General features: G+C 53.8%; 3 protein-coding genes across 13 annotated transcripts; 1 reads left to right on the top strand and 2 right to left on the bottom strand.

The window, feature by feature from the left end:
• Positions 1-4,171: 4,171 nt before the first annotated feature.
• Positions 4,172-65,742, bottom strand: MROH7 (maestro heat like repeat family member 7). Of its 11 annotated transcripts, XM_087865907.1 has the most exons (26): positions 64,737-64,839; positions 59,546-59,608; positions 57,915-58,074; positions 47,738-47,772; positions 45,698-47,003; positions 39,438-39,511; positions 36,039-36,113; positions 34,416-34,495; positions 34,003-34,132; positions 31,551-31,646; positions 30,991-31,095; positions 30,636-30,771; positions 28,639-28,751; positions 28,080-28,256; positions 27,505-27,659; positions 24,954-25,092; positions 21,882-22,072; positions 17,723-17,860; positions 16,550-16,664; positions 12,172-12,312; positions 11,333-11,512; positions 10,629-10,784; positions 10,241-10,363; positions 7,214-7,316; positions 5,029-5,091; positions 4,172-4,496 (listed from the first exon to the last, which is right to left on the bottom strand). In XM_087865907.1, the coding sequence occupies exons 5-26, from the start codon at positions 46,926-46,928 to the stop codon at positions 4,252-4,254; spliced, it is 3,966 nt and encodes a 1,321-aa protein (XP_087722033.1). In that variant the 5' UTR covers positions 46,929-47,003; positions 47,738-47,772; positions 57,915-58,074; positions 59,546-59,608; positions 64,737-64,839; the 3' UTR covers positions 4,172-4,251. The 11 variants fall into 11 exon arrangements, with proteins under 11 accessions (XP_087722033.1, XP_087722032.1, XP_045658212.2 ...); XM_087865906.1 differs by lacking the exon at positions 57,915-58,074; XM_045802256.2 differs by lacking the exons at positions 57,915-58,074; positions 59,546-59,608; positions 64,737-64,839 and adding an exon at positions 65,417-65,742.
• On the top strand, positions 63,543-74,405 carry FAM151A (family with sequence similarity 151 member A). The gene is made up of 8 exons (XM_045802272.2): positions 63,543-63,843; positions 64,832-64,978; positions 68,493-68,645; positions 69,641-69,800; positions 71,224-71,451; positions 72,142-72,281; positions 73,047-73,187; positions 73,644-74,405. The coding sequence occupies exons 1-8, from the start codon at positions 63,717-63,719 to the stop codon at positions 74,315-74,317; spliced, it is 1,770 nt and encodes a 589-aa protein (XP_045658228.2). The 5' UTR covers positions 63,543-63,716; the 3' UTR covers positions 74,318-74,405.
• ACOT11 (acyl-CoA thioesterase 11) lies at positions 70,409-96,861 on the bottom strand. The gene is made up of 18 exons (XM_087866311.1): positions 96,714-96,861; positions 95,889-96,003; positions 95,658-95,757; positions 95,139-95,349; positions 94,134-94,203; positions 89,633-89,693; positions 88,435-88,533; positions 87,845-87,980; positions 85,923-86,079; positions 84,646-84,765; positions 82,537-82,681; positions 80,940-80,999; positions 80,079-80,141; positions 79,625-79,708; positions 78,631-78,764; positions 76,160-76,291; positions 75,394-75,520; positions 70,409-74,617 (listed from the first exon to the last, which is right to left on the bottom strand). Exons 1-18 carry the CDS (start codon positions 96,859-96,861, stop codon positions 74,462-74,464), a joined length of 2,118 nt encoding a protein of 705 aa, XP_087722437.1. The 3' UTR covers positions 70,409-74,461.
• Between the last annotated feature and the right edge of the window lie 20,957 nt (positions 96,862-117,818).

The following is a 117,818-nucleotide window of genomic DNA, read 5'->3' as shown; positions in this document are numbered from 1 at the left end:
GAAGAGGCAGACAGTAAACACATAAGATGTGAGAGGTTGTCAGGTGCTAGCAAAAGCTATCGGGGAAAAGTTTTTATTTATTTTTTAAAAGGTTTTTTATTTATTTATTTTGAGGAAGAGAGGGGAGTGGAAAAAGAGAGCACATGCGCAGGGGGAGGGACAGAGGGAGAGAGTCCCAAGCAGACCCCTCGCTAAGCAGGGAGCCGGTGGGGGGCTCATCTCATGATCCTGAGGTCATGACCTGAACTGACATCAAGAGTTGGAGACCCAACTGACTGAGCCACCCAGGTGTCCCTATTGGAGGGGACTGGTGCAGTTTAAACCGGGTGTGCTTGCATGCAAACAAATGGGGAGTTCCGGAATGGCCAGGGCCTGTCTGGGGAAGAGCGTTCTCTACGGAGGGGACTGGCAGTGCCCAGCCCCAGGGAGGGGAGCTGGGGATGGGGGTGGAACAGGTAGGAGGGATGATGGGTAGTGACTCTGAAGACTTGGGTCTTCCTAAGAGTGCAGTGGTACCTTCCGAAGAGTTTCAGGAAAAGGGGCTATGGGATCAGACATGCCTTTTTCTGAGGTTAACCACCTCCCTATCCACCCCAGCTGAGATGGAAACAGGATCCCCAGGCCAGGTGCGCCTTCCTGCAACCGTGGCCATCTGCTGGGACCCTGCACTGGGGCCTCTAGCCTCAGGGAGCCCACAGCCTGGTCTAGAAGGAAAGGCAGACAAGCAGCAGACCAATCTGAAGCAGGGCCTTTCACAAGTCTGCACAGTGGAGGCATAGAAGGGTGGGTGTTACCTCGGGGAGTCAGCAAGCTTTCACAGACCCACATTCTCTGCAGAACTGAGAGCGGAGATGAGGAAGATCTCCCCAGATGGATGGGGGCTGGAGGGGAGTTGAGCATTTTAGGCAGCAGTGGGAGTCCCTATGCAGAGAGGCAAGGTGGGTGCAAGAGCCTGGCATGCTGGGTACCACAAGAGTCAAGAGGAAAGGCCAGCAAGATGAATGAGGGCCAGAGGACAGTCAGACCTTTATCTCGTAGCCCTTTATCTTGCAGAAGATAGCAAGGCAGTGATAGACCTAAGGGCAAATTTGTCTTAGGGAGGCCTGGGTTGCCAGGTGAAGAATTGATGGGGGAGGCTAGATTAAGAGATTGACAAGGCTGCTGCTGAGAAACCAGGGAAGAGAAGAGATGGGAGACCCAGCAGTGGAGTAGGCAGGCTTGGTCCTGAGCTGATCCCAGGGTAAGAGAGACAGCAGGGCTAAGGATGGCATACGGAGGGCTGTGAGCCTTCCAGGGCCATGCCTGTGTCTTTCCCCTTCTAGCCTGGCCCCGCCCAGCACGCCTGGTACAAGGGCCTCCTCCCTTCCAAATCCAAGGCTCCTTTTCCGCACTTTCTCTTCTAGCCTGCTCCCTAATGGTTCCCATTCTCATTCTCCTCTTCATTGTCTTTTCTCTTCTTGGGTACAGATCCTTTGGCTTTCATGTTTTGATTCGTGTAAAACCCTGTGAGGTAAGAATTCATTTACAGGTGATGATGGGGGCGCGGTGCCTCAGGAGGTGAGGGAAGTGACTTGCTGAGTGCCTTTGGACCCTACCACTCAAGACTACTTGGGGGCCTTGGCCAGTTACTGAGACTATCGGCCTCTACTGTGCTTCAAAGACCCAGAACGGGGCAGCTGTCCTTTGTCAAAGCCAGCCCAGACTTGGGTTCTGGCCGATGAAGGCAGCAGTGTCTTTGGGTGGAAAGGGCTCAGACATGGGAGTTGGAAGACCTTTGGAACCCACACTTCTGTTGATTTTCTTGTGTGACCTTGGACAAGCCCACTCATCTTCGAGCCTCATCCTCATCTGTAGAATGTGGCAGTGAAGCCAGCCCGCCTTCTCCGTAACTCCTATGGCTACTGTGAGACTCCAGGCAGACCACGCATGTGAAATTCTTGGCAACGGAAAAGGCTATGCACAAGGACCACCCCCATTTCCTGCTCTCTCTTAGGCCCAGAATCCTGATGGTCTTGGCCTGCCATTTATTGACGCCAAGCCTCTCAAGCTCCCCACATCCAGCCTGACCTCCTCTCCCCCTGAACCTGCTTCTGGTCTTGAGGGACCACCCAGTGGGGGGGACACCCTTGACCCAGTCATCCACCCAGAAATGCAGGCACCGCCCTCAGTGCCTCAGTCTCCCTCTCCCTTCCTCCCTCCTGTCAACCACCAGGTTCTGAAAATTCCTCTTCCTCCATCTCCCAAAGGTCCGGTCCCCCTCTCCATCCTACCCTGCAGTCCAGACTTCCATTCTGCCTCCAGCCTGGTCATCCTGTGTCCTTGTTCACCACCCTGCCCCTGCTTTCCTTCCACCACAGACTGAGCTTTCTTCCCCTCCCTTTTATCATTTTTTCCCTTTTATGCCCCAGAGCCCTCCTCTTTACTCCTTCCCACCACTGTGTTTTAAGGTGTATTTACAGTTTGTAAGGGCTCTTGCAAAATATGACTTCTTTTGTGCATACGTTTCTTACGTACTTGCCCCCTTAGCACTAGGTTTTAGGTCCCGTCCGTGGTGCTACACGTACCCCGGCCTCTAACTGCTGCATGGGTTCCACGGCGCCCATTCCCTCCCTGACCATGGATACCCGGCTGCGTCGTCTCCCAGACACCACAAATAATGCTGCAGGAGACTTCCTCATATGTCTCTTTTTCTGGACCTGTGGGAGGAGCTCCACAATGTGTGCTCACGAGTGGAATTGCCAGGTCACGGCATGCATCACCTTAGTACGACTGAATAGGGACAGATTCGTGTCCAGAAGGGCTACACCCATCCGCCCTCCCACCAGCCAAGTCTGTGGGGTTCCTGATACTCTGGAGGAAGAGCTTTCTTTTTTTTTTTTTTTTTTTTCTGCAGCAGGGCCTCTCACTTTAATCAGGTTTGGTCTTCTACATACCATACAACTCTGGGAGATGTTCCTCTGACCATTAAAAATATTTGGCCCAGAATCCCAGATTGCCTTTATAACTCAGCATTTTCAGGTAAAAAAATTGGCCACGTGTGGAAGGTTCTTCTTTGCAAATCCTCTAGTTCTCAGTCTGTCACACAAGCCCCACACAACTTGGAGGAAGAGCTTTCTAAAGCCGATATTTGCCCACATCTCTCCCTGGCCTGACACCGCACCATGCCTTCCCGCTGCCCCCTGAAGACTCCCTTGTTCACACAGCCTCCAATGCCTCAGGGACCTGAACCCGGCCCTGATCTCCCCCTACACACTCTAGGATCCACTGAATCTACGTATCCGCAGTTGGTCCTTGGTCCCGAGTGCCTCGCTTTCCTCCATATATGCATATGCCCCTCCTGTGTTCATCTTTCCAAGCCTCCTTGTGGGGAGTCTTGTCTCAGGGAAGCCTTCCCTGACACCCCAACTCCCAGCTGGCCTATGTACATCCTTTGGACTTCACAGCTCCCGTGAGTCCCTTCATCACAGCACTGGGCTGTTGGCGTCATTCCATGTCTCTGATACTTCCATTAGACCAAAGTGTCTCAACCTGGGCCCTTCTGACCATTTGGGATGGATAATTCTTCACTGTAGGGGCTGCCCTGTGCACTGTAGGACGTTCAACCCTGTCTCTGGGCTCCACCCAACCACCAAAAATGTCTCCAGATATTGCGAAATAGTCTCTGCAGGTCAAAACCAGCCCTCTTGAGAACGGCTGCATCAGAGTATGAGTCACTGGGCCTGGGACTGATCTTGCTCTCCTCCAGCACCCAGAGCAGGCCTGGTCCGGGTTAGGCGCTCAGTGAATGTGACCCAAATAAGAGACAGTCAATCTCTGAGCAGAGACCCAAGAGTAGAACTCAGAGCTCAGGGCTCCAGGATGTGCTGATGTCATGGGGGGGGGGGGGAGTCTCTGCTTTTCCTTCCCTTAAAGCCACCCCAATCATCATCCCCTTTTGTTCTTCTACCCTCCCTGTGGGAGAGGGGACACTGAGGCAGGCAGGAGATTTGCTCTGTGGCCTTAAGGAAGCCACTTCACCTCCCGGAGCCTTGGCTTCCCCACCTATAAAACGTGGACAAAACAGCCTGTGTGAGTCTGTCGATGTTGACCGAGGCAACAGTGAAAGCCGCGCTCATCTCGCAGATCCGTGGCACAGAGCCATGGCGTGTCCCATGAGGAAACACTCACGGGGAGAGGTAAGCCACGTGGCATTTATAGGGGAAATGGCTGTGGTCGTGGCCACCCCTGAGGAGGGCTGGGGGCTCAGGGATATCACTGCTTCAAGGACATCTTCCAGGAGCCCAGGGCCTGCATGATCCAGGAGCGCCGCTGGTGGGACGTGGGCAGGTTCTCGCAGCTGGGGCTCCAGCGGTGTGTGGTGGCCGGGTCGCACACCCACGAGTCCCCGTGCGGCAGCTGCCAGGAGTTCCGCCGGCAGCTGGCCAGGATGTGGTCCTGGGCCTGGGCCGCATAGATGCACACTGATGCTTCTGGGTCGTGTCTTAGGTTTTCCAGAGCTGGGTGATGGGGAGGGGAAAGGCCACTTGTTAAGACCGGGTCCCCACATAGGTCTCACAGCCCATCCTTCCTTCTCCCTTCTGTGCCTTGACTCAGGCATTCTGCACAGCAGCCCCTCATCTCACCTTCCTCCCAGCTCTTCAAACCATTCCTGCCTTTCGAAACCTGAATCAAAACCTGCCTCCTCCAGGAATCCTTCCGGGACTGCCCCAGCCTCAGGCTCCCATCAGTTTCCCCGGTTACAAAATTAATCTGCCCCAGTAAGTCTGAACTACTCGCCCTGCGCTAAATGGTTTGAGGCTTATTTTCTAGTCTGGTTCCCTGGATTATAAACTCCCCTAGGGTGGGGCTGTGTATTCTCTGTTTTGGTGACCCCTTAACACTACTCACCGTGGATAAAGACTAGCACAGCTAGGCTGGGCTGAAGCCAATTGCTTTGGGACCTATCCCTTCTGTTTCCTGTTCACCCGCTGTGGGCCACTCATTCCCTCACTGGCCCCTGAGATCTCAAAGATGCAGGGCATGACTTACCTGCTTTCACTTTATTCAGACGGTCTTCTGTCATTATGCTCTCCATGCAGGGGACCAGGGACCCTTGAGTGTAATCCAAGAGGTGAGTGTATCCGCCTCCTGACTCTGACCCCCACCCTCGGACCAGACCTCCTAAGACAAGCTCTCCTGCCCTTCTTGAGTCCCATGAATGAGGACATAAAGGAGAACTTCGTTTTGACCCTGGGACAGATTCCCCAAGAGGGGTCCTGGGAGAGGTGGCAGGTCCAGAGGGCAGGGATGGCACCAGGGCAGGGACAGGATCTGGGCTGCAGCTGACTCTGACAGTGTGGCCCGAGGTGGTCCCCTACCCAGGCTGGCCCTTAGTGTCCTCATCGGAGACTCGGGGACGTGCAGCCTCAGCTGCCCCCTTCTCCAGGGAATTTGAGCAGCATTCACGGGAAGGACGCTGAGTGCCTCGCGTACATTCCAGGCAGGTGGCTGGGGGGTCCTGGAGGGCCTGAGACTCCCGCTCCTCGGCCACACTGTCCAGCCCGTCCCCGCTCCCTGCCTGCATGCCTGGCTCCCAAAGCACCTGCAGGTCCTTGAACGGGGCCAGGCCAGACCTCCCTCCTGTTGTGAGGCCCTTCCCACCTCTCTCTCTCTGCCTGGCTCATTCCTATTTATCCTTGACTATTAAGCTTAACATAATCACTTCTCCAGGAAATCCTTCTTGACTTTATGCCCAGAGTAGGTTAGGAGGCTCTCTGGGTTCTCAGAGCATCTGAGTTTCCCTCATCTGCATATACTGTGATCTACTCTGTGACTTATCTCTCCCACCAGACCCGAGGTCTCAAGCTTAGATGCACTCAAGGTGGGGAGGTGGGAAGGGCAGTCACCGAGGCTTTTATATCACATGCACAACTGTATGCATGTATGCATTTTTCTAGCGAAAGTGTTCATAACTTTCTTTAGGGTTTCACCAACCCACAAGAGGTTAGAAATCCCTGCACCGGGCGGGGCGTTGTGTGGGGGTGGACGCAGCCTCTCCTCTGCTTGGTTTCCCCAGCACAGGCCTCCGACCCAGAGAACCCACTCAAATGTGAAACACTGACACTTGTAGGTGTGATTAATTTGGAGGAAGATTTAGAGAAATCAGCAACCAGGAAATAATGTCACTCCGTGTGAGAAGCTGCCTCTGAGCAGGCCCCCATATTCTGAGGGACCCCCAGTCCTGGCCATTGCTCCTCTGTCCCTGCCTGGGTCATGTTAACAGCACACCCCCACCCCCACCCCTACCATCCTCATCACCTCCGGAAGGGTTCTCTCTTTCTCCAGACTAGGCATGGTGCCTGACACAGAGTGCGACATCAAGCAACATTTGCTAACCGAACCAGTGAATGGGTGCATGGGTGACCGGACCGATGAAAACCACAAGTGAGTTGGGGAAAGGAACCAAAAGAAGCATCACTTTTCAAAGTGGGGGATGGGAACGTCATCCTCTCCAAGCTCCTGGGCAGAGGGGTCTCTTGGTCCTGGTGAAAGGTGTGTGGTTATGGGGCAGGGGGGGCGGGTAGCTGGGAGGAGACATTCCCACATGCCATCAGAAGGGTCTGGGCTGGAGTGGGGGATTCTGAGTAAGGGAAATCTAGTTGTTTTTTTCCCCAAAAAAGGCAGAGGTTGGGATTATGGGAAATGTGGAGTGAGCTGATGTTGAGGGAGCAGCTTGACTAGCCAGGCTTCACATTTTTAAAAAATATTCTCATCTAATCTGTGAAACAGGAGTTAATCCCCATTTTACAGGTGAGGAAACTGAGGCTCAGTGGCAGTAAATGACTCAGTTGGGGTCACACGGAAAGGGGATCATGGAGCTGAGATTCTACTTCACTCTTTCTACTGCACAGCTTGGCCCCTCCTGACATAGTCAATGGTAGGCTCCCGTTGGGCCTGGACCCATGCTGTACTGGGGGTGGGGGGCAGGAAGCAGAAGTTCCACTGGGTACAGTTGCCAAGGTTGAGACCTGCACAAGGAGTCCAGGCTGGATCCACCCTGTGGCCCATTTCCCAAGCAGGGATCTTAGAGGAGGGAAGACCTTTCTGATTTGTACCATGACTCTCTGCTGGCCAAGCCTTGAACCCAGAAGGACTGGATGCTTCCTTCCAAGGGGAGGAAGCCAAATGGAGGGCAGGCAGAGTCCCAGCAGCCAAACTAGTTCTGCCAGGTTACCTATGAACATGGCTGAGTACTTCCGGAGGGAGGCCCGGGAATTCTTGGCATACTCCAGGCTCTGGCTGAGGAATGTGAAGGCGCTGTCTTGGTGGGTAGTCACCTGGGACAAAGAGAAAGCCCAAGAGTGCTGGGCCCTCAGAGGGACTAATTACCCAGCCACCCTTCCCAAAGCTAGGAATGGTGACCCTGTCAGGAGCCAAGCCCTGGCCCCTTGCCTCCTGAACTTCTCTGCCACCCATCCTGGCCTCTGCCTGAGGCCCCCAGAGGCCAGGCCTCATCTTCTCTAGCGGATTGCAACAACCCTTTCCATGGTCTTCCTGCCTCAGGTGTATCCTCCTCCAGCCCACACCCTGCGGGAGCTCGAAGGGAAGTTCTAAAATAAAAAGTCATGCAAGAACATGATAGATAAGGAGACAGCTCTGATCAAGGTGAAGAATTCAAGTTATAGAGCAGTGACAAATAAACTAGAGAGTTAGAGAGGTCTTAAAAGTCTTTCAGAGCCAGACAGGAATAAGGCTTAATTATACATCAGATAATAGGAAGCCAGAATCCATTCTTGAAAGAGCAATGACCAAGCAATGTTTTAGGCAAAATAGTCTGACAATGGTGTTCAGGATGAGTTTGATCAAGTAGAAACCAGGAGGCAGACATTCTGCTAAGAGGTTGCGGAGGGAGATGAAGAAGAATCTGATACGATTACACTGCTGTTGACAGTTTGCATGTCAGGGAGTCAACTCAGGGCCCGGTATCAAAGCCTTCCTGACTGTGCTCCTCAGCCTCGGTCTCCACCAATGTCTCTACCTACTGTGCACACTCTGCTCCAGTGCAAGGATGTGGCCCGGCTCCCCCAGGATCTGTGCCTGGTACAAGCGATTGCTCCTGATTGCAGTGCCCTTCCCTGTCTTCTCCGTCTGATGAATCTCTCTCATTCCTTGGGGCTCAGCTCAGAAGCCACCGCCTCCCTGAAGCCTTTCACAACTCTCAGACAGAGCGGATCTCACCACTCTTGTCATGTCACCTATGACACTGTGCTGTGATTATTTATACCTATCTAGAGCTCCCTCAAGAAAAGGGGCTGGCTCACTCAGCTCTGAGTCCTCAGCATCCTGGACAAAGCTTGGTGTGGTGTGATGCCCAGAAAGCGCTGGCTGGCTGGCTGGCTGGCTGGATGAATGGGTCACCTCCCCCTCCTTAAAGCTAAGGCTAGAAGTTGACCTTCATATGAGCAAACCTGTTGATGCTGGAAGAGCAAAAACAGAGACTCTAGAGGGGCCTAATGTAGAGGTCACAGGCTGCCACCCACAAACCACGAGGAGCTGGCAGAGCAGTGACCAGCAGTGTTTTCAACAAGCTAAATCGATCGCTAATTAACGTCTTATAAAAATGGTCTCTAGCTTTTCTTGGGAAAGCAGAGGAGCTGGCAAGAGTGGCCTGCACCATGAGCAGAGCACCCACTCAGGCTTTCAACAGGGCCTGGCTCTCCAGCTTGCCACAGGTCCTACCACTTCCATGTCACTCAGGATCATTCTCCACTGGGTCCCTGGTCACTGGTGGTATTTGAATTAGTGCCCTGGCCAAACGCCTCCTCTAGGCCTCTTTTCCCCTCTGTGAAATGACAGTAATATTAGACCCTGGATCGCAGAGGTGTTGAGCATTACTAATAAGGCTGATGTCCAGCCCTTCTCTTACTCCTAGGAACCATCTGTTACTCTGCATATTTTCATTAGATTGGTGTGGGGGGTGCTGGCATGCCCCACCCGGATCTCCCTTTGGTGAGAAGGATTACTCCCCCAACACTGGGGACTTCCTCCGCAGAAGAGAATTGCCGGCCCAAGGTCACGTCCCTTCCCAGGGTGGCTGGCATCCAGTAACAAATGGACACGGGGGTGTAAAGACCTGGCCCCTGGCCCCACATGTGGAGCATCTCACTGCAGTGGTGGCTGAGACCTCCCCCAAAACAACACTGCAGCTTGACCTCTCCTCCTGTCCGTGCCCTCCGTTCCACAGGTGGCTGTGCCCTAATAAACCTCCTGCCTGCTAATCTCCGGTTCTGAGTCTGCGTCCTGGGGCGCCTGTGACAGCAGGGGAGGTAGGGGACTAGATAGCAAAGCTTTCCAAATGGCGTGCAGAGGGACTGGGCTGCATCCCGCAGATGCATTCCACGGCACGTGGGGGGCCTGCTCCTACCTCAGGATGCCCTCAAGTGTTACCTAGAAAGGGGGTTCGGTGGTTAAATAAATTTGGGAAACCATGGATTTAATAACCATGGAATATCTCAGCACAGACCATCTCAGAGCCTTTAGTGAGCTGCAAGTATTGCAAACCCCCAAGAGGAAGATGGCGAGGCAGTGTTTCCCATACTTATTTGCTTAGAACCTCTTTTCTCCCCTATGGGGCATTTCCTGTGGGATGGGTGTCACAGAGAATACACCCTGGGAATTGCTCATGCAGAAAAGGGAACCAACGAAGCTCTTGAATCAGGGATGTAACACAAACAGACTCGTGTTTGAAGCAGACCGCTCTGGTGCCCGAGTGGGGATGGGATCGGAAGAGATGAGGTTCAAGGCGGAGAGAGCCAGGGGGTCGCTGGATCCACAGCCCCTGAACTAAGGGCAAAGACTGTGGGGCAGGGAGCAATAAAACAGATGCAGAGATGTTTAGAATATTTAAGATTGATCAAATGTGGAAGGCGACTGACATGGGAGTCTAGGATAATTCTAGGTTTCTGCTTTGGGGATCTAGAGGGACAGAGCAGATTGAAATGGGAAGGCCGTCCACTCAGAAGAGGCATGCTGAGCTTGAAGTGCGTGTGGGTGGGCGGGGAGGTGTCCGACAAACCACCAGAGAGGGCACCAGAAGTGAGAAGCCAGAAATGCCAATGAACGTCCAGGAGCCGACAACGTGTGGGTAGTAGCGGAACTGCCGGTCAGGATGCTTGTGCAAAAAGAAGGAAGAGGAAAGGGGAAAGCTTTGCCCACCTCCAGCACACTCGTCGGGAACCGCGGTAGTCTTGAAAGCACTCACCAGGTACTTGCATATTTTGGTCACCGTCTGCTGCTGGTTGTCCCAGGACTTCCGGCTGTAAGCTCTTTTTGGCAATTCCCATGCCATGAGGCAAGAACAGCGGAACAGGGTCTTTATACATTTCTGGGGACCAACAGAAAGGCAATACCAGAGCTGGGGAATTCCAGGACAGCCAGAAAATATTCAAAAAAAAAGGTTTCATGAAACTGGATTCTGGAAAAATCAACACCTATTTGAAATGCACAAGCGAAGTCGTCCGTTTTGAGGAGGAGTTCTGACGTGGGTGCCTTTGGAACACAGGCTTGTCCATCACAAATCGTTAGTGATTCTGGCTCGGTTTCCGTAAAGGGAGGCCCGGCCGCAGGGCCCGCCGCCTACACACACTCACCTGGCTCACCTTGGCGTTGCCCTCTTGCATGATCAGCAGCAGGGGCACGAAGGTGCTGACCAGCTGCTGCTCCACGGCTGGGGTGCGGGGCGACCGCAGCTTCTGGACCACCTTGCCATACAGGTTGATGCAGGAGGCGCGCACGTCCTCTCGAGGCTGGGGCAGACCCGGAGGCTCAGGCGTGCTCCCTCCTCCAAGAGGCCGCCTGGGCCTATGAGCCCCACGGGGAGGCACGCGGCCTTCCTTCCCCTCATTCCAGCGGGGCACAGAGATGGTGCAGGGCGGAGGCCACCTGATGGGGCCGATCCGGGGCCAGCGCCCCGCTCACTGGAGCCTAGGTCTGGAGTTCTGCCCGCTCTCCCCAGCCAGGGCCGCCTGCTAACCTAAAAGATGTCTTAGCACCAAGGGGGAAAATGCCCCCTTCTGCTGGAACCAATCAAAACACGTGCCCCCTCCCGGTGGGCCAACTGCGATGAGGCAAGGGTCTGGGGAGACTTGATGACAAAGAGCTCTCTCCGTGAGAACCGATTAGAGAAGGATCTTTCTCGGTGCAAAAAGACAGAGGCCTGTTGGAACGAGGTGCACCTTCCCCTGGGCTGACTCCGCTCTGCGCGGCCTCAGCGGGCCACGGGAGCTGCTGCAGCCTGCAGAGTAGTAAAGAGCCCCCCTCCCCCAGCCCCCCCCCCCACCGTGGGGTCCCTTACATCACTGAAGTGGGGCAGCAGGATCTGCAACATCTCCACATAGACCGAGGTGTCCGCCAGCTTCCGGTCCTGCCCCTTGAAGATGGTCTTGAGGTTGTGGGCCGCCTCCACCACCAGCAGCCCATCCATGCTCTTCAGGCCCTTCACCATAGAGGGCAGGAGTGCCTGCACCTTGGCGGTCTGTGGGGCAGGACCATTTGGGATGCGGGCTCCCACCTGACAGTAGGGGCTCACAGGTGGGAGACCTAGCCTCTGATTCACTGAGATGACCTTGGTGGCGCAGGTGCCCCCTCCAGGCCTTTGGGGATGCCATCCCACCTGCCTGGAATGCCCTCACTTGAGCTCTTGCTGTCCCCAAAGTCTTCTTTGACCTCACTGGCTCCTTCCAGTCTGGACACCTAAGGCCCTTTGTTGCCACCCCCTTGTCGGCACTAGGTAGAGAACTGCATCATTAGTGAGCTTTCTGAGCCTACACCCCAGCCCTTGGTCCCCTATACCATGAGCTGCAACAGGGCCTGGCAGAGGAAAACAAAGCACTGTTCAAAATATTCAGACGCACCAACAATCTGGGCCTCCGTGTCCTACTCTGTAAAATAGGCATAATTACTGCCATCCCCAACCCCTCCTACACATACTGCCTTCAGGGTTATTGTGAAAAAACTGGATTAGAAACTATACAGTGTACGGGGAACGATTAAAGCCTATCCACTTTACAGATGGGGCAACTGAGGCACGGACAGAAATGGATTCCAGCATCTGAGACTCAGTGACGGCCAGGCTCCCTCTTTCCTCCAGCTCAGGGCCTGGCTGGGCCGGGCTCTCCTCTGCCCTCTGCTCACCTTCTCCGTCCTACGGGCCAAGATGACCAGGCCTCGGATGGACAGCACCTTCATGACGGGGTCCTGGTGGCTCAGGCCCTCCGCCATCCGCCCCAGAGAGTACTCCTCCGGGATCCGCCGCACCTGCTCCAGCCACAGCAGCTGCGGGATAATGGCAATTACTCCCTGAGCCAAGCGCGGGGCAGCCCCGTCTCCCCGCGCACTGGTAGTGCCCGCTGGTTGACCGGGGGCTGAATGTGGGGCGTGAGGGATGGCTATCGGGTTAGTGCTGTCCAAAGCAAGCCACGTGAGTAAGTTTAAATTTTCTAGTAGGCACATTAAAAAAGCAAAAAAAGAAACAGGTGAAATTAATGTTACTAATGCCTCTTATTTGACCCAATATAACCAAAGTAGTATCATTTTGACATGTGATCAATATAAACATTATTGATATATTTTACACTCTGTAAAAAATTTTTTCAAACCAAGTCTGAAACGTGGTGTGAATTTTAAACTTACAACACATTTCAATTCAGACAGACACATTTCAGGGGCGGCACAGGCCCCATGCGGCTCGTGGCTATCATACTGGACGGCACTGGTCTCATTAGTGACAGCCACTCGCTCCTGTCTTCGCCCAGCCGTCAGTGTTGGTGACCCTGAACTCTGTCCTCTCCGCCTGGCTTCCCTCTGCCCATTGTCCTCAATGAGCTCCTCTGCTCAGGATTTTAACTGCTGTCCCCAGGCATGTAACACCCAAGTCACCATCTCTAGTCTGTGCTGCTGTCCAGAGCGTGCGACTGGGAAAACCAACAGTTTTCCAGACATCTGCACCCGACGTTCCGTGGCAAGGCGGAACGGGTCGCTCTCCAGCTGCCTTTCACCATCGGGCCCAGCTTGCTTCTAGGGCCTCATTCACTCCATGCCCACCCTAGAGCCCACATTCTTACCACCAACCAGCTTCTAACCAAGCGGTCCATTTTTTGTGGAATGATCCAGGCTGTTCTGTCCTCTCTGTGCTGGCAGGATGCCCTGGGCGCCCACCTCCACTCCAGCCCCGACTCACTTTGCATGGGTCCATCTAAAACTCAGCTCCCCTTGAAGCTGTGTTTGACAATGCCCCCGGGGCTCCCCTGGGTGGACTGCCCCCTTCCCTGGGCCCCTGGAAGCCCTGAACATGGAAACCTGAATGCCCCTGGCTGCTTAGGCCTCTGCCTCCTGCATCGCCCTGGGGCTTCCCTGAGGACACACGCTGAGCATTTCTGCAGGGCTCCTGTTACCTAACACGAGCTCTGGGGGACAGTATGTGCTTAGGGAACACTTCTGGTGCAAGAGTTCAGGTCCAACATGAAATCTGGTTCCTTTCCTCTTTAGAATTGCCCTTCCTCCTGTGTTCCCATCGCCGCGTCTAGCACCACCCCCCCCACCCCGTTTCCCAGCCTAAACCAGGCATCACCCCCATCTCCTTCCTCTGCCCACCACCCTCCCACCCACGGCAGCCAACTAGTCTTCAGTTCCTGCCCGGTCATCCTCCTAAACACCTTCTCCCATCTGTTCTCTGGCCTTACCGCTACTGTGACTATTGAGACCCTGAGTCGCTATGGTGAGGAGAGAGAGCTGGGGAGAGGGGCAGGGCCATGGCTCAGAGCGGGAGGAGGTTGTAGAGGAGGGCTCCACCCACCGCCCTCCCTCTGCCCATCCACACAACTGACACTCAGGCCTGCTCCGCACAGGGTTCCGGGCTGCACACTAGAGATGCAGGGAAGAGTACTGATGATGATGATAATAATAATAATAAATAATAATAATAGCAATACAGCTGACTCCCACTCAATACTTCCTAGATGCAGGCACTATCCTAAGAGCTTTACAGGAACTCATTTAATCCTCATCAAAACCCTTAGGGCGTCTGGGTGGCTCAGTCAATTAAGCATCCGGCTCCTGATTTCATCTCGGTCATGATCTCAGGGTTGTGGGATTGAGCCCTGAGTCGGGCTCCGAACTCCGTTGGGAGTCTGCTGGAGATTCTCTCTCTCTCTCTCTCCCTCTGCCCATCCCCCTGCTCGCATGTGCTCTCTTGCAGGCTCTCTCTCTAAAATAAATAAATCGTTTAAAAAAACCCTATGAGGTGGGCAATTCATTATCCCCATATTGCAGATGAGGAAAGTGAGGCACAGGCAGGTTCCGGGACTTGCCAAGGTCACACAGCTCCCTTGAGTCCCCCTGCTGCTGGGAGCAGCAGGCTCACACATAGACGATCACAGCCTAGTTGGCTGGGGAGGCCAGGGTGGTATATGTGAGCTATGTCAAGGTGCCACAGTGAATGTGGTGGGCCTGGCTCTGACGGAGAGCAGCCCACCTCTTCTGGGGAGCGGGAGAAGGACTGAACCTGGCTGAGGATCCTTGTTCCAGGGAGGAAGGCCACAGCTCAGAGTTTCAGGGGAATGTTCAGGAAAGGTTAAGCCTAGCGCCCCTGACCTTGTGGTGGACATGGGAGCACCCCTGAGGTCTGGCAAGGTGCAATGGCCACCATCCCCTTAAGAACCACAAGTGGTAGCCACTCACAGACTTAGAGAGCAGTGGCTGACCAGGAATGAGGATCCAGCCAGACAGACCTAGTCAGATTCTCTCTGGACTCCTTGAGCTGTGTGACCTTGAAGCATGCCCCCAGCTTGTCCTCCTGGCGCTGCCACATTCTACTGGTGCCTGCAGGACCAGGCCAAGTGTTCATCTGGGCACTCACCCATCCATCCACCTACTTGGGGAGCTTTCAGGGCTCGAATGGGGAGGCAATGCAAACACGACACGGCCCCTCCTCCCCAGACTCACAGTCCAGCTGGAGAGGCAGGAGAGATGCAAGAAATGCCTGGAGGGCCATGCTGCCTCCTGTCTGTCTGGCCAACTTTACTCACCTGTCAAGGCTCAGTTCAGATGGCACCTCCCCCAGGAAGCCTTCCTTAACCTTCTACTTTCTGAGCAGAAAGTGAGCCTCCTACCTCTGAACCCCACTGAAACCCCTGATGATGGAGGTCTTGCCCCCAGCATGACAACCAGCAGGTCACAAGAGACAGCAAGAGTGGCAGTTAGGAGAGCGGCTTTTACAAGTGTCCGTCGACAGATGAATGGATAAACAAAGTGTGGTAGATACATACGAGGGAATATGATTCAGCCTTTAAAAAGAATGAAATTCGGAGCCCTGTTAACAACACGCATGAACCCTGAAGACATAATGTTGAGTGAAATCAGCCAGACACAAAAGGACAAATACTGCGGGGTTGGGCTCCCGTGAAGCCTACAATGGCGAGCTCAGAGCCACTAAGCGGCACCTTGGTTGCCCGGGGCTGGGGAGGCCGAACGGGGAGGCCGGACTTCATGAATTCAGTTTCAGTTTGAGACAGAGGCTGCACTTGGGAAGGAAGATCAACAACTCTGCGGACGGCGCTGACGGCTGCACGGCCGTGTGAGCGTACTTCATGCCACTGGGACATACCCTTAAACATGGCAAGAATGTGAACTTTGATGCTATGTGTATCTTACCACAATTTTTTCTAAACCAGAGAGAGGCAGAGAGGGAGAGAGTGGGTTTGAGAACCCAGGAGTCTGGGTTCGAATCCTGAGTCTGCCACTTCACGAGCTGTGAGGTCTTGGAATATTAACTTAAATCTGTGCCTCAGTTTCCTCCTCTAAAATGGGGGATGAAATGGCATCTGCATCATAGGATTATTATGAGGATTAAATGAATCAATATGGGTAAAACTCTAAGAACGTGCCGGGGCGACAGAAAATGCTCAATAAATGTTAGCTATTATTGCTGGTGGGTCTCCTCTTCTTTGTCTGACTCTAACCAACCCCCGATTCATCTCTCCCAGAACCCCCTAGTACCCTGCGCACACTCAATTCAGCTTAGATGTCACTTCTTCCAGGAAGCCCTCCCTGATGCTCCCACCACCACCACCACCTCAAGTCTCCTGTTCTCCCACCACACTGCCCCCTCAGAGCACAAGGCACTCCATGGCACCCCATTTTATAATTGGGGCATCCTCTGGCTTCCCTGCCACACTGAGAATTCCTTGAGGGCTGGGCAGAGTCAATTTCATATTTGTACCTCCAACCTTGTAGCTCTGGTCTGGTGCTCGGCACATAGCAGTGCCCAGCAAGTGTTGGGGGTTACCTGGGCATGGAGGGAGTCTGGAAAGAGTAGAACGGGGTGACGGGGTGGAGAAACGAGCAGCAAAGGGAGATCCTATGAGGTCTTTACATTCTAGAGCAATCATGCTCAGGAAACCCTCCATGGTTAAGTACTGTTTGCACAGGAGAAATGACCGGTAATGTGAACCGAGGCCCGTGCTCCGGGAGGCCGGGGAGGAGCCTCGCCCAGTGCCCGCGGCCCGCTCGGTACCTCCACGTAGAAGGCGGTGGCAGTGATCTTGTGCTTCTCGTCGCCTCGCTCCAGCAGTGGGATGAGCAAGTAGAGCAGGCGGCAGAGCTCCTGGCAGGAGTAGTGCACCATGGCCCTGGGGGTGAGGAAGGGTGAACAGTCCCCTCCGACTCCCCAGCCCCAGGGGCCCTGCTTGGGGGGGGGGGCGGGTCTAGCCTCACACTCTAACTTTGAGCAAGTCAGGGGCACCTGGATTCCTGGGTTCCCAGGATTTCCCACCCGGACAGGGCCTCAGAGCCCATCTAGTTTAACTGCTCTGTTTTACCGATGGGGAACCGGAGTCTCAGGGTGGGAAAGCTTGCCCAACAGCACAGAGCACACAGCTCTCTGCATGATGCCTAGAGCATAGCAGGTACTCAATAAAGGCAATTGTATCCTGAGTCCCCTGGGGACAGCACCACCCTAGGCACTCGGGGTGCAAGGCTCAGGAACACACTATTCCTGCAGGAGCCACAACATCCCGTGGGAGGTTGTGTATGGGGGCAAGGGAAGACCCCCGTCTGGGTCCCCAGGTCATCTCCTAGCATTGCCACTTCCTGGCTGTGTGACCTTTGATACATAACTGTCCCTCTCTGGACCTTGGCATCCCGCTGTGGACAATGTGCGCTGATAATCTCAACCCCACCAGTCAGCGTAAGCTGTGAACGCTAACCTGTGCTGAGCCCTCCCCGTATACCAGGGGCCGTTCAAAGTACTTTAACTCTCATCCTAAGCCCTGGAGACGGGTCCTATTATTATTTCCACACGACTGAGGGGGAAAACTCAGAGAGAGGCAAGAACTTGCCCCGGGTCACCAGCTGAGAGGTGGTGGGCTGGGAATCGGACACAGGCAGACCGGCCCCAAGGCCACACTCAGAACTACTCGGCCATAGCAGCATGTCTGTATGAGTGTAGGAACTAGGGTCCCCACACGGTGAGGAAAGGTGCTTTGTAAGTAAGGAAGCGCTCTGCAGTTGCCAGGGGCCGTCCCAGCCCGTTAGCGTCCGCCGAGGCTATGTCCAGCCACCGAGGTAGACCAGACCCCACTGCTTAGCAGAGGGGATGGACTGAGGGAAGGGTCTTGCCCAAACAGAGATGCAAACCCAAGTCTGTCTCCCTCCCCCCACCCCCTGCGCGGGGCCATCCCAGCCTCACCTGGCCAGCAGGGACACTCCCCGGTGGTGGTTCTCCGCCTGCCCCATGAGCTCCCAGCCGCCCTGGTCCTCCAGAAAGGTGGCCTCATACGAGCAGCCCATCCTCAGCAGCAGGGTTTTCACCACTTTGACGACCCAGCTGCCGAGACAAGGGGGCTGAGACCTCATGCCCCCCCCACCCCCGCCCCGCCGCGGGCCAGGCCTCCCTCCAGCCTGCTGCTCCCACCATCAGCCCCCATCTGGCCAGACGGGCTTCTCCGGGCCGTGCTGCTTGAGAGGTAGTGGTCATCGGTGTATCCACCAAAAGCGGCTTTTAACAAATTATTATTAGCTTTGAGAAAGAGAGTCAACAGAAGCAAAATTCCCCAAATGGTGCTTCATCCTCCCTTTTCTCCTGGGCCTCTTTCCCCAGAGGGAGAGGTGGAGCCAGGCCCCGGGACCTGCCTCCCTCTCCCCCTCCTCTCCCTTCCATGCCCATGACTGGGCAGCACTCTGGGGGGCAGTCGTCCCTGCTCACTTGTACACAGTCTCCTGTTGGCCCGAGGCCTTCAGGGCACTTAAGGAGGGAGTCCCCAACCTGGAAGCACAGCGGAAGGCCCTGGGTGGTGCGTGTGTGTCGGCGGGGCGGGGGGGGGGGGGGGGCTTTTACAACCCATGGATTGAGGAGGCTGGAACCCAGGCCTCCGTGCTTTTGAAGCTCCAGAGCCAGCTTGAGCAGCCGGGGGGTGAAGGAGCAGGAGGGGGTGCGGCCGCGTGCTGACGCCCTGCTAGTCCTCGGCGCGGCGCCGCGTGTCCACAGATGTGTACGTGTACGTGTACGTATATATGTATCCCTTTATTAAAGTGAAAACGGACAATGTGTGGAATGAAGTTTACATTTAAAGAAAGTTTTCTAGAAATGTAAAGTCTCGTTTAAAGAGTTTATCACGTATGAACATACCTCAGGAGATACTGAGAGTAGTTCTCATGATTCAAGACAAAGCAGAAAGCATTTTGGAAATCAGGTGATGTTCAAGAATTTGCTTTTAATTTTCATGTTTGGGGTTTTGTAAGGACTATTGATCCAGTGTGAGACGTCGAGCTCCTGCTGAGGCCCAGGCTTTCAGAACCATGCAAGCTTCATGCTGAGTCTTTAAGACTCGTGCTGTCAGTTACGGTCCTGGACCAGCAGAGTCTCTCTCTCTCTCTCTCTCTCTCTCTCTCTCTCACACACACACACACACACATAGGGAGGGAGAGGGGGAGGCAGACTCCAGATGTTGCCCACCCTAAGAGCCCAGGGCTCGCCCTCCCCAACTCCCTTCCCCCACCTCTTTCCTCACCCAGAAACACTGGCTGAATAGCTGAGTTTTACGCGTTTTCCTTAGGAGAAGGAAGGTTCTACCTTCCATGTCAAGCATCAGTACCTTCAACTAAGACCGAATGAGTCACCTGTGTATGTTCTCCTCTGTGACTTGACCATCCTCCTCTCCCAGTGTGTCCCCATCTCCAGGAGCAGCTGGTCACCTTCTCACTACCTGGCTTGGGGACAGCTCTGGGCTCAGGAACTCCACAGGGAGCGACATGACTTAGAGGTTTCCGACAATCGCAGCTTTTACCCAGACCCCACCCACGCCAGCCCGGTTTGTGCATCCGAGGAACTCAGAATTAGGCTAAAGCTTTGGGACGCGGTGCCACACCATTCCTAGCTAGGCTGCTCCATTCTTCCACCATTTCCTTGATCAGACTCCAAATTTTAGCAAAAATGACCCACCTTCCTTCCTTCCCACCCCACTCCCAAAGATAGACCTCTACGAGCCCAGATGGGGTCTGCGCGATTTTGTAAAAAGGCAGAGGTGGGGGCAAGGGGGCGGCTGCGGGTGGTTGTGCAGGTCCTTTGGCTCTGCAAAGGCCCACTCTGCAAGCTTCACCTTCCTAGAAGGTTCTCAGCTCTTCCCAGAGAAGAAGATCAAACGTTGCCCTGTCCCTGCAGTGGGTTGGGGCAGGGGTTCTGGGGCAACGACACAACTCGGAGCTGCGTCAAAGCCCGAGGCTGCCGCAGGGCGCAGCTGCTAGACCTCACGCGGGGGACAGGGGTCTCTCTCTAGCTCCGCTGCCCGGGGCCTTGCTCAGGGAGGCCCTCCGAGTCGAGAGATCACACCCTTTATTACTCGACGGTGGAGACCTTTTCCACGGTGGGTTCCTCTTCCTCCTCCTCCCCCAGCACCTCCTCTACGTCCGTCTACGTCCCTCTACGTCCCTCTGGCTCTGTTTTTTGGCACCGGGTGTCACGCTGGGAGGCGGGGCCTACTTGGTCCTTACAACACACCTGTGGGGCAGGAATCGCTTACCCCATTTCATAGGCAAGCCCACCAAGCTGCCAAGGGGTTAAACCTTTACCCGAAGGACAAAGCAGAAATGATGGAACCAGTACTCAAATCCGAGGTGTTCTGACTTCAAGCCCAGCCTCGCAACCGGTGCCCTCAGCCCCTCACGGGGGACCTCCCCGAGCATCCCCACAGCAGAAGCCAAAGGAGAACAGACTGAGAAACTTGACTGCATACAAACCCAGACCTTCTGAATGGCCAAGACCATAAAATAGTCACCGGTTAAGTGGAATACAACCGACAAAGACTTCATGTCCTTAGCATATAAAACGCTCTTACAAATTAACAAAAAAAATTCCCAACAGTCCTATATAACATTGGGCAAACGTTGCTCACAGACAAGGGAACATAGGGACACCTGGGGGCTCAGCTGGTTAAGCAGCCGGACTCTGGGTTTCGCCTCAGGTCATGATCTCAGGGTTGGAGCCCCCCACCCCCGAGTGGGGGCTCCATGCTCAGCAGGGAGTCTGCTCGAGATTCTCCCTCTCCCTCCCCCTCTGCCCCTCCCCCACTCACACATGCACTCGCTCGCTCTCCTTCTCTCAAATAAATAAATAAAATCTTGAAAAAAAGAAAACCCGAATGACATTTCCACCTCAACCTCAATCATAATAAGAGAAATGCAAACAAAAATGACAGCATTTTTTTTTTCCACTTTCAGATCAGCGAAGATATAAATATCTTCTGTTCCACTGGGCTGGCCAAGGCATGGGAGACAGCCGTTCTCACACCCTCCTGGATGCGGTGACTTCTGGGCGAGGCCATGTGGCAACCTAGGTGCTTGAGGGGGAACTCCATTTTCCCCTTCATCACTCACTGGTCAAGAACATTTTCCACCACGTGCTTCTGTCCCAGCTCACGAGTAAATGCAGAAACCCTTTGATGCACTCAGTCTCCTTTCAGGAATCCGTCCTACATTGTACACTCACACGCGTGCATAAAGACATATAAACGAGCTCACCGCAGCTTTGTCGGTAAGCGCAAAGTGCCTAAACCAAGAAGATTCTGGTTAAATAAAGGATGGCACCTTGGAATGCCACTCAGACGGATAGTGTGTGTCTGTTACAAATAATGGGGCAGCTCTGTGTGCGTGCTCTCCGAAGCGCGCATGCTAAAAGCAAAGTGTGTGACTGTAACGTACACCACTCTGGGTGGAAGAATAGAAACAGAAGCGTGTGCTTATCTCTGCATCGGCCACCTGTGGAAGGATACGAGCGAACCTAGTTCTGGGGAGGCTCACTGGGGAAGGAGAGGAAAGGAGACTCACTTTCAATGTCTTTTGGGATTTTTACCCATGTGCCTATATTACCCATATGGGTTAATAATTAAAAATAAAATGGTGAGGAGCGCCTGGGTGGCTCAGTCGGTTAAGCATCCGACTCTTGATCTCAGCTCAGGTCATGATCTCAGGGTCGTGAGTTCAAGCCCTGCGTGGAATCCACTTAAAAAATAAAATAAAATAATAAAATAAATAAAATAAAATAAAAAGGTGGGCCTTGGATACAAATCTAATACAAATAATATGTCTAGGGAGGGAGGAGGAAACATGAAATTGTGAGCTCCTTGGGGGAGGGCTGGTTCTTTGCCGTCGTCCAGCGCCAGGCAGGTCTGACACACACACCACAGCAGGTGCTCCCAAATAGTTGTTGTCCAAAAATTATTGGCTCTCCTAAAAAAGATGCTTCTGTTTTCTCTTTTAGTCCCAAAGCTAATTTCTACCGATTGACTGCCCTCAAGATTTTAGAAGGGCCCTTGCTAGGCAGCCCTCCCCTAGCCGGGGACAGCAGGACATACCGCACGGGTACGAAGATGGAAGGCCAAGGGTCCTTCTTGGCGTCCTTGCAGAAAGCCATGCGGCCAGGCAGGTGGAGGCCGATGTGGTAATGGACCTGAACGAGCAGGGCCAGGAGCAGCTGCGGGTAGATGCGCCTCACGCGGCCCACGCAGCTGTTGACCGACAGGAGCTCACACAGGCCGCTGGCTGCCTGGGGGCAGAGGGGAGGCTGGCTGGAGGCTCCCGGCAGGGGCCTGGACTGCTTCTCTAGCACCTTGGACCTGGCTCTTTGCTCTTCTCTGGCTCAAGTTGGGAGGGCCCAGATCTCTCCACCCCCCACTGCACCCCAACTCCTGGCTCTCTGGGTGAGCCCTACCCCAGAACAACGGCCTGCCTCTTTGGTGTTGACACACCCCTGGAAGAATCGGGCGGAGGGCTGCTCTGTCACCCTTTGTGGGGTGGAGTCTCGATCCCATGGTGCAAGTGAGGAGACATGCTCAGAGGGACAAGCACTTGGTCCAGGTCACGTGGCCCTTGGGAGCAGAGCTGTGACTGGACCCCAGGCTTTCAGACACCTGGACACAGCTGTATCCATCCTGCCCTGCCTTTTCCTCACTCATAACACAGGCACGGAGAACACGGTGGGACACCAGCTGTCCCCTCACTTTGGGCCATTAAACCTGGCCGCTCTCACTGCCACCGCTGGACTCTGTCACTCCACGCCTACTGCCTACTGATCCGTCAGTCCCCGCACCAGCCCGCCGAAGTCCCGGGAACTTGGCTTTATTGGCGTTTGGCCCATGATGCTCCCTGGGACCTGATCGGCGCTCACTGTCCCACTTCTCCACCTGCCATCTAGCCTCCCACTCGGTCCACCGAGGCCTCTCTAACTGGCAGGAGAACAATGCAGGGGCTGGGACGGGAGGAGGTGATGGGCTGGGGTCATGAGATTGGATGGCTCATTCTGGCCCCACCACTCCCTGACCCTCTCTGAGCTTCCGAGTCATTCGTCCTCTGTAAGGGGGGTCGCGGATCCCCTCCCGCCAGCCCCACAGGTGTGGTGGAGAGTGAATGAGGACAGAGGTGAAAACGCTTTCCAAAGAAGTGACCAAGGTCTGTGCTCCCATGCTGCTGGCCCAAGGGAAGAGTATTTGATTGTGAAGTGACCGAGCCCGCGGCATAGTCCCAGGGAAATAGGGGACACAACGCAGGCTGGATGAGAAAAGGATTGGCAGTCGTTTGCACTTTACAGCCTAGGAAGCCCTTCCACACACACCATTTCACTCTTCTGAAAAGGGAAGATAGACAAGGCAGGACTCTTCCTGCCCATTTTACAGGTCAAAATACCACGGCTAGACAGGGGGAAGTGACTGACCGAGATCCTATAGCGAGGCAGTGGCAGAGCTAAGATGAACCTCAGACTCAAAGCCTTTACGTTTCTCAGTAGACCAAAGATAACGATTGCGTCCAAAGAGCACGGTCTGCGCTGCAGAGAAAAGTCTCTAGTGATGTGCCATTGGGCTCTGCTCTTGGCTCAATCTTGCTCACGTTGTTTATCAACATCATGATATAAAAATTAGTCTGGGCTGTATCCATGCTCAAACTATGCTTGAACAAAGGCACAAATGAGTGACTCAAGAATACACTAACACACACTAAGAGAGGAGAGGCTGAATGACCGAATCAGGGAAGGAATGGAGGCTCATGCCTTATTCGTAGACCTCAGTGCTGGGGGAGAGAGGCAGAGAGACCCGGTGGGGAAGCACAGGATTCAGAGGTGGGAGATCTGGGCTTGAGCCCTGGCCCCACCACTCACTAGCTCTGTGACCTTGGCAAAGACCTGGGATGTGACCGCGCAGCGGCGTCCTTCTCTGTAAAGGGGTTACCACCTTCCCTTCCCTCCAACAGAATGTCTTGCTCTCTACTGAATCCCCAGAATTCATGAGTGTGCCTGGCACATAGTAGGTGCTCAATTAATGTTGTTGAATAAATAAATCAGTCCAACGAAACTTTTTTTGAGCATCTACTATGTGCCAGGTGTATGTCAGCCATTGGGGATATCACGGTGAGCAAAAGAGGCTCGGGCACTGAATTCATGCATCTCACAGATTACTCAAGAGACCCCACACATCAAATCACAATTGGGGTAAACTCCTCGAAGATAAAGTATGTGAAGCGAAGTGTAATATGCATAGATTTGATGATGTCAGGGAGATAAGGGAGGGCTTCCCTGAGGAGCTGATGCTTGAATTGAGAACTGAGGGATGAGCAGAAGTTAGGTTAGCGGAGAGCAGTTCAGGAGCGGTAACAGCATGTGCAAAGGCCCTGTGACAGAGACAGCATGGTGTGCATGAATTTCTGACAAAGAACAAGGCTGGAGCCATGCGAGTAAGAGGGACCATGGAGTATGGCAAGGCCTGAGTGGCGCACAGGGCCTTGCAACACAGGTAGGAACACTGTGTTATTCTCAAGGGCAATGGGAAGCCATTGAGGGGATTGAGAAGAGCAGATGTGCATTCTCAAAGATTTTTTGGCTGTGGTACAGATTGGAGGGGCTGGGGTGGAAGCAGAGAAATAAGCAGGGGTATTATCCAGCTGGCTAGGACCAGGGTGACAATGGCAGAGGCAGAGAGCAATCTGTCCCCCTACCCAGTCCCCTTCCTGCCGTCAGAGCCACCTTTCCCTCTGTGCTCCCAGGGCTGAGCTCGGAGCCTGGCAGCAAGCATGTGACGTCACTAATCAGTGAATGCGTTACGGCATTTTACCTGCATGACCACCACAGAAGGCAGACTTCCTCATTATCATTCCCGGTACAGATGCAGAGGAGAAGTCACTTGCTCGGGTCCCAAATGAGTACCGGTAGCAAAACCAGTTCTCAGAGGCAGGTCTGTGAGGCCCCCCTCCCGGGCCGCCGCCCTCCCTGTGAGCAGCAGCACTGTGCCGGCCAGTGGGTCACAAACAGGAGCCGGAGACCGACCTGCCCAAGCCACCCGAGCGGGGCACCGGGAGCGGGACGTGCCCAGCTCGGCAGGAGGGGAGCGGCGGGGAGCGCAGGACCCCGCGGCCATGGGGTAGGCGAAGCGGGTGCTCACCGCTAGGGGCACGATGGAGGCCCGGCCCTTCTTGGTGAAGGGCTTCTCCTTCAGGCTGGTCAGGAGCAGGTCCAGGAGGTCTCGGACGTCACAGCTGGGCTTGCGCAGTATCAGCTGCCTCCACATCTCTGCGCCGTTGCTGGGGGGTCGGGGGTGGAGATGGTTAGTGGGGACCAGGGTGCTCTGCCCACCCTGCCTCCCAGTGGTTTGGGGAAGGAGAAGGGAAGATGCCATCAAAATGGTATCCATGGGTGTGCCAGCGAGGAATGGTCCAGAAAACACTCTCTAAGAGGCAGGGGGCTAACGATGATTGAAAACCCTATTTCCCAGTATCACGCCAAGTGCTTTATACACAATTTATGTGGCAAATACGGAGCATCTGCTGTACCCCAGGCACCAGGCAAATCTCTGGGTATATAGATGTAAACAAGATAGTCGAGACATTCAAGTTCACTGAATTCTTAAATGGCCCTCAAGGTGGGTTGTTACTCCCATATTACAGATGCGGAGTTGGGGCTCAGAAAGGTGAAATCATTAGTCCAAGACATCACAGCTAATGAGCAGCCGAGTCAGGAAGTGACCAGGTCTGGGGCGCCTGGGTGGCTCAGGCCTTAAGTGTCTGCCTTCGGCTCAGGGCGTGATCCCGGCGTTGTGGGATCGAGCCCCACATCAGGCTCCTCCGCTATGAGCCAGCTTCTTCCTCTCCCACTCCCCCTGCTTGTGTTCCCTCTCTCGCTGGCTGTCTCTCTTTGTCAAATAAATAAATAAAATCTTTAAAAAAAAAAAAAGGAAGTGACCAGGTCTGGTGTCTTCAAAGCCAATGGTCATTCCTCTATGCCAGGGGGCCCCTTGGGCCCTGGACCTTGCATTGGTCACATAATATCAAGGCGTGCCTGCACCTGTCTCCTTACAAGGCAGTACTCCAGGCAGGGGAAAGCCTCTAGGCCAGCCAGCACCAGCCTGTGGGCATTCCTATCGATTGTGGGGAGCTGAAAGCCAGTGGTGCACGAGAGGGTTAACGGAACCCCTTTCCCCTTCCGCATGAGCATTTGAACCTTCCATTAACTTCCTAGCTCTGTTCCCCTGGAAACCTGATAAAGATAGTATGTCAACTATGTTGCTAGGCAACATTGCTTATGGTGAAAATGACCCAATTGGTACATTGCATCTGGGCTGGGAGGAACTATAAATTAACTGTAAGAACCAAAGAGGCTGTAATGTTGAGCTTCCCACGGAGCAGTGACTCTTGGGACTTGGCTTGTCCCCGTGGGGACCCCAGAAGCGAAGTCTATAGATCTTTTGTAAGAGAGAGCAGTTCTTAGGAGCCCTTTCAGCCAGGGCAGCTCCTACCCCTTTCCCCGGGGAGGCCCAAGGGTCCAGCTCTTAGGCCCAGAGGCAAGACCAGGGTGAGGCGCGTGAGGCATCCAGGGCACAAGATGGAAGGAGGCCATCTGTCTCGGGCTCAGGCTAGCACCGGCGTGGCACCTGAGAGCCGGGCCTCCTCACATCTCGTCCCAGCTCTGTCTGGCCTGTTCCACGGGCTGCTGCAAGGACGCCTGGGCGGAGGAGCCCCCGACACTGCTCTGTCTTACATGCTCAGCAACTCCACTGTCAGATGTGGCCCTGCCAGTCTTTTGACTCTGAAGGTTGGTGATTCCAAGAAGAAACCCCCTGGGGGGGGGAGAGTGTGGCCAGAAAGGGTGAAATTCTTCCAGGTGGGAGCACAGGGACATGGCCCCCTGGCCCTCACCTTCCTAGCCGGTCTCCCTGGCCTCCACGAATGATGCCAACTGTCCCCACTAGAAGCACAGCTCGGCACAATTCTGCACGCGCTCACTATCTTAGGGCGTGGGCTGCACACTTGCTGCCTTGTTCTGTTCATTCAAAGGTGTGGGAGTGTTTCCTGGGCTGGGAAGCTGGAGCAGTCAGTCTGGGCTCTCTGGCCACAGTGCCCTCTGCCCCCATCAGACCACGAGCTCCCCGAAGGCCGAGAGCAGGGAGCATTCCCCTGCACGGTCTGGCCCTGGGCACACACTCAGCCCAGCTGGTTACACTGCTTGTCACCACAAGCCATCTGGAGTGGGAATCATGCAGGGAGTATTTCCCCCTTTTGCCTCTGGGGGAAAATGAAGCCCAGAGAGGGCAAGTGAACTCCCCAAACCACACAGCAGCTAGAGGCAGAGTCAGGACCGACACTCAGGCCTCCTTTCTATGGCATCCTTAGAGCTCTGGGCTTGGAGTTGGTCAAATCTGAGTTTAGGACCTCATGCTGTTGCTTGCCCACTGGGTGCCGAGGACAGGGAACTTCCCCTCAGCTTCCCTACCTGCAGAGTGGGGTTGTACTAAGGAGAGAAGGTGTCCGTGCTCGGCACGGACATCCAGCAGTGGGTCGGAAGTGCCTGATGGTTGTCATAAGCACCACAGATCATATGGAGAAGGGGCCAGCTTTGAGGGCCAGGGCCTGCTCTGGGTGGGAGGACAGGCTCCCAGCCCAGGATGGGGGCTGCTCCAACCCTCTGAGGTGTGGTGGCGGGAGCCCCTCAGTTGGTACCTGTCCAGCGGGAGGGGGCACGTGAGCAGGGCCACAACCACCTCGGTCATGAAGGAGCTGGCCAAGAGGGAGATGGGCAGCAGGGCCACCTCGCGGGCCCGCGGCTCCTGGATGTGGTTCAGCTGCGCGTAGATGCCCTGCATGATTTCTGGGATCTGGGGCACAGCCAGAGCAGCCGTGAGTGGCCAGGCAGCCGGGTGAAGCCCAGGCATGGGGAGAGCAGGGAGAGGGGAGGAGGAAGGACGTGGGGGTGACAGGATAAGGGGTAGGGGAGAGGAGAGAGAGAGAGAGGAAGGCAACAGGAGAGAGATGGGGAGGAGGGGAGCAGCATTCCTTCCCTGGGAGACAGCCAGTTGTCCTCACTGCCTTCCCCACCCCCCACCAGATCAGTAAGTGAGTTCTTTCTCCCCTGTAAGTGGGAGGGACCTAAAATTCAGCCACCACCACCCCTGCCCTGTCCCCAGTGCTCAGGGGTTCCCGCACCCCCCACCCTGCCACTGCCAGATGGCTGGTCCCCAGGGCTGAGCAGGCCCTGTGGGGTCTCTTGGCTCAGCCCCTGCCCCCAGGGAGCTTACCACCTCCAGCACCCTGTGGCGGTACCATTCCAGTACCGAGCTGAGTGTGACCTCTGAGGCCAGCTGCATCATCTCCCCGGAGTCCTTCCCCCGGGCCTCCGAGCTGCCTTTCAAGCCTTCCAGGGCTGCTAGCAACAAGTCCTTTACCTGCTGAGGCCCCAGGAAGTCTCCAAACTCCTGGAACAAAGGCACAGAGATACTGATACCCACGGATGGACCCCAAGCGAGCCACACACACATGCACAGTCCCCACCAGATACACGCGGAGGGCAGCAGGGCAGGCTGTGCAGACTCTGTGGGTATCCAAGCCTTTGGGCAGGAGCTACAAAAGAAGGGGAGACATAGCCCCTGCCCCCAGAATGGAATAACATGCTTTTAGGCACGGACCAGAGCAGGAGGGGGCACTCAGGGTGGGCCCCGTGTGGTTGGGGAAGGCTTCCTTAAAGGGGACTTGAGCCTGGAAAGATGGAAGAGGGGGAGAAGACATTGGGGTGGGCTGGCACTGCCCCTCTCCCCCGTTCCCAGGAAGGCCCAGAGCTGGTGGGCAGCGGGCAGTCACCGCGATCACACGCAGAATATTCTGGCATGGGCTGACAGGGTTGTAGGGCCCCAGGAATCGCTTATTGCTCTCGTACAGCTCCTCCTTATTGGTCTCTTCCTTATCTCTGGTTCCTGCAAGAAGAAAGCCTCAGTGAGCCCCGACCACCCTTTTTTTTTAAAACTTTTTGTTACACATAGATGTCGGAAGTACACTAATCATAGATAACCAGCTTGGTACGATTTTACGGAGTGAACACATCCAGGTAACCAGCACCCAGGTCAAGCAACAGAACACGATCGGCACCCCAGAGGCCCCTCTTCGCTCTCCTTCCCATCCCCTGCCCCCCCCCCCACTCAGGTAACCACTGTTCTGACTCCTAAACCCACAGGCTGGATTTCTCGCCGTTGGACGCCATGTGGCATGTTCTCCTGTGTTCTCCCACGTGCCTGGCTTTCCCCCGACATCATGCGGTGAGAGCCATCCACGCTGTTGCAAGGAGCGTCAGCTCGTTGGTCCGTGGTGCTGCCTCATTTCCCGTGGGGTGAATACTCTACAGTTTATTTCTCTCGCCTACTTCTGATGGACATCTGGGGCGTGTCCAGCTATTGGTGCCGCTACGAACATTCTGGTATGCCTAGTCCGTGCCTTTCGGTGAACATACGTACCCATTTGTTAGGTATGTAGCCAGGAGTGTACCTGTTGGGTCCTAGGGTAGTTGTAGCTTTGGCTTCAGGGGATGCTGCCAAATGGTTTTCAGTCGGACCCACTATGTGCCCACCCGCAGCGCACGAGCGTTCCAGTGGCTCCATGTCCCACCAGTGAGCTGTCGGTTTGATTTCGGCCGTAGGTATGTGGTGATTCTCTTTGAATTGCAATCCCCCTACCCTGGCCTTCCCAAAGCCCCTTTTCTGATGTGTTTTCTTTAGTGCTCATCGTTATCTGACTTCACTACACGTATCACTTGTTTATTTTGTTCATGGTCTCCTGACAACGAGAAGGGCAGCGCAACAGGGAGGATTATTGGACTGCATCGCTGTGTTTTCAGTGCCTAGACTAGACCTGGCACAAGGTGGCTTCATGCTTTCTGTTGAAGGAAACACATTTCAGGCTCATTTCCTAAGGCCTTACTGAGACGTGGCCTGGGTCCTACCTGGTTCCCTGGGGGTATATAAGATATAAACACAAGAAAGGCCCATCGAGGCAGAGGGACCTTATGGACCCAGTGGGTGGGTTATTTGTAAAGGAAAGAAGTTTGAGACCTGGAATCAGAAAGACCCAAGTTCATAGCCCAGCTTTGCTGCTCCCTATACTCAGGGGGCCTGGACAACCACTTCACCCTTGAGAGTGTGGGTCTGGGGTCACCAGGTAAAATACAGGATAGCCAGTTAACTGTGATTTCAGATTGCCAGGTCACTCTGGCTCCGGGGAAGTTCACACAACATGCAAAGGCCGGTGGTTGGGATCATGGAGAAAGGAAGGGGGCAGGTAGCCACTGAGGTCGGACACCAGCCCGGTGACTGGGTCAGCCCATTTCACATCCCCAGCTCCCTAACCTGGGTCTACAGGTTGTAGCCACTCCGATTCTAACGTGGGACCTGTTCTTTGTTCATTCACTCAGTAAACATCCACTGAGCACCCACCATGTGCCCAGGCCCAGGGCTAGACCGTGGGAATGCAGTGGTGACGAAGACACAGCCTTGCCCTGCGCTCGGCACATGAAGGCTACCATGCCCACGTCTGCACGGTGCCATCGTAAGAATGTGACAATGGGAGCCACAGATTACGCTTGGAAGGACGAGGAGGGGCTCAGAGAGCAGGACGGCTTCAATCAAAATAGGTTTGTTTGTAGCCTCTGTGCTCTGGGTCTGTGGGGACTGTGGGCTTCTGCAGACCCCGTCAGCCCCTGTGGTGGCCTCCTCCAGCTTCTCCCCGTGCCTTGCTGCCAAGGCTCCAGCCGATCCCCAGGCTGAGCCCCCGCTAGACGTCTTGCCTCTGAGGCACCCCGAAGGACTTACGTTTTGGGAGCTCCAGGATGGTGTAGAGGATGATGATGCCGTCCAGAGCCTCCCGGCCAATCTCCTCGTCAGGATCCCCGATGCGAAGGATGAGCCTCCCCAGCAGAAGCCCCAGCGCCGGGAAGCCCGACGACATCTGTTTGTGTCATAACTTCAGGGACCGAGTCTTATAGGTTCAATACTATTATGCAATACTCTTACGTAATTAGTGAACAGAGCTGGATGGTCTGGCCCTGATAGGAGCGCCTCTGAAAATGACAAGGGCCACCTGGGAACCTCGGGACAGATGCACCGGCTCCCTTAGAGCCAAGATGATTCTCCCCGAGAGTGTCCTCCCCTCCCAGGGACCACTCACAAGGAAAGGCAGAGTCAGAAGCGTGTGGTTCAACACAGAGACATTGCTGTTCACAGCCCGTGCTCGCTCATGGGCCTTCCCGGAGTTCATCCAGGGCCCCAGGGGCTGTGAGGACAAGGGCGAGACTCAGGTCAGCCTTCACCAGTCAGCAGGAAGCTTCCAGGAGGACATAGAGGCAACTGTCCACTGCCCCCCTCCTCCTCCGGGAGCATAGGGAGACATGGGGTCCAGAAGCTGAGGCTAGGACTGGAAGACCAGTGGGAGGATGAAAGTCAGCGAGGAGAGAGATGATAGCTGGAGAGTCATGAGGATAGACGAGAGAGGGAGGGATGAGAACGGAGAAGGCAAAGCTATGGCGGCTGCTAGAACAGGAGCACGGGGCACAGGGAGAGTGACGGGCCCGAGTTTGCAACAGGGCCTGTAAGAGGGCCCCGGAGGCAGACCGCTAGCACAAGGTGACATCCAGAACTCAAACCACTCCTTCTGGGCACAGCCTCCCCACCGCTCCGGGGCCCGTTCTCCTTTCCCCTCTGCCCTTGCTCTCCTCCCTGCCCCCACACCTCCAAGATGCTCTTCAGTCCAGCGGGAGTGGGGTCCTCCACAAAGAGGGCTTTGAGCAGTGTCTGCAGGGCTTCCAGGGTCTGACGGTAAAGTGTCTGTGGACAGGAGGAGGACCAAGCCGCTAGGAGGCTCTGGAGCAGACCCAGCCTGCAACCCCGACTATGGATCAGGGGAGGAGGGGCACTCGGCCCACGGGAGCTGCTTTCCTGCCCCTCCTCGGAGACTAACTTGAGGTGTGATAGTGGACAAATTACTCCCCGCTCCCCGCCATGGGTTACAGTTTCCTTATTAACAAATCGGTGCAGTGCCTGGGTGGCCGAGTCCGTTAAGCGTCGGACTCTTGGTTTTGGCTCAGGTCATGATCTCAGGGTCTTGGGACTGACCCCGGCATTGGGCTCTGTGCTCAGCGCGGTGTCTGCTTGGGATTCTCTCCTTCCCTGTGGCCCTCCCACTCTCACTCTCTCTCTCAAATAAATTTTAAAAATCTTTAAAAAAAAAAAAAAAGGAAATTGGTGATTATTATCCCTGCAGTCCTACGTTAAAGGAGGAGGAAGAGGAGCCCCGACATTGACTAAGGATCTACCATGGGCCAGGTCAGTGCCTGGTGATTTGCACAACCATATCACTTTGTCCTCAAAGTGTTTTTCTTTTTTTTTTTTTTAAGATTTTATTTATTTATTTGACAGACAGAGAGACAGCCAGAGAGACAGGGAACACAAGCAGGGGGAGTGGGAGAGGAAGAAGCAGGCTCCCAGCAGAGAAGCCTGATGTGGGGCTCGATCCCATAATACCAGGATCACGCCCTGAGCCGAAGGCAGACACCCAACGACTGAGCCACCCAGGCGCCCCTCAAAGTGTTTTTCTCATTTTGCAAATGAGGACTCACTTGTCCAAGCTCACAGGACAAGGTGATTTTGAGTCATGAGGAACAAATGAGAGGATGGGTGGGACAACGGCACTAGAGCTGTAAGAGCCTGATGAACGGGAGGGCCAGCCTTCCTTTTATTATTGTCTCTGGGAAGTTCTCTGATGCTTTCTTTGCTTGCTACCCCTAGACCCAAATAGATTTTCCAAGTTGCCCCTGCAGGGAGCCACGTCTCCCCTGCCCAGGTTCCCTCTCCCTTAGCCACACCACAGTCCCAGAATGGTCTTAGGAAGGTGCAGGCATTACATACACATAAGGCTGAAGAGAGGGTTTGAGCCACTCTGGGAAGACCCTCTGTCCCCTGCCTCCTTTCCTTCTGCCAGCTCGTCACATCTGTCTGTCTCCCAGGTTGTCCTTGTCCAGGCTTCCCCATTCTGTGCACACCAAGGTTACCCCACAACCACCAAGCCGGCCCCATTTGGCAACTCCCTCCCCTTCCCCTCCATCCAGGGTACATCACTGCTCAGCACTGACCTCTGCTGTCTGGGCCTGGTACTGCAAGAGGGCTGCCTGGTCTCTTCCCAGGCAGCAGGGATTCCCCCACCTTTCCTTTGGGTCTTGTCTCAGTGCACCACCTCCTGGGACCCAGAGCCCTCCTGCTGCCAGTGTGGTCTGGCCCCCACTGCCCTCTAGCCTCGCTTCCCAGCACTCTTGCCTCAACCACTGGGCTCCGGCCACATGGCTCCCTTGTCATTCTTGCAGTCACCTTGTTCCCATTGTCCTCAAGCCATTGAATAGACTGTTCCCTCTGCCTGGCATGCCCTTCTTTCTGCCACCCCCCCCCCCACCAGCTAACTAATTCTTCTTTAACCTCTCAGCTGCAGCATCATGACCCCTCACCCCCACCTAGGGCAGGACATCCATCCTAGGCTCTTTATAGCCCCAAGTACTTCTGGCTTGCAACATTTACCACTGCTACAAACGTGCATTTATTCATATGATTCTTTGACAATGTCCATCTCCCCGCTGCCCTCCCTCTACTGTACCCCCGGCCCCTGATGTTTTGGAGCGGGCACTGTGCGTATTTGCTGAATGAAAGGATGAATGAATGTGCCTCCCTCTGGGCGGAAACTCCTCTCCCTGAACCTCCCCCACTGACCCTACATCCTGCACTAAGGGTCACCTCTACCCACTTCCGGGACCACCCACCAAGGTTGGAAGATGCTCACAGGAGCCCCTTGACGTTCTACCCTCCCCCCAGCTAGGCCTCACCCCAGCTCACCCAGTCCTCAGCCCTCCTCCCCCAATCCCTGCCACCTCCACGGGCCAACACATGCTCGCATCCCTCTCTTAGGGCAAGACCCACAAGGGGACAGAGCACCCCAAATGAGCAATCCCTTATTTCGAAGATTCACTCATTCACCAAATATTTATCAAGTGCCTGCTCAGGCCATGAGAGGTGAGGTCATGCGGCTTGAGTAGGAGTGTGAAGATTTACATCCATCTTCTGGAACGCTCCTTTTCTCCCCACTGGGAGATCAGAAATGCACCTTACTCTAAGGACACTGACAGCCCTGACGACTCACCTGTATGGTCTCAGCCTTGGCTTCGTCTTTCTCCTGCATGGCCTGCACAGAGGGGAGGGAGAACACACTCTTCACGCACGTGTTCACCAGCTCTGATCTTTCTTGCCCACCCAGGGCGGGCTGGGTGTGACTGGCGGAGACACAAAGCAAGGGCACGCAGTGAGGGAGGGGGCCTGTGGCCGGTGGCAGGCAGCTAAGGATGCAGGGCTGGGAGGAGGGCGCCTAGCTGGGGGCTTGGGCATGGCCTGAGCAAGATGAGGTGGGGAGGGGGCAAGTGGGTGTGGAGGATGGGGCGGGGGGGAGAGGAAAAGGCACAGGAGTGGGTGGGGCACTGAGGACAAGCACCAGAAGAGACAGGTGGAGCCCAGGCAAGAGGGGAGAGGGCGGGGGGTCAGGGAGAGGGCTGTGGACACCTCAGCTGGGTCAGGGTCTCCATGGCCTGCCAGCGGACGGTGCTTGAGAGGGAATCCAGTGGCTCCTCCTGGATCTGCCTCTGGACAGGGGACCACAGAGGGGCCAGTGAGGGGGGCAAGGCCACCGTTCCGCAGAGGGCGCAGGCCGCGGCAGCCCCTCAGCCTGGACGGAACTCCCCGCCTCCACACCATGCAGGCCTCCAGTGGGGGAGCCAGCTCATGGCTCAAACCCTGTCCTGAGCTCCATTCAAGGCCACCAAACACATCCCACACCTTAGCCAGCCGCACCCCACACACAGGGCCCAGCAAGACCCGGCTTCAGCGGCCTTGCAGTAAGCAGGTGTATTTAAACCATGGACTGCCCACCCAAAACGCCATGAATGGATCTTGAAGGGGGTCCACGTGAATTCCTTTTAAAATGTCCTAAGGACCCCTGGGTGGCTCAGTCAGTTAAACGTCTGCCTTCGGCTCAGGTCATGATCTCAGGGTCCTGGGATCGAGCCCTGCGTTGGGCTCCCTGCTCAGTGCAGAGTCTGCTTGTCTCTCTCCCTCTGCGCCTCCCTCAGCTTGTGAGCTCACTCTCTCTCTCTCTCTCTCTCTCTCTCAAATAAATAAATAAAATCTTTAAAAATAAAAAATAGGGACAGGGCGCCTGGGTAGCGCAGTCGTTAAAGCGTCTGCCTTTGGCTCAGGGTGTGATCCCGGCGTACGGGGATCGAGTCCCACATCGGGCTCCTCCGCTATGAGCCTGCTTCTTCCTCTCCCACTCCCCCTGCTTGTGTTCCCTCTCTCACTGGCTGTCTCTCTGTCACATAAATAAATAAAATCTTAAAAAAAAGAAAATAGGGGCGCCTGGGTGGCTCATCGGTTAAGCATCTGCCTTCAGCTTGGGCCCTGATCCTGGGATCCTGGGATCTGAGCCCCAGCATTGGGCTTCCTGCTGAGCGGGGTCTGCTTCTCCCTCTCACTCTGCCCCTCCCCTGCTCATGCTCGCTCACTGGCTCCCTCAAATAAATAAAATCTTCAAAATAAATAAATACAAAATAAAAGCAAAATGTCCTAATTACTTCTCACTTTTGATCTCCCATCTACACACAATAGGTACTCAATTAATGTTTGTTAAATTATCAAGGGCAAGGATTTGATCTCTTTAAGGGACCCAAAGCTAAATACAATTTTGGGGTCTTCAGTGGCCCAAACCATTCCAGTAGATAACTGAGAAGTGAATGTATTTTGCAAAAAGGTAAGGAAACTCTTGGAAGTTTCCCACCAGGAGCAATCTCTGGGGGAAAGAATGTATTAAATAATAACGACTGCTCCCAGGGGCGAGGGTTCTACAGTGATCTCACCACTGGCTTGCATCCTCCCAATAAGCGAGCCCATGCCCAGGCATTATCACAGGTACTGAGGAGATGAGAAGAGCCAGGCTCACAGAACGAAAATAGCTTGCCGAGCTCCCGCAGGGGGCTGGAGGGCAGTTAGAGGTGGACCGAGGCTCACGTCCAAGCATCCTGCCTTCTCCTCTGTCCTCCTCCCGTCTCAAGCCTTGTCTCATCAGGGGGTGGACTGGGACTCCCACCTCCTCCCCACCCAATGCCACAGACCCGCACGGGGTTCCCACACCATCATCTTCTTCATCATGGTCTTCTTCTCTCCTTCCCCTTCCTGGCACTTCTGGGGGGCGATGGCATTCTCCACCTTGGAGGCAGAGAGGGCAAAGCCACAGAGTGAGAGCCACACTGACCCCCATCCTCAGGGATGGCCCACACACCCCCACCAGCCACCACCAACTCGTCCCCAACTGCCAGCCCCCAGCATTGGCTCCAGAGAAATGAGAAACCACGGGGGCACTTGGGGTGGGGTGCAGATTGGGGAAGACTGTGGTGGCAGCGGGGGAGGGGCTGGATAATCCCTAAAGGGCAGAGTTTGGAAGAGGACCAGACTTCAGGCACTGCAAATCACTCCCCCTCTCCAGTCTCCCTCTCTTAAGGAAGAGGAGGCAGGAGCTGATGGGACGGAAGAGGTGCTGACACCTCCCGCCGAAATCCCACGACTAATAATACCTTTCAAGGGCTTTCTAGTATCCACTCTTAAGGGCACATCCAAGTCAGGTGAAGGCATCCTTTTTTTTTTTTTTTTTAAGATTTTATTTATTTATTTGACAGAGATAGAGACAGCCAGCGAGAGAGGGAACACAAGTAGGGGGAGTGGGAGAGGAAGAAGCAGGCTCATAGCAGAGGAGCCTGATGTGGGGCTCGATCCCATAACGCCGGGATCACGCCCTGAGCCGAAGGCAGACACTTAACCGCTGTGCCACCCAGGCGCCCCAGGTGAAGGCATCCTGCCACCTGAGAGAGGGGAATACCTTTACTGATGTCCAACTAATCTATGCGTCCTCATTATCTTAAGGTAGAAGAAGAAAAACTCATGAAATAAACTAACTTCATGTAGTGAAGAAAGCAAAGCAAGTGGCCCTGATGGAGTGTGGTGGGCTCGAGAGGCTGCACGTTCTTTGCCGCTGCAATCAAGAGGACAGAGAGCCCTTGAATCGGGGCTCATCTTCCCACTGGCTTGGACCAACAGAATGCCATGAAGTGATAATGCGCCAATTCTTGGCCTAGCCTTTAAGGGAACTGGCCACCTTTTCTTTCTAGAGCCCAAGCACCATGCTGCAAGGAAGCCGGGCTAGATATGGACTGATGACACCGTGTGGAAGATGAGGGTCATCTTGGATGTTCCAGCCCCTGCTCCCGAGTGACCTCAGTCTACAGCACAGAGAGCAGAAGAGCCACCTCGCTGAGCCCAGACCGTTTCGGAACTGTCATACAATCCAGCAAGCCCGCTTCTGGGTATCCAGCTGAAGAAAACAAAAGCACTCATTCTAGAAGATGCGGGCACCACTATGCTGACTGCGGCATTATTTACAATAACCAAGACACGGAAGCAACCTGAGCGTCCATCAATAGACGAACAGATAAAGAAGGTGTGCGAGATCTATACACACACACACACACACACGATGGAATGTTACTCAGCCATAAAAAAGAATGAGATCTTGCCACGTGCAACATGATGGACCCAGAGGGTATAGTGCTACGTGAAATAAGTCAGCCAGAGGAAGACAAATACCGTGCGATTTCACTTATATGTGGAACGTAAAAAACAAAACAAATGAATAAACAAAACGAAACAGAACAGATTCATTCTGAATGTTCAAACATTCTGGTGTTGCCAGAGGGCAAAACAGAAGGGGATTAAAAAGGTACAAATTTCCCATCATAAAATAATTAAGACACAGGGATGCAATGTACCACATAGGGAATATAGTCACTAATATTGTAACAACTTTTTATGGTGACAGATGGTAGCTAGGTTTATCCTGGTGATCACCAGGTCATGTATTTAAAGGTGGAATCATTAAGTTGTACACCTGAAACTAATATAATACTGTATTCACTTATAATATTGTATAATATATAATATAATATATTGTATAATATTCACATAATATTGTATACACTTCAAGTAAAAATAAATAAAAATTAAAATTTTTCAAAAATGTCAGAATCATGAGATATTGGGCCCCACAGTCCTTATTCCCCCAGTGGAGTGAACATTTAGACCACTAAGTCTTGAGGGTGGTCTGCTAAATAACAACTGATAAACTGCCAAAGTGATGATAGAGGGATAGTTAATAGACTGAAGGGTCATGGGAGGCCTCTCAGAAGAGTTGATATTTGGGCTGAGTCCTGAATGACAAGAAAGAGGTAACCATCAAAAAAAAAGGGGGGGGAGTAACCATATGAAGAACTAGAGGAAGGTCTGAAGTAACTAGAATGTTACCTCACTCTTGTATCTCTAGTGCCTGAAATGATGCCTTGCACATAGTAGGGACTCAACAAAATGTGTTGAACAACTGTAGTAATAAACCCTATTTGTTGCAGGCACCGTGCTCAGTGCTGTGCATACATTAACACAGGCCTCACTTCAATTTTATTATGCACATTTTGTAGATGAGAAGAAATCTCCTGGCAGAAAAGACAAGTGCAAAGGCCCTGGGGCAGGAATGAGTATGGCAGGTGTGAGAAACCGAGAAAGGCCAGTGTTGCAAGAACAAGGTGGACAGCTGGAGGAATGCCATGGGATGAGGACAGATACTCCCAAATGCCAGACTTCTTATTAGTCCTGTCACCCTCTCCCCATGCCCCATCCTGGGGCATCCCAGGGACTGGAGTTTGCCTGTGAAGCAGCCTGAGGGCAGGGCTTCCCCCTGCATGGCCTGGCTTGGGTGGATCCCACCTCCAGGCTCCGTCCACCAGCCAGTCTCCCTGACTAAGCATGTGTTCACACTCATGACCACCGGCCTGTCCAGTCTGTCCCCACTGACCCTCACCAAGTCCTATTGGTGCCGGCCTTCTCTGGCCTCCTGAGCCAAGACCTGGGTTGGGACTGTGACCTGAAAAGGGCCATTTCCAGTCTTTCTTCCCGTTTTAGAGACCCTCTCACAATTGATTCAGTTGCTTAAAAAGCTTTATTGAGCACCTATGATGTGCCAGGCACTGTTCTAGATGCTGGGAATAGAGCTGGGAATAAGACAGACCAAAATCCCTGATTTAGGGGCACCTGGGTGGCTCAGTCGGTTAAGCAACCGCTTTCGGCTCAGGTCATGATCTCAGGGTCCTGGGATCAAGCCCCACATCAGGCTCCCTGCTCAGAAGGGAGTCTGCTTCTCCCTCTCCTTCTGCCCCTCCTCCCCCACTCGTGTGTGCGCTCTCTCTCTCTCTAATAAATAAATGGATAAAATCTTTTTTAAAAATCCCTGATTGATGGAGGATACATTCCAGTGTGAGAGGCTAACAAAAACCAAGATGAACTAGTAAAGCGTAGTGCATACCAGACGGTGATGAGTGCCATGGAGAAAAGAAGAGCCGAGCAAAGACACAGGGACCACTGGCGCTGGAGAGTCGGGGAGGGGAGGGGGCACCCTGGGGAAGTCAGCTGGGGGTTGGGCAGGAAGCATACCAGAGCCATCTTGTTGTCATCATCTCTCTTCCCCGGCACCTCCACCAGGCATGAGGTCACTTCATCGAAGACTCCTGAATGTCACAGTTTCAATGAGGAGACAAGAGGGAGGGTAAAGATATGAGGTAGATCTGGTGTCATAGTCCTGTCTCCCCTCCCCCACTGAGCCACTCCAATCCTTATTCCCCTAGCTGCCGGACTGTGCTGCCCTCCCTGAAAGCCTTCAGTGGCAGCCCATTCCACTGAGCATAAAGCCACCATTCTTGTCAGCACCCTCGAGTCCCTGCCGGATCAGTGTCCTCTGCCCACCTCCCCAGCCCATCTCCTGCTGCTCTCCTCTCGCTCGCCGTGCTCTGGCCACACTGTCCTCCTTCCAGGCCAGGGCAACCTTCCCCCTCAGGGCCTTTGCACAGGTGGTCTCCTCTACCTGGGCCACTCCACTAGCACACCCCATTGCCCAGCTAGGGCTCCCCTCCTTCGCATCTCTGCTTGCCTGCCCCTCCTTGGAGAGGCCTCCCTGACCTTCGGAAAGGAGGGCTCACTCATCCTCTTCAGCATCCCCCTATTCTCATCCTTCAGCTGCAATCACAACGTATAATGAAACTCTGATTTGTGATAGGAGATACCTGTTTTGTCAGCCCTAGATTTCCTCATCTGTCTTCTGGTGAAGGAGGCTCTTCTCCCCTGCGGGCTACCCTTTCCCTGTAGCTAGGTGAAGCTGGATTATGCAAGCCCATCCATCACCCCGTCTTCAGATAGGGGTGGGCCTGGAACCCAAGCTTGGCCAATAAAAGCATCCCATGCCCCCAGCCACAGTGATTGGCCCAGGATGGACGCTTGGCTGAACAGGACCAATAGAGCCCCTTATTTAACAGCACTGAGGGGAACCCAAAAGAAAATGGGCCTCTTTCCTTCTGAGGGCCTGTAAGTGCCTGGAACTTGGTTCAGGGCCATCTCGGCCACCAGAGGCTTCTGGAGGTTGGAGCCAATAGAGAGAGGCAGAGACACCAATAGTTGTGAACACGGCTTGCTCCAAGATCTTGTCTCCTAGGTACCATTTTCCACTAAAAGGAACCAGCCTCCTCAGAGCAATGGCTGAGTCTGGGATTTGGGCAGGAAAGTACAGAACGAGCCTGAGACATCTGGTACCAGAAAACAAGAGATCTCAAAGAACGATGGGGACGTGTCAAAGGGACACAAATCTTGCTTAAAGGGGATCTCACTGGTCAAACTGGGGACAATTTGAGTATCACAATAAATAACGGTAGCAACAGATTATAGTTCACCGAATAACCTAAGAAGTCATGAGTCTATAGCAATATAAACAGGTGCACAAACACATGCAAATCTGATGAGCAATGGAAGAGTCACAGGGTTTCCAAGCATCTCTGCTACTACCGTCCTACTGGGTGGAGCCCGGGGACACATCTCACAGCGCGGAGCCCAGCCCCCCACACCCACATCCGCACATCGCGAGATGTCGGTAATGCAGAGGTTGAGAAATCCTGCCCCAGGAGAAGGGGTATCGAATGGAAAAGGTCAGAAGGGACGGTTCTGGGCTGCTCGGAAAGATCTGTCTTGATCTGTGTCGTAGTTACCAGTTTACATATGTAAATATTCATCGGGAGGTACTTGAGATTAGTAGTACTCTTTACATAGTTTACTGATACATGTTACATATCTTGAAAAGGTTTTAAAAAGGCTAATGCAGTTTGCAAATATGTTGTCTTTAAATATGCAAATGGGCAGGGGTTGCCTGGGTGGCTCGATTGGTCGATTGGTCGGGCGTTGGCTCTTGGTTTCACCTGCCTCGCCTCAGGTAATGATCTCAGGGCTGTGGGATGCCCCGCACTCAGGGTCCACGCTCAGGGGCAGAGTCTGCTTGTCTCTCTCCCTCTGCTCCTCCCTCTGCTTACTCTCTCTCCCTCTGTCTTTCAAATACATAAATAACACCTTTAAAAAGTGCTGATAGACAAAATACTCCTCTTAAAAAGCAAAGATTGGGGGCACCTGCCTGACTCAGGCAGAAGAGCATGTGACTCTTGATCTCAGGTCAATTCGAGCCCCACATGGAGTATAGAGAATACTTAAATAAATAAAACTTAATTTTTTTCAAAGATTTTATTTATTTATTTGACAGAGAGAAGAGTGAGAGAGAAAGCACGAGAGGGAGCAGGATCAGAAGAGAAACAGACTCCCTGCTGAGCAGAAAGACTGATGCAGGACTCGATCCCGAGACTCCAGGATCATGACCTGAGCTGGAGGCAGATGCTTAACCGACTGAGGCACCCAGGCTCCCAGTAAATAAAACTCAAATAAATAAATAAATAAATAAATAGCAAAGATTGACCCTAAACAGCCAAAATAATTTTGGAGAAAAAAAAACCAAAGTTAGTGGACTCATAACACCCTTCCTGATTTCAAAACTTGCTGCAAAGCTATAGTTCAAGACAGTGTGGTTTTGGCATAAGGACGTACAGACCGATGGAATAAAATAGAAAGCCCAGAAATAAGTGTAGTCAACTGATTTTTGACAAGGGTGCCAAGACCATTCAATGGGGAAAGATGGCCTTTTAACAAATGGTTCTGGGAAAACTGGATTTCCACATGCAAAAGAATGAAGTTGGGGGGATCCTGGGTGGCGCAGTCGTTAAGCGTCTGCCTTTGGCTCAGGGCGTGATCCCGGCATTCTGGGATCGAGCCCCACATCATGCCTCTCCTCTCAGAGCCTGTTTCTTCCTCTCCTACTCCCCCTGCTTGTGTTCCCTCTCTTGCTGGCTGTCTCTCTCTGTCAAATAAATAAATAAAATCTTTAATAAAAAAAAAAAAAGAATGAAGTTGGGCCCCTACCTCACACTATACACAAAAGCTGACTCAAACAGTAAGATTAAAAGCTAAAACTATAAAACTCTTCAAAGCACACATAGGAGGAAACCTTCATGACATTGGATATGGCAATAATTTCATGAATACAACACCAAAAGGACAGACAATAAAGGAAAAAATAAACCAACTTCATCAAAATTTAAAATTTTTGTGCGTCAAAGAACACTATGGGGGCACCTGCATGGCTCAGTGGGTCAAACGTCAGACTTTTGATTTCGGCTTGGGTCGTGATCACAGGGTCGTGAGTCGCTCAGAGCTCAGCGCAGGGTCTGTTTATCCCTCTCCCTCCTCTTCAGCCCCCTCTCCTGCTCATGCACACACATACACATGTGCTCACTCTCAAATAAATAAATAAATAAATCTTAAAAAAAAGAGAGAGAGAAAACACTACCCAAGAGAATGAAAAGACAACTCACAGAATGGGAGAGAATATTTGCAAATCATATATCTGATAAAGAATTAAGTAGCCAGAATATATAAAGAACTTCTAAAACTCAACAACAACAAAACACAAACAACCAAATTTGAAAACGGGCAAAGGACTTGAATACACTTTTCTCCAAAGAAGATACACAAACACCAATAAGCACATGAAAAGATGCTCAACACCAGTCATCATCCGAGAAATGCAAATCAAAGCCACGACGAGATACCACTTTACAGCCTTCAGAATGTCTATTATAAAAATATTTTCAAAAAAAGAAAAATAGGGGCGCCTGGGTGGCTCAGTCGTTAAGCGTCTGCTTTCGGCTCAGGGCGTGATCCTGGAGTCCTGGGATCGAGCCCCACATCAGGCTCCTCTGCTGGGAGCCTGCTTCTTCCTCTCCCACTCCCCCTGCCTGTGTTCCCTCCCTCGCTGGCTGTCTCTCTCTCTGTCAAATAAATAAATAAAATCTTTAAAAAGAAAAATGGCAAGTGTTGACAAGGAGAGATTAATAGTGCAGAAATTGGAAACCTTGTACATTGCTGGTGGAAATGCAAATTAGTACAGCTGCTCTGGAAAATAGTTTAGTGGTTCCTCCAAAAGCTAAACATAGAATTACCAGGTGATCCAGCAAAGCCACACGTAGGTACGTAGCTAAAGGAACTGAACAGGATTCAAACAGATACTTGCACACTGATGTTTATAACAGCAGCATTATTCACAATAGCCCAAAAGCAGAAACAACCCAAGTGTCCATCCATGGGTAAATGGACGAAAAAATGTGGTACACATCTTAGAATTTTATTCAACCGTAAAAAGAAATGAAGTACTGGTACGTGCTACAGCATAGATGAACGTTACGTGAAATAAACCAGACACGAAGGGTCAAATAGCATATAATGCCACTTCCACGATCTATCTAGAATGGGCAAATTCACAGAGAAAGACTAGAGTTAGCAGAGCCTGGAGAGAGAGGGTTGGGGGCTGTTGCTTTATGGTATGAGCTTCTATCTGGAGAGATGAAAAAGTTCGGGAACTAGAGAGTGGTAACGGCTGTATGACACTGTAAGTGTGACTAATGCCCCTGAATCATACACTTGAACACGGAGTCACCATACGGCCGAGCAAGCCTACTCCTAGGGGTATACCGAAGAGAAATGGAGACATGGCCACCCAAAATCTATGCATGAATGCTCATAGTAGTCCTATTCAGAATAGCCAGAGGGCAGAAACAACCCAAATATCTATCAGCTGATGAATGGAGAAACAACATGTGGGATACAGTGCAATATTATTCAGTCGTAAGAAGGAATGAAGTCCTGATCCACGCTACGGCATGAATGAATCTCGAGAACATTATGCTAAGTAGAAGCCAATCACAAAGGACCACATATTGTATGATTCCATTGACATGAAATGTCCAAAATAGATATATAGAGACAGAAAGTAGATTAGTGATTGACTAGGGCTGGGGGTCACGGGTTGGGGATGACATCTAAGGGGTATAGGGTTTCTTTTCGGGGAGATGAAAATGTTCTAAAATGGATTGTGGTGATGGCTGCCTAACACTGTGTATATTTTTAAAGCATTAAGTTGTATCCTTTTAGTGGATAAATGTTATGGTTATATGAATTATATCTCAATAAAACTGTTTAAAGAAAAAACTGACTTGCAGGGCACGTGGATGGCTCAGTCGGTTAAGTGGCTGCCTTCGGCTCGGGTCATGACCCCGGGGTCCTGGGATCGAGCCCCACATCAGGCTCCCTGCTCAGTAGGGGGTCTGCTTCTCCCTCTGCCCCTCCCCTTGCTTGTGCCCTCTCTCTCTCTCAAATAAATAAATAAATATAAAATGCACGTAGAAGGGGCACCCGGCTGGCTCCGTCGGTGGAGAACGTGACCCTTAATTTCGGGGCTGTGAGTTCAAGCTCCATGTTGGGTGTAGAGAGTACTTAAAAATAAAATCTTAAAAAAAATTGTTTTTGTTTTTAAATAAAATGTATATGGAAGAATGAGTGTCTACTAATAGCCTCCAGGGCACAGTTGGATGCTCTTGTCCTCAGAATACGTCTGAGAACTTCAAAGAGGAATTCTCACCCTACCAGACACACATTGTACCTTTGTAAACCCATATTTATAAAGCCATGGTATATTTTCAAAAATCACAATATGGGGGCACCTGGGTGGCACAGCGGTTAAGCGTCTGCCTTCGGCTCAGGGCGTGATCCCAGCGTTGTGGGATCGAGCCCCGCATCAGGCTCCTCTGCTATGAGCCTGCTTCTTCCTCTCCCACTCCCCCTGCTTGTGTTCCCTCTCTCGCTGGCTGTCTCTATCTCTGTCAAATAAATAAATAAAATCTCAAAAAAAAAAATCACAATATGGAGTTGGTGCAGGAACAAACAAAAATATTTGGAGACATAAATAATTGGGAAAAGATCTTTACAACATCAAAAATCAATAAGGGATTCATTTGCAGAATCCCTGTGTATCCCAGGTGAGTGAGGCGCAGACAGGACGTCAAGCTTCACTCTAGTGAGGATGTCAAACACTCAGCAGAGGTGAGCTGAGCCTAGAGCCTGCCTGCCCCACGGCTCAGACTTGAACCTGAGAAGCCAGGTCTGAAATGGAACTGGAAAGAAAGAGGCATACATTTTGAAAGAAATGGATAGTTATGTGACTCATAACCTGGACATAATAAAAGCGTTATGATATGAAGATATTTCAGTTAGGGAAATTGAAGCTCAGCGAGGTTAAGTCGTTTGTCCCAAGTCACACAGCAAGCAGAGGCTGAGCACTAGATCTCTCGTTATAATTAATATGTTGCATGCTGTCCACTGTATGCTGCTCCTTCCTCTTCCCACTCCTCTTCTCTAGCCTCCCTGCCCTACGAGTCTGAATACAAAATTCTTCCAAGGTAGTGGCTCTCTGGGGCTGTCGCCCTTGCTGTACTCACCTTCTGGGATGCTTTGGAAGGCTGTGGTGTCCTCGTCTGTGGTATTAGAGGTGGGGAACCCCAGCGGGAACTGACCTGTCTCAGTGCTGCCCATCTCGCCCCAGCTCCCCAGATTCTCATCCAGGGGTATGGCATGGACGCTATTGTCCTCGGAATAATCTTGCTGGCTGCTCAGTGTCAGGGTGGACGTGTCGCTGAAGATGAGGCTGGAGCCCAGGCTGACGGTCTCATTGGAGCCCAGGATCAGGGTCATGCACGAGGCTGGAGAAAGGGTGGAGTTGGGTCCACGGGTGCTGGAGTGCAGGCTGATACCGTCACTGGAGCCAGGAATCAGGGTCAAGCATGAGGCCTGAGTGATGGTCATATTCAAGTCAGACCTGGGATTGCCATTTGAAGCCATGCTGATGGTTCCCTTGGAACTTGTGTCCCAGGCTGCCCCAAGGGCTCCTTTTGAGACAGACCCAGAGATCTTATGTGAAACCACAGTGATGGTCTCGTTGGCATCTGGGATCAGGGTCCCACCAGAACCTCGAGCTGCATGCAGGTCCAGCTTGGAGGTGGTTTTTGAGCCCACACCAAGTATCGGGTTGGAGTCCAAGTCCAGAGAAGAGTTTGAGGCTGGAATAAGGAGTGCTTTCGAGCCTGGCCTGGAGACGCACTGGCCCACAACCAGGGCCTCTCTTGAATAGGGCCTTATAAATGGGTTTGCTTCAGGCCTGGAAGGATTGGAGTTACTCTGACCCAAATCAAAAATCTTGCTTGAGAGGGAGTTGAAAGCCTCCTGAGAATTGGGCCCTGTGTGGCCCCCTGAGCTCAGACCCTGGGCCTCAGTAGAGCTGGGGCTCAGAATGAGGTTTGAGGCTGGACTTAGGGCCCTCTGGGAGTTAGGCCTCGAGACGTGATTTGAACTCGGGCCCAGGGCTTCACCTGAGCGGGAAGTGGTGATTTGGAGGGAGGCAGGGCCCGCGGTCCAGCTGTCAACAGGCCTGGGGGTGTGACCAGTCACCAGGCCAGGGGCCTCCTCTGAGACAGGACTCAGACTTGGATTAAGGTCTGGAACAAGAGCTGAGCCAGGATTCAGGGGTGGGTTCACGAGAGGAACAAGGCCCATGTCTGAGTGGGGCCCAGAGATGGTGCCGGAGGCTAAATCTGAGACCTCGGTGAAGCTGAGAGTAGGTGTCACCTTCGAGTTTTCACAGAGGACCAGACTAGACTCTGGGCTCAGAGCCATGCCCGGTCTGGTGGTCTCTCAATGCCACTGCACCCTTCTCTCCGATAGCCAACTGTTGAGCTCCCTGCAATGCGCCTGAGAGGGAAAAAGGCAAATTCAGCATGCTCCACCTTCTAAGTCATGCTTAATACCTTTCCATGGCTCCCCACCATCCTTAGGATGAAAGCCCTTGCATGACTTCTCAGGTCCTTTGTGACCACACCCAGCCCACCCTTCCAACCCCATCTACTCAGCTCTGCCCCTTGCATTCTGGGAGCCAGCCAGATCCCCTGGGTTTCTCTGACCGCACCCTTCTTCCTCTCAGCGCTCGGCCCTTAATCAACGCAATTCCCTTGGCTTGGAACCTCCTCCCGATGTCCTTTTCCACGTCCGCTCCTCCTGGCAAAATCTTCAACCTACTTTATTCCAGTGACCCATTTCGTGGTCTAGCCTCTGGTAGAGGTGGCCACAACCATGCTTATCTTGGTCCCTGGGACATGCCCAGCCTCTAGCACCCAGTGGGAAGTCCATAAATACTAGACCAAGGTAGTAAAGGGGAAGGAGGAGCCCCCTGAGGGGTTACCCTACTTCCAGCCTAAATTTCTAGAACTATTCTGCAGCTGGCTGTGGCACTGGATTCCCAAAGCAGGCCGTGGCGGTTTACCTATTCTGGGTGAGGCGGGCTACCTGGAGAACCTGGGGCAGTCCTCAAAACCAGAGCCCACCTCACACCAGCAATCTGACTGCCGGGTGAACTCCCCAACCCTCCCCCACCCTCTCCCACTTCCAGACTGGGGCTCCTCTCCCTGTGGGAACCAGGGACAGCTCACCTGCATTCATGGTGTTCTTAAGCAGGACTGGGCCCCTGGGAGGAGACACAGAAGAAGACCGAGTCAGGTGAAGTGTGTTTTCTCAATGCTTGCTGAGCAAAGTCAACAGGCCAGACATGCACATCTGCTAACCAGATCTGCCCTACACACACACACACACACACACACACACACACGCACACACAGAGAGTTCTGGAAGTTGGGTGTTATTGCCCCATTATATACTTAAAGAAGTGGAGGTCAAGGAAAGGAAGGTCACCCACCCTACCGGCTCTCAGGGAAGCCAAGACCCTCTCTTTCTGCCAGTCAGCCACCTAAACTCCTCCATGGCTTTTTCCACTGTCTTCAGGACAGCGTCTCCAATTCTCAGCAGGACCTAAAAGGCCCTTCTGTGTCTGGCTTTAACGCCTCTTTCACTCCTCCTGCCCCTCCATACTCCCTTCCCCACTCCATTCCACCACCCCTCAATGCGTCTGTGTTTTTCCAAAGAGCCAGGCTCCTGGGTTCAGTCTGGGCCTTCCAGAAGTTGGGCACACCCTTCTCCAGACTCCTTCCCGGCTAGCCCCTATGGCTTCACCCTTCAAATTTCAGCTTAAGAGACTTCCAGAGCCCCCAGAAAGGTAAGGTCCACTTGTAAGTTCCCAGGGTGTCTTGTCCACTTGTCCCTTGTTGGCACATAATAATATCTGGTCTCTGCACTGGGCAGCAAGATCTCAGAGAGTCTAGCACAGCACCTGGCACACAGGAACTGTTCAGTAAATAAGCTACTTGCTTCATCGTTTCACGTCTTCTTCATCCATTTATTCGTTCGCTAGCTCATTTCATCGCGTATTCATGTATTATTCACACACTAACTCATTCACTAAATCGTTCGCTCATTCTATAAATTTTTCTGTGCATCTTTATAGTTTGGCTTTGGACCGACCATAGATTTGGATGGCTCTGGATTCCATCCCAGTTCAACTTTTACTAGTCTGAGTGAGCCTGGCCAAGAGACTTTCCCCCTCTGGCCCTCATCCCGCTCATCTCTAACATGGGGAGCGACAGCCTGCCACCCAGGGTGGTGGTGGTTTCGGGCCTAGCACAGAACACACGGGCTACCAAAGGCCCTCTCTAAATGATGGCTACCCTTCTGGCGCTCTTCGCCAGGCACTGTGGCCAGAGAGGAGTAAGACGCTCGGAGCCCAGTGAGAGCTGCCTTCGTCCATGCACAGCTTTGCACCCCGCCTCAGAAGCAGGACGTATCCACTTACCCTCAGCACCAGATCTGATCTGACCCGGAAGCTAATGAAATTTAAAGATTCAGAACCCCTGGCTACACAGTCCCTTTCCAAGGGTACTCTACTTAATTTGGTGTTCACAATTCTGTCTTTTTTTACTTAAAGAAGAGCCTAAAAAAAATCTTCAGGCTCCAAAAAACCCTAGATCTTCCCTTCATCACCCCTCCCACCTGTGTGCATGCAGGTGGGGGGGTGTGTGTGCACGCGTGCGCACACACACACACCACGGTTATCGAAGAGAGGCATTTTCAACCTGGAAAAATACGCATCAGGTGAAGCCTCTGAGGCTGTGCGTAGGATTTTAGAAGGCCCATGTGGTTTGGGCTGTGGAAGAGAACAATCTCTACCCCTCTGACATAGCAGGAGCATAATACAAGGTCACTGGGCAGAAAGCTACAGGTCTCAACCCTGGCTGACCCTCCCTCTTCCGTGAGAAAAGAACAGGTCTCCCCCATTCTTCTTCTATTCCCTCATCCTCTTCTTTCATCTCGCAACAGACAGGCAAGACTTCAGAGCTGCCTGCCAGTGACAGGAGCAGCCCATGTCTTACCCTCCACCAAAGGGACATTGTGCATTGGGAAGAGCGGTGATTGTGGGGGGGCTTGGGTGGGACACAGCGGAGCCAAAGGAGCTCGCTACTGACTCGGCAGCCACAAGCTACCTCTTGGTCTTTGCTTTCCAAGCCTTAGGGTCCCAAATAGGGAGGGTAGAGGACAGCTATGAAACAGCTAGCGAACCCTGTCTGAGACTGAGAGAATCACTGACTGATTCCCATCCTCTCTCCTCAGTGAACCCTTCCAAGCCTTGAACAGGGTGGTTGGAGCTCTCAGGGGGTGTAACTCTCAGTGGATCTTCTAGTTCCTCGTGGAGAACACATTTACCAGCTATATGGGCCTGGAATATGTGAAAGCACTCACACACCTACGTGTGCACACACACATCTGACACTGGGGCACCTCACACCTAGAGAATCCAAAACAGAACTTGCCATCTTTCTCCTAAATCAGACCTTCCTATTCTCTTCCATTTCTAGAAACTGGCTCTACTATACAAGACAGAAATGCTATCATCCTTGACTACTCTCTTTCTCACTTGCTGCCTCCAATTTTGGCCAAGTTCTGCCAACTCTGGCTCCAGAAAAGCTCCCAAATATCTCCCCCTATCTCCATCACCACTGCCAGACCCTAGTGCAGATCCCATTGCCTAAGACCCCTATATGGAGGGACTGCTCCCAACAAGCCATTTTCCAAATCGAGCTGCACATATCTTCCTTTAAAATTGCATTCAATGGTGTGGTGCTGACATAAGGATAGACATACAGATGAATGGAATAGAACTGAGAGCCCAGAAATATACCTATGCATCCATGGTCAATTAATTTTTGACAGGGTTGCCAGTTCCATTCATCGGAGGTAGAATAGTCTCTTCAACAAATGGTGGTAGGACCACTAGGTTTCAACATGCAAAAAAATGACCTTGGACCCCTACCTCACACTATATACAAAAATTGACTCAAAAAGGATTAAAGACCTAAATATAAAAGCTAAAATTAGAAAACTCTTAGAAGAGGGGCGCCTGGGTGGCACAGCGGTTAAGCGTCTGCCTTCGGCTCAGGGCGTGATCCCGGCGTTATGGGATCGAGCCCCACATCAGGCTCCTCCGCTATGAGCCTGCTTCTTCCTCTCCCACTCCCCCTGCTTGTGTTCCCTCTCTCGCTGGCTGTCTCTATCTCTGTTGAATAAATAAATAAAATCTTAAAAAAAAAAAAAGAAAACTCTTAGAAGAAAACATAGGGGTACATCTTTACAACCTTAGATTTGGCAATGGTTTGTTAGACGTGACACCAAAAGCACAAGCAACAAAAGAAAAAAAGTCAGTTAGGCATCATCAAAATTAAAAACTTGTGCATCAAAAGACATCATCAAGAGGTGGAAAGACAGCCTACAGAATGGGAGAAAATATTTGTAAGTCATATAACTGATGAGTCCAGTATCCAGAATATATAAAGAACTTTTTTTTAAAGCAGGCTCCATGCCGTGTAGAGCCCAGCGTGGGGCTTGAACTCACAACCCTGAGATCAAGATCTGAGCTGAGATCAAGAGTCAGATGCTTAACCGACCGAGCCACCCAGACATCCCCAGAATATATAAAGAACTCTTAAAACTCAACAACCAAAAAGCAAGCAATCCATTTTTAAAATGGGTAAATGAGACTTGACTAGAACACTTTTCCAAAGAAGATATACAAATATTTAACAAGCACACAAAAATATGCTCCACATCGTTAGTCCTCAGGAAGTTGCAATTCAAATCCATGATGAGATATTATTTTATACTCACTATAATTTTTTAAATGGAAAATAACAAGGGGCACCTGCTGGCTCGGTCAGCAGAGCATGCGACCCTTGATTTCGGGGTCATGAGTTTGAGCCCCACATTGGGCACAGAGATATCTTTTTTTTTTTTTAAGATTTTATTTATTTATTCGACAGAGATAGAGACAGCCAGCAAGAGAGGGAACACAAGCAGGGGGAGTGGGAGAGGAAGAAGCAGGCTCATAGCAGAAGAGCCTGATGTGGGGCTCGATCCCGTAACGCCAGGATCACGCCCTGAGCCGAAGGCAGACGCTTAACCGCTGTGCCACCCAGGCGCCCCTAGAGATATCTTTTAAAACGAAAAGTTAAAAATTAAAAAAAGAAGAAAGAAAGAAAGAAAGAAAAGAACAAGTGCTGGCAAGGATGTAGAAAATCAACAGCCTTAAACAGTGCTGATAGGGATGTAAAATGGTGCGGCCTCTGTAAAAACCAACCTGGTGGTACCTCAGGAGGTTAAACAGAATTAGCACGTGATCCAGCAATTCCACTCCTAGCTACGTACTCAAAAGAATGGAAAATGGATGTTCCAACAAAAACTTGTACAAAAATGTTCACAGTTGCACATTCGCAAGAGCCAAAGGTGGAAACAACCCAAATGTCCGTGACCTGGTGAATGGACAAACAAAATGTTTCTTCGTGCAATGGAATATTACGCAGCCATAAAAAAGAATCACATGCTGATACTTGCTAAGTAAGGACAAACTGAAAATATTATGTGAAGTGAGAGAAGTCAGACACAAAGGCCACATCTCGTATGATTCCATTCATATGAATATCTAAACTAATCAATTCTAGCAAGACTAAAAGCAGATTAAGGCAGCTGGAGAGAGGTTGCCAGGGACTGAGGAAAGAGGAGAATGGGAAGGGACTGCTTGCTGGGTACAAGCTTACCTTGTGGAGTGACAAAAATGTTTGGGTACTAGATAGTGACGATGGTCGCACAACACTATAAAGGCACTAAATGCCACTAATAGTGAATTTTATGCTATGCAATATTGTGCCACAATTTTTTTAATGCATGTACCAGGCAAGAGGGTGTAGACTCACTTTTCCTGCTCCTCCCTTCCAAGTACAACTAAATCTCCTGGAAATGATTCAACTGAAAACCATCAATGGATTCTGAAAGCTAAGAAGAAGGCAGTGGACTGTCTAGGAACCTCGGAACTTGAGGGATGACACTGGATGCATTGCCCAGGGTTTTCTTTTTATCTCCCATGTACCCCAGACGGTGCACCAGAGAGGCCTGCAACACAGATCTGCCTCAGAGACCTGTGATACAAAACAAAATATCGAGCGCTCTTAGAGTTCCAGAGGAAGAGAAAGCATTGAAAACATTCAAAGAAGGAATAGTTGAAAACATCCCAAACTTAGTGAAGAGGATAACCACAAACAGGATAAACCCAAAGAAATCCACGCCAAAACGCATCATGATTAAACTTCCAAAAACTAAACACAATGGAAAAAAATCTTAAAAGCAACCAGAGAGCATTACATATGAGAGAACACCCATTCGAATGACAGAGGATTTCTCATCTGAAACCAGGGAGGCCAGAAAGAAGTTGCACACATTTTTCCAGTGGTGAAACAAACAAACAAACAAAACTGTCAACTGTGAATTCTAGATCTGGCAAAACTCTCCCTCAGGAATGAAGGGGAAATAAAGATATTCTCAGACAAAGGAAAAATGCATGCCAATCCAACCATGCCATTCCCCTGTAGAACCCTCTGGGACTCCTCATGGGTTTTCAGATGATGGGGTGTAGGTAAGGCTTATATTTTTCATAAGACAGATTTCTGACCTCTGCTTTGTACCTCTGAGGGGGCTAAGGAGTCAGACTTATCAAGCTCTCCCCCTTTCACCCCTCCCCGAAGTGATTATCACATAGCTGGTGGGTAGGCCAATGGTGGAGACACCCTGGTCCACAGTGTGATGGCTGTTTCTTTTACCAGGACCCTCAGCCCACAGGCCTGGCCCCTCTATCTCTCCAGCTACATCCATTCCCCAGTCCCACACTCTCAACTTCTCCCAGTGCCTCAGATGTGTTGGCCTCCTTCTTGACTTGGGGCCTTTGTAAATACTCTTTCTTCTTCCTGTAAACTTCCCCAAGATTACCCATCTAACCCTCCATCACTTCCCCTGGCTAACATCGAACATTTTAGATGCCAGTTTAGGAGTCCCTTCCTCCAGGAAGTCTTCCTGGGACCCTCCAATGTGGGTGAAATGCCCCTTGCACGTTTTCACTCTGTTCTAGAGGATCACTCTGTTTACTCACGTGTCTCCACTCAAACAATGAGCTCGTCAGTCTCTGGCTATCATGTCACCCCTGTTTTCCCAGCACATGACACGGTGCCTAGCACACAGGGGAGGTTCAGGAACATTCGTGGAGTGAGGGAATGGATGGGTGGGTGGATGGATGGATGGATGGATGGATGGATGGGTGGATGGATGGATGGATGGATGGATGGATGGGTGGATGGATGACAACTCTTCAAGATAGGTATCATTATCCTCACTTCCTGGCATGTTAATTCAGACTAGTAAGGAATCTAAAGTAATGTTGGCAAAGCCCCAGAAAATGGCAGTCAGAATTCAAACCCAGGTCCTCTCAACTGACAGCTTTTCCTACAACACCCCAGAGATTTCTGAGCCATGAATCACTCAGTGAAGCCACATCTTCCCATTTCTCATTCCCCATTCCTGCTGCCACTTAGGCCCTACCCTAGAGGAGAAGTCCAGTGAAAACAACACAACTCTCCTGATGCCCAGTTATGATGCACAAATCCAGGGCTTTGTGGTCAGCTGGACCGGAATTTGAAAGCTACTTGGTCTCTGACCAGTAGTGTGAATGTGGGCAGGTGGCCTCACCATGCTGGGCATTGGTCTTAATACTCAATCCGTAAGACTCGTGTGGGGAAGAAAATGGATAACGCACATAGTAAGGGTCACAGCACCTGACCCCCAATGGCCCCCCATAAATGCTCCTCCTCCTCATCCCTCCCCCCCCCCCGGGTGAGGATAGGGTAGGGGAACTTGAGATAAAGACCGAGTCTGGCTTCCAGGGTCTCTGCCTTCATGCCCCCCCCCACTACCCCCAGTCTATGGCATTCCTTCCTGGGTCTTCTCACCTCCCCCAACTCCCGCCCACCATACTCTCAAAACAAGCCTAAACTCTTTTCCCAGGAGCCTTGAGCTGCGGACATAAAGTTCAGTGTGTTACCTCCACCTGGGGCATCCACATGGTAACAGAAAATTCAGCTTTAAGCCAAAGGTATGAAGTTCTAACTGTGGAATTACAGCCAGGGGAAAACTTTTACCCAGGGGGGTGGGGTCAAGGTGGTAACTGCCTTGTGGAGGCTGTGAAGGCCGCCCCCACCCCTGGGACTTTCCCAGAGCCACCCCTCAGCTTACCTTGTCTCCCCCCAGCCCAGGCTGGTGTTACGGTCTTTGTGAGGTCACCATGACTCAGGTGCTCCCAGCCAATGAGGCCCCTCCTCTCGCTCACACAGTAGCTGGAGGCGGGGAGGTATCCTTTCAAAGAAGGGCCCTCCGCCACTGCCGAGAAATGATCTTACTCTAATGAAGCCCCAGTTCCTTGCCCAGCATTCAAGCCTCCCCATCAAAGCCCCTCACCATATAACCTTAGACCTTTGTTTATCTTGGGGTGACAGCCTGGTTCTGAGGCACATTGCAAGCTTAGGGCACAGCAGATCTGAGAGGGAGGCCTGCAGGTAGCGGGCTGTGTGCAAAGGGCTTTGGAATCAGGCAGTCCGTGGGGAGGAAACTGAGACCCACGGAGGGAAAACCCTGGCCCAAGGGCATGAAGTGTCCCTTATCTTTTCCCTACTCCACCCTGCCTCCTCCCTCAAGGCACAGATAACAGTGTGCAGCAGGGCGGGAATGAGGGCCGGGCGGGGAGACCCAGACCCTGAAACCTAGATGCCAGGATAAGGCAAAGACGACACTACTAGCTGTTAAAGAAAAGCTTTAACCAGGGGCGCCTGGGTGGCGCAGTGGTTACGCATCTGCCTTCGGCTCAGGGCGTGATCCCGGCATTATAGGATCGAGCCCCACATCAGGCTCCTCCGTTATGAGCCTGCTTCTTCCTCTCCCACTCCCCCTGCTTATGTTCTCTCTCTGTCAAATAAATAAATAAAATCTTAAAAAAAAAAAAAAAAGGAAAAGCTTTAACAAACAAGAAGTAAGCTGATTAAGATTACCAGTGACTACGCGGAAAAACTTCACTGGGCACTGTTTAGAAAGCAGTGGTGAAACTATCCACTAAACTGTATTCCGGGGATTACCCAGGCCATTCAGTCCCACCTGGAAATCCGCCTCATCCCCCGAGGTCCCCACCCTGGGCCCCTCAGGGCTCAACAGTGAACACCCTCCTGCCACCTCAGATCTCCCTTTTCTGCACCCACCCCTCTGCCTTCCACACCCCTGCCCTGCCTGCTCCCGGCTCCGAGCCCCCCACCCTGCCTCAGGGCCCTGTGCCATCTAGAGCTCCCTCCCGCTTGCCTCTTCCACGTGGCCTACCAACCAACATGGCCAAGTTTTCTTTCTCAGCAAAATCCTCCTTGGGCAGGAACTCCTGTCTTGTCCCATTAGCCCCTCACCCGCTCTTCAGCTGCGGTGACAAGCCTCTCCCAAGAACCCCCTCGGACTCCCCCTCTCCTCCCCTGGCCTCAGGCACCCAATTACCCAAAGGTCCTTCCAATTTTGTCCTGTCCCTCCAACCCCACACCCTCCCCTCTGGCTCAGGTCCTCATCACCAGAAGCCCAGATTTGGGCCAGCCTTCTAAATACTGTCCCACAGGGCAAGCTCTCCCCTGGGCCAGCCGCCACCATCCTGCCGCCAGGGAGCCTTTCCGACAACCGGTTCGCATGCCTTCCGTGTCTCCCACTGCCCACGGGGCACGTCCAAGCTCTGTGGTCTGGTGTCCAGGCCCCTCCACGGTCTGCTCCTGCCTGCCTGTTTCTGCTCCCTTTTGATTTTGCTAATTCCTACTGAAACACCGTATGCAGACACGAAACTGCGCGTATCGTGCCAATTCTGATGAATTTTCCCCGAGTGCACCATGTAATCAGCACCCAGATGGAGAAATTGGACGTTGCCAGGACCCCAGAGACCTTCCAGTCACTATCCCCCACCAAGGGCAACCGCTCTCCCGACTTCTACCACCATCGGTGACACTTTCCTGTTCTTGTAGTTCACGGAGCGGAATTGCACGGCTCACTCCTTTGTTTCTAGCTTCCCTGCTGGAATACCGTTTGTGAGATTTCACCTACTTTTGCATATGGCAACTGCTCCTTCCACATGTTGGCCCCCCTCCGGTCTCTTCCTGCTTTTTCTCTCTTTCCAGAATCTTCAGGTAGTTCGTTTTTGGTTTTCTAAGTTTTTTCTTTTTTTTTTTTTAATTAAGTAAGCTCTACGCCCAACATGGGGCTGAAACTCACAACACCGAGATCAAGAGTCACACCGACTGAGCCAGCCAGGTGCCCCCAGGAAGTCGTTTTTTATATTTTGTCCAGAGTTCACAGTGTTATCTCTAGGAGGGCTGGTCGGAAGGAGCTGCTTTGCATTACCAGAAGTAGAATCTCTCCTTTTAAATTGTCTTCTTATTTTTCTTTTTTCTTACTTGCTTTAGGATTTCTGAATTTGCCTGCCTTCTCTTACTCTGCTTTTCTCTCTTCTGCTTGGTGAGAGTTACATATTTCACGTCTATTCTCTAGGGTTGCCCTAGCCATTGGAACATGCATACTAACCGGCAAAGTCTAAAATTAAGTAATAGTGTTACCCGCCTTCGGAAAACCAACAAACCAAAACCCAAACCCAAAGGACCTTACGAGAGTTTAAGTTCAGTCAGCCATATGCCAACTTCTATGCTATTGTCATCCTTTATTTCAGTCCAGTTCTGTTTTTTAAACCCTACCAATTAGACATTATCGTTTTATGTGATCCATGTTTGCTTATTTAACCAATATCTTAGCTGACCATTTTTTTTTTAAGATTTTATTTATTTATTTGACAGAGATAGAGACAGCCAGCGAGAGAGGGAACACAAGCAGGGGGAGTGGGAGAGGAAGAAGCAGGCTCATAGCGGAAGAGCCTGATATGGGGCTCGATCCCATAACGCCGGGATCACGCCCTGAGCTGAAGGCAGGCGCTTAACCGCTGTGCCACCCAGGCGCCCCTTAACTGACCATTTTTTAAATTGAATCTCGGATCCACCACCTGGGATCGATTTTCTTCTGCCTGAAGAATAGCCTTTATCGGGGCACCTGGGTGGCTCAGTCGTTAAGTATCTGACTCTTGATTTCAGCTCAGGGCGTGATCTCAGGGTTGTGAGATCGAGCCACACGTCCAGCTCTGCGCTCAGCGAGGAGTCTGCTTGAGATTCTCTCTCACTCTGCCTCTGCCCCTCCCCCCACATATTCACACATGCACGCGCGCACGCGCGCGCTTTCTCTCTCTCAAATAAATAAATAGATCTTTTTAAAAAAAGAATAGCTTTGGGATACCTGGGTGGGTCAGTCGGTTAAGCATCTGCCTTCGGCTCAAGTCATGATCCGAGCCCCACATTGGGTTCCTTGCCCGGTGGGGAGACAGCTTCTCCCTCTGCCTGCTGCTCCCCCTGCTTGTTCTCTCTCTCTCTCTCTCTCTCTGACAAGCAAATAAAATCTTAAAAAAAAAGAAAAGAAGAATAGCCTTCATCATTTCCTTAATAAGAGTTTGGTAGTAGTGAGCTCTTCTAGTTTCTGCTTGGAAAAAACAACAACAACAAACTTCATTTTATCCTCTTTCTTGAAACTGTTTGCACTGTACGTAGAATTCTAGGGTGTCAATTACTTTGAGTGCAACATTGGTAATATTAATATTCCACTGCCTCCTGGCTCCCAGCTATGCTTTGAGAAGTCAGTTTGCCAGGCTTTGGGTGATCAACCTATTATTTCCAGCTGCTTCTGAGATCTTTGACTTTAGTGTTCTGCAATGTTGCTATGACGTATGTAGTTATGGATTGCTTTTTATTTTATTTTTTCGTAGTTGGGATTCATTGTGATTCCTAAATCTGGAGGTTGGTGCTCAATCATTTGGAAGTTTTTCCACAAATATAAGAAAATAATTGCCTTTCCCTTGTTCTCTCTTCGTTCCTCTATCACTCTGATTGCACACATGCTAGCCCTTCTCTCTGTCTTCACCTCTCATACTTCCCATCTCTCCGGTTTCTGGAGAGATCTTACCTAATTCTCCAATCGGCTGTGTCTAAGCTATGTTAAGTCTTCCCATTAAATTTTGTGTTTTAATTGTATTTTTTATTTCTGGAAGTTCTGTTTTGCTCCCTCTCAAATTCTCTTGGTCATGCCGTATAGTCTACTGTCGTCCGTATTTTCAAGCTATTTTTTATTTCTTTAAACATATTGTTTTATTCTGTGTCTGGTTGTTTTGACTTCTAAAGACTTCCTGGGTCTGACTCTACTGTTTGCCTCTCTGTCGGTTTTCACTCGCGGGGCCTTGTTTTCTTCTGAGTTTGGGGTTGCAGACTATGAGCGGTTCATTTTCCTTGACCCTTTGCCTGGGAATTCCTTAAGTCCTGGTTGAAGCTATGTTCCTCTAGAAAGGATTTGGTTTTGCTTCTGCTAGTCACCCTGGGGACACCCCTGACTACCTGACACTAAATTCGACCATTCAGAGTTTTTAGAGCACTTAGGCAGTATGAACTTGGACCAAGGACCAGTGTGAGGGACCACCTGCAGTTAACCATTTTCAGAGGGATTTATTTTCCTTTAAGTAGCTTCCACGCCCACCATGGGACTTGAACTCACAACCCCAAGATCAAGAGTCCCGTGCTCTACAGACTGAGCCAGCCAGAGGCCCCCAGAGGAATTTTTTTTTTAACCCACCAAGTGCCAATATCAAAACTGGCACGTGGCTTTATTTTTCTTTAACCCTTACAAAGGGTATGGCCTTTGGATTCCATTTTCATAAACGTGTATCCTACCAACATTCCCACTTTGGAGGGAGTCCTGGGCTTTATCCCTCGTCACCTCCATCTGTACAGCCACCAGAGAGGGAGCCACCAGAGAGGAAGCTCAGTGTCACCAGGGTTTGGCAAAAATCCTCAGGACAGAAGTCAGCCTTGACAGTTGCTTACCCGTCACAGCTCTTGTTTGCAGTCATTTCTCAGAGTTTCCTATGACATCGGCTGAGAGATGCACTGTAAAAGAGTATTGTATTTTATCCAGCATTTAAGTTGCTTTCCCTGGGAGGTTTGTCCAGTGTGTCTAGCTCATTGCTGCTGGAAACGTGCCCCCAGCCCCTGTCCTCCCATCCCTCCTACACAATTTCTGCTGTAGCAACACAGTGGTTTCTCCAAACTCACGGTAATGGTTCTTGCCTCCGTGCCTTTTCTCATGATGTGCCCTCCATCTAGAATCTTCTTTCCCTCCCACTCTGTAGCCCAAAACTGGGTTCACCTCTTGGTGTTGAGCCAAAGATGCAGTCAAGCCCAAGGATAGGAAAAGGAAGGGTTTTACCTGCCTCAAGAAAAGGGGCATCCCGGGGATCTTTCCCAGCACAGTGACCCCTCAAACAACACAACTGGGGAAGTTTCAAGCTAAGGCTGCACACGTATTCCCGAAGGGGCTTGTGCCGTGGGGAACAGAGCATGGAACTGGGGCAAAAGTCATGTGATGGTGACGAGCCCAGGTCAAAATCTCGAGGCCTGCAAGGGTCAACATCACGAGTCTCTGGCTCCAGTGGGTCCAGGATGTCAGTGTTCAGAGGGGCTGAGATCCTGCAGAGATAACTCAGAATGTGTGTCAGCTCCGTCTTCACTTCTGAACATGATGGGGCTACATCTTGACCTCATGGTGGCTGTTTGTTCTTACGTTCTTTCACAAGATGGCTGAGGGCCTAAGATGACTTTTCTTCTGTCAAGAAAGCTATGTTTGTCTTTCTTTTCCTGGGGACCCCTAACTCTTCCTGCTTACAGTTCCTCCCCCACTTAACTGTCTAACTCCTACCCATCTGTCAGAACCCAATAGGTATCATCTCCAGGAAGTCCTCCATGATGCCCTCCCCACAGTGGGGTTAGGATTTTCTCCTCTGCTCTTGCAGCAAAGCCCAAAACACTCATGACAGCATGCTGTGGATTTCTGCTCACTGCCTTATTTCCCTCGTTATACTGAGAATGTTTTAAGGACAGAGACGATCTTTTCATCTTTGCTTGCCTGGGACCCGAGCTGGGACCCAACACCTTCAAGACGTATTTGCGGAAGAAATGAGCCTTATTCTACTCTGCGCCACCCGCCCCCGTGCCTCACTCCCTGCCCGACGCGGTTACAGCAGGAATAGAAAACCAGCGCAACCACCGTAAAGGCAAAACATAGCAAAAAATACTAATAATAAATGTGCATTAAAATGATTGGAAAAATCTTCAATAAAACAAAAACAAATTATAACTGGTTAGTGGATCTCATTGTTCATTTTAAGATAATGCTAATTTCCTTTTTCCGTGTTTCTGAATTTCCAGTATCTTTCTCATACCACTTTTATAAGTGGAAAATAATCAGCTTTTATTTTCTCCCTAAGAGAGCCTACCTACCTTTCAAGGTCCAGATCAAACACTGCCTCCCCCAGGAAGCTTCCCAGATAGCTCTGACTTGGCCTTCTCTCTGTTCCCATGGCCTTTACACTGCAACTGGAGTCTAAATGGGTGAGGAGCAGGGTCCATGTTGGAGTCTCCCCAAGACTCAGCAGGCCCCAGCTAGTGCGAGCTGGACGTTCCCAAGCTGGATTTTTCCCAGCCGAGGTATTTCAAGGCTGCATTTCCCCACACTCTACTGAGCTTCTCTGGGGGGTAGGGGGGATGCAGCTTCACGGAAGCTGGGGGTGGGGGGCTCTCAGGGCCCAGTGGGCAGAGCCTCCCGCGATACCAGCTCTAAAGATGGCTGCTCTTCATCTGAAATGTTGTTGCTTCCTGACACCCTCTCATTTTCTCTATAACGTATCAAAGGGACCCAGGTAACAAAGCCTGGGGTTCAAACCTTGGTGAGCCTTTTGTCCTTCTGAGTGGTATGGTAGGGGAAGGCATGTGGTTGGGGGTTGGGGGGACGGTGCTCAAACAGATGGCCCAGGTGCTAGGGATAGTCGGGGCTTCTCCTGCCATTTCTCAACACCAGCTTCCAGAATCACTCTCCAAAATGCAAAGCTAAGCAAGTCTGTCTCCTGCTTATCCCGTAGGTGAAGGGTTCCCACCCCACCCAGGTTGGGGCCAAGCTTCTTATCAGGGTGGCCCAGGCCTCTCAGCAACCTAGACCCATCTCCCTGAGCACCCCTACTCCACCTGGTGATCCAGTCACGCTGCACTGCCCATGTCCCCAAGCAAGCCCTCTCCCACACACATTTGCTCGCTCCCACAGTACCCCTCCCTTTGTCTGGAACATCCTTCCCTACTCCCTGCCCCCATGGTTCTCCAAGTCAACTCAGGCCATGCCTCTTCTGAAGACCACCTGGGCCCCCCAGGAGGTTGGGGCTCCTCCTCTGTGCTTCTAATCCCCTTGTGTCTCCCCGATCCATCATGCTCCCCTTGGGGGCCCTGCCATTGGTACTTGCCAGGTCTGACATCCTTCCAGGATTGAGCTCCCCTCCTTCAACACCAGCCCCAGAAAGGCGGCTCCGCATCTGAGAGGCTAAAGCCTCCTGACCCCTTGGCTTCTTCTCTCCTCAGTATGTCATGGGGGGGGGGGCAGGGCTCCCCAGAACCTGGCATGGGGCTACATGCAGACTGGGGCTCAGCAGCAATTCGCTGTCTCATGAGCAGTGTCCCAGGCAGTGGAGTCTTTTGCAGCCTGGTGTCCATTTCAGAGCTGTTCCACCTGCCAAAAGCCAGAGCTGGATAAGAGCCCTCCTCCTCCACGACGTAGCCTCCAGAACCCTCGGAGCCAAGGGAGGCAGGAAAGCTCAGAGCTCACTGGCATCCTTCCCAAGGATAACGAGCAGCACACAGTGTGTAGCTTGGAAAGACCCTTCTCTCTTTGCCTTTGGGTAGGAGATGATGTTCTCACCCTTGTCATTGGTCCCAAGCCCCAGACCTCTCTATCCAGTGTCCTCCTGCGTAGCATTCAGGGATGAGCCAGAACCCCCACGGCTCCACGAGACCTGAACCAAACTCCCTCATGAGCTGCTCTGCATGCCCCAGATTCCCTCCATCTGACCACCTGGGCATCATTCATCATTCTAGATATACTTACACACACACACACACACACACACACTCACACACACTCGCTCTTGCATCAGTCACCAGTGACCCTGATAGATTTCTCTGTGAACCTCTATAAACCAAAGTCCCTATGTCCATTACAGGTGATTCTTGGACTCATTTAAACCCCAGGGTCCCGTGCCTGGGTGGCTCAGTCAAGCGTCTGCCTTCGGCTCAGGTCATAACCTCCTTGCTCAGCAGGGAGCCTGCTTCTCCAGCTGCCTGCTGCTCCCCCTGCTTGTGCTCTCTCTCTTTCTCTGACAAATAAATAAATAAAATCTTACAAAAATAAAATAAAATAAACTCCAGGGTCCCTGAAGTAGGGATAGTCTCTAACTTGCTTCCCACCCTGGATCCCCCAGGACACCCTCGGCGTGAGGTCACGGTGACTCACCCCCCAGCACGGTGGACCCGCTGCCCCAGGAGTGGCCTGTGTACCCCAGGCCAGCCTATCAGCTTCAGTCTCAGGGAGATAATCTATCAGCCACAATCTGGGATGGAAGGAAATTTCATAGCCTCCGGCAGATCTAATATCCTATCATCAACCGTTGCCTGACCTTGGTAACGTCCCGGGGCAAGGCAACACAAGGAAAGATAGTCCGGCTGCCACCTTTTGCACAGGAGAAGAACTGGGCCCAGGGAGGGGAAGACTCATGCTGCAGGTCTCAGGAAAGTCAGGTCAAGCTGGGTCTAGGCCCCCGCGCTGGGTAGTCTCCCAACTCCCAGGCAGGAGCAGACAGGCAGTGGACAGACGCTTGGTCCAACATTTTCTGACCTCTTGTTGTGTTCAAAGGTCATTTTGGAGGTGATAGGACTTTCTGCTTGACTTGTTAAGATCCTGGAAGGGTGTGGAACCAGGAAGAGGGTGGGGAGGGAGGAGGGGCCTTGGAAGCTACCTCTGCACGAGGCATTTAGGAGCCTCGGGAGCTGACAGGCCTTGGTGGAGAGCAGAGCTGCACGCTCCACGGGGCTCCTGCGTCCCACCAGATCCCAGCTACAGGGAGTCTTGGGGGACTCTGGGCCGTGGGGACTTGGAGGGCATTTCCCAGACAGGAGCACCATGGCCTGCAAGAAGGGGTGCTCGAACAGTCAAACCAAGTGGGCCCTTCTGGGCAGTGCCTGCGTGGTTCTGGTGCTCGCCATCGGATTGTCCCTGGGCTTCGTACTACAGCAGCGCCGCCAGCCAGGTAGGGCCCCGCTGTCATGCCACCTGCTTGGCTTCCCCATCGACCGCTCTGACGGCCGCCTCTCCCGCCCCGCATCCCCACTAAGACTCTATCCCCAGCAACAACTTTCCCTTACCCCTCCGCCAGGCTTGTTGCCCTCAGCCCAGAACTCACTTCCTTTTGGGGGATCCTGTGGGCATCTCAGACTCCTCAGAGTCTGAGTCTCAGCTCCGTTCTTTCCCCCACACCCACTCCTCCCTGTGCCCTCTTGGGGTGAAGGGCCTCTCTGCCTTCCCACCGAAACCTGGGGGCAGCCTCCACTCCCCCTTCTGCCCCATGTCTATACTCTCAGCCCTGGCGTCTTGAGGCTTCTGCCTTCCCACCCTCTGCCCTCCCTGCCTCCGAGCTCCCAGGCCTCCGGTGTCCTTGACCCCTGCTGCAGCCCCCCTGCACACAGTCTCCGTCCGCAGCTTACTCTGCCAGCCCATGCTCGCTCTGCAGCCCGTGAGACCTTGTTAAACACCAGCCCCCCTTGGGGCCCTCAGCACACAGCCCACCCTGTTGCTGGCATTCATGGCCCTTTACAGCCTGATCCCAACGCCCCTTTCCAGGCCTGCCCTCTCCATGTCTTCCGCTGCCATCTGTACCTGGCCAGAGGCTCTTCCTCCAGGTGACCACACTTTTTCCTTCAGCCCAGCCTTTGCTGATACTCTTCTGTCTGTCCCCCTTTTCTGTCAAATTTATACCCATCCTCAAATCCCCCTTAAATGTTCCCTCCTCTGTCTGTAAACTTCCTGACTGCCCAGGCTGGTTCGGGGTTCCTTGTGCTCAGGAGCCCACATATTTCTCTTTCTCGTAGCGCTGATGGTTCTGGGGTCCCCTTGTCCCTCGGCTAGATGGAGAGCTGGACCCACCTTGAAAGCCCAGGGAGGGTCGGTGGGATGAACAGACAGGAGACTTGGGCAGAGGTGAGAATTGAGGCTAACCGCCCCCTTGGCGTCCGTTCCAGACTGTGAGCCGGATGCGGCCTGCCGCCCCGACGCGGACATGCTGGACTACCTTCAGAGCCTGGGCCAGATCAGCGAACCGGATGGCCTGCTGGTCACCTGGTACCACGCTGCTAACGGCCGGAAGGAGATGGAAGCTGCCCTGAACAGTAAGTCTGGCTGCCAGAACTGGGACAGGCCAGGGCGGGGCTGGGGGAGATGGGGGGAGAGCAGAAGTGGGGATGAGACAGCCTCACGCATGGTTTGAACCAGATGTCTAATTAATTCCAAAGTCATCGTGGCCTGTCCTCTGCCCCAGCTATCCCTTCCTTGACCTGCCTGCTGCCAGCTGTCCCTGCTTGGAGGTCCTTGCCTTCAAATCCTATGGAAGCCAGAAGATGGGACTTTGAGGCCCAGTGGTATCAAAAATGAGCTGTGAAAAGCCGAGCAAAATGTAAAATGCCTCTGAGCCTCCTATTCAGAGTGATTATGGCAGCCCTGGGGTAGCAGACAAGCAACCCGGCCCCACGACATTAGGACCTTGGCCAAGAAGAAGGCCCCAACCAGGCAGTGCCCAACAGCAGGGAGCATGGACACGTACCCCTTACCATAGCTCAGGGATCCAGAGGCCCAGTTTCCTCCCTGAGGGTTCTGCCAGGTCATTGCGGTGGACCTCTGGAAGGAAGGCTGATGCACAGCTGGGCTGGAGACCCTGAGTGAGACCCAGGGGCAGAGCCAGGCTGGTGAAGTCGTCTTAGACATGCACGGACGTCCACGTGGAGAGCCAGACAGAACTGGGTTCAAATCTTACCTTGACCCTTTACTGGCAGAGTGATTTGGTGACTTCACCTGTCCGCAGTTCAGTTTTTCCCTCTGCCAGATGCGGATTGGTAGAATTCCCGTATCATTTATCACCCAAACCAAATGATGCTGAGCCCACAGAAATACACCAGACTCTCCCAGGCAAAGGGGGGGATAGGGCCACTCTCGTTCAATGAGCTACTCCATGTAAATAATGATTAACACTCAGTGAATGCCAAACCAGGGCTATCTTCTTACTTAATTCTTGTGAATGAGAAAGAAGAGGCACAGAGAAGACAAGTAACCTGCCTGAGTAACACCATCGCGGTTCGTCCCGGTGCGCATGCTTGCAGTGTGGGTTCAGGGCCTGCCCCATGCTGGGGGGATGGGGGAAGGGCTAAGTAACTCCCTGTCCGTTCCCTGGGGGGCCAGCCCTCCTCCCAGCCGAGGGCCACAGGAAATGGGTCCTTCCCTCACTGGTTCCTTCCTCACACCCCACCCAAACGCATCAACCTCCAGATTAGCATCTGGAAGGCAGGTTACAACTTTCCATGACAAAAGAGAAGACTTTCCCAGGAAGAACCTGGGCCTAGGTGGCAATCGCCAGGAGGCAGGTTAGGTCCAAAAGGTACTTTCTGCTGGTCTTCAGTCCAATTCACTGAGTGTTCACTGGGTCCCTGCTCCAGGCCGATCTCAGGAGGAAGGTTTAGAAATGAGTGAGATGTGACCCTGTCTCCAAGGGGCCCACGGTGTCTCCAGGGAGGCGGCTAGTGTGAGTCAAGCAAGGCAGCAGCGTCGGGGTCACCGGGACTCAGGGCCCCTGATGCACCCTGATGAACTGGCCCCCCCCATCGGATGGGAATGAGACCCCAGTGAATCCATTCTCATGAGCTACCCTCTTACCTGCACCCCAACCGGGTTCTGGCGTGGCTTCTCTGGGGGCCCTAAGCCTTTCAGACCCCTCTCTCTGCATTCCCAGCACTCATCTTCCTTCCCCTCCTGGAAATCCAGGCACCTCGATTCTAGAGAAACCTGCACAAATTCTCTGTGACTTGGGCCAGACTCGCTCTTGTTTCTGGACCTGGGGTTCTCGAGCTTGGCTCCTCTATCATTAATTCTTTCAGGTGTTCATCGTTCAACAACCATTTTTGAAGCTCCTTTTTTAGGCCTGATACCATCTAGGCCCCAGAAATTCAAGTGACGGTCAGTTCAGACCCAGACCCTGCATCGTGGTGCCTACGCTCAACGAGCAATTACATGGCGCCAAGCACTCAAAAGAGTAGCCCCGAAGTGGATGACTGAGTCAGACCGGGCAAGGGGTTCGGGCATGGCGTCCCAGAGGAAGTGATATTTTAAGCCACCCCTAACGCAGGAGCAGAAGGTAGCCTAGTAAAGCTGCAGAGGGAAGAGTGTTGCCAAGGCAACAAGCAGGAGTAAGCGCCCAGAGATGGGAGCACAGAACGAAATCCAAGCCTCACTCAAGTGTGGTCCAAGGCCCAGCAGCCTGGGCATGGCTGGGGAGCCGCGAGACCGCAGAACTTCGGCCCCGCCCCTGACCCACGGGTGCGAGCTGGAATTTTAACAGTTCCTGGGTATTTTGTGTGCACAGTAATGTTGCAGAAGCTGAAGGGGCTGGAACCTAGAGATTGAGGGAGAGGGGGACTCAAGGTGAGATTGGAAATTCGGTCAGGGCCTGGTCATGCAGGAGCACAAAGGCTATGCTAAGGATTTGGGGTTTGAGTCTAAGGGCAATGGGTGGGGCCCGTTTTGTTTTTTAACAGAAAGTGACGTGAGTGGTCCATGTTTAGAATACTCACTCTGGTTGCTGTGTAGAGAACGGACTTCGAGGGGAGCAGGGCTAGAAGTGAGAGGTCAGGAGGCTATGAGTGCAAACAAGGAGGAAAGGCCCCTTCTGATGCCAAGGCTCTGTGATGTTCCAGAGCTGAACGTGACCCCTGCCTGCCTGCCTCCCTGCCTCCACCGCACACCCCAGATGCCCAGTGGCAGGGTCTTCCAAGTCAGCTCCCATTGGGAAGGCCTTAGCTCCCTCCCAGACCGAACTCTGGAGGACAGGATTTTAAAAATTGAAATTTAAAAATTAAAATAACAAGGCTCAGCGTTGTAAGGGTGCAGGGAGATGGGCAAGCTTATGTACTTCAGGGGGAACATGAATCAGAACAATTTTTCTAGACGGTAATTTGATAATGTGGGCTTTAAAAATGACCCCGAGTGGCCCTAACTCAATTCCACAAGTAGGGACTAGAAAGAATTCAAAAACCAGGATAAGCTGTTGGTCATGTATTAGTAGCAAAGAATTGGAAACTACCGAACTGTCTCAGGAATATGCGGCGGCTGACGAAATCGTGGGGAGCGTCCTCAGCCAGAGCTTTTATAGCCTTTTTTTTTTTAAAGATTTTATTTATTTATTCAACAGAGATAGAGACAGCCAGCGAGAGAGGGAACACAAGCAGGGGGAGTGGGAGAGGAAGAAGCAGGCTCCCAGCGGAGGAGCCTGATGTGGGGCTCGATCCCAGAACGCCGGGATCACACCCTGAGCCGAAGGCAGCCGCTTAACCGCTGTGCCACCCAGGCGCCCCTTTTATAGCCTTTTTTTTAACAATGAGGTCTATAGAAGATTGTGAAAATGTCATAATATCGAAAGAAAAGGATTAAAAATTCTAAATGCACTGTTGTCTGAACTATGTAAAAATCATTCATAGACAAAAATGCAAGAAAATACATGAAAATGAGAACAAATGTGGACGAGTATTCATCTTCCTGCTTTACTGTATTTTCCAAATGTTCTTGGATAAATGTGTAATACTTTGATGATGAGAAAAAAAAAATTTCGAAGGAACTGATCTCGTTCTGCCTCTACCCCAGGCAACGCCATGGTCCTGGAGGCGGACGTCACGGTAGAAGGATTCAAGACACCCAACGAGACAGGGGTCCCCATCATGGCACACCCCCCAGCCATCTACAGCGACAACACCCTGCAGCAGTGGCTGGAGACTGTGCTGTCTTCTTCCCAGAAGGGTAAGGACTCTCTCAGCCCCTCCCCAGCCCTCTGGTCCTCTGTGGAAGCCAGGCCAGTCCCAGGCTCATTGCACCCCCCCCCCTCCACCGGCCCCGTGTTCCAGATGCCCAGGCCCAGGGAATTCTAGGTGCGGTGGGGGATGGGAAAGGGCAGAGTACACCGCAAAGTACAGGCACGTTCAGATTGTTCCCTCGTGAATCCTCCAGAACTAGGTACAACCTGTTCAAAGCCCAACTCCACCCTTCCCTCCAGGGTCCCTTACCAATTTCGGTCAGAATCTAGGCATCACCCTCCCACCTCCCCTCTGTCATTCACCATGTCCTGCCCCCAGACCCGGCTGCTCTGTCCTCCCTCCACCACCGTGTACATCTGAGTGAGCTTTCTAAACGTCAGTTTTGTCACTCCCCTCCTTAGCCCTGCATGGCTCCCCATTGTCCTGGGACAAATGGTCATCTCCTGGCCTGGCTTTCAACAGCCATCTCCAACTTTGCAACCTCTTCCCCCTGCAGTTCCCCTCATCGCCATTCATCCCCAGCCCCTTGCTGCCTAAACAGGACAGGCCTTTGTTCACGGGGGTCCTTCCTCCACCTCCATGTCCCTCCTCTACTCAGATGCCCCTTCCTGCAGGCTGAGTGACCTCCACACAGGCTAAATTGGCTTAGGACACTCTAAGCTTGCCCCGTCCAAGAACCACAGTCTCTCTTTCTCTGGTGCTTGACAACCCCTGCACCAGCCCAAGTCTGAGCCCTTGGCTGGCCTCTGCTTTCTGCCCGCAGGGGCAGGGGCAGGGGCAGGGGCAGGTCCTTCCTCTGTGGGTAGCTTGGTCTGTTTGAAAGCCCTCTTCACGCCCAGCTGGAGTCTGGTCCCTGTCTGCCCACCTCCCCCCCCCCACCCCAAACACTGTTCTCTCTGCTCTAGGAAGTTGTGTTTGCAGGTTCCTTCTGCCCTGAGCATGAGGGACCATTTCCCCAAGCCCTTGGGCCCCTCCCCACAGGCATCAAACTGGACTTTAAGAGCCTCAAGGCTGTGGGCCCCTCGCTGGACCTCCTGCGGCGGCTGACAAAGGATGGGAGAGTCCGGAGGCCTGTGTGGATCAATGCCGACATCCTGAGGGGCCCCAATGCCCCCATCTCAGTGGAGGTCAACGCCACACAGTGAGTGTTGACCTCTCGGCTCCAGCTATGTCCAGCCGTCGTCCTCCACCATCTGGCACAAACAGTGTTCAGGATACCTTTGCTGAGTTTACCTCTAGCCACACTGTAATCTGACCTCTGAGCCTTTGCACATGCCCTTCCTTTGCCTCGAATGCCTTTCCCCCATTCCCTGATGAACCTTTGCCCAGTCATTACCTTCTCCCAAATCTACCCTGACATCCCAGCCTGCTGAGAGCCTTCATCCACACGTCCTCCTAACAGTCCTGATTTCACTGGGCTGTCACTGCCGGATGACTGGTTTATAGCCCCTACTCCACGGTGGACTCCTGGAGGGCAGACAGGGCCCAGTCCTTTCTGTCTCCCAGGGACCAAGGCAGGGCTTGGCCTGCTAGAGAAAAGCCTGAAAGTGCTAAGTCCTTCCCCAGCCCCCCTGAAATCCCAGCACTGCCACCAACACCCCTCACAGACACCAGCTGCACGGTGCTGTACAGTTTATATAAGGAAGGGCCACCCGGGAGAAGGGTGTCCGGTCTGACCGTCGCCTGGCAGCCCCAGGTTAGGAGCATGTCCCCCACGTTGCAGAAGAGAAAGGCGACAGTAACCGAGACTGCGTTGTCGAGTGTTTATTACGCGCCCGGGCACTGTTCAGAAAGTACTTTAGTACCAAGAGAATGAGGTAGGTACTATTATTTTCATTTTATTAATACAGGAACTATGTCATCGAAGTTAAACTGTTTGACTGGCCTAGGTCTAAAAATACAGTAAAGATCCAAAGCCAGGCCTTTCTGATTCCAGTCATCCGTCTCTCCGTCCATCCCTCCGTCTGTCTGGCCAGCCAGCCAACAATCCATCCCTCCAGTATTTACTGTGATTCTCAAACGCGGTGGTGCATTTGGAAAGCGGCAGTTGGAAAAACGTAGTCAGTGGCCCGAGATAAATAGGGCTTATCTTCTTGGAGTGTTGATTTTACTCCGTGGTTCGGGGAGAAGGAGAGGGTAACATTATTCCTCTGCTAAAATTTCTATCAGGGTAAAATTTACATGGAATTTAAAATCTGAAGTTTCAGAGACAAGTGGCAGAGTCTTGATCCCCACATCTGGGGCCCTTGCTTGTCCCCCCATCCAAATGGGGGTGCTGAAGAGGCCCTGCCTTACCAGAAGGGATGCCGTCTTCGAGAATCAAAGAGGTTGAATGAGCTGCCCAAGGTTACAGAGTCAGGACCTGAACTGGGAAGCCTTGACTCCAAAGTCCGTGCCTCATTGTAGGACCCTAGCAGGTCACTTCTGTTCTTTAGGACTCTGCTTCTGTCCTTACACTCCACATTCAACAGGACTTGCCACTTCCTAGCCCAGTGATGGGAACCCCGGAGATGAGAAAGGGGCCAGCAAGGCTCTCAAAGACCAGTGTCTCTGATTCTCTGCAGGTTCCTGGCCTTGGTTCAGGAGAAGTATCCTGAGGCCACCCTGTCTCCGGGCTGGACCACTTTCTACATGCCCTTCTTCGTCCTGAACGTGACATACAGCCGAGCCATGGTGGAGAGGATGCAGGAGCTGGTGGGAGCACTGCCACAGAGGGTCACCTTCCCCGTGCGAGCTGTCATGGTACGGGATGCCTGGCCCCACTTCAGCTGGCTGCTGGGCCAATCGAAGAGGTGAAAACTCCCAGGCCCCTGCCATAGCCCTGATCACCAAACCCCCTCCCCCGGGCACCGATGCCCCCGGGGGAGATCCCAGACGCTTAACCATATCTGTCCCATATCCACTGACGCTCACATCCTCTACAGCATCCCTGCTCTCTTCTTGTATACCTCTGGTGACGGGCTGCTCACCACCTGAGGGAGCCAGTCCATTGGTGGATAACTTGACCTAGTGGCAAGTTTCCCTCCCGTGGGAGCCAACTGTACCCAGGATTGTCCTCTAGGGATTGAGGGACTCCCATCTGTATTTCCGCAGTCTGCTCCCAGCTGCCCAGTCCCACAGCCACTTCCCACAGGAGTTCTAGAGCTGTCCCCTTCCCCCTCCACACCTAACATCTCCCCCTCTGCCTGTACCCATCCCATTCTGTCCTTTTCCCATTCCTAAGACAGGACCAGAAACAGACCCTCGTAGTGAGGAGACAGGGCAGGCCAGCCCCTCCTGCTCAGCCTCTTTATTCTTCCTGAAGCCCCCGTGGCGGCTTCTGCCCCTGGGAAGGGGACAGTCCTCTGGTAGAAGGGGCTGGTGGGAAGCTGGAGGCCAGATACTCTATCCCCAACCAGTTAGGGTCCAGTTCTGAGCACAGGAGTGCAGCTGAGGACCTTGCTGGGCCCAGGCAGGTGCTGAGCTGGCTCTCTGGGCCCCAGGTACAGCCTGACGCTGTGGCAGGGTTTCTTGGACCCCGTGTCGGTGGACGATCTCCTCTATGTCCGAGACAACAGCGCCTCCCACCAGGTCTACTATGACCTCTTTGAGCCTGTCCTGTCGCAGTTCAAGCAGCTGGCCGGTAGGGAGGGGTGTGGGGCAGCCGGGGAGGGTGGTGGGCCTGGATTCTGCACAGGGCAGCATTTGGTGGACAGTGGTGGACAGCAGAGCTTGAGGGGTGAGGCATTGGAAGAGAAAATTCTGGGTGGAATCGGGTCAAAGAATCCTTTTAAGCACCTAAGGGATACCAGACCTGGGTATGGTGTGTTATGTAAGCCTCAAATAACCAGGAAGCAGTGATTCCATTTTATAGACAGGGAAACTGAGGTTCAGACCAGTTAAGTAATCTACACCAAGTCATTCACTTGTACATAGCACAGCCTAGATTGGAACCCAGCAAACCCCATGTGCGTTTTCCTTACGGCGTAGTTCCTCAGAGACTGCCCCCCCTGACCAATATGCGTGCTAATCAATGACCTGGATGCTACCTGTTCACTTGTCCAAACCCCTCATTGCCTTGACCCTGGACCTTGGAAAGCCTGCCGTTCAGCCATCTCAAAGGGAACCCATGAGACTCAACATTCCTACCATGGGGAGCCATGTCGGTGCGGGGAAGGGGAGTTGCAGCTTTGGGGACGGCAGACTTGGCTCCATTAGGCTCTAACCCCAGCAACTCCACTCATGGGCTTTGGGACCTTGGGCAAGTCCCTTCCTGTAATCTCCAATGGGAGTACTTCTGCCTGGAGGGGTGCTGTGAGGCTGAGGGAGGATCTGTGTAGATACGGGGTGCAGAGAAGGCACTTTGTGAATGGTGGCCTCTTCATCTTGACAATTTGGGGCCCCACAGCAAATGCCACACGGAAGCAAATTTACTACACGGGAGGCAGCCTGATCCCTCTTCTCCAGCCCCCTGAGGGGGACGGTCTGAGCGTGGAGTGGCTGGTTCCTGCCTTCCAGGGCAACAGGACAGCGACAGTCAGCCTCCCAGGTAAGGTCTGCCTTCAGCACCTGTGCTCCCAGCTAAACTGGGGCGGGGGGGGGGGAGGGCTCTGCTTGGGGCAGGAACCAAGGGCCTCTGTTACTGTGGCAACGTGCCGGCTGCCAGGGTGGCGGGGTGCAGTGGTACCAAGAGCACGGCCCCCTAACCTTCAGTGCCCTTGAGTCCTGAGCTGTATCTCCCGTAGGAGGGGCAGGCCCAGGCCCCAGGACTGAGCCCTAGTCAAAGGCCAAGAGCTGAGCTACAGCTGGTCATGTCCTTCTGATGAGCCCCGGGCACGTTCATAAAGCAGCCTTTCCACCTAGAGCCCAGACCATCGGCAGATCTCAGCCGATGGGGCACCAGCTTCTCCTTGGCTGCCCCCCATTAACACCCCTTTAACAGGGGCCTCTGACACCCCACCATCACCCAAACTCCTGACGCTATTGCCTCCATTGCCTCTTTCAGACAGAGAAGGCATGATCCTGCTAAACGTTGGCCTCCAGGGGCCTGCAGCCAAGGACGCCGTGCCCATCGTACGTGCCCCGGGAGGTCCCGCCCTGACGCTGGAGTCTTGTCTGCTGCAGTTCGCCGGGCGGCCCGGACGCTGGGGTGTCTATCTGCACATAGCAGAGCCCTCAGCCCTCCGGCCTGCCCTGACCACGCTGGCCCACCTCTCCGCCCGCGGACACCTGACTCGGCCTGTGTGGATCGGGGCCACCGTCTCCCATGGCAGTTTTGTGGTCCCTGGCCACGTGGCTGGCCGGGAGCTGCTGACAGCTGTGGCTGAGGTGTTCCCCCACGTGACGGTGGCACCAGGCTGGCCTGAGGCGGCGCTGGGCAGTGGCTACAGGGAACAGCTGCTCACAGATATGCTGGAGCTGTGCCGGGGTCTCTGGCAGCCTGTGTCCTTCCAGCTGCAGGCCGGGCTGCTGGGCCAGAACGCGGCTGGGGTGGTGGCCAGGCTGCTGGCGGCCTCCCCCCGGGCCACCGTCACGGTGGAGCACAGCCCTGAGAGGGGCGACTATGCGTCGGTGCGGGCAGCGCTGCTGGCAACCAGGGCTGTGGACAGCACCCGAGTCTACTACAGGCTGCCGCAGAGTGACCGCAAACACTTGCTGGCGGATGCTGGCGGGGCCTGAGCGTCCACGGGTGCTGGGCCGGTGGACCCCTGGGTCCAGGCTTCCCACGGGGGAGGCAGCAAGGAATAAACACCCCTGCCTTCCTCAATGCACTGTGCGTGTGTCCCTGGGGGCAGCATGGAGGGGGAGCGGGCATGCGGGGGCCTAGAGGGTCTGGAGGCTGGGGGCCAGATCGCTCCGGTTGTCCAACAGGAACTGCTCACAGGCCTTGAAGGTGGTGTAGAACTCCGAGGAGAGACCGGCCACGTTGGTGGTCACGTAGTTGAGGAAGCCTGGGGTTGCCTGGTTGTAGTAGGACACCTGCAGGATGGGAAGGAAGCCACAGTCAGGGAGGCTGGGCAGGGGGAGGGGGCGGGCACGAGGCAGGCGGGGAGGGCGGCAAGTCCAAGCCAGCACCCGGGGGACCGAGAAGATGACGTGGTGTGTCACCACGACCACACACGGTACTGTTGTCCTGTGCCTCCCTGAGGGGTCAGCTGGGGGAGGTTCTGGAGGACAGGGGCTGGGTCTCCAGAGCCCAGCACGTAAAAATGGTGGTGCTCTAGGGTCATCGAAGCAAGTTCGAAATCAGCCCAGGGACTGTGCAGAGAAGCCCCTCAGGTTAAGAGTGTTAGGTTAGCCAACACCAGCCTTGTCCCTACCTGGGCCTGGAGGCGGGGGAACTGCAGCAACCCCTCCCCCCTCCGCCCCCTGCCCTCAGCCGCCTCCCCCACATTTTCAGTGAGCACTGACTACCCTGCTGAGTTTTATGGGCCCTGAGAGCCATGTAAAACCTTTCCAGACAAGAGAGGTATTCAAGTAAATGAGATGAATTTTAGATCAGAACCCAGGCCTCTGCCCTGGGCTTCCAGAGCATTTTCCAAGACCCTGCCATCTTGTCTCTGCACAGATTAGATCATTGGGAAGGCTTGTTTCCAGCCCCTGACACTCCTGGGCTCCCCCATGCTGGAAGAGAGCCTGCAGGTGGGGCCCGGGTATGGAACTAACGGAGCCCACAGCACCAAGCTCCGGACGTGCATGTGGCTTCGGGGGTATCTGGCAGGGGGATGGGGTGGGGGAGGGAACACTGGCCTCACCTTGGTCAGTTGGTCCCCCTCTCGCCAGAAGCAGAAACCCGAGCAGAGGGTCTCCCCACGCCTGTACGCTGGCGTCTCAGGGTGTGTGGGCAGTGTGACTGACCTCATCGCGATGACGTAGGGGTCTCTGGAGCCAAGAAAGGGTGGAGAAGGGCACAGAAGGAGGTGAGGGCCTGTTCTACCCAGCTCTGGCCCGGAGCCCCCACTGCACAGACCCCCTCACCAGAATCTGAGGCACATAAACTTAAAAGGCCCGACAGCTGGCGCTGCGCCAGGCTAGAGAGGAGGTGCCCGTATGTTAGCCCGGAATTTGCCAGAAGCCAGCATGGCTTCGTTGCAGATTTTCTGGAAAAGCCCTTCCACTGCAGATGCTCAAAGGAGTCCCACACTTTGGGAGCTCATGCTTCACTTTTCTGTGCATGTCTCTAGCAGAAGGGATGCCATGCGTCCCCGCACAGCTGGTGGCCTTGCCCCTCTAGTCAACGTGGGGCCTTCAGAGGGTGGAGACCAAGCAAGCGGCCACGTGAGCAAGGGCCTGTCCGCGTCTGGGGCGAGGCAGCCTCATCACCCCAAGGACAGAGACCACCCTGCCTTAGAGCACATGTGACCAAAGGGGAGAAGAGTCCCCTCATCCTCCATTTTACCCACAGCCCTGAAAAGCCAAGCAGTGCCTGGTGTCCCACTGCAAAAAGCTCTGAGTCTAAGCCGATGTCCTGGAGGAGGATGAGCCTGCCCCTCCCTCCCGCCTCAGCAGGCGGGCACCCACCCGTTGTCACAAGGCTTCCGCCGAGAGGCCAGGATCACAAAGTCCTGGGGCTTGGTGTCGCCGCTGAGGACAGGGCTGATGACGTGGTAGATGGCATCGTCCTCGTCCACCTGCTGCACTAGCTCCACGCTCCTGTAGGGAGGCCCAGAGCTTAGGGCTCCAGGCAGGCACAGCGGCTCCTGTGACAGCCGGCCTGGCCCAGGCCCTCCCATGCTTCAGCCTTCTTGAGCCGATGTCTGAGGGACACTCTACCCCCTACACTGCTCAGCAAGGGCCATAGGAGGCAGGAAGGCCAGGCCAAGACACGCATGAACATACACACAGGAACACACGGACATGTACACAGGCAAATGCACACAGCAGGTGCACACGCCCCACGCAGACGTGGGATGGTTTCCTGGTTACAAGCACCGGCCGTGTGCCAGGCACTGTTCGCGTGCTTTCCACATACTATCTCATTTATTCCACAGCAGCCCATGCAATAGGTCCTCTCAGTATCCCCATTGTACAGATGAGGGGCTGAGACTCAGGAAAATAACCTGCTGCAGCCACAGAGCCATTAAGGAAGCTGGGCTGAGATGTGCTCAGACTGTCAGGGGCCAGAGCTCTGCCCCTCAGGCCCAGGCACACTGCACATATGTGCCCAGGTACACACATACACACACACACACACACACACACACACACACACACACACACAGGCTTACACCAATATACATGCATGCACACACAAGGACATCCACACAAACCTGTGTGACCATGTCCGAACCTGCCACCTTCTCCCCGGCTCTCCAACCCAACCTCAGAGGCTGCCTCATGAACAGGGTGCTATGGGCAGGGTGGGGAGAAGCAGCTAAGGGCTCCCTTTCCCCTTGGGACATTCCCCTGCCCCAATCCCATTAAGTATCGAGGTCTGACTTAGCCTTCAAGGCCCACAGCAGCTTGCCTCCTGAAACCTTCCTACCATAGGCCCAACACCCCCAACATTCACCATCAAATCACCTCCCAGCTTTGTAGAATGTCACTGCCAACAGGCTTGGGGTCACCTAGACCAAGCCTTTTTACTTTTTTTTTTAAGATTTTATTCATTTATTTGAGAGAGAGACCGAGCACAAGTAGGGGGCCAGGCAGGGGCAGAGGGAGAAACAGACTCCCCGCTGAGCAAGGAGCCCAGTGCGGGACTCGATCCCAGGACCCTGGGATCATGACCTGAGCTGAAGGCAGATGCTTAACCGACTGAGCCACCCAGGTGCTCCTGACCAAGGCTTTTTAAAGCAATAGCATTTTGTGCACCAAAACCTTAAATAGAAAGCCTGTGTAGAAACAGCCACAAGTAGGCCCACTCTGTAAGATAGTTGGGGGTAGGACAGGGAAGGCAATTTAGCAAAACTCAACTCGCCAGACAACCTGCTCACTGAATTTCCACATGCACGGACCCTCCTTATGGATATACTCAGGAATATAGGCTCCTCGTAAGCAGCCCGGGAGAAATGACCAAAGGAGGGTGTTGGCACAACAGAAAATGACTTTAAGGGAATTTGCAAAAATACCAGTTTCAATTTCAACATTCTCATATTAAATACTGAAATTTTGGCTGTTTTCCTAAGAACAGATTTATCTCCCTTGGCTAAATTCAGGAAGAAAATATTCACATGAAGAATCAATAAATTCAGGGAACAAATGTATTCATAGGAATAACATTTATATTCAGTAACTCACTACATTCAAAAATAACAAATACATGCACATATCCCTAAGGAGAGCTGGCAAACCAGGCAGACTCATCAAACTGGCCATTCCATTAGTTCCCCTGAAGCTGGGAGGGGGCCCACGCCCCCCCAGCGTTGTAACCTCTACCAAGTGGTCCCTGAGCCTCCTAGGGGGCTCCACAGAATATGGTTTGAAAATCACTGATCTAGGGGCGCCTGGGTGGCTCAGTCGGTTAAGCGTCTGCCTTCAGCTCAGGTCATAATCCCAAGGTCCTGGGACCGAGCCTGATGGTGGGCTCCCTGCTCAGCAGGAAGCCTGCTTCTCCCTCTGCCTCTGCCCCTGCCCCCACTCGTGTTCTCTCTCTTGCTTGCTCTCTCTCTCAAACAAATAAAATCTTAAAGGGAGGGGAGCAGGGATTAAAAGAAAATCACTGATCTACCCCAGAGTGCAAATGCATGACCTACACCTCAAGGGACTTGCCCAAGGTCACAGAGCCAGTTGGGCCAGAAACAGGACTTAAACCCAAGCCTCCAACTCCAATTCCAGGCTCAGTCCCTTCCCTGAGGGTTCAGAATGCCCTTGACTCTGACACCCATACAACACATAGCTACAGACACCCCACGCCACCGCCCCGCATGCCCAGCTAGAGGCCAGCAGGGGCTGAGCATCACGGGGGATGGCTCTGGAAAAGACATGTGCGGCCCAGCTTTCCCACCAGGCCTGAGCAAAGCAGCCCACCCCGCTGGCACCTCGGCCCTTACCGGTAGTGCTTGTCCCACTCAGGCCTCCGAAGCAGGTCTGAGAGCAGCAGGAAGGCCTGGGTGGTGTCCACGTGCACCGACATCTCCATGTGGAAGGAGAGGAACTTGTCTTCCTCCAGAGTGTACAGGCGGACCTGCATGGGACAGAGGGCAGCCTCGTTCCCGCGCCCCCTCCCCGGGCTATGCTGCGGGATGGAGTGGGCTGACTCTGATGCTAGAGGCCAGGGCTGCAAGCTCAGGGCTGCCACTGACTTGCTGTGTGACTGTGAAAAAGGAACTCAACCTCTCTGAGCCTTAGTCCCACCCCCTTGAAAATGGGCTGTTGAGAGAATTCAGCACAGGTGGACAGGAGCGTGCATGAGGAAGCAGTGACTAAGGCAACAATGGAACGGGTCCTCAGAGCCAGGCCCCTGTTGAAGTGCCTAATGTCACAGGTGGGAAAGTGACTCTCCCCAGGGCACAGGCAGAACTCACATCTTTCCTCAACCCAGGCTTGTGCATTGGCCCTATCTCTGCAGGGAGAAAGGAGGAGACGGAGGGAGGAAGCCACAGGGCAGAGGACAGCAGAGATGAGGGGTTGGGGGCCAGATGGTGGGTGGGCAGGAGAGAAAGATTTGGGGGTTCTCCAATCCAGGTCCTGTGGGAGCAGCTGTGTTTCTATAACTGGGCTGGTTTCACAGTCTCATCCAATTCCTTTTAAGAAATCCCCTTTTGGGGCCGCCTGGGTGGCTCAGTCAGAAGCGTCTGCCTTTGGCTCGGATCATGATCTCGGGGTCCTGGGACCAAGTCCTACATTGAGCTCCCTGCTCAGCGGGGAGTCTGCTTCTCCCTCTCCCTCTGCCCCCACCCCCACTCGTGTGCTCTCTCTCTCGCCCTACTGTCTCTCTCAAATAAATAAATAAAATATTTTTTAAAAAAATCCCCTTTTGACACAAGCGGTTTGAGATCTGCTGCTTGAGGTCAGCCGCCTCTGCCGGTGGGTGGGGTCAGCTACCTGGTTGACCTCCGAAGACAGCACCCAGTTGTCCTTGGCCACGAGCATCTTCAGGGAGGAGACATTGTTGTAACTCAGGCACACCTGGACAGAGCACACGGAGGAGCCTCACCTGCTTGCCTTCCCCGGCAGCTCTGGCCCGGGGCCACGCTGGACCAGGGGACAGGACATTGGGCCGTGAAGGGGGGTGGGTGCCGGGCCCTGGGCTTTGGGACAGGAGGCCCAGCCTCGGGCAGACTCGCTGTGTGACCCTCTTCTCAGGCTCTCAGCTCTCTCCCGCCAAACAGGGACAGAGGAAAGCCCTTTGCCAACTGTACCAATCTTGAATCAGGACACAGTATCCTGTCCCCTCAGGCCTACTTCCAAACCCATTCTGACAAGAACGGAGAGTCAGGGTCCCCACCCGCCCCCATCATGGGCCTGTGGACTGTCCCCTCAGAGAGGAAGGCCTTACCTGGTTGCTAGGGTCCCAGGGGACAGACAGGGGCATTTCTGCCTGTTTACAGGATACGATGTACTTCCTGGGAGAGAAAAGAGGACAACCATGGTCCCCGGGTAGCCCACGTCTTTCAGAAGACTTCGCTCCTGGTGCTTAGCCCAGCAGCGGGGCAGGGAATCCTGTCTGGCCAAGGAGACGGGCTGGGCACCAAGAAAACGGGAGCTAAGAGCATGCAAACTCGTTCAGAAGCAGACTGAGGCCGGGGTGGGGTGCCGGGGGAAGCTCGGTCCCCACGCCCTCGCTGAGCAATTGACTCTGGCTAAAGCAGCTTCGCCCTCGTGCCTCAGCAGTGGGGGTGGGTGTCGCACCTGCCTCATGCGGTCGTCATGAGCATGGGGGGTCGGCCTATGGGACGTGCTCCGTGGATGCACACTTCTCCTATTCGCACAGAAGGCAAACCCCAGTGTATTTCCCGCATTTTCCGGTCTGGCAATGCTTCGGCAGCAGGGGTTCACACCCCGCTGTGTTTCTCGAGCAACTGCCTCTACTCTCGGGACCCTTCTTCATCTGCCCAACACTCATCAGGGTCCATGGGAGGAACCCAGGATTCAGAAGTGGCCGGATCCCGCCAGGTTCAAATTCTCCCTCTGCCCATCATTCCTATCGGTGTGCCCATGGCTGCCTAATCCGTCTGTCCTCAGTGTCCTCGCCTGGACTATGGGCCAGGAAGACCACCGGGTAGAGAGGTGCGTGGACGTAAAGGGCCCAGCCCAGCATCCAGCACAGGGGCAGCACTGAAGGAATGCCGGTCCCTGGGGCCTGGGGAGCAGGCGGACAGCCCTGAACCCGTGTCCCCTCCCACCACCCAACCCACACTCGCCTGTCCAGTCGGATCTTCTTCCTGGCACTAGCCTCTCGGTAGCGCCGCTCGCCATCCTGGGGAGAGATGCAGAGACAGACTGTGGTGTGGGCCAGACGAGCGGCTTATGCCCTCCTCCCCACTCCCACTCCCATGTTGCTGTCTGCCCCCCAAGGCCCGAGGAGCCCCTGCAGCCCTAACGTGGAGCTCAGGTCTCATGGGGGCAGCTGCAGGCAAAGGAACCCGGACAGGAGAGGGCCGAGGCTCTGAGCTCCAGCCCCAGCTTCCCCCAGACTCTCTGACTGACTCTGGGAACACCACCTGCCCTCGCTGACCTCGGCGTCCTCCTCTGCACAAAGGGATCGCAAAGGGCACAGACATTCCTGGGCACTTGCTGCTACCAGGCACTCTTCTAAAGCACCTTCTGTGCAGAATGTCAAGTCTTGCCACAACCCTCTTGTCCCCATTTTACAGAGGAGGAAACTGAGGCACAGAAAAGTGAGTGGCTTGGGGCGCCTGGGTGGCGCAGTCGTTAAGCGTCTGCCTTCAGCTCAGGGCGTGATCCCGGTGTTCTGGGATCGAGCCCCACATCAGGCTCCTCCACTAGGAGCCTGCTTCTTCCTCTCCCACTCCCCCTGCTTGTGTTCCCTCTCTCGCTGGCTGTCTCTATCTCTGTCAAATAAATAAATAAAATCTTAAAAAAAAAAAAAAAGCGAGTGGCTTACCCAAGGTCACAGGCGTAAGAAGTGGGGCCAGGAACAGAACCCTGACGGCCTGACCCAGAGCTCACCCTCTTAACCACTGCTTCTGATGTCTCCCCACTCACAAGCATCAACTGGCACAGGCTAGGACGCACTTGTGAACTGTTCGCCACCCCTCGTCTGCCGGGCTCCTCCCACCCCCGGCCCCTGCCAATGCCCAGCTGCGGAGTGGGGGGTTTTCACAGCCAATTCTCGGCCCTGTGAGGCAGGCAGGCAGGGCAGGGGACCTTCCTAGAGAGAGGGAATGCCTCTCCAAGGTCACCCCTCAGCCCCCTGGAAGGAAGCCCGGAACTGGCCCACAGGAGACCCAAGATGGCATTTTTTAAGAGACAGGCTTTGAACCCAAGCCCCTGACTCTTGTCCTTATGCCTCTTGCTCTCCTGTCACCTCCTGCTAAAGGCCACCACTTACTGAGTGCCTACGGGGCTTAGCCAGGCACAGGGTCAGTGCCCCTCAGGCACCCCGCACAACGTCCCCGTGAGGCAGGAGTACAGATACACCTGCTTTACAGGCGGGGACTGGAAACTTGCAGAGGGCGCCCAGTAGACCGTGGCAGAGGGGAGTTCCAACCCACTTCTGACCCCAAAGCCTCCTCCAATTCCGCAGGCTCATGAACGCCTGTTACCACCTAACTGAGCTAACTGTGCACGGCCGAGTTCTTTCAGACAGACCCAGGCGTGCCTGCCTTGCACAAGGGGCATCTCTGGGGGTCACAGGGCACTGCAAGCTGGCTGTGTGCCGGCAGAGGGGCAGGGCTGAGCCCATCACTCCCTGGCTGTGTCAGAGACTAGCAGGCCCCACCACCCCAGGCAGAGAGGGAGAAGAGCTGGTGCTGGGGCAGGGCGCCACTCACCCCAGGCTGGGGCTGAATCCAGGGCAGTGTCCGAGGCTGGTCATCCGCGTCCAGGACCACGAAGGTCATGAAGGCACTGTTGATGTGCCGCCGATGGGTCTCGGCCTCCTGGCGGTAAGCCTCCACGCACACGCCCACCTCCATGCTGAAGGAGAGGGACGGCTGCTTCCATGCTGGACGGACCTTCCTGAGCCCGAGTCCCCTCCCCAACACACACATACACGCACATGCACGCACGCACACACACGCACACCTGTGCACACACGCACACTCCTGCAGCTCTCCCAGCAGCCCAGCTCAGAATGCCTCTGGTAGGAAACCCGAAACTGTTCCCTTTCCTCAGTGTTTACAGAGCACTTTCTACATGCCTGGGCCTGTGCTAGTCGTTGGGACCACAGAAATGAGTAAACTGGTTTGGTCCACGCGCTCATGGGCTAACAGGTGGGGAATGGGGCAATACATAAATATATATATAAACATACACACATGTGTATATATAATATATATGTACATAATACAGACACACGTGTATATGTACACATATGTATACAATATGCAGTGTAAACTGCAAAGGATTCTGGAAGGACATGAGCAAGAAGGTGGGGGCGCAGACTCTACTTGGAAAAAATGTCCCTTACGCACATCTTCACAAGGGCTCTAACAGCCGTGCTCCTGACAGTTCGGTTGTTGCCGTTTCTGTATATCTGTCTTCATGAATTACAAACAAGCAGCCACCCCATTCCCCTCGCTTAGGAAGCTCTACGATCCCAGCATGCGGACGGTATGCGGAGGGGGAACCAAGACCTAGGACAGGACAGTCACTGGGCCAAGGTCACACAACAGCCAGGAAGGGAAGTTGGACTGGAAGGGGGCCTTGCCGTTCCATGTTCAGGGCCCTCCCCCCCACGGCAGCAGACCGTGCGCCGGTCAGACGGTGAGTAATGACCGTGACAGTGACAATGATCCTGCACCGCACACCTTCTCTGGCCTGCCACCCGTAAGACCGCACTGAGTCCTCACAACTATGATGTAGCTGTGGCGAGCCCCATTTCATGGGCAAAACAACCGAAGCTCAAGGGGGGCGTCCGGGCGGCTCAGGCGGCTGAGCATCTGACTCTTGATTTCGGCTCAGGTCAGGATCTCGGGGCCGTGGGCTGGAGCCCCGTGTGGGACTGCACACTGAGCGTGAAGCGTGCTTGTGATTCTCTCTCCCTCTGCCTCGGTCCTCCCCTGACCCCACCCTAAACCCCGCACACCCCACCCTGCTCACAGGCTCTCTTTATCTCCCTGAAATAAATAAAGAGTACAGTTATAAGAAAAAGAAAGACAGAAGAAAAAAAAAGAACTGAAATTCAGAGATGTTCAGTGACGTGCCTTAAGCCACACAGCCAGTAAAAGGTGAGCCAAACTCGAAACCAGAGAGCCTGGCTCCCTCACTTTTTTTTTTTTTTTTTTTTTTAAGATTTTAGTTATTTATTTGAGAGAGAGAGAGCATGAACATGGGGAAGGGCAGAAGGAGAGGGAGAAGCAGGGAGACCAATGCAGGGCTCAGTCCCAGGACCCTGGGATCATGACCTGAGCCGAACTGCAGCCACTTAAAGGACTGAGCTGCCCAGGTGCCCTGTGGCTTCCTCACTTTTAACAGCTACATTATGACCTTTGAAATCACCAACACAGATACATATTTAAAGCAAGCTTTCTCGGAGGTATCAGGATTCACTCCAAATTAAGGGCTCCGGGAACAAATTGTTGTTTTCAGAGAAAGGTGGGGAAGGATTTGATAAATGAGGGAACACTGGCAAGAGGGGGCCCTATGATGTGAGCACGCACAGTACGCCAGGCCCAGAGGCAGGAGCTGGGAAGAGAGACAGTGACACGCTGAGCACAGGGTATGATCTGAGACCGCAGGAGCCACAGGGCTGGGGAGCCCAGAGGAGGGAAGAGCAGAGCTGCATCTTGGTCACGGTGAAGGCACCTAGCAGCTGGGCAGGGTTTAGACCTCATGGGCCTCAACTGCAGGGGAAAGGGTCCCTGGCAGTTTTGCAACTGGGCCCCTTCTTGGGTCAGGAAGAGCCCTCAATCCCAGGGGGCCCTGGTCCCGCCCCTTACCTATGCTTGAAGGCGTTGTTCACAATGGCTTTGAGCACCAGGCGGTCCCCAACTTGGGAAGGGCCCCGGAAGTGGAACATCTCAATGGCCTTCAGCGTAGGGTGGGCACGGCACAGCCGGCTGGAGGAGGCCAGGGTCGGGGAGACAGGATAAATGCCCCAGTGCTTCAGCCACAGGCCCGCGCCAGCCTCTCCCCCTCCCCCAGCAACAGACCCAGCCACTCCCACCCAACCCGGACAGTTCTGCTCACAGAAACAGAACTAAAGTCCCATTTCACAGCTTAGAACACTCAGGTCTATGCACGGCTAGCAAGCAGCTGAGCTTGAGGCGACAGATGAAAGGACAGGGCTTGGGTTAATCCTTCCCCCGTTTTCCCTTTAAACCCCAGCACCTGCTGCTTCTACTGCCAGAAGCCCTCCCCTTACCCAAAGCTACTTGTCATTCAAGGTCCAGCTCAAGAGCTCTTCCCCGGGAAGCCTTCCCTGACTATCTGGGCTGTGACTCTCCTCTGAGATCTTATCACACACATAGACCGGGCTGCCCGAAATGGCATTGCTTATGCACTGGGTCCCACGGGGGCAACACAGGGGAGGGACCACTTGAGCCAGGCTCTTTAGAGGTGAGGAGTAATTCCCCTGGCTGAGGAAGACATGGGTTGAAGAGGGCACTCCTGGCAGAGGGAACAGCAAATACAAAGTCATAGAGGTATGAGGGTCAGTCAGTGAATGTCAGTTATCATAGCTATAAAAAAATACCCCCATATCTAGAGAACAAGCCCCGGACAAGTGCAGAGATTCTGGAAGAAGGAAGGAATTGTTTTCACCGCTAGGGAGAAGGGAAGAGTTACAGAGGCTTCGTAGACTTTAGCAGACCAAAAGGAGAGGAAGTGGCATGGGGGGTGGGGTAGAGCATGAGCAAAGGCAGGGCTGGGAATGCGGAGGATGGGAATGGCAGGGAGCATAAGATACAGGAAGCAGCAGGCAGGGCCAGGCCAAGGGGAGGCCTAGCGCCTAGCACCGGGCCAGCCAGGGGCGTGGCATTTCCCACGCAGGTGATGAGGACTGCGGAGGTTTTCTAAGTCGAGGAGGGAACGGCCGGCTCACAGAAAAATCCCTCCTCTCTGGCTCTCCCGGTCTGAAAGCCCTAGGTTTCCCTAACAGAACAGCCAAACTCCTGAAGCCTTGAATGCCAACACCAAGCTGGGGTTTCTCCCCCAGAGGGAGCCGGCCAAGGAAAAGAGGGAGAGTGAGGGGGAAGGCAGTGCACCCACCCCTCACCTGGCTGCAATGGTGGCCACATTCTCCATCCAGGCCATGATCTGGCCCCCGAAGGTATTGCCTTGGTGATTGGCATGGGGGGGCAGGACCAGCTCCACGCTCTCCACGCGGGTCTTCTCGGCCGGCACCATGCAGCTGCAGTCTCTGCTCTCCAGATCTGACCCAGGAAGGGCAGAGGGAGGCACTGAGAGTGCCAGCCCCGGGTTAGGAACAGGAGGACTTGGGATGCGGCAGGTGAGGTTGTCGCGGGGCAGCGGGCGGGACACCCACTTGCAGAGAAGACACACCTGGGTCTGAACCTCAGCACCACCCTACACAGGTTGTATGACCATGGCCAGTCAGGGAACCTCTCTGACCCTCAGTCTTCTCATTGGTGAAGGGCAGATGTCAGACCCAACCCATGAGGATTGCAAAGATGAAGTGTGATCGTGATTCTAGAGCGCTTGGCACCAAACTAGGAGATAGACTCTCAAAAGGATAGTTCTTCCCTCCCTCTGCCCTGACAGGCCCTGTCCTTCAGGGGCAATGGCATCAGAAGATTCTTAGTAGGAGAGGCCCAACAGTGGGCAGGGCCATGGGGGGTCAGAGAAGCAGATGCTGATATGATCCCCCCAACCCAAGGAGGTGCCACACGTCTCCCATCAACCAGGGAGAGAGACCTTATCGGGTATGGCCCGTCAGAGAGGTGGCCTTTCACTTGGCTTGCAGGCTGCTCCGAGATGCCACAGGCAGGCGGGGGGGTGGGGGGCTGAGCTGAGATCTGAAGACAGGATGGGTAGGACAGTCACAGGAAGCAATGAAGCCTTGGCTTAGGTGGAGCCGAGGGCAAGTAAAAGGTCAGCACCAGGTAAAGCTGCGTGGCCAGCCAAGGGCCCGGGTGCCACGCTAAGGCATTGGGACTAACCCTTGGGTAGAAGGGCTGTCAGGACAAGAGGGATGTGGGAGGTCTGCAGTGGATGGATGGCTCTGGGGGGATCTCAAAGACACCAGGAAGAGCCAGGCCTCCCCAGCCACAGCCCCCAGACCCCACATACATAAGCACAAGGAACCGGGAGCCCCCCTTGCCGCTTTACCGGGGCCAACTGCTCCCACCTGCTCTCTCCCACTCTGGGCAGCTGAACTATGTTTGAATTGTCCTACAGCTGCCTCCTCCAGGCTTCAAGGGAGACCCCACATCCTACCGCTCTGGAGATCGGTGAGTGAGTCCAAGGTTACCCCTCTGGGCCTTTGCCCAGCCTGCGCTCTCCGTCAGGAAAACCTTTCCTTTTCTTTCCATCTGTCAAAATCCTACCACTCCACAGGAGGTCTTTGTGTGCTGGTACAGGGCAATCTCCAAGACGTACTTTCAAGGGGAAAGAAGTAAGATACAGGACAGTGTGTACGGTATATTCCCTTTTGGGTAAAAAGATAGAGCTAAATAATACATAGTATGCTTCAATAGGCAGGGACTCTTCTGGAAGGGTGCCCAAAAGGAGTAACTGGAGGGGTCTGGGTTCTGGGTAGGAGAGAGTCTTGCTTTTTATTCTATATGTATGTCTATATGCATATTATTTACATATGTATATATGTCTATATGTGTATTATGTGTATATATATATATATGTGCTTTGTAAAGAATCCTACAGTCTTCAAGGCCATGCTCAATAGTACCTTCCCCAATACCTTGAATCCTAGAGATCCAAATACATTCTGTGGACAACAAAGGGTTTTCCTCGTGTCCTAATTCTACCTTCACAGCTCCTGGGAGCTGAGCAAGAGGCCCAAACATGCCCTTCCCTGATGGAGACCTTGAGGCAAGAGGGTCATCAGGACAGTGCGTGGACGTCCCAAGGGGACTCCCTTCCTCCCTCTGCCCAGCGGGGGCTGAGGACAGAGGGGGGCACGCAGGACGCCAGCTGGCCTCCGTACCCACGGCCGCTCACCATCCTGAATGGCGCAGTTGGCCAGGAGGTCCTTGATGGTGTCCGCGTACAGCAGCCGCATGCGTCGGCGCTCGGCCGCCACGCTGTGCTCCATCTTCTCCTCCTCCGTCCGCGGCGTGATCTGCTTCAGCTTCACCTGTGGGTGGGGGTGGCGAGGGGGTGCTCAGGACAGGTTTCCTGAAACAGCAGGAGGGCCTGTGCCCCCAGCCTCATCGTACACCTGGGGTTGCTGGAGGGTTACAAGTCTTCGCCCCCTCTCTATCCCCATCTTCCTGTCTCCATGTTGACTGATATTTCACTTTCGTCCTCCAAATCTCCCCAGTCCCCTTTCTTTGGCAAAAGCACAGAGGATGGGGGGGCTGGTCGATAGAACACGTAAGGGAATGGTGAGATCTGAAGAATCCCACATGGGACACACAGGAGAGGTGGGGAAGAGGAGCGAGGGAAGGTGGCTGGGGTCTGGCCACAGTTGGGGGAAGCGTCCTCGTTGAATTCCCTGAAGCACCCCCACCTCCACCCCTCCACCAACCCCCAGCTTCACCACCCCGGTCCTGGCCTGCCACAACAAGCAGATGGGTGTAGCTCCCTACCTTGGAGAGCTCTCGGTGGGCCACAAAGGTGGCCAAGGCCTTGCACACAGTCCACTGCTTCTCAGAGCACAGGTCCTCAGAGGCCACCTGGATGCCCACCTGGAGAGGAAGAAAAGGTAGGAGGAGTGAGGAAGGGAGAAATGGAGCTCCCAACCTGAGGCTCCACCACTCGATGAGACAGGAAGGCCCACCCCAGGCCAGGACTCGTATTTCTGTATCACCTACTGAGTCGAGGAGGCCAGAAAGCTGAGATAGGTTCTGATTCTACCCCTGGATCCCTGGAAAGCCTTGGGCAAGTCACTTCCCTTCTCTCGTCCTTGATTTCCTCATCTATAAAATGGGAGTGAGCATAGGGCACCTGGCTGGCTCAGGTGTGACTCTTAATCTCAGGGTCATGAGTTCAAGCCCCACGTTGGGCATGGAGCCTACTTAAAATATGAATGAATGAGTGAATAGATGAATGAAATGGGAGGGAGCATACCTAGGAGAGAATGAAAATGAGACTGTATCTAGGAAAGGACTTAAAGTAGGTAAAATGTTGGCTACATTGAAAGATAGACATATGGGGGGTGTCCAGAGGGTACACAGAGGCAGTCAGGACTCCAGCCTCAGTGGCTCCTCAGTAACCAGTGGCCTGGCTAGGGGAAGCTGCCTGGGCCTGCCATCTACAGGTGGGAAAGAGAGTCTCTCCCCCAGAGCTCACCGAGCTCACTTAAGAACCCTGCAGCGTAGGAACCATGCTCCCATTTCACAGACGGAGAGACAGAGGCTGTGGGAGGTAAGGTAACGCACTGAAGTTCAGGGCTTTCCCTGCTCCAGCCCTGCTGCCTCCAGGGTCAGGCCCAGTGGCTGCCTTCCACACTTTCCCAAGATCACCTGGCTGCTGAAGAGGGTCTGAGGTGAGGTGTGAAGACCCAGGAGGCTGAAGGTCAAGTTTCAGGTTGGAATCTATGTGACCTGGTGACCTGAGGCAAGTCTCTTCCCCTCCCTGGGCCTCAGTTTGCCCTTCTGTGTTATGGGGTATTGGACAGGAAGATCCTTGGGATCCTCCCAGCCCTGCCAGCTGTTTCAGAACTGTGCTGCCACCACCAGGGCCCTGTGAGTGTGAGTGTGTCCAGGCTGGGGGCTGGGAAGGGAGAGCAGGTAGAAACCCCAGCCACCCACCTACCCACCGCCAGGCAGCAACCACCCCACACACCTCCATGCTGGAGTTGAAGGCCCGGTTCACCTTGGCCTTGATATTCACCACTTGTCCAACACTGGGGAGAGAAAAGCAGGAGGTGGGCCTTCCAGAGGGGAGAGAGGGAAGGAAGAGGGGCCCCAGATACTTGCAGGGCCTCTGCTGAGGGGAACTGGCAGGAGAATGTCACAGCTTACAGACCATATTCACAATGGCAATGTCACTGAGTCCTCAAAGCAAGCTGGCGAGATAGCATTAGCCCCTCATTTTACAGGTAGGGAGGTGGAGGCATGATTTCATTCATCTCCCCCTTGTGCAGTGAACGCTCAAGCTTCTCTTTGCTTGAGGCTCAACAGTACCCCCTCAGGCACCTGCCCCGCCCCTCTGTCACTCAATAAGGTTCACCCTCCCGACACTTCTTCCAACAGATGGGCCTGGCTCGCCCACAATCCTTAAGCTCCACTGGGGCCAGGATCATACCTGTCTTGCTCACCATAGACCCCTGAAGGCTTAGCACACGGCACAGGGTAGGCCCTCCATAAATAGTGGCCTACTGAATTAATGCATTCCACGTATATTGAATGCCTACTAAGTACAAGGGACTATAGACAGAGGGTGGGAAGAAAAACGGAAACATGCAAAGAATGCCTACTCTGTGCCAAGCAGTGTGCATTACCTCATTAGAGCCTCCAGATAAGCGTGACAGGTAGGTTGGGGGGGGGACTGAACATCAGAGAGGGTAAGCCAGGAGGAGGAGGAGCCAGACAGGGGCTGGGGCGACCTTGAGCAAGTCCCTTCATCTCTCTGTGCCTTAGCTCACAAACATAGACAGCACAGTTGCGAACTTCTTCCTCAAATGCACAGCCTCCTCCCCAAAGCTAGGAAGGGTCCCTTCCAAGGGGCCCGCCTGTCAAGGGGTGGCAGTGGACACAGTGGGAAGAGTCACGTGGGCCTGGGCTCCAGTCCAGCTCTAGCATGACGGTCACACTACGGAGCTGCGTGACCTTGGGTGAGTCACTTTGCCTCTCTGAGCCTATCTCCTTGTCTGTGAAGTACCGAGATGCGTGACTACTGAGGGTCAAGTGAGACGGGGTGTGACAGAGCCAGCACCAGGCCCGGCCCCACAGCAGGAGCTCCATAAATAATAGGAGCCCACGTTCGCCAAGGACTTGTCCATTTCTGTTGTCAGCAGTCCTAACAGGCATGGAAGGGACTGTCATTTCTAGGAGATGCACGCTGACCTGTGGAAGGAAGAAGTACCATGATGTCTGCAACTTACTTTCAAATAGTTGAGAAAAGAGAGAGAGAAGTATGTGTATTTATTTATCCATATACAGATAAAGCATATTTAGCCAAAAAATGTTAACTCTTGAATCTCACTGGTGGTGATCATTGCACTAGTCAAGTTTTCTAGAGTGTTGAAAGTTTTCATGATAAGAAATTAGGAAAAAATTTCCATGATCCCTAAAATAAAAATAACAGTCTATTTTCTGTGGTGCTAAAAAGAGAGATATTTATGTCTCTTCCTCCTCCCCCTCCTCCTCTTCCTCTTCTCCCTCTTCCTCCTCCTCCTCTTCCCCCTCTTCCTCTTTTTCCCCATCCTCCTCTTCTCCTCCCCCTCCTCTCGTTCCCCTTATCCTCCTCACTAGCTTCCCCCAAAGCCAGGCAGACACCCATTTGGACTCCTGAGCTCCTCTTCCCTCCTGACTCTTCCATCGCACAGCTCAAGCCCAAACTGGCTCCTTCCTAGGGTCACTGCCCAGCCTCCGGAGGGGCACCCTCAAGTCTCTAGCTCCCCAACGCACCCTCTGGGTATTCTTCATATCACAGAGAGGCAGTTCCCACAAACAATGTGAGCCCCGTGCAAGCCCTTCCCCAGGACCAATTTACTGGCAGGGGACAGAGGAGCATATTAAATGACACCACAGTGATGCTAACAGCAAAACCCAGATGGTGGAGAACTTGAGAGGGCAAATGACCAGGTCTCCTCCACAAATAAATTCTGAGGAAAAAGGAGAGAGATGGTGAGGAGACAGGGTACTGGGGGAAGGGTAGCATCTATAGATAAAAAAAAAACTTAAGAGGGGCGCCAGGGTGGCGCAGTCGTTAAGCGTCTGCCTTCAGCTCAGGGCGTGATCCCGGCATTCTGGGATCGAGCCCCACATCAGGCTCCTCCGCTAGGAGCCTGCTTCTTCCTCTCCCACTCCCCCTGCTTGTGTTCCCTCTCTCGCTGGTTATCTCTCTCTGTCAAATAAATAAATAAAATCTTAAAAAAAAAAAAACAACTTAAGAGACACAGCAACCAATTGCAACTTTATCTGCATCTTGACTTGAACAAAAAACAACTATAAAGCAAAATAAAATAGAAACAAAATCAGGAGACAGTGCGGGCCCCTGAATGCTGACTGGCTATTTGACGTGCGTGAGAAATTATTGCCAATTTTGTTTAGGTGTAGTAATGACGTTGAGGTTATGTTTAAAAGGAGTTCTTACCACTTAGAGATACATTTTGAAATATCTTTAAATGGCTAAAACCAAAAACAAAGCAAAAAACCTTCTGCAGGTTTCCTCAGGGGCAGCCAGGCCTTTCCTGGTCACCAACCTTGCTCCTGACCCATCCCCAGCTTGCCCTCCTTCCCAGGATCTTTTCTGGCCTCCCCTCCTACCCACACCCTCCTTGGCCCAGACTCACCTTCACTCTCTGAGTCCTGCAGCGGGTCCATTCACCACGCAAGTCCACTCCCTACCCCCAGCCCTCTCCTCCCTAGCTCCTCTGAGTGCCAAAACCTGTGATGGCAGCAGAGATCTAGAACTGGCCCAGACACAGCTCCCCTGGCCTTCAGAGTGTCACTACATACGGTGTTGATGGTACTGAAGTCAGCTCGAACACCTCCTCCAGGAAGCCCCCCATAACTCTATGCCATTACACTCACCCCTAGACATATAGAAAATGTGGCCCACGGGTTACGAACAAGAGGCTCCTGGGTCCTCCACTAGCTGTATGACCTTAAGCAAGTTATTTCATCTCTCTGCGCCTCAGTTTCTTCATCTGTAAAATGAGGATACTGATAGCCAGAACCTCGTAGCATTGTTCTGAGGATTAAATAAGCTAACGTATTAAAAAGACATTATAAATAATGCATCAATATTAGTTCATTCATAGTGACAAAGGTACTGTACTAATTAATATGTTAATAATAGGGGAACTGGGTGTGAGATATGTAGGAACTCTCCATATGATATTCTGAGATACAACTTTTTTGTAAATCAAAAATACTCTAAAATAAGAGATACTTAGTGGGGTGCCCGGGTGGCTCAGTCGTTAAGCGTCTGCCTTCAGCTCAGGGCGTGATCCCGGAGTTCTGGGATCGAGCCCCACATCAGGCTCCTCCACTGGGAGCCTGCTTCTCCCTCTCCCACTCCCCCTGCTTGTGTTCCCTCTCTCGCTGGCTATCTCTCTCTCTGTCAAATAAATAAAATCTTTAAAAAAAAAGAGAGAGATACTTAGAAAAAGTGTTACACAGCTGACTCATTTGTGAGAGGTCATTATTAGCAAGACAGGTACCCCTTTGAATTGAAATTATGTCTCTACATCTGCCTCCCGACAAAGGGGAGCTCCTGGGGCACAGGGACCATGTTCCAGTTGACTTTGCATACCCCAAACTCAGCATGGGCATTGGTCCGGAACAGGTGCAAGTAGTGACAAAGTACCAAATAAATGAAGACAGGGATTGGCCAAATTTTCTCCTTAACCACAACATGCTGGGTACCCAGAAAGCCATGAATCAGCCCTTGGTGTCTGATGTCCTAGGCACTGACAGTGAGTTTAGGAGCAGGCCTGGAGGCCAGAACACTGTGTGCAGACCCTGCAGCCTGTCCTGGGCTAAGGGCTTGGCATGCTCCTCGAGTCCCAGCAAAGCTAAATGGAGGCAAAGCTCAGCACAGGGCGATGCAGAGTTTTCTAATCAGGACAGACATTTTAAAACACAACCACAAAACAAAAAACTGTGAGGTAGTGAACTCCTCATTCCCAGAGGTATGTAAGCAGAAGTTGAATGACCCAAGCTTCTGACTCAGGCTTTGCCAAGGGTCCTTGCCTAGGAAACTTTCTATGGTCCAATGACCCACGACCCACAGAGAATGTCCAAGTTTGAAAGGATATGCACCAATTAAGTCTAATCCCTTCCATTCGGCAGATAGGAAAACAGAGGCCCAGAGAAAGACACTGGCTTCCCCAAAGTCCCACAGCACCCCATGATGCTGCCTCAGCAACGTCCAACTGCAAACCTGGCCGTGAGAACCCACCCCACAGCACCCAGCAGCAAGCCAGCTCCTGGTCCATGGGTCTCCCAGAGCCCCTGCAGACAGGCCTGTACTCGCTCCGCAGAGGCCCTGACAGTAGAGTCAGGTTCCAGGGTTCCAGGCAGCTCACAGGCCGACCAGGTAGGGAGATGGAGGAGGGGCCCTGGCTTCGTGGTGGGCAGACCAAGGGGACCAAGAAGCAGGAGGGGCCACTTACCTAATGGTGTGCTCAAAATAGATATCGTCCATGGAAGCGGTGACGCAGGGGCAGCCAGCGTGCCTCTCGGCTGGCGTCGGAAGAAAGCCGTGCGTTAGCAGTGTGCCCATGTCACCAGGCCTCTGAGCAAATGTCAGGTGGCCTGAGCTAAGGCTGTGCCTCCTGGCCTGCACCCCCACCCTCCTCTACTTTCTTCACCTTGGTTTCTACACCCTGACCCTGTTTATTTATCCGGGTTTTGTCTGCCTGGTGTCTCTCCCTGATGGGAGCCTGCAAGTCACTTGAGGCCCAGGAGTTTTGCCCATCTCATTCACTGCTGGGCCAGGTCGAACAGTGCCTGGCCCACGGGAGACACCCAGTGAGCAGCTGTTGAATGACTGAACGATCCCCCTGGGCTATTCTACTCCCCAGCCCTCCCAGGTGCCCCGCCTCTGCCATGGGCTTCACCCACCTCCTTTCCTTGCCTGAGTCACTCCTACCCTGGGGACTGTGCTCACCTCCACCTTAGTCCCTCCGGAATCCCTCCCCTGCCCCCAGATCTGTTCTCCCACAGACCCAACTCTGCCTCTTGCCCAGCCCCCATCAAGCAGCGCCGGGGGGCAGCGGTCACCCGTCTGTGCGCCCACCGGACTGCGAGCTCCCTGTGGGTGGGAGGATACTCAGACTCCACAAGGAGCGAAACGAGCTCACTTCAGCTCCCCTCAGCTCAGGAGGGCAGGCAGCCGTGGCCCTGGCTCCCGGCGCCCTCAGGCCCGTCGGGGCGGCCCCGCTGGGGCAGCACGGTGCAGGAGCGGGGACCCACGGGCGCAGGCCAGCCCTCAGAAGTGGGGGCGTCTGGGGGTGAGCGGGGGGGGTCTGAGCTGAGCTGGGGGGGGTGTTGCAGGCAGGGGGAACAGCAGGAGCCAAGAGCAGAATGAGGACTGAGTGCGGCGCTGGGGGGGACAGTGCCCGTCGCTGACAACCGCGGAGCCCCGCGGAGGACGCCGGTGCCCGGCAGAGGCTCACCGGACAGGCAGGCGGTGGTGTCGATCCACTTGAGCAGCTGCCCGACGCTCAGCTCGCCACGCTGGTTGGTGTGGCACGGCAGCACGAGCTGACTCATCTGCACCTCCGTGGGGTGCCGGTAGCCCTCGCCGTCAGCCATGGCGCCGTGGGCGGTCTGCGCGCGGGAGGCCGACTTGCGGGACGTGCAGTTCGAGAACACAGACACGATGCCCTGGGGGAAGGGGGGGCGGCAGGGTCAGCTCAGGGCAGCCTCTCCCGGCAACGCCCGTCCTGCGACCTGAGTGCTACGGGGGGAGCAGAGAGCACCCCGGGGCCACCTCCCCCAGACCCCAGCTCCAAGAGTGGCCACCATCCTCCAGCCTAGGCTCTCAGAGCCCCGGGGGTTCCCTGGATGCCACTTGTGCCCAGTTTCCTCTTGGCCACCAACTCCCTGTTAGCAGGACCTTGGCTGAACTTGAGGGAGGGGGAGGGCAATTCAGTCCTCCCTTCTGCTTCTGGGCCAGCTGCCTAATGTTCTGCCCCAGACTGACCTTCATTCTCTATGCAGGGAGGCCTAGTGAGCCCTCTCACAGTCAAGTCTAGGGATGTGTTCCCAATAAAGTGTTCCCAGAAGCAGCTCCTACTTCAGCTCCCGAGCGCCCTTCCTCGGGCTCCCTCATTCTTCAGATGACATCAGAGGCGCGTCTCTGCTGGGTGTTCATCTGTCCCTAGCACTTGGCTTTCCTGACCGGGAGGGCTCCGGGCCGTCACCGACCAGCTGTCTGATCCAGGCCGGTGCTACAGCAGCTGCCAGCTGGAGGAGCAGCAGAGAAAATCCTCAAACTCATGAACTGGAGGTGGAGCTTCTGCCCAGGGCCCAGCTTGCCTGTCCCCAGGCGGAAGGGATGGGGCATACACGGCACTACCTTGGACGGGCTGGGATGAGGAAGGGGGCCTCCTGTCTGCCTGGCCTGCTCTCCCTAACAGGCTGTGAATGAGAGCTGAGTACACCTGCCTGTGGGAGGACCGACATGAGTTCCAGCTCTCGTGGCCAGTGTCACAGTCACCGCCAACGTTTACATCACGCTTACTAGGCATCAGATACTCTTCTAAGCACTGTGCATGTACAAATTCCATTGTATCCACACAACAAATCCCTAAGGTGGGTTCATCGCCACCTCACTCTACAGGTGAGGCTCCAGTGAGTGCCGGAACCCAGCTGTGACCCAAGGTCTGGCTACAGAGTCTGAGGTCCTACCCACGACACCATGCTGTCTACTCCTGGGGCTGAGATGAGTCCAGGGCCCTGGGCCTGGACTCAGCAGCGACCAGTGCCATGACCAACACTGACCCTGCCACAGCTACAGATGGGGACAAGGATGGCTCTCGTGCTGGGGTCTGTCCTCCTTGGATAATTTCCCCCACGAGGCTCCCATACCTAATTCGATAAATGCAAAACACACCAACGTGACTTGTTCAAGGTCACTAACCCCCAAGCAGCAGAACTGGAATTCGAACCAGGCCTGTCTGACCCAGAACAGCTTATGGGTTCCCAGAGAGGCAGCTCATTCCCGAGAGCCCCTGGGTAGAACGTACAGTGCTCGGCATCAAGGAGAGCGATGAGGGCAGCCCCAGGAGCACTCAGCCTGGGAAGAGGCCTGCGGGGTGCCAGGTTGCCAGGCTTGCAGGCTCCTGCAGGCAGCTGGCAGGCCACTGTGGTCCAAGCAGCAGGACCTGTCACCATGGTAACCACTGCCAAGACATTTCCTGCCTGTTGTCCATTGGGGGCCTGCATAGATGTGGCTGCATGGCTGCCTTTCTGGGTGTGGGAGATGGTGGAGGGAGGAGGCAGAGAGACTCCAGTTACCCGTACTCTTCCCAAACCCATCCCACAGCCAGGAATTCTGGGCAGAACATTCCAGAAAGGAGCCACAGAGCAAGCTAGGGAAACGGGGGAAGCAAGATGCAAAGGGTAAGCAGCCCGGAGAAAGAGAGCAGACCATACGGGATCTCTGGGCAGTTCCAGGCATGCACACAGGGAAGCCCTACACAATGTCCCTGCTTCACAAACTCATTTTCACATCTACCACCCCACTGGATCCCCACAAAGAGGGCAGAGGGTGAGGACCGCTGACCCCATTTTACAGATGTGGAAAGTGAGGATGGGAACAGCCCTAGACTGGCAGGTGGGACACCTGAGTTCCAGTCCTCCCTCTGCTTCTTACGTAGTCGGTCTCTGCTCTCACCAGCCTATTTCCTGTTCTATGAAAAAGAGTCGCTACCCTCCCATTGGATTCTACAGGCCTGGAAGAGGCAGGATCTTTGCCTGGTTCATTCAGTCATTCATTCATTCACTGAGCACTTCCTCTGTGCCCCGGACCAAACATTCCCTCTGAGAAGCTCCTACGCTAGTGCTCGTGCTTAGAAGGGCCCAGCACACAGTAGGATCTCATCAAAGGTTTGTGGAGGGACGAGCAGAGACAGACTTGAGTTCAAATCCTAGCCCTGTCCCTCCGGTGCTATGTGGTTCTGAGCACATTTCCAGGCCTCCTGAACCTCCTCTGTCACTCACTGGGCAGGCAGGGGCAGGGGAAGATGGTCAATCCCTCAGGCACCCCCAGTCCTGGTTCCAGGATTCTGGACGCTGCCCCTGCAGGGTTCTCGCGTGCCCAGCTAACATTTCCATTGAGAAAGCTGAAAGGTCCCGTCACCTTGTCAGATAGGAACTACCGTGCTCCTCTGAGCAGGGACGAGCTCCCAGGCAAACGGAGGGACAAGACCCACTGTGGCCGTCCGCCACTCTCATCAAAGAGAAGGACGCAGAGCCTCTGGGCTGGAGCGCAGGTAGAGGGGACAGAGCAGGACCAGTGGCCCCAGGCACGGCCTCTCAGACTCCAACTCCTTCCTTGGCTCCAAGGCAGTCTGCCCACGTCATGGCAGGCCAGGCTGGCCCTCCTCCTACCCCAAGGTGGGCAGGCAGCCAGCCTGGGAGGCAGGGGCGTGTGCAGCCCAGACAAGGTTTGGCCAATGGGGCCCCAGAGCCGGGCCACTCCTCCCAGGGCCAGTCACGGGGAGAGCAGAGGCCCTAGATGGAGTCAGGGCCTGCAGTGGCCCAGCCAGGCTGAGCCAAGACAGCTGACAGAGAGGGCAGAGTCTGCTGTGAAGGTGGGGAGGGCATCTGGGGGTCAGAGATGTGCCCTCTCAGATGGTAAATGTGCCTACACTGGCCCCAGACCATTGCAGACCTGGCCAGATTTGGTCAGCCCAGACTCGGCCTCAGCTGGCTACACCACGAGCTCTGCGTCCTTCCTCCTGGGCCACAGCCGTGTCACAGATCTGCTGGTCAGAGCAGGAGGGGCCACTTTACCCAATCCCTTCACAGCTAGGGAGACTGACGCACACAGAGGGAAAGGCTGGCCCTGGGTCACGCAGCCGAGGAACCAGGATGAGCCCTCCTGTGACAGCAACCCCACACCAACAGACTTAACCTCAATTTCCTCTTTCTTCCAAGTACCAAGTCCCAGTGACCTGCCTCCCTAAACTCTCAGGCTCCCCTCTACCCTGACAGCTCAGGCCCCCACTAGGCACTGCTAGCTCACTAGACCGTTCCCATAGCCTGCGCACAGGCCTCCAGTCTCTCCACCTCCTTCTAGCTTCCACAAGCACCGCACGCATCTTTCCCGACAGCAAATTCACCAACACGACAGCCATAACTTTGTGTCCCGCCTTGCAGGGACACTAGGCCCGGTCTTTATAACTCCCCCGTCGTGGGACTTCATTCTGCCCCTTAGGACCACACAGACCTTTCTGAAGAGCAAACTAACCAGACACCTCCCCTGCTCAAGACTCCTCAGTGGCTCCCTACTGCTCTTAGGATCAAGGCCCAACTCTGCAGCTCCTGCAGCTGCTCTCCCAGGCTCTTGACCACATGCCATTGCTCAGAGCACCACTCTCACCCAGCTCCATCCCCCACCATGTGGGTGCTGCTTCTGCCTAGGATCCCTTTATCTGCTTATGTGCCAGGTGAGCCCTCCCTCCTCCATCTTCAAGCCCCACCACCTCTTCCCCAGAGAGAGTGAGGGCCTCCCTGGCCCCGCAGCCTCGTCTGCCTCTATCACAGCCCTAACCAAGCTGTGTGGTCACTGTTTTGTGAGCCACCTCCCCCATCAGACAGGCATTCCCACGGGACGGGGACAGACTCAGGCCTGCCACAGAGCAGGTGCCAGATAAACACGTATGGAAGAGGAAAAGCAAGGAAAACACGAGAGACAGGGTGGCCCTAGAGCTGAGGCTTGAAGACGAGGCAGAAAGGACATGAAGAACAGCAGAAAGGGGGAGTGGAATGACAGTGGCTTGGGTGATGCAACCTGTGGGGCCAAAGGAAGCAGGTGGGAAAATACTAGGTGCAGTCAGAGAGGGGCCAAGGAGTCTCCAGGACCGGTGGAAGACTCCCAGAGAAGGGTGTGGCCTACAGAGATGAGCCAGGAAACGAGACCAGCCAGCAGAGAGATCTTAGTGCCTGCTGGAACCATCTGGAACAATAGGCCTAGAGCAGAGGAGACCCACCTGTCCTGGCAGGGAGCAGCAGCCTTGCGTGATCTCTCAACTGACCCACCATGACATGAGGCTGTCTATATATAGGGTTTAGGGGTCGACCTGGCCTGGGTTCAAGTCCGGTTCCACAACTAACTCATGTGACCTTGGGCAAAGCTGCTCAACCTCTGTGGGCCTCAGTTCCTCATCTGTAAGAATGGGATTATAACACCTACCTCTAAGTGTCATTGTGGGGATGAACTTGAACGAGATTCAATGTTTGAGGCTCCCAGTGCACACCCATCATATGGCCAACATTGAGCGAGCAATTCCTATTAGCCATCATAAAGCTGAGTGTGGGCTTTCTACAGAAGTATAGCCGGGAGAGACCCAAACATGTTCGCACTGAGTGTTTACAACGTACTTTCTCACCAGAACCTCGGGGCAACCCAGCGAGGGAACAAGGTTGTTAGCCCCTTTGCGAGGTTCTGTGAGAATTCAAGAAACCAGTGACAGTGGAACAGAAATTCCAGCCTGGATAGGAGACTGCAAAGCCCATGTTCCTCCCTCCCCACTTTCTGAGGGGGTGGGGACCCAGAAGGCAGTCCCCCAGGGGGCGGGGAGAAGCAGCTCTGGCCCAGCCTGGGAGCCACTGGCCAGGCCCCGTGAAAGGCCTGATTGTCTGGGCCAGGCCACTCTGAGCAGTGAAAGGAAGCTGTCCAAACCAGATGGCCTGTCCCCACAAAGGGGGATCCAGCCTCTCAGAGAAACCAGGGTGTCCTTCTGGTGGTTTCCCCACCAGCAAAGTGGGAGCATTTGTCAACTTCCCAAATTCCCCTTCAGGCCTACTCCCTACCTTCCTCCCGAAAAAGGCTCTGAGGCAGCACACAGACCCCACAGGCACCAAACCCCACAGGCACCAGTGCTGAAATGCAAACAAAGCTGAGAAACCAAATAAGGGAGGCGAGATTATGTCAGGAATGCAGTTGCTCGAGTATGCTGCCATCGAGAACTGCATTTTGCCTTGAGGTTCCCAGGAGACAAAAAAAGAAGAAAGGGGGTAACAGTGGGTACCAAACTCGTAGATAAAAAGAGAGCGCTCTCACCCGGAAGCCAGCCTAAGGGCTGGGAGAAGGACACCAGCAGGCTGTTCCATAGGCTTCTAATTGTCAGAGAACATCAGCTCATATCTGCTTCTATAGGACCAATAATGGTCCCCAGCCCGTCTGCAACATCCTCATTTTACTTCTGGCTACAGGCTGCGTTGGGACTTGAGATCAGCCGAGGTTATGGAGTGGGAAAGGCAGAAAATTAGTATTAGTATTAGTAGTAAGCACCTGCTCTGTGCCATTCACGTGGTTTGACATTTACTGAACACCTGCGGGGTATGGAGTTCTGTGCTAGGACATTTCATATGAATCATCTCAACGATGTTTACATCTTCCCGTGAAGCGTTATTATTCTACCCATTTTACAGATGAGCCGACTGGGTTACCTTGCTTCTGGGCAGCCCCTGGAAGTGGTGGAGTTTAAGGCCCCCGGAAGTGGTAGAGTTTAAGGCCCCCGGAAGTGGTGGAGTTTAAGGCAATCCGAGACTCGCCAGGCGAAGTCCGCATTTACATGTCTACAGAACTTTCACGGGGTCTTGGGCTGGGGAAGATGGAAGAAATTCTTCCAGTCTAAGACTCAGAGAGGGGAAGCAAAGGACTCCAAGTCACACAGCCAGTCAGTGACCAGGGAGAACAGAGGCCACGGGTCTCTCCAGAGTCTCTGTCCAGAGTGCGCGGTCTGATCAGACACTAGGTTTCCCCTTTCTTCCGACACCAGCTCTTATGCTCTCCCAGCATGAAAGAGGGGGATGGGAGGGCCTCCAGCCTTCTAATCCTGCCCTACACCCCCAACCTGCTGAGGAAGGGAGAAGGGATACAGGGCATAGTAGGAACTCTGAGGTAAGGACAAGCTTTCCTCAGGGTAGCCCCAAACCTCGTTCGGAAGTAGAACCTCACAGGATATTTTCAGTTCAGTTATCTGCCTGTAAAAGCGAACATAAACGGAACTTTTATCAGCTCATCCTTCCCAGAAGACCTTGGACAAGTTATTTTACCTCTCCAAGGCTCCGTTTCCTCATCTGTCTAAAAGTTAAATAAAAGAACCTGAGCTCAGTGAGGATTCTAAAAGACAGGGAACCCACCAGCATGGCTATAAGCAAAAGCATGGACAATGACAAGTGTTGGCAAGGGTCTGGAGAACATGGAACCCTTGTACGTTGCGGGGTGGGGGGGATAGAAAATGTCGGAGCCACTCTGGAAACAGTCTGGCGGGTCCTTAAAAAGCTGAGCATAGAAACACCATATGACTTTGCAAACACAAAGGAACTGAGAACAAGGACCCCAACAAATGTATACACACCCATGTTCACAGCGGCACTATTCACAATAGCCAAAAGGTGGAAACAGTCTGAACGTCCATCGGTGAATACATGGGTGGACAACTGTGGTGGGCACATACGACGGAACAAAGCGGTCATACGTAAAACATGGCTTAATGTCAAAAACACCATGCCGAGTGAAACAAGCCAGACACAAAAGGTCACGCACTGCGTGGTTCCCTTTGGGTGAAGTTCCAGGACAGGCACACCCATAGAGACAGAAAACAGACTGGCGCTTGTCAGGGGCTGGGGAAAGGAGGCCAGAGGAGAAACTTCTGAAAGGGTAAGGGGCTTTACTTTGAAGTGACGAGAATGATTTGCAACTAGACAGCGGTGGTGGTTCCCAACATTGTGAACGTACCACGTTCCACTGCACTGTACATATGAAAACGGTGAATTATATATTATGTGTATTCTACCTTGATAAATTATTTTTAATTCTTAAGAGAAACAATTCTAGATGAATATCAGGTAACTCAGCTAATTTAACATAAATTAAATGTAAAACGCCAAACAAGTTTTTTAAAAAAAGATACTGGAAGCGGGCGTGTTTGGCATGGTAAAAATGATAGGTTTCATTATTAGTTGTGTAGTCCTCAGTTTCCTCATCTGTCAAGTGGGACATTTAACTAGATAATCTCCAAGACTCTTTCCAACCATGAAGGGTGTGGCTTCCAGGAAGAACCCCTCACCAAGGCCCATGAGGCCCCATAGAGCGTCCTGCCACACCTCCTACCGCAGGGCCTTTGCCCATGCTGTTCCCTGTGCCTGGAGCACTCTTCATCTCTGCAAAGCCTACTCACCTCTCAAATCCATCCCCTCTTCTCCACTCTCATGCTCCTGGCACCGTGCACCTCCCCTCTCTCGTTCACCCAATTGTGGGGGTGTCTGGGTGGCCTGGATCGGAAGACCCACCAGGCAGGAGCCCTGTCTCTCTATTCCTGGTATCCACAGGGCCCAGCACAGTGCCTGGCTCACTGTGGACCAAATGAATGAGTTTGTTCAGTAGGTCCCTAATCTCCACCAGTGTCACCCCATGTAGGCCAAGGAGAATGCCAGCCATGAGGTCAGGTAAGGTTCCCCACCAGAGGCCCAACTCCCACCCCGCCCCCTCACCCCATTCTAGAAAAAAGCCTAAACATCACCTGCCTCCCTCCACCCCCAAGGGTAAAAATAACGTTGTCTGAAATCTGACACCTACTCTCAGCCAGGTCATCTTGAAAACTCCCCCTGTCCCACTGCGAAGGCTGCCAGGAGCCAGGCAGGGTAAGGAGGACATTTTCTGAATGCTTTCCCATTTGTACGTCATCTGTTCCATGGACAAATATTTGGGGCATTGTCCCTGGCAAGGCACACAGGGGACCCGAGCCCAGAGTAGTCCCAAGTCTGTCCACGGTCCCCTGGCTCTGAACCACAGAGCGCTGGCCTCTGTCTATACCACAGACCCTTCTTCTGCCACAGGAGTGAGAAGGGCTTTGGAGACTGATTACTTGTGCGGATGGAGAAAATGAGGCACAGGTGGATCTCTGTGCAAAGGTCTTTAGAGTCAGGCAGACCTTGGGTAAGTTACTGCAAAGTTGTTTCCTCCTTAGGGAAAAAAAAAAAAAGACAAACACCCCCACCCGTCTCCATCCAAGTGTGTGGATTAAGGGAGGTCCCAAAACCAAAGGCACCCAGCTAACTGTAAAGTGCTGTGCCTTTGTTAGGGGGCAGTTGGCTGGGCAGGGACTTGTCTTTCCTTCACCACCATAGACGCCAGCAGCCTTTGCTTTTTTTTTCTTTTTTTTTAAGATTTTATTTATTTGACAGAGACAGTGAGAGAGAGAACACAGCAGGGGGAGTGGGAGAGGGAGAAGCAGGCTCCCTGCTGAGCAGGAGCCCGATGTGGGGCTCGATCCCAGGACCCTGGGATCATGACCTGAGCTGAAGGCAGACACGTAACGACTGAGCCTCCCAGGCGCCCCAGCCTTTGCTTCTCACTCTGGGGAAGCGGAAACGTGGGCAGCGGAGGCGGTGTGGGACAGTGGGCTCTGGAGGCGGGCAGACTGCACGTGAGTCCCAGACCCACCTCAGAAGCACAGGGGCCCCAGGGAACTTGCTTTCTCTCCACCCAGTTCCTCACGTGTTCAACAACAGAGCACCCCCTCCTGCCCCTGCTCCCCCACCTGCAAGATGAGAGCAAGGAGTACCTTGCAGAGCTCTCCTGAGGTGCAAAGGAGGGAGCAAACGGCAAGTGCTTTGTGGGGGTTCTGCCTCCCTTTTACTCCGGGACTTCTTACAAGGCTGAGTAGGGCCTGCTGGGTGGACAAGCCCATGTGGGGCCCCACCCTCCCGGAGCCAAGGTCTAGATGGGGTGACCTAGGAGGGGCTGTTACAGCAAGAGGTGGTAGGGGCCTGCGGGAGTGTGGGTGAGAGCTGCGGGACCAGGGACTGGCCGTGTGCAGAGGGGGGCCTCTCAGCCCACACCCCATTGCCACCCCTCTGCACTGATTGGGCGTGGTCGGGGCGGTGTGCCCCGGACTGAGGACCTATGGGATGGGAGCACATGTCCTCATCTCTCTGGCCCCAGTTTCCTCATTTATAAAGTTGCAGGGGTAGGCCTGCAGACGAGCCTGAGAACGATCGCCAACCCCCTTCTTTAAGTATTTATTATATGCCAGGTACTGCGCTAAGTACGTTGTACGCGTTATTGCATTGTCTCTTCTCATCGTAAACAGCGCCAGTCATCAGCTTTCCTATTACCTGCAGCTTATAGATGGGAAAACGGAGCCTCGGAAAGGGTTAGTAACTTGTACACACACACACACACACACACACACACACACACACGCACGCACGCACGCGCGCAGGCACAGAACCGCACAGCCAGTAAGGGCAGAGTTGGGACCGGAAGTCAAGTCTATTTAACTCAAAGGCCGAGGCTGCTTGGCCAGTTTGCTAGAACTGCCTCTCTCGTGTGCCGGGCAGGGAGGTTTGGGCTGTATCCCTGACACTGCCAGCCACAGGCCCTTCCAGAACCCTTATACACAAGCTCCCCTCCCCTCACATCCTCTGCGGGGAAACAGTGAGGGTATCCGTGCCCCTTTCCCCCACGGCCCACGGTCATGGCAACTGGTCCTACTGGATGTTCAAGGCCCAGCGCCCAGGGGGGAGGGAGGTGGCCGCCTCTAGCGAGGAAGCTGCAAGCTCTCGGAGCTGAACACTGTCCTTTGTAAATCCTCAGCTCTCCCGAGTGCAAGGAAACCTCACGTCAGCGAGACTACCAGGTCCAGGACCTCAGCTACCGCAACCCCTCGGTTGTGGGCCGGCGTGAGCTTGCTTGGTCCCAGAGACAGGGGCTCGCTCCTTTCCCACATGGACCCTTCTGGCGAGGAACAGGGCTGCCTGTCAGAGTGCTTCCACGGCCCCCCAACACCACTGGCAGCTGTCTCCCTGTAGCTCCCCGCCTTGGAGCTATTTGCCACCTCCCTCCCCTGCCTCCAGCAAACACCAGAAAGAGGCAGGAAGGATCTGAGCACAGGCAATCCAACCCCCAGTGCGACTGGCCCGCACTAGGTGGCTCTTCAGGGGAGACGTTCGGAGAGCATCCAGCCAGAAACCCACATTCATGGGCAACACCCCCGTGCTAGAGCCCCTGGCAGTGAGGGGGGCCCTTGGGGGACTGGGGAGAACAAGCCCAGCCTCTCCCCTCAGCACAGCCCTCCCCACCCTCCCTGCCAGACAGCCAAAACCGCCTCAACCTGCCTCTGGGTCACCATGGCAACGGGCACCCGAGATCCTGCAAGCAAGCCCGCTCACCTTGGAGCTGGGCAGCCAAGCTGCAGGCACCCTGAGCCCCTCCAGGACAGCAAGAGGGAGAGGGAGAAGGAGCCAGAAGAGGGAAGTGGGGAGAAGAGAGAGGTTACAGAGAGAGAAGGAGGGAAAGAAGGGAAGGGGAGGGGAGAGAGAATAGGAAACCATGAGTTCACAGCACAGAGGCTGGTAGGGAACAGAGGTAGAAGAGAGGAGCCGGTGGCGGTGGCACTTGGCAGAGGGAAAAGTAACGGGGCAGGAAGGGGCCGCCTCCTACCTCCCCTGCTGCACACATTCCTCAGGCCTGAGCTGCTCTCAGCCCCGCGGGAGGGGTTCTGGCCACACAGCCTGGACTTCCTGCCCCAGGAAGCTGGCAGCCTGTGGCCCCTCTGAGGCCCCAGCTGCCTCTCCAGCCCCTGCAGGCCCCTCATGCTGAGGGTGGGGTCCTGTCCTCCCTGCAGGTGGGGCCCCTTCTCCCACACTTAGGCAGGAGGCCCCAGATGCCCCCAGTTCTTCTGCCGGCCCCAGGGTCTGCTGTCCTCTCGTCTCTTCTCTCCCACCTCGTCCAGCTTCCCCTCACACACTAACTTTTTCTCCCCCAAAGCTTTCAAGAAACCACTCCCCGGCAGAGGAGTGGCCCGAGGGAGAGCTGTGACTTTATCCACAGAGGCATTCTTTACACTGGCAAGCAGTGAACCAGGCCCCAGAACAGGCCTGGCAAAGGACCGCCAAATTCAAGTGGCTGCTCTGAAGGCCCCGAGTGGCCAGATGGAAGGGTTAGAGACACAGAGCTGGGCCTGGGCTCTGGTGGAGGCTAGCACGCTGGGCAGGCACACCGATGGCTCTCCCTGGGCACTCACCACACTCCAGGGCCTTGCCTGAGCCCCAGGTTCTCTGGCTGCAGGGTGGCCTTCTCATACCTGTCCCCCTGTGCCCCACAGGGAACTCAAGAAAGGTTTGTTGAGGAAAGGTTGAGCAGGCAGAGAGAGAAGAAGGAAGCAAAGAGGAAGGCCGGGGAGCTGGCTGGAGCCCGCAGCAAGGCCCTGGGGACAGAAGCTGTGTTGGAATCCCAGCCCCTCCTGTCTCCCTGAATAACCTGAAGCCCTTCAGCCCCTGTAAGCCTCACTCTCCACATCTATAAAATGGGAATAGTGATATCACAGACAGGATTCAGTGAGATTATATGTGCAAGGTGCTTAGCACAGACTCTGACCCAGAGAACGTAAGTAAAAAGTGTCAGCTCTTCATGTTGTTACCAATCGAGGCACTGATGAGCGACACAGAAATCATCCTCACCAGGAGGGGCCTGCACAGTGCCTGGGGGTGAGGGATGCCTGCCTCGACGCGCTAGGCGGCCTTCGCAGAGCCCACGCAGAGCTTGAGGACGAGGACCCGGGCTTCAGGAGGACAGGAAAGGGGCAGGGAAACCCCAGCAGTGGTGGCATCAGACGGGCCTCTCGGCCCTGCTCTGTGACAATCCCTGCCAGCTGAACCCACCATCTGTCTACCAACCACCCACTTCAGCCACGAACCAAGATGTAGGGCTACGTGTGGCCTAGTGACCGGCCTCCGGCTACACATCTCAGGGCCGGCTGGGTCAGAAGACAGGAGGGTTCAGTAAGAGATAAAACTAAGACAAGGGGCACCTGGCTGGCTCAGTCGGGAGAGCATGCGACCCTTGATCTCAGGGTTCTGAGTCTGAGCCACACGTTGAGGGTAGAGAATACATAAAAAATAAAATCTTAAAAAAACAAAACGAAACAAAAACCCAAGACCAAACAGGCGCACAAGGTTAGAAAGAGGCCAATTCTGGCTAGGGATCAACACCAGTGTTTTTTAAAACTCCCATTCATTCCTTCACGATGCTGGGAATACAACATCAAATGTGTTCTCTGATGGACAGGCAATAAACAAGTAAAGGAACGCGATCATTTTAGAGACCAAAAAGTGCTATAAGAAACAGCGGAAGTGACGAAGAGAGAAGGTGGCGGAGTGGGAGATGCTAATTCAGCCTAGGTAATCAGGGAGCCGTCAAGGGCCAGATCCTAATGAATGAAAGCAGGAGCGATCTGCAAGCCTCCAGAGAGGCACAGCATTCCAAGCAGGGGAACAGAGGGTGCAAAGAGCCCAAGGAGGAACCGGGACAAGCTTGGCTGTCAGAGGAACAGCAGGGCGGCCAGTCCCAGCTAGGCCCCACCCCTCGGCCATTGCCACCAAGGGACCAGACACCAGGGATGCCACCTTGGATTCCCTAGGCCAGCCCATCCGCACGCTGAATACCACCAAGTAACCTCCGCTCACACCATGGAGAGCAGAACAGTCGCCCCACTAAGCCCTGCCCAAATTCCTGACCCACAAAATCTCAAGATACAGTAAAACTGTCCTTTTTTAAGCCACTAGGTAGGGGGTAGTTTTTCACAGAGCCACAGTAGATAGAACAGACAGCGCCCAAGGAGAGAGCAAGGACAGAGCTATTTAGAGGGCGGTGGGAGGGAGCAGCCTACAGAGGGAAGCAGAGGGAGCCAGGCGGGGCGGAAGGACATTAGGGTGGGATGGGTCTCCGGGGGGGCACCTGCTGGTCGGGGAGCTGAGAAGCCTCAGCAGGTGGGCAGAGAAGTTTTAAGGGGGTGCAGGGAGGGCAGGGAGAGGACTCATGGATTAGGGACAGGGTAAGAGGTAAAGAAGTGGATGCAGGGACCACAGAAAACTCTTGCAGAGATTTTTCTGGGAAATGGGGAGCAAAGAAACCAGGAAGTAGTTGGAAGGGGACCTGGATACAGGGAAGGGGTCTTGTCTGCCTTAGAGGCTGGGAGATACCGGAGGACTCATCTGGCTGCTGATGGGACACAGCCAGTAGAAGAGGGATCTCCCCAAGCCAAAGAGCTGCCTACAGACAAGGGCTGCCCAAGAATTGGCCCAGCAGACGCTTGAAGATGCTGTCTTAGAAATCTATGGCTACCATCTATCATGCACCTACTGTGTGCCAGGCCTAGTCCTTGGGGCGTCCGGGAATTCTCAAGTCCACTCTGAAGCAGGAGTCCTCATTTATAGTTGAGGAAAAGGAAAGTCAAACAGGGAACGTGGAAAGATCCACTGGAAGACACACGGCCAGTAAAAGACAGAGGGGAGGGGGACGCGGCTGGCTCCGTGGGAAGAACAGGCAACTCTTCATCTCGGAGTCATGAGTTCGAACCCCACGTTGGGCACAGAGGTTATTAAAAAAAAAAAAATGGCAGAGGGGAGAGTGGATTTGGGTTTTCTGACTCCAGAGCCTGGCAGGGGTGCTGCAGGGGGGACACCAGCCCTGGAGGCAGATTAGATCATATAGCCCATGGGACTTCTGAGACAGCGCCTGGCACTTTGGAGACCCTCCATGGATTGCCTTCCAGGTGATATGGAGAAAGAGCTGGAAGTGCGGTGGTCTCTGACAGTCCATCCCACCTGTGCTATAGAGATCTCAGCACCCCAACCACCATCATCACCCCCCACAGTGGCCTATCCAGAGGGCCTGGTGGGCTCAGAAGTGCACCCCAGCCTCCTGTCTGCCTTGCTGAGAACCAGTTCGCATGGTGAGACACGCCTTCTCTTAGTCTTAAGCAAGGGGGTGGGGATCAGATAAACTCAGAGTCCCGGGAGGCCCTGGGTGGGGGCGGGGGGCGCTTGCCCCTTCCCTTGCCCCAAAGTCATTCAGTCCTTGGGCCCCTTCCTCTCTCCAGCTCCCCTCCCCCGTATACCCCACCGCCCTCAAAGCCTGTAGGCACACCACTCAATCTTAAAATTTGTCTTCTCTGTGGAAAGGCCAGCATGGCACTAACCCGCTTACACAAGCAGCCTCAAGTGACTGGGCCCATTACTACCCCCACAGCCCCATGTTACAGACAAGAAAACTAAGGCTGAGAAAGGAGTAGCCAGCCGTGAACTAGCCACGAGCCCAGAACCAGCCACACTCTTCTGTCTCCAGACCCCCCCATTTGTCCGTGCCACCGCTCACACAGGGTAGTACCCCAGAGAAGGACAGGAGCTGGGTCTCACCACGTCCTCCCTAAGGGATCAAATGGAAATTGAGACCCACCTGGCTCAGCTCAGCCCTGGAGAATGCTGGAAACCTGAGGCTGCTTTAGGAAGGCTTAAGAGTCACTCCCCTTCTCGACCTCTGACCACTTTGCAGGCTTGGGAATGGGCCACACCTGGCAGGGCCGCACCCCCGGGGGCAGATCACAGCCTGTTCTGGAGGTCACAAATAGGACACCGGCAAGGAGTGTAGAGGCCGGGGTTTGGCACCGCCACGGGGCGGTGAGCATCCCATCCTGAGGGTTGGGCCTCTCGGGGCCACAGCAGAGGCGCCGCTGGTGGCAGCCTGCCGACTCGCTGAGCTTCTGAGCAAGCAGACAAGAGAAAGCCTGTAGGGCACTGCCCAGACTGTAAAGGGGGTGCAGACAGGAGGAAACAGGAGACTCCTTGAGCGTGGGACCAGGTCCCATGGCTCCCTAGAGTCCCAGTGATTGACAAAAGTTGTATATATTTAGGGGCGCCTGGGTGGCACAGCGGTTAAGCGTCTGCCTTGGGCTCAGGGCGTGATCCCGGCGTTATGGGATCGAGCCCCACATCAGGCTCCTCCGCTATGAGCCTGCTTCTTCCTCTCCCACTCCCCCTGCTTGTGTTCCCTCTCTCGCTGGCTGTCTCTATCTCTGTCGAATAAATAAATAAAATCTTAAAAAAAAAAAGTTGTATATATTTAGATCGCACAACGTGATGTGTTGACACATGTACACGTTGTGAAATGATGACCGCTGTCAAGCTAACTAACAATCCATCACCGTACAGCAACCCAGTTTGGGGGGGAGTGAAAACACCTGAGATTTACTCTCTTAGCAAATTTCAAGTCGGTAATACATTGTTGTTAACTGTGGTCCCCATGCTGGGCACCGCGTCTCCAGAACTTATTCATCTTATAACTGAAAGCTGCTACCCTTTGACCCACATCTCCCCTTTCCCCCACCTTCCCGACATAATTTTTTCAGTACCTACCATGTTCCAGGCCTTTATATACATTATATAATGGCTTTGTATCCATAATATCATGTAATCCTCACCAAAACCCTGTGAGGAACAATTACCCCTCTTGCACAAAAAAGGAAACTGAGACCCGGCTATCTGAAGGACTTGCCTAAGGGCGCTGTGTCCCGAAGGGTGGAGCTGGGATTTTGCTTTTCTCACTAACAATGCTGCATCTCCGAAAGAAATGCTTACTGCTTAATGTCTACTGACGTTCGTTAATTAATGTCTGATTTGCTGAGGGCAAATTATTACCCTGGAAGAAGCCCCAGGCAGGACATACATATTACGTGGACAAGGGGGCCGGAGAGGGCCCCCTCAAACAGTCCCTACCAAATTCTCTCCCCACTGCTAGCAGAACAAGCTCCTTCCCACATCTCACACACGGAGGCCTCTGCCTGGACCAGGCTTCCAGACCCGAAAAAGCTTCTAAGACCATGCTAACCCATCACTTCCCCAGGCAGCCTGCCCTGCCCTCTACACTGGTGAAGGGCCACCTCTGGGCTTCTCTGTGTCACAGCCTGGCCACACTCTGCTGTCATCAGTGGTTTGTACCTCTCTCTGTCTCCCCATCAGCCTGGGGGCACCTAAGGACAGGTCCAGTCTGACTCATCCCAGTGTCCCCAAAGTGCCAGACTCTGGTCCTTTCCCTCACTGCCCTGATGCCACCTCCTACACACAGGGAGGCCACTCCTGGAGAGTCGCAGGAGCCCGCAGGACTGCAGCCAGAGAGCTGGCAGACCACCCAGCCGGCAGCACCATCTGTCCCTGCAGGCACTGGACAGAGCAGGCATGAGGCAGAGGGGTCAGTTCCTCCGCTTAGCCAGGTCGGCCCAGGACAAGGAGAAGAGCCATGGCACCAGGGCCCCTGCCCAGCGGTAGCTTGGGCCCAGACGAGACTTTGAGTTCTCCAACCAGCTCAAAGTGGCTCAAGGCTAGAGCCTTGGTTTCCCGATACGTAAAGCCCGATGAATACCACGAGCCTAGCAGCGCTACTAGGAAGCTTAGTATGCCTGACACCTAGTAGGTACTCAACGAGTTAGTTTTTACCACCTCATCCAAACAACTGACCCTGTCTTTGACACATTGAGGAAACACAAGTCCAGGTGAAAGAAAGACCCATGGGACACCCGGATGGCTCAGTCGGTTAAGTGTCTGCCTTCGGCTCAGGTCATGATCCCAGGGTCCTGGGATCGAGTTCCACATAGGGCTCCTTGCTCGGCAGGGAGCCTGCTTCTCCCTCTGCCTGCTGCTTCCCCTGCTGCTCTCTCTCTCTGACAAATAAATAAAACTTTACGAAAGAAAGAAAGAAAGAAAGAAAGAAAGAAAGAAAGAAAGAAAGAAAGAAAGAAAGAAAGAAAGAAGGAAGGGAAGAAAGAAAGAAAGAAAGAAAGAAAGAAAGAAAGAAAAAAGGAAAGAAAGAAAAAAGGAAAGAAAGAAAAAAGGAAAGAAAGAAAGAAAGAAAGAAAGAAAGAAAGAAAGAAAGAAAGAAAGAAAGAAAGAACGAACTTGACCATATACCATGGTCAATTGTATGCCAAGCTCTGCACTCCTCCGAAGTCATTAATCTTGCCAACGATCTAGCAAGATCTACAGGAACAGCCCAGTTTCACAGAGGAGGAAACTAAGGCCTACAAGGGTCAAGTGAGTTAGTATCTCTCAGGCAGGTCTCTAGACTCATGAGCGGCCGAGCAGAGGTGCTGGGGAGGCCGGCTTGGCCCAGCCTGGACCACACACAGGTGAAGGGCAGGGGTGCAGCCTCCCCTAGCCCCCAGTATGTGTGAGGCAGGGGGAAAGGTGATCAGCCCTGAATCTGCATTGCCAGGTGGGCAAAGGAGGCTGTGATGGGGTGGGTCTGAGTGTGACAGTGAGGCCACTTTCTAGATGCACAGAGATTCCAGATGTCTCCCTGGCTGGGACAGGGGTCTCAGCCTGGCAGGTAGGGATTCTAAGTCTCTCACCAGCTGTACAAGCCCAGACACATTATCTCACTTCTCCGTGCCTTGTCTGTACCAGAGGACTGAGCCTATCACCCACCTGCCTGTTGTGAGGGGTCAGGGAGTGGGTGGGAAGGTGGCAGGGACCTTCGTGGTGCTGGCCATACAGACAGGTACCATGATGATGCGTTCCCCTAAGTCTCTGAGCTTCTCTGAGCACAGTGTGCAGGGACTATGTACCTTGTCAACTAAGCCCAGAGACCAGAGCATCCCCAAGCACCACACATAGTCTGGTGGGCAGGACAATACAACCCCTAGCACTCCAAACCCCAAACCCTGCCTGCAAGGCCCAGACCCCCCACCTGCAGCCCACTGCAGCCTTGTCTCAGCCCCTCCCACCAGCTCCCATCCAAGCCATGCCGGCCTCCAGTCAGTTGCTCAGAGGCACCAAGGCCCCCACGCCTTGGACCCTGCCAATGAATGCCGTTCCCTCTGCCTGGAATACCCTTCCAGCCCTTCCTCTGGCTGTCTCCTTCTCAACTGCTAGGTTTCCGCTCAGTTGTCACGGGCTCAGAGAGCCCTCTCCTGACCCCTCTGATTATTCTCTCGCAGTCTCCTGTTCTCCAGCAATCTGAGTTTAATGTTAGCGGTGCCACTTAATAACTGTGTAACCTTGGGCAAGTTACTTAACCTCTCTGTCTCAGGTTCATATGCAACATGGGCATAGTAACGTTATCGACTTCACAGCGTTGTTATAAAGGCTAAAGGAGTTCATGCATGCTTGGCACACAGGGATCGCTTACATGGCATTTACTCTCATTGTTAGTACTGTTCGTGGCACTTAGCACAGATTTTGATCCCGTATTTGCTTGACGACTTTCTCACTGTGTCTCCTTCGTTAGCTGTCAGCTCCGCACAGCAGCCTGGGCTCATCGAGGAGTACTTAGGCCCTGCCACATGCTAATCCCTGTGCCAGGAAGAAACCAGTATAATATCCTGAGGAGACACCATGCATTCTGGGGGCAGGCAGGATGTAGACGGGAAGGGGAAAGGATGGCTGAGCTGGGTGTTGAAGAATGAAGAAGAGTCCTCCAGACAGACTACAAACACTAAGGGTGTCTGTCCATGGCTGAGACCAGGGTTCATACGGGGTTCCTGAACAGGCTGAAACTAAGTGTCTGAATCTTGCCTCTTCCTCCAGGAAGCCTTCTGGGACCAATTCAGCACCCTTCTGGGCTCCCATAGTCGCTCAACCATTCAGCAGTTTTTGCACTCATACTATGTGATAGGCAGCTCGTTTTATTCCTGTGGGTCTCCCCTCCTCTACCACACAGCAGGGTTCTGAAGGCAGACAGGCCTCTGCCTTTCGCGGTCAGGACGAACCTCAAGATGGCACACAAACCCTTCACGAAAGTCCAGACCCCCAGGATGTCAAGGCTGGTGGAGACCTTAGAGAACACTCAGAGAGGGAGAGTTACATACGACCCATGGGGTTACATATGACCCAAGGTTACATATGAGCAATGGGGTGAAGATAAGATTCTAATCCGGGGGGGGGGTGCGGGAGGGCAAACACTGTGCCTGAAACCTCCTCACGCTCTGCACTAGACCAGTCATGAGGCCAGGAAGCCGGGCTGGGGAGAACCGCGAGCTGTCCTCAGGTTCAAGGTGAAGCAGCGGGATCACTGCCAGGAGTCGGGAGGAACATGTATGTCCGTGGCTGCGTGAGTGGCTGTCTGACCTTCCACCTCCCTGTCGGCAACACAGCCAGGGTGCAGGGCTTCTCAGGGGAACTGCGATCACAGCCCCATCACCTTCCCCAGAGTAAATAAAGTTCCCAGGAGGTGACCTTGACCTGGCTAACACAGAGGCTGAGCAGAGGTTCCCAGTCTCCCACTAGGGTCCCTACCAGCCCAGGAGTGCAGGACTCAGGGCTCAGTACAGACTTGGGCAGGGAAGGGGGGACCTCCACTGAGAGAGGAAGGACTGAGATGGGACAGTAGGACCTTTCCAGCACCAGCAGACAGGCAGTCACCCCTTGCTCCCTCAGCTTGGTAGGCTTACCCCCTCCCTCACGCATTCACATGTTCCGAGGCCTTGCTGGGTGCCCAGGGGCAGGGAAGAGTCAGAACCATCTCACTCCAAAACGTTCGCCAGCTGCAGTATGCCACAGCGTGCTGACAAGGGCCCCCAAGCCCTGGGAAGCAGGGGTGGGTTATCTGAGGGCCCCCTCCTGTTCCCACTTAACGTGGCTTTCTGTGTCCCCAGTGAAGAGAGTTTGGTGGGGTTTTTTTTATTTGCTTGCTTTTTATTAAAAACAGCTTTGGTAACCACTCAGAAGACAATCCCAAACCGTCCTGTATTATTGGGGAACAAAAGGAACTCGGGAGGAAACGGGGAGTCCAAGGAGATCCACCGTGCAGGCAATGGTCCACAGGTGGCAGTCAAGACTAGAGTGTTCTCAGCCAGCATGAGGTCACTCATGTCACCTCACGGGCCCAGTTCCACCCCCAGACCTACCTCCGCTCCCAGACTCGGGAGAGTGGGCGGGAAAGTGTGGGGAAGCGAAGTGCTGCCCGGGCTCAGACTCGGAACGTGTGGGCTGGAGTCGCCCTCAGCTTTCACAGGGCTGAGCGCCAGGTTCCCTAAGAGCTCAGACTAGGGAGCCGGATTGCCTGAGTTCAAATCCCAGCTCTGTCACTTCCTGCCAGTGTGATCCTGAGTCTGGGCAAGTCCTCAACCCCTCTGAGCCTCAGTTTCCTCAGCTGGGATATGTGGGTGATAACTGTACCTGCCTCACAGAGAACTAAACGAATTAATATATGCAAAGCATTTGGTGAGGTGCAAAGCGTGGTCAGAACTATATACAGATTTGCGACTACGATATTGTTATCTCTGCAAAATGATGATGAGGAAACATGTGTCCCCCACTGCCTTCTCCCCCAATTATCGATGGGGATCAATGGGGGAAAAAATCATGAAACGCACAAGAGAAGACACAGGCCCACCCGGAAAATGCTCTCTGCCTCAAGCTCAGGAGATGGGGAGCAAGGGGCCCGGCTGCTCAGATCCCGCGCTTGGCCTCAATGGGAAGTTGCCTGTGCGCATTCATTCATTAGACACTGAGGCTCTGACCGTGCCCGGCCCTCTGCTGGGCACACCGAGAGCAGCCTCGTGGGACTCACTGGCTGGGGGAACATAGGGATGTGTGAGCCCACCACACAATCCAGTGTGAGAAGGACCCAACACAGAGGCTCCCTGTGCCCTGAGAAATCTGGGAAGGCTTCCTGGAGGAGTCAGCATCTGAGCTGAGATCTGAGGGCTCAGAGGTAACTTTCCAGGGGGCAGGGGCAGGCAAAGGGCAAGCCAAGCAAAATGCACAGTAGGGGGGCGCCTGGGTGGCACAGCGGTTAAGCGTCTGCCTTAGGCTCAGGGCGTGATCCCGGCGTTGTGGGATCGAGCCCCACATCAGGCTCCTCCGCTATGAGCCTGCTTCTTCCTCTCCCACTCCCCCTGCTTGTGCTCCCTCTCTCGCTGGCTGTCTCTATCTCTGTCAAATAAATAAATAAAATCTTTAAAAAAAAAAAAAGCACAGTAGGGACCATAGCACAGAGGAGAGAACAAAGGTGGTATATCGAGGCAGTGGCAAGCGGTTCAGTATGGCTGAATCTATGAGGGTGGGGAAGGTGGAATGAGGAGGGACAGGCAGGCAGAAGCAGATTACCAAGAGCCTTTTGTATCAGGTAAGGAACACGGACGTAATACTGAAGGCAGCCGGCTGAGTAGGTGGGACAATCAAGTTTACCTATTAGAAGCATCCCTCCAGTGGAGGGGGATGGGAGGGGCTGGATGTGGTATCCGGGAAGCAGGGAGAAGGTGCCCTGGACAGGGGAGGGTGCTGAGGTCTGAACTGAGCGGCAGTCATGCGGACGGAGGGAGGGGATAAGTAAGAGATTTATTTGCCCCTGACCCCTTTAAAAGGGCTTTTCCTGAGGACGTCCTCAGAGGACACGCGCTCTGCGCTCAGCACAACCTCCGCCAGTCTGTCCTGCGCCCTTCTCCCGTTCACCAGATCAGAGGCCCCCGCCGGCTGTGATGAGCACTTGGCTCTGTCCCATGCCTCAGCATCTAATCTCAGCTCCAAAGTCCCTGGTAAGACATTCCAGGGAAACGTGGCCCGCAAGGCCACCTTGCAGGACACCTGTCCCACAGCCCACGCCTGGTCCTGAGCTTGCTCTCTGAAAGAGGTTATCGTCCCCGAGAACCCCGGGCTTCGTCTTGCCACACCCTTACTCACCCACCCACTCACGCACACTTCTCTCAGCGTCACGGCCTTCGAGCCCTGAACCCCAGCGCGCCACGGAGGCCCGGAGCCCCGCCAGCCGGCAGAAGCACGCGGGGCTCGGCTGGGAGAAACACACACCCCCGGGGACAGGATTCCAGACACTCGACACAGCCAGCCCTCGGGGCAGCTGACGGCGCCAGGGGCTTGCTGGGGGCTCGTTGCCTCTAATAAACCGGACTAGGAGTTCTGCAATTTCTCTTTCCAAGGAGAGCTAGAAAACAGCCCGTGGAAAATGAGAGAGAAGACGGAGAACTTCTGACTTAAAATGGAAACTTCAGTTCTCTTTCAGGATCCCCAGCCTCCAGCCCCCTCCCGTTTGCCTCCAGTCAGCAGCCCCCACCACCCTGCATACCCTTCGCAGCTGATTTCCAACATTCTGGATCATTGCGGCCGAGACCCCACTAGCCGGTCGCAGCGCTGGCAGCACCCGCGGAAAGAGACTCTGGTCACCTGAGCAACAGCCAGTGTCCAGCACCAAATGAGGCCTGTCAGCCTCTCCTCCCGCTCCTCCTCCCGAGCTCCCGCCCCTCCCGAGCCCAGCTGTTATCACCGAGTCCTGCCTCTCCTCAGACTGCCCTCTGCCCCCCTTCTCCGAACACCCCCTCCAAGGC

The sequence above is a fragment of the Ursus americanus genome, chromosome 12, assembly GCF_024610735.1.
Source record: "Ursus americanus isolate L20-20 chromosome 12, mUrsAme1.1.p, whole genome shotgun sequence".
NCBI classification, from domain to species: Eukaryota; Metazoa; Chordata; class Mammalia; order Carnivora; family Ursidae; genus Ursus; species Ursus americanus.
Note: the sequence above shows the minus strand (reverse complement) of the source record. Positions and strands in the feature narration are given on the sequence as shown.

What these genes read in the sequence shown, in the direction of transcription:
- MROH7 (XM_045802256.2), bottom strand. Translation starts at nt 46,928, where the DNA reads ATGGCTCTGAGCCCAGAGTCTAGTCTGGTCCTCTGTGAAAACTCGAAG. An exon ending in ATGACAACAAGATGGCTCTG is followed by an intron (nt 36,114 to 39,437) that starts GTATGCTTCCTG and finishes TCTGCCTCCAAG; the next exon opens with GTGGAGAATGCCATCGCCCC. An exon ending in CATCCTGGAGCTCCCAAAAC is followed by an intron (nt 28,752 to 30,635) that starts GTAAGTCCTTCG and finishes TTCTTCTTGCAG; the next exon opens with GAACCAGAGATAAGGAAGAG.
- FAM151A (XM_045802272.2), top strand. Translation starts at nt 63,717, where the DNA reads ATGGCCTGCAAGAAGGGGTGCTCGAACAGTCAAACCAAGTGGGCCCTT. An exon ending in ACAGCAGCGCCGCCAGCCAG is followed by an intron (nt 63,844 to 64,831) that starts GTAGGGCCCCGC and finishes CGTCCGTTCCAG; the next exon opens with ACTGTGAGCCGGATGCGGCC. An exon ending in AGCGACAGTCAGCCTCCCAG is followed by an intron (nt 73,188 to 73,643) that starts GTAAGGTCTGCC and finishes TGCCTCTTTCAG; the next exon opens with ACAGAGAAGGCATGATCCTG.
- ACOT11 (XM_087866311.1), bottom strand. Translation starts at nt 96,861, where the DNA reads ATGGTGACAGGTCCTGCTGCTTGGACCACAGTGGCCTGCCAGCTGCCT. An exon ending in CGGAAGCCTTGTGACAACGG is followed by an intron (nt 75,521 to 76,159) that starts GTGGGTGCCCGC and finishes TCTTGGCTCCAG; the next exon opens with AGACCCCTACGTCATCGCGA. An exon ending in AGGGGGACCAACTGACCAAG is followed by an intron (nt 74,618 to 75,393) that starts GTGAGGCCAGTG and finishes CCCATCCTGCAG; the next exon opens with GTGTCCTACTACAACCAGGC.